The sequence below is a fragment of the Pezoporus flaviventris genome, unplaced genomic scaffold, assembly GCF_033815535.1.
Source record: "Pezoporus flaviventris isolate CSIRO_AGI_PZ_B2104156 unplaced genomic scaffold, CSIRO_AGI_Pfla_v1 ptg000142l, whole genome shotgun sequence".
Taxonomy (NCBI): domain Eukaryota; kingdom Metazoa; phylum Chordata; class Aves; order Psittaciformes; family Psittacidae; genus Pezoporus; species Pezoporus flaviventris.
Genome location: NW_026892690.1, coordinates 120,169 through 240,493, shown reverse-complemented (window position 1 = coordinate 240,493; position 120,325 = coordinate 120,169). Strand labels below are relative to the sequence as shown.

The window sequence follows — 120,325 nt, the reverse complement described above, 5'->3', positions numbered from 1 at the left end:
AGTACATATTATAAACCAAGTCAATGACAATGGTGACAAGTTGCTGGAGATGTTTGGCAGGTGGTGAATGTCAAATGGGCAGAGCTTATCCCGTGGTAACTGGGCAGGGTCAGTGCCAGGTCCAGCTTTCCAACAGCTCCTCAACAATCCAGGAGGGATGAACAAGGAGCTGCAGTTGACTGATGACACCAGCTCTTGAGGACAGCCGCCTCCAAAGAGCCGCAGAGGATCTGGTGACACAGGAGCCATGTCACAAGCATGGACAAGGTTTCACATGAACCTCACAAGCATGGACAAGGTTTCACATGAACCACATGTGCAGGTCAGAGCCGGGGACACGCAGAGCAAGAGCCCGTTAGCAGCGTGGGGAGAGCACACAGGATGCCACACGTGTCACCATGTCACAGAGATAAGTAGCTGGGATGCCTGCTGAGGCGGGTGCCACATGGAGGAATTCATTGCCACAGGGTGTTCACAGCGTCCAAGGGAGAAAAGCGTTTTAAAAGCCATTAGGCAGATCTGTGGGAGAAGAATTGATTTGGGCTGTTAAAGGCAGCCGCAGCCGAGGCCTCTGGCTCCAGAGGGCTCCAAGCTGCAGCTTCTCAAAGCTGGGAGGCTGCAGCTGATGAAATACAGGTTCCTGTGCTCCGCCTCTTGGGATGTACTGTCAGCAGCTTGTCAAGCCAGAACGCAGGGATGTGCAGGGCTCAGCCTGACCTGGAGGAGCTGCTCTCACACTGCTCCCTATTTCTGGGCAGGAAGCACTTTTGGCCTTCACACGTTCCCTGCAGAGCACGGCTGTTCCATTTCAGTGTGCCGGAGGTGTCTGGAGCTGGATGCTGCTGCTGGATGTTGCTGCTGCCCTGGCCTGGCCACACTCTGATCAGGCGGCTCAAACACAAACTTTGAAGGTCCTTTGAGGAAGATAAATGGCTTTCAGCAGCAGGAGTTGGCTGGATCCGTGATCCTCTGGTCAAGCTCAATCAGCCTGAGTGCAGCGTTGTCAGCATGTGATACTTTCAATTTCTCTGGGCACAGGAACTGAAGGGGCTGACATGAAAACTGGAGGGGGGCTTTGGACAAGGGCCTGTGGGGACAGGATAAAGGGGGAATGGCTTTAACCGGACAGAGGAGAGACTGAGATGAGCTTTAACCATCCTGTGATTCTGTGATTGTAGGGATGACAGGATGCAGGATCCGTGCATGTTCCCTCAGCAGTGACCATCCCCTGTATCATCAGTGCCCCATCATCCCCATCCAGACAATGCTTCAATATCCCACTACCTCTTGCTTCATCCCATCATCCTCAATGCCTCATCCATATCAGAGTAAGTTTCTTGATCTTCCTTCTGTGACTTCCTTTTGCTTTACTGAATCATAGAATCACGAAATCAGTGAGGTTGGAAAAGACCTCATCCAGTCCAAACGCTCCCAGCCCTGCCAAGGCCACCACTGCCCCATGGCACTGAGGCCTCGTCTCCATGCTGTGTGAACACTTGCAGGGATGGTGCCTGCAGCCCTGCCCCGGGCAGCCTCTTCCAATGCCTGAGCACCCTCTGGGGAAGGAATTGTTCCTCAGCTCCATCTAAACCTGCACTGGGGCAGCTTGAGGCCGGTTCCTCTCGTCCCATCCCTTGTTCCTTGGGAGCAGAGCCCAGCCCCTCCTGGCTCCATCCTCCTCTCAGGCACTTGTAGGGAGCCATCAGGTCCCCTCTGAGCCTTCTCTTCTCCAGACTGACCCCCCCCCCCCCCCAGGTCCCCCCATTGTTCCTTATAAGAAATAATAAGGATACTCTGCAGTAGAGCACACTTGTCTGAGCTATTATTTTCAGATATAGCTCACACACTCTTCCATTAACTGGCTGTCACACAACAATCCTGCTCTAGGGCCGGGCTGGTGCTGGTGCTGGTGGCCCCATGTCCCCCTCTCCCTCCTGGCTCACTGAACTCACCATCTCTCTGAACTCACCATCTCTTTTCATCCGTGGCTGATGCATCAGTCCCATGTGTGCAGCACAACCTGCACTTTGTGACAGTGTGAAGTTCAGGAGGTGTCACCCTGACCCTCTATACCCCACACACTGTCCCTGCTCTGGCTTCTCAGTATGTTTCATGGTGGCCTCTTCAGGGAAACCTGCAGTTTCTCAGGAGCCTCTTTCTGTTTCTCACACATCAGGTTCTCCCCTTCCCTGCTCTGCAGCTCCCCACATGCATCCTTCCCACACGCATGACCTACACACATGTGCAACCTGCTGCTGTCAGCATGTGATCAGACGTGTGAAGTCACGGGAGGGAGCCCAGCACGCAGCAAGTGCTGCAGGAGCAGAGCGTGCCCCGGGAATTGCATGGAGCGGCTCTTGAAACGGCTTCTCACAGCAGCAGCTGCTGACAGCATCTCCCATGTCACCCCTGAGAGGCACACACTGCAGGAGAGGCCAGGCCAGAGAGCTTGGTGAGGGGCTGCTGACTCCCAGCCCCTCTAAGCTGCTTGGAGCTCTGCCTGTATTCCCTCTGGCAGCTTCCACACAGTGCAGGGAATACCTATCCAGCCCTTCCATAAGTGCTTTCATAAGTGGAAAGAGCCAGCGTGTGACAGAGGGAGGAGAATCTGACCACAGAGATAGTGGTGGGTGCGCTGGAATGAGGCACTGGCTGGGACTGGTCACAGCTCACTGCTAAACCGGGATGGTTTGAACCTGCTTGGGAAGAATGCTCTGTCTGTGAGGGTGCAGGGGTGCAGGGGCCATGGCCAGGCTCCTGTGTGGGGCAAAGCAATGGACAAGCTTTGATTTGAGAGCATCCCATGGGATGCAGGACAGGCACTGGGTGATGGAGGAGCTGGACGTGGCTGTTGGAGGTCAGGCAGGCAGAGCAGGCAGCGGCGGCAGTCACACTACTGGTACCAGTACTGGCACCTTGTGGTACCCATTGGGCAGTGAACAGCTGCCATGAGGCATCTCAGTCTGTATCTCAGATCCTCTTTCCTGTGCGGGCACAGTGAAAGTCTCGTGGTGGTGGAGGAAGGGTTCATCCTGTCCAGGGCATCATTTGGGCCCTTGGTGCTGCCAGAGTGATGGCCAAGTCGTGCTTCCTGCAGAAATACTCTCAATCCCAGTGGAGGGAGAGGAGAGCCCCAAGAATGGGGTGAAGACCAGGGCAGGGCATGACTCCCCTGGGAGAAGATGTTTAGATGTTTATTTTAAGATGTCCCTGCTCATTGCAGGGGCCTGGACTGATGAGCTTTGAAAGTCCCTTCCAGACCATCCCATTCCATGATTCTGTTATTCAGAGGTTCTAAGGTTGCCCTGTGTGACTGGAAGGAGCTGTGGGATGGGGCATGCAGGGGAGCAGGGACAAGGACAGGAATGACAGGGGTTGGTGGGGTGGAGAACTATCAGTAGCTGCCTCCAGGAGCCCGTGGGGGTCCAGCACAGGAGCATGACTTTGCGCTGCAGCTGCTCATGCACAAAGGGTGTCGAGTTTCTGTCAGACCCTGATGCTGCTCCCACTGTCTTGGCAGGATCCTGCTCCACCGCCCTGGCAGGAGACCTGATCCCAGTTTCCTGACTCCAGTCTCTCTCCGAGGAGGAAACGTGGCTGCAGCGAATGCTCCTGGTTGAGCACAGCACCCTTCAGTGCCGCAGCATAGCCTGCGCCGAGCTTGGCAGGGACCAATCCCAGGGTTTCCATGTCCCAAACTCCTGTGTTCTGCTGCCAGGGAATTTCCTGCTCCTGAGGCCATGGTTTCCTTTGGTAAATCTGAGCTGGTTCCTTTAGAATCATCAAATCATGCAATGGTTTGTGTTGGGGGAGGACCTTAGAGCTCATCCAGCTCCAGCCCCCTGCCAAGGTCAGGGACACCTTCCATTAGAACAGGGTGCTCCAAGCCCCATCCAACCTGGCCTTGAGCACTGCCAGGGCTGGGGCAGCCACAGCTTCTCCTTTTGACCCTTTCTAGTGTCCCACTGCCCTCATGGTGAAGAACTTCATCCCAAGATCCCATCCAACTCTTCCCTCTCTCAGTTGGAGCCGTTCCTCCTCCTCCCATCCCTGCCTCCCCTGTCCCAACCCCTCTCCAGGCTCCCTGCAGCCCTTCAGGCACTGGAGCTGCTCTCAGGTCCCCCCTTCCCTCAACAGAGGGGCAGGATCCCCTCCCTGAGCTGCTGCTCACGCTCTGGGCTGGACCCAGCACGCGGGGGGGTTCTGGGCTCAAGCGCTCACTGAAGCCGGCTCATGGGGAGCTTCTCCTCCCCCAGCACCCCAAGTCCTGCTCCTCGGGCTGCTCCCGCCCCTCTCCCCAGCCGGGGTTTGTTCTTACCCTGCCTTTGCTGCTTGAGCAGCCAGGAGTTAGGAGTCACTTGTGCTGTCACAGTGTGACTGGGGAGTTCCCAGTTCCAAAAGCATTTAAACCCCTTTTTTCACCTTTTCCTAAGAAGTAGAACCAGTTAAGTGGAGAGTTAATAAAAGCTTCCATCAGAACAATGTCTTTTGTTCCCTTTTAGCTTTGATCTTGGTTAGCAGAAGCTCAAAGGCTTTCAGTTGAGCTGACTGCGCTGTTGGTGGAGCCAGTCCGAGCTCTGCTTTGTGCCGTGAGGACAAACCCAAGACGTTTGCACATAGCAGCGGATCACAACAGCAGTCAAGCCAAAAGAGCAGCTCCTGTCTCCTGTAGCAGCCCGGCTGGGGCAGGGCTTGGGACACATCCCGGGTTCTGCCACCCACTGGGAGATGGGATTGTGCTGAAAGGGGGACCTGGAGAATATGGCTCTGGAGGCAAATGAATGCAATGCTTGTACCAGTGACTGTGGCATAAAATATCAGGTGATGGCCTGAGCTTAGCAACAGGCAGGGAGCTGGTGGAGGGCTGGGACAACGTCCAGGGCACTGGTGACATTGAGGCTGAACTAAGTCATGGGAGGAAATGGAACAGTACAAAATGCAAAGTCATGCCCTGGGGACGCTGAACAAACATTTATGCCATGAATTAGGCCCCTGATTTGGAAGTGAGTAGAGGGGAAAAGGCCTGCGTGTGTTCAGCAGCTCAGGATGCTGCTGTAGATGGCAGCCACAGAAACGTGGTGCCTTCTTAATCTACTGGGATGTGTTTCTCAGGGGGGAGATGGTGCCAGGGTTGTATTTACAGATCATGCACCAGCCACGCTAAAAGCCAGGTTTAGTCTTAGAGAAGGTGCAGAGAAGAGCGACTGAGGGCATGTGGTGGGGAGCTGAGAGCACCCTAGATGGAGAGCCCCGCAAAGCAGGCGTGGAGGGGAGATAAGGCTGCCCGGGGGGGTGTTATCAGCACAGAACAGGGGAGCAGCAGCAGATCTGCTGGAGCTGATGGGTGCGTTTTGCATAGAAGGAGATTGGTCTGAGCTGGCCGAGAGCTGGGAGGATGCTTCAGCTGCTGCAGGAGCAGCGTGGGACGAGCTCCTGGCGCAGAGGAGCAGGGACCCTGCCCGTGCTGCGGGAAGGTGGAAGCTGCTGCCCTGCGAGCACCCTGCCAGCCCCACCAGCTTTGTTCTTGTGGGTGAAGTGCTCCAGCTGGGTACAAGGCCTGGCTGGCCCTGGGTCCCTCACTGAGGGCACTGTCATGGGGCCATAGCCCCAAAGGCTGGGCTCTGCTCCCAAGGAACAAGGGATGGGACGAGAGGAACCGGCCTCAAGCTGCACCAGGGCAGGTTTAGATGGAGCTGAGGAACAATTCCTGCCCCAGAGGGTGCTCAGGCATTGGAACAGGCTTCCCGGGGCAGGGCTGCAGGCACCATCCCTGCAAGCGTTCACACACCGTGGAGACGAGGCCTCAGTGCCATGGGTTAGTGGTGGCCTTGGCAGGGGTGGGCAATGGTTGGACGGGATGATCCTGAGGATCTTTCCCAACCCGTTGGTTCCACGATCCCATGATTCTCTCAACCTGTCTTCTCCCATGACAGCAAGAAGTTCCTCAGCGCGTCCACTGAGGAGCAATGTTCCCGCAGGAACCAGCGCAGGCACCAGCCCGCCCCGCGCTCCGCTGCCCATTCGGAGCTGTGCGCCGGCAGCCAGCTCATCGCTATGCAGATGTATGCGGCTTTCCCCTCACCCTGCCCCATTTTCTTTCAGCTTCTCTTTTGGATATTCAGCAGTTCCTGCGGGACTGAGAGCTGAGTCCTGGGAACCGTCTGGAACCTTCCAGCCCTGGGCAGGCTGGGGCTGGAACCGGCTCATCGCAGGAGCCTCATCACCCTGCTGCGCCCGTCCACCCCACAGCCACTGCCACAGCCTGGTGCCAACCCCCTCCGAGAAGCACGAACATGGAGGGGGCCGGACCTTGTGCACGTCCAACTGCAACCGGGCACCAGGCAACAGCAAGGGTGCAGGAACCAGAGCGGGAGCACAGCAACTGCTGCCAGCACTGAAAGGAACTGGGGCAGGCTGGAGAGGTGGGAACCTCCTGGGGCTCAACCAGGCCAAGGGCAAGGTCCTGCCCCTGGGTCGGGGCAACCCCAGCACTGACGCAGGCTGGGGGAGAGGGGCTGGAGCCTGAGGAGCAGGACTTGGGGTCCTGGGGGGGGGGGGGGGGGGGGATAAGCTCCCCAGGACCCAGCTTCAGTGAGCACTGGAGCCCAGAACCTCCCGTGTGCTGGGTGCAGCCCAGAGCGTGAGCAGCAGCTCAGGGACACAAAACCGCACACAGAGAGCAGGTAACAGGGACGCACACAGAGAGCACGTAACAGGGATGCACACACACACAGAGCAGGTAACAGGGATGCACACACACACACAGAGCAGGTAACAGGGATGCAAACACACAGAGCCAGGTAACAGGGATGCACACACACACAGAGCAGGTAACAGGGATGCACACACACTCAGAGCAGGTAACAGGGATGCACACACACACACACAGAGCAGGTAACAGGGATGCACACACACACACACAGAGCAGGTAACAGGGATGCACACACACACAGAGCAGGTAACAGGGATGCACACACACTCAGAGCAGGTAACAGGGATGCACACACACACACACAGAGCAGGTAACAGGGATGCACACACACACACACAGAGCAGGTAACAGGGATGCACACACACACACACAGAGCAGGTAACAGGGATGCACACACACACAGAGCAGGTAACAGGGATGTGCACACACACACACAGAGCAGGTAACAGGGATGCACACACACACACAGAGCAGGTAACAGGGATGCAAACACACACACAGAGCAGGTAACAGGGATGTGCACACACACCACAGAGCAGGTAACAGGGATGCACACACACACAGAGAGCAGGTAACAGGGATGTGCACACACACACAGAGCAGGTAACAGGGATGCACACACACACAGAGAGCAGGTAACAGGGATGCACACACACAGAGCAGGTAACGGGGATGCACACACACAGAGCAGGTAACAGGGATGCACACACACAAACAGCAGGTAACAGGGATGTGCACACACACACACAGAGCAGGTAACAGGGATGCGCACACACACAGAGCAGGTAACAGGGATGTGCACACACACACACACACAGCAGGTAACAGGGATGTGCACACACAGAGCAGGTAACAGGGATGCACACACACACAGAGCAGGTAACAGGGATGCACACACACACACAGAGCAGGTAACAGGGATGCACGCACACACAGAGCAGGTAACAGGGATGCACACACACACACATAGAGCAGGTAACAGGGATGCGCACACACAGAGCAGGTAACAGGGATGCACACACACACAGAGCAGGTAACAGGGATGCACACACACACACAGAGCAGGTAACAGGGATGCACACACACACACAGAGCAGGTAACAGGGATGCACATACACACACACAGAGCAGGTAACAGGGATGCGCACACACAGAGCAGGTAACAGGGATGCACACACACACACAGAGCAGGTAACAGGGATGTGCACACACACACAGAGCAGGTAACAGGGATGCACACACACACACAGAGCAGGTAACAGGGATGCACACACACACACAGAGCAGGTAACAGGGATGCACACACACACACACAGAGCAGGTAACAGGGATGCACACACACACACAGAGCAGGTAACAGGGATGCACACACACACACACAGAGCAGGTAACAGGGATGCACACACACACACAGAGCAGGTAGCAGGGATGCACACACACAAACAGCAGGTAACAGGGATGCACACACACACACAGAGCAGGTAGCAGGGATGCACACGCACACAGAGCAGGTAACAGGGATGCACACACACACACACAGAACAGGTAATGGGGACGGACCTACGCAGACACCCCTCAGGCTGTGCTGTGTGTCCCCCTCACCATTCCCCACAACACATGGATTGCTGCTGCATGACTGTGGCGGTACGTGGCTCTGCAGAACCTGTGTGTGCAGCCTGGTGCATGCATCACATGGCACATGTGTGCACAGCCCTGCAACACACGCCTATGTGGCACACGTGTGGCCACACAGCATGGTTCTACAGCACATACATGCACAGTGCTGTGGTGTGCACCCCTGTGCACGTGGTACTGTGCATGTATGCAGGGGCATGGGAAGGGACCCATGTTTGCCCCCCAGTGCACTGACCATGGGGTGTTCCATGGGTGCTTCTCCCCTTGTGATGGGCAGTGACCCTTATAGGCACCGGTACTGGCGTCCCCTGGTGCATGCAGAGCCGTCCTGCCCTGCCTGAGGTGTCCCCTCTCCCATGGGTGCCCTGCACAAAGCAGTGTCCCAGCACTGGGGTGTCGGAGCACTGGCAGAATCCCTATTCCTCACATGCAGAGCCCCATGCACCCCCCAGCTTGCAGCACAGCCCGAAGACAGGTCAGGGCTGAGCATCCCGCGGGCATGTGCAGCCACGCGTGCTGTTCCCTACAGCTCTTGAGGTCGCTGGGGACCTGAGCTGCCCCGAGCAGAGGTTTTGAGTCCCTCTCCTGGGGCTGCAGTGGTGCTGCCACGGCTCCTGCACTGGGCTTGCTGCCTCACCCTGGCACTCACCGTCTCAACTAGCTTGGTGCTGGCCCCGCATTACCCTGGGCCTGTGTGTGCCCTAGAGAAAGCAGCAGCCACCAGCCTGGACCCTCCCCAGGAGCTTTCCGAGAAGCTCTGCTGCGCAAAAGAAATGCAGGCACGCAGCAGTTGGGACAGCAGCAAGTTTAACTGGGTGCCACCGGTCCACACACAGGCCTGTCACCTCTTCCCTGCCCATCACTGAGTTATGGGAGAGGAAACCCTCGGGATGAAGCTTGTGCCTCCTCTGGGGTGGTGTCAGGGGTCCTGGCGGTGCCTCGCCTGGCACTGAGGGCCTGTGATGACGGTGGTGGTGATGGTGATCTTGTTCACTGTCAGCCCGCCTGTGCCGTAACTGTCCAGATGTGCCTCGCGCTTGTACTCGGAGACTTGCTTGGTGGAGAGGAGGTCCCACACGGAAACCCTCTGCTCCTGGAGGGGCCCACAGGTGATGTAGGAGCCCTCAGACTGCAGGAGGTCCACTGTCTGCTGGGGAAGGGTTGTGAGATGGCTTCCCTTGCTGTCTGCCACCACGCTGCTGGTGGTGTTCAGCAGGTCCTGAATGGTGACTGTCCCGGCACGGTACAGCTCCAGCAGCTCCTGCCTTTTCTCCTCAGGGATGCAGCCGGAGAAGAGCAGGTCCCACACTGAGACCTTGTGGCCCCGGGACTCTCCAACATCCAAGTCAACCACTGTGGTTTTCAAGGCTGTTTCCCATGGTTCCTCTTTGGTGGAGTCACCATCCTTCCCTCCTGCTGCTGTCACGGTGTCCTTGTTGGACGCCTTGACTGCAACATGGAATTTCCTGCCTGTAGATTCCTTTTTCTTGACAAGCGTGGTGACAACAGCTATTAACTGATCCAAGGGCAATGTCCCGGCACGGTACAGCTCCAGCAGCTCCTGCCTTTTCTCCTTGGGGATGCAGTCGGAGAAGAGCAGGTCCCACACTGAGACCTGCCCCCCCTCAAAATCACCCTCTGACACCTCAACTGTGGTGGTCCTCAGGGTCTCTTCCCAGGCCCTGTCCTCCTGCAGCTCAGTGTGCTCTGCTCCTGCAGCCGTCGACTCTGCCCTGGGGCTGCTCTCCTTTGCCCTTGCTGCTTCTGCCTTTGACACAATAGTGCTCACCACGGTTTTCACCTGATCAAGGGTTAACTCCCCAGCCTGGTACAGCTCCAGGAGCTCCTTCCTATTCTCCTCAGGGATATACTTGGAGTGCAGCAGGTCCCACACTGAAACCTTGTGGCCCTGGTACTCTCCAACATCCAAGTCAACCACTGTGGTTTTCAAGGCTGTTTCCCATGGTTCTTCTTTGGTGGAGTCACCATCCTTCCCTCCTGCTGCTGTCACGGTGTCCTTGTTGGACGCCTTGACTGCAACATGGAATTTCCTGCCTGTAGATTCCTTTTTCTTGACAAGCGTGGTGACAACAGCTATTAACTGATCCAAGGGCAATGTCCCGGCACGGTACAGCTCCAGCAGCTCCTGCCTTTTCTCCTTGGGGATGCAGTCGGAGAAGAGCAGGTCCCACACTGAGACCTGCCCCCCCTCAAAATCACCCTCTGACACCTCAACTGTGGTGGTCCTCAGGGTCTCTTCCCAGGCCCTGTCCTCCTGCAGCTCAGTGTGCTCTGCTCCTGCAGCCGTCGACTCTGCCCTGGGGCTGCTCTCCTTTGCCCTTGCTGCTTCTGCCTTTGACACAATAGTGCTCACCACGGTTTTCACCTGATCAAGGGTTAACTCCCCGGCCTGGTACAGCTCCAGGAGCTCCTTCCTATTCTCCTCAGGGATATACTTGGAGTGCAGCAGGTCCCACACTGAAACCTTGTGGCCCCGGTACTCTCCAACATCCAAGTCAACCACTGTGGTTTTCAAGGCTGTTTCCCATGGTTCCTCTTTGGTGGAGTCACCATCCTTCTCTCCTGCTGCTGTCACGGTGTCCTTGTTGGACGCCTTGACTGCAACATGGAATTTCCTGCCTGTAGATTCCTTTTTCTTAATGACAGTGGTGACAACAGTTATCATCTGCTCCAGAGTTAACAGCCTTTCATGGTACAGCTCCAGCAGTTCCTGCGTTTTCTCCTCAGGGATGTAGTCAGAGAAAAGCAGGTCCCACACAGACACCCGCCTCCCCTGCAAGTCGCCAGCTAGCACTTCAATGGTGGTGGACTTCAAGGTGTTATCTAGTCGTGCATATTGTGTTGAAGAATCACCTCCATCCTCCTCCACTTTTGTCACTGCCCTGTGCGGACCTCTGGCACTGGCCCTGAGCGCGGCATTTGCAGCTGCAGTTCTGTTTATGATGGTGGTGACCACGGTGGCCACTTGTTCTGTGGTCAGTATCCCTGCTCTGTACAGCTCCAGCAGCTCCTGCCGCCTCCCTTGAGGGATATGTCTGGAAAAGAGCAGATCCAGCAAGGAAACCTTTTGCCCCTGGAATTCACCAGCAGTGACATAGATGGTTGCAGACTTCAGGGACTTTCTCAACTGTTGCTCTTGGGAGTGCATGCCCTGAACTGGTCGTGATGGGTGTGATGCTCCCACCTTGGTGTCGGCTGTAACTGTGGATGAGCTCAAATGCCCATTTTTCATTCCTGCCCCAGCGATGATGGTGGTGAGGAGAGTGCTCATCTCCGGGATGGTGACAGTCCCTGCCTTGTACTTCCTCAGGAGCTCCTCTCTCTGGTGCTCGGGCACGTAGCGGGAGAAAAGGAGCTCCCAGAGGCTGACGCTCTGGCCCTGGAAGAGCCCCACGCTGAGCGTGGTGCGGGTGGCCTGCAGGGCTTTCCGAGCATCCTTGCTGAGCTGATGGACCGCAGAGCCCTTGTCCATCACGTGGAGCATCGGCAGCCCCGTGTCCGGGTCGGGCACGCAGCGGCGCAGGAGCTGCATGTAGGTGAGGTTCTCGTGGGTGTTGGGGTCAAAGCAACTTCTTATCTGGTTCTTGGGGTTAGAAAGGAACTGGCACATCTCCTGGTCAAAGTACCCGCGCTTGTGGGCCACTTCCACCGGGATGCGGTGACTGTGCACGGGGTCAATAATGCCGCCGGTGGCTATCTGGGCCTCGAGCAGGCGGACAGCATGCTCCTTCACAATGAACTCTTTCTTCATGGCCTGGAAGAGGGAGATGTGGTGGCCTGTGTACGGCTCCGTGTAGCCTGTGACAGCTCCCTCGGCCGACAGCAGCTTCTCATAGAAGTCTCTGCCGATGAGTCCCGCCGTCAGCGCCTCTTCCACCGACAGCTTCTGGTTCCTCACAGGGTCGGTGAGGAGCCCTGAAGCAGCCTGTGCCTCCAGCAGCACCAGGGCTGTGCCAGGCGTCAGCAACCCCCTTATCATGGCATCATAGATACTCATCTTCTTACTCATGGCCTGGAGGAAGACTCCAGCTATGAAGTTACTCTCACCAACACCCATCTCTTTGTGTTCATCCTCAACCAGGTTACTTCCCATGTCAGTTGACTTATTGTTCTTAGAGGATCCACTCATCTTCTGCGTTGTCTCTGGGGAACAGTACTGCTACCGTGGGCACCGTGTTTGTCTGGGGAGAGAGAAAGAAATGTCCTGGTGAGACAGAGGTTCTTGTGAATAGAGGTTCTTGTGCAGTTTTCATGGTGTGTGTAAATCACAGAATCCCAGGCTGGTTTGTGTTGGAAGGGACCATCCAGTCCCAGCCCCCTGCCAAGGGCAGGGACCCCTTCCACTGGAGCAGGGTGCTCCAAGCCCCTGTGTCCAACCTGGCCCTGAGCACTGCCAGGGATGGGGCAGCCACAGCTTCTCTGGGCACCCTGTGCCAGCGCCTCAGCACCCTCACAGGGAAGAGCTTCTGCCTAAGAGCTCAGCTCAGTCTCCCTTCTGGCAGGTTCAAGCCATTCCCCTTGGCCTGTCCCTTCAGGCCCTTGTCCCAGGCCCCTCTCCAGGCTCCCTGCAGCCCCTTTAGGCACTGGAGCTGCTCTAAGGTCTCCCCTTCACGCAGCACAGGGGCAGGATCCCCTCCCTGAACTGCTGCTCACACTCTGGGGGTGCAGCCCAGCACATAGTGGGGTTCTGGCTCATCACAGCCCATGTGTGCTGGGTCTCTGCTTGTTCTAAGGCCATTGGGTTGTCAGAGCCTCCAGCCCCATCCTGTTACACTCCTCTGTCCACCAAAACAGGTGGACCTATAGGGATGCTGGAGAGGGACTCTTCATTAGAGACTGTAGTGACAGGACAAGACGTAATGGGTTAAAACTTAAACAGGGGAAGTTTAGGTTGGATATTGTTAGGGTAGTGAGGCACTGGAATGGGTTGCCCAGGGAGGTTGTGAATGCTCCATCCCTGGCAGTGTTCAAGGCCAGGCTGGACGAGGCCTTGGGTGATATGATTTAACGTAAGGTGTCCCTGCCCATGGCAGGGGGGGTGGATCTAGATGATCTTAAGGTTCTTTCCAACCCTAACGATTCTGTGATTCTAAAACTGGGGTCTACTGTTGTAGATGTGCTGGCACCAGTCCTGCCACATGCTGTCCTCTGGACTGTGCATGGCACTGTCCATGAGAGGGCTCATGGTGCCAGACACCACCCCAGGACGATCCTAATCAGTTCCAGCAACTGAGGATGAGGCAGAGTCACTGGGAAGGTTTGCCTGACCCAGTGCTCTCTCCAGATATTTAGGGAAACAGGAGCAGGGTGTTTGGGATGCTCTGGCTGAGCTCTCTGGCACATCGTGCTCTGTGTCAGGTCAGGGCTCGCCCTGGGCTGCCTGTGGCCACCACAGGCTGCCCTGCAGGGACCCAGCCCTCATGGGTTCGGTGGCACCGGGCCTGTGGCTTAACCACACTTTGCAGGTAAAGTGCTTCCCGGGAGCTCCTGTGCCGCGGGACGGGAGGAGCGGTCACTCTTTGCTATGAGCTAATTGCCGTGTGGGTAAATGGTGGCTTAAATGAGATATATTTAAGTGAAGATTAGCGAACGAGTGCCTCAAGGAGCTTTGAGTGCTCTCTCCCATCCAGGCATGGGCTTTGCATGAGTGTGACCAGCAGTGGTAAATCCTGTGGGCACCCTCACCCATGGAAATGCAGCATCCCTCAACCACTGCCCCAGTTGCCTGTCTGAGATGTTCCAGGGGGAAACAACTGTGCTCTGGAGCAGCCACCGGAGGAGCCACCCCGAGTCAGGCAAAGGTCTGTGGAGACAGTCTTCTTTCCACCCTGAGCCATAAGCAGACAGTGGAAGGATGAAGAGGGGAGGCAACATGTGAGATATTTCCCCAGTTTCTAAGTCAACTTTTGACTGTTTTCAGGTCAGGGGATTCCACTGAGCTGGACCTGGACATGTGTCCTCCTTGAGGGATGTCTCACATGCTGTCAGTCTCTTTGGAGCATGTAAACTTTCAGCATCTACAGCATTGCAGGGTGATGAGGCCAGCGCCTTGTGAAAACAGCCAAATCGAAACCCAAACCATTCCCTTGGGAACACCCATCTCCCATAACCTGCAGTGAGTGACAGTAATGACACATTCAGCTCATTATGAGGGTCACAGCTTTAGCTCTGCCTCTTCACCTGACTGGTCTGAAAGTCTCTGAGTCAGTGCTTCTGAGCCATTTAAATATTGGATTGATGCTGGTTGCTCACGATGGGCAGAGGCTCATCCCAGCAGCTACAGACAAGCCCCAGCCTCTTTGGAGACCATGACCATGACTTCAGGCTCTCTATAGCCAGCGGCTCTGCTCCACCAGCCCAAGGGAGCAGCTCTTCTTCCCATCCCTGCCTGCCCCCCCAGATGCAGCTGAGCCCTTCAGGAGGTGATGGGCCGGTGGCAGTGGGACGGGACGAGCTGAGTGCTGTGTCACACCCCGGAGCAGGCAACACCTATGTAGGACATGGATGTCGTGTAAACACCCTATAGAGCAAAGACATTGCCCAACTGCGAGCTGTCATTAGCTGGTCTCTAATCAGACCTCCTGGTGCTGGGGCTTGGCTGCAGCTCCTGGGGCAGGACCTGGTTGTCCTTTCATGCTGTCACAGCAGCCCAGCCCTAATGGAAGCATTTTTCCGGCTGGAGGGAGCAGGGCTACCAGCCAAGCCGTAGTCCCCAGCCCCGCTGCATGCTGGGGGGGAACTGGTGCTGTCCCCCTGTCTCAGTGCTCGGCTCCAGCCCAGACCCACCACAGGCCGGCATTTTCTGTCTCAGGAGCCTGCGGGCTTGGGCAGGTCCCTCAACTCTGGCTGCTTCCCTCCCACATCCCAGTGTCCCGTCTGCTCAGAAGTGATGAGGACACAGCTCCATCCAGCCCCGGTGCCACTCTGACACTCTGCCCCTTCTTGCAAAGTCCTGCCTGGAGACCTCATGCTCGCCAGACCACTGCTGAGCTGCCCTCTGAACATTGGGTTTTGGGGTGGATGCAAGGTCCCTGCATTCCCTACAGACCCCTGATACCTGCAGGCAGGGTGCCATGCCAAAGTGGGGCTCTGGGGTGGCCCTGGTGCCCGCTTCAGGCTCTGTCCTACCTGCTGGACATGTATCCAGGGCAGCTGAATCCCCAGCAGGCTCTGGTACTCCTCCTCCTCCTCCTCCTCTTCTTCCTCCTCCTGCTGTTGCCGCTCAGCCAGGATGAGCAGCCCAGGCAAGAGCCCAATTTAAATCCTTCCCTTCCCCGCCCATGGAGATGACAAGGTGACCCTGCCCTGTGCTGAAGTGCAGAAGCACAAGTGACAGTCAGACATCTGGCAGGACAGTGCCACAGCAGCCCCAGGAGCCTGGCTCGGGTGGTAGGGACTGGGGCTGGGGGGCAGCGACCGGCCCTGGAGACATGGGGCATGATCCTTACTGGAGCCTGGAACAGAGATGGCTGTGGAGAGAGCAGGCGCATGGTGAGCTCCTGGACTCTGCCATCACCTTCTTCTGGCAGCTGCTCAGCACAACTGCTTGTGGAGCACCCTGCCTGTGGTTCGGCTGCCACGGAGCCCTCCATGGACCTGGCTTGTTCCGTCTGCCCTTCTAGAATCAAGGAATCAACTGGGGTGTAAAAGACCTTCAAGATCATCAAGTCCAGCCTTTACACCAGCACTGCCAAGGCCACCACTGCCCCATGGCACTGAGGCCTTGTCTCCACGCTGTGTGAACACTTGCAGGGATGGTGCCTGCAGCCCTGCCCCGGGCAGCCTGTTCCAATGCCTGAGCACCCTCTGGGGCAGGAATTGTTCCTCAGCTCCATCTAAACCTGCCCTGGGGCAGCTTGAGGCCGGTTCCTCTTGTCCCATCCCTTGTTCCTTGGGAGCAGAGCCCAGCCCCTCCTGGCTCCATCCTCCTCTCAGGCACTTGTAGGGAGCCATCAGGTCCCCCCTGAGCCTTCTCTTCTCCAGACTAAGTAACTGCAGCCAAGTTCCTTCGTTGGGGCGAGGAGCTGCAGCCATGGCCCTGCAGCTATCCCTGCTCTGCAGCCAGGACAGAGACTGATCCTGTTGCTCGCTCTGGCTATGCTCATGACCATGAAGATACCAGGGCTGTGGTGGCTGTGTTCATGGTGTGTGGAGTGGGTGGTCAGTGCTGCTGGATGAAGCAGCCCCAGGATGGAAACCTTTTATGCTTCTGACGAGCCCCATGCTGCAACCTGCGTCTGCACAGAAGCTTTGGGCACAAGGTGACCAAATCCCTGCTGAGGACTGGAGGGGAGAGATGGGATCCAGAGAGACCTGGGCAGGCTGGAGAGGTGAGACCCTGTGAAGAAGCTCTTCCCTGTGAGGGTGCTGAGGTGCTGGTACAGGGTGCCCAGAGAAGCTGTGGCTGCCCCATCCCTGGCAGTGCTCAAGGCCAGGTTGGACACAGGGGCTTGCAGCAAGCTGCTCTAGTGGAAGGGGTCCCTGCCCCTGGCAGGGGTTGGAGCTGGAGGAGCTTTAAGGTCCCTTCCAACAAACTGTTCTATATTTCCAGGATTGTATCACTTGTGCTGCTAGCAGAGGCAGGCTCTGCTCTGGCAGCTTTGGGCTGATTTTCAAACCTCATGTTTAGATCTGTGTTCATGTGGCATGTGCCACAGCCCATCAGACTGCAGGCAGAGCTCCAGTGAACAGCGCCCTTGTTCTTGTGCCTACTTCCATAACAGGACTGGGCTGGGATGTTCTGGTGTGTCAGCACTCATACAGCAATGTGTGCGCTTGGCTGTCAACCATGTCCATGGCCACGTGTGTTCATGACCATGTGTGTGCTCCTGTCAAGTGCACGCATGTCCCTGCCTCTGCCTGTGGGTGACTCTGTGTGTGCACAACACTGTGCACGCGTGACGGCGTGTGTGCAAGGGACAGGCTGTGCCTGTGTTGGGGTGAGCATGTGCATGTGCTGTGCGTGTGCTGTGTCCCCGGCCCATGTGGGTGTGTGTGACAGTGTCCTTGTGCACAGGAGCTGCTGCCCCTGCCCTTCCTTGCCCATGTCCTGCTTTGGGTGCACATTCCTGCCTGCGTAGGTGCTGCCAGACTGGATGATCCGCACACAGAGGTTTTCCCTCTGACTCACCCAGGCGGGTTTGGGGAGCACACCCAGGCAGGAGGTCCCTGCTCACAGGGTAAGGTGGTCACAGGACCCACTTCTGCTGTCCCGAGTCCCCTGTAGCTCTCCCTGGCCTGACAGCTCTCTGCAGCCTGCGCTATGAGGCACTTCCTGGTTGCAGCACAATCACAGCTCCGCTCATTGCTCTTCCCTCTATGTTCAGCTCTCCCAGCTGGGCTCCAGCAGGAGCTTCGTTCTGGCTGTGCCCATGCAGGGGTGCAGAGGGTGCCTGGGCCAGGCAGGAGGGTCCCGTGCCTCTGAGCACCCAAAGGCATCGCTGAGCTGCCTGGATGTGCATCCACGAGGTGTTGCTCTGTGTGGGCCCACAGGCTCCTCACACGGGGACGCTTCTCTGAGCCCTGCTGCTGCCACTGGAGCTGGCCCAGCTCGTTCAGACCCCTCTGAAGTGCTGGTGGCTGCCCTCAAAGGTGCATTATGGTGCATTTGTCAAACCAAGGCTCTGGATTATCTCCAACAGTGGACGTCTCGTCCTGAGCTGGAGCCCAGGTCCCGTTAGAGCCACGGGGAGCACACCAGGATGCTCCCACAGCCCCGAGCAGGACTCCTCTGACCACATGCACATCTCTTTTGCAGGATGTGTACATAAAGCAAACACCAGTCACCGGGACCTTCTCTGCCTTGGCTGCCTGCAGATGGGGTGACCCAAGCTGCACACAAACATCTCCTGCTGTGAATCAGCCCTGAAACCTCACCTCCTCCTTAGCGTGCAGGGCTCTGAGCTGCCCCACCGGCCCCACATGCACCAGATGGCTTCAACAGAGTAGAACTACATGGAAATGCTGGTGCCTCACCTCGACCCCACTCCTGATTGTCCCCTCTTTAGAGAACAAGGCTCCATCTTCCCCAGTGAGGAGTGAGTAGTTAATCCTGCACCTCCCTCCCTCCCTCCCTGCCTGTTTCTGGGATGTGACAGATGGCAGGGGGTGGAACTGGATGTGCTTTAAGGTCTTTTCCAACCCAAACCAGTCCACAAGTCTATGTGGTGCTGCATTTCAGGACCCCTACATGTGGAACTGCACGGGGCATTGCTGGGAACCCTGCTGCAGCCAGGCAGTGGCCATACCCATCGGCCCTCAAAGCACTTGGGTATTAAAAGGGTACATCTTTAATTAAGAAGTAAATTAAAATGTGAGTGCACATTTGTTTGCACGTGTTTGTGCTGCCTCCACCTCTGAGTGCTCCTCACTGCAGCCCTGCGGAGAACAAAGCCGTGGTGCAGACCCATACAGGTCCCCATCCTCCCTGTGCTCCGTGACTCACCAGCTGGTCCTGCAGCTTCCCTGGAATCCTGGAACCGAGACACGGGAGCTTTGGGATCTACAGCCCGGGCAGCGCCTCGACCTCCCCTGCGGGAGCTGGGGGTGTCCTTGGCTGAGGCAGCCCTGAACCACACCAGAGAGATGGGAGGTGGATTTACAAGGGTGCCGCAGCACTGGCGCATTCAGGGATGTTGTTGTGGGAACCTTCTCGATGGTGACATGGCCCCTGCAGCCCCGGGGCTGAGCAGGGGGACAGGAGCTGCAGGGGCTGCAGGGGCTGGAGGAGCTGGGATCGCACAGAGCAGGAAACAGCCTCATGTATGGCGTGGAGACAGCAGCCCGTGCTTGGGCAGTGCTATGAGGACACTGCTGTGTGGGCACACCCTGCACACAGCAGGGACAATGTGGAGTCATAGAATCAGCTGGGTCGGGAAAGCCCTTTAAGCTCATTCAGCCCAACTGCTCCCCAGCCCTGCCAAGGCCACCACTGCCCCATGGCACTGAGGCCTCGTCTCCACGGGGTGTGAACACTTGCAGGGACGGTGACTGCAGCCCTGCCCCGGGCAGCCTGTTCCAATGCCTGAGCACCCTCTGGGGCAGGAATTGTTCCTCAGCTCCATCTAACCCTGCCCTGGGGCAGCTTGAGGCCGGTTCCTCTGGTCCCATCCCTTGTTCCTTGGGAGCAGAGCCCAGCCCCTCCTGGCTCCATCCTCCTGGCAGGCACTTGGAGGGAGCCATCAGGTCCCCCCTGAGCCTTCCCTTCCCCATCTGAACCCCCCAGGTCCCTCAGCCCTTCCCCATCACCCCTGTGCTCCAGGCCCTGCTCCAGCTCCATTCCCTTCTCCGGCCCCACTCCAGCCCCTCAAGGTCTCTCTTGCAGTGAGGGGCCCGGAACTGAGCACAGGATCCGAGGTGCGGCCTCCCCGGTGCCCAGTGCAGGGGCTCAATCCCTGCCCTGGCCCTGCTGCTGCACTGGTGCTGATACAGCCAGGATGTGGCTGCCACCTTGGCTGCCTGGGCCAGGAAATCACCAGCAGCAGGTTCCCCGCTGCCCAGTGCACCCTGCTGTGTGGAGCTACCACAGCGGGACTCCCAGTGGCAGCATGTCCCAGGCATGGAGCCACCGTGCAGCAGCGTGTGGGTGCTCCTGGCAGGCGCGGAGCTGACTCGGGAGCTGGGAGTTTCCCATGGGCACCTCCTGCTCCCAGCCAGCTGAGCGATGCCGTTGAGGGCAAGAATAACAAATCCATCCCCTCCCAGAAAGAGCAAGGAGCCAGGCAAGGCCAGGAGGCAGGGATGGGCAGGGGCAGGCAGCGGTGGGCAAACATAAAGACAAAAATCCACTTTATTCTGCCTTGGAGAGGCGTGATTGTGCAACCCGGATCACCGTGGGAAGAAGCTCTCAAACATTCTCTACCCTGACATGTGATTCCAGGGAAACAGGGATGGGCAGGACTTGTACTGGTGCTTCAGGTCACTGGCCCGGGGTGGGGTGGAAGATAAGCCAGAGTGCGGGGGGTCTACCATGGCTCCAACTGTTCTGCCGCCCTGGCCAGGGAACTGGCTTGTCCTTTGGTTTCGCAGCTTCCTGGAGGTTTCCCGCAGCAGCTCCTGGGAACACGAGAAGGTTTTGTGTTTATGAAGACAGGGAGGGGGGTTCTGCTCTGATGGCATGGGTACAGCTCCCTGCTCTCCTGGGGGCCATGAGAGTCAGGATTGCAGGCTGGTTTCAGAGGGAAGGGACCTTAAAGCTCATCTCCTCTGAGTACCAGCACAGCCCCCCCGCCTGCCTGCACCCCTGCCCACATCCTCACACATGGGTCTCCTACTCACACCCAGGACTGGAGAAGATGCCACCACCCCACCAGCCACATGGGCTGTGACACATGGTCCCGCTCCAGGCCCTGGCGTGGAGCCCCTCACTTGCATCAGACCCCCCAGAAGATGTTTTTTTGGGACATGGACTGTGGGACCCTCCCCAAATCCAGAGAGCTGATCTCCCCCCAGACACTCTGTGGGGACCCTCATGGTTCCATCCGTTGCAGCTGGAAAGCCCTGGTAAGCCTGTGGTTTCTTGACAGCCCATCAATTAGTGCCAGGCTTGTTTCTGGCTATCATCTTCATTAACACTAATTGCTAGGGTTTTATCTGTGTTTGCTTCTTCCATCCCCTTAACAACTTAACAGAAGAAATAAGCATCTCCTCACTCCAATTATCCTGACTGACCGGTGTGACTGGCCAGGTTGGTTCCCATCACCGAGGCATTTGTCAATCAGGTTTACTCCTGGGTTGGGTTTGGTGGCATTTTGACCAAATACCTCAAAGAAGTGGGTATCCTCCTTCTACTGCCTTGCAACACCAAAGCCCTCCCCACGGACCACCAGTTCTGGGCCACTGCTGAGACCCTCTCACAGCCCCATGAAGGAGCTCGGTCTCATCTCTGGGTGTTATGTGGTGCCTTTGGACAGACACAGCTTCTGTGTGTTTTGCCCCCATGTGGGCATGTTCCCTCCCTAATCCTAACCTCTGGTTTATTCTGACCGCTGCTGAGCACGCATCAGGTGATCTGTGATAACTGAGCCTGGAGAAGAGAAGGCTCCTGAAGGAGAGACCTTAGAGCAGCTCCAGTGCCTAAAGGGGCTCCAGGAAAAGGGACTCCAGGGAAACTGGAGAGGGCTTTGGACAAGAGCCTGCAGGGACAGGCCAAGGGGAATGGCTTTAACCTGCCTGAGGGGAGGCTGAGCTGAGCTCTTAGGCAGAAGCTCTTCCCCGTGAGGGTGCTGAGGCGCTGGCACAGGGTTCCCAGAGAAGCTGTGGCTGCCCCATCCCTGGCAGTGCTCAAGGTCAGGTTGGACACAGGGGCTTGGAGCACCCTGCTCCAGGGGAAGGGTCCCTGTCCTGGCAGGGGCTGGAGCTGCAGGAGCTTTAAGGTCCCTTCCAACCCAAACCAGGCTGGGATTCTGTGACTTCTCTCCTGTTAATTTCTCCCATCCCTTTGCAAGCCTGGGCAAACCTCCAGGCTACGCAGCCAGTTATGGCAGGAGTTTCACAGCTACTCCTGTTTCCAGCTATCAGCTGCACAAGCTGTGCTAGAAAAGCCCATTTTCCAGGACATTACTTGATTAATTGAGGCAAATGACCCAGGGTCATGCATTTAAGGGGAGTAAGCTTCCTTCTAATAACAGTAGTAGAATTATTCAGCCCTGACCTCCACGGCAGAGTGGTTCTGGGGCTGCCTCCACTGCTGGAGTGCAGCACATGGACCAGGTCAGTTCAGAAGAAGTAACGTGGCACAACAGCCTAGAGGCTGGAGCAGAGCTCTGGAGAGGCTCAATGGAGGAGAGGAGAGGAGAGAAAGCACAGCCTGTGAGTGAACTGAGGGTACATACCACTGAAAGACCACACTGCTCTGAGGTGAGGGTGCTTATAGACCAGACACCCCAGGAAAACCATACAGGGTGAGAGATTAAGAGTAAGCAAAGGTAATGTATCCCATCCCAGTAGCACCTAACACCAGCCTGGAAAGTGCCTGCATGGAAACCTGATCTCCGGGCAACATCCAAGCTTGGAAACCTCCAACACCAATAAAGCCCTGCAAATATGCTAGGAAGAATGTTCTTCATGCATAAAAAAAAGAGAATAAAAGGAGAATAAACCCCAAATTCACACTACAGCTCGCACAGCACAGAAGACACAACGGATGAGGGAAATGAGGACACCATATGTCATCAAAGTGACCTGCGATAACCCAAGCTGATCCCTGTATTCCTCAAAGACTGAGGAAGGCAAAGGCTTAACACATGGTACCACAGGGCTTAGGGGAGAAATATAAAAGCTCTGCCTGACTGGGTATTGAAAACAAAAGAAAACAATAATGAAACGCTTTAAATGGAAATAGAAGTTTATAAAACAGGGTATAAACAAGAAAGAAAAATAGGAAAAGCAAAACATAAACATGAAACCACAGATCAGCACTGAAACAGTGCAAAAATGAAAAAGGTTTGACATTTACAATTTAGAAATACTGAGAAAATAAAGCCCCGTGTCCGGGTCGGGCACGCAGCGGCGCAGGAGCTGCATGTAGGTGAGGTTCTCGTGGGTGTTGGGGTCGAAGAAGCCCTTGGTGTCGTCGCTGGGGTCCGAGAGGATCTGGTTCATGTCCTGGTCGAAGTAGCCGCGCTGGTAGGCCACCTCCACGGGCAGGCGGTGGCTGTGCACGGGGTCGACGATGCCGCCCGTGGCGATCTGGGCCTCGAGCAGGCGGATGCCGTGCTCCTTGACGATGAGCTCCTTCTGCATGGCCTGGAAGAGGGAGATCTGCTCCCCGGTGTAGGGGTCGGTGTAGCCCGTCACGGCGCGCTCGGCCGACAGCAGCTTCTCGTGCAGCTCGCTGCCCACCAGCCCCGAGGAGACAGCCTCGTCCACCGAGAGCTTCCTGTTGGCCAGCGGGTCCACCAGGAAGCCGGTGGCGGCCTGCGCCTCCAGCAGCACCAGGGCCGTGCCCTGCCTCAGGATGCCCTTCCACATGGCCTGGTAGATGCTCATCTTCTCCAGCTTGCCGGGCTCGCCCTTGCAGGGAACCAGCACGCCGGCGATGCAGCCCGTGCCGTCCAGGTAGCGCTTGACGGAGGCCATTTCCATCACCTCCGCCACCGTCTTGGAGCCCTGTACCAGGTCGGCCAGCGTGTCCTTGTCGATGATGCCCGAGTCCGCCAGGTCCGAGGCGGTCACCTGCCTCCTGAGGCCCGTGAACTTCACCGCGCTGCTGCGCTCCACCGCCTCCTGCACCAGGGCCGTCAGCAGCGCTGCCAGCTCGTCCAGCGCCAGGCTCCCGGCCCGCAGCAGCCCCAGCAGCTCCTGCCTCTTGGCCTCGCTCACGTACCTGGAGAAGAGGAGCTCCCACAGGGACACCTTCCTGCCGCGGAAGCTGCTGGCCGGGACCTCGATGGTGCGGGACTGCAGGGACCGCTCCAGCTCCTGCTCACGCTCACGCTCCTGCTCCCACTCGTGCCGGGAGCTCACGGGCTCGCCGTTCTGGGCGCGAACCGGCGCCGGGGCCGCCCGCTGCTCAGCCTCAGTGATGATGGTGGTGAGGAGGGCGCTCATCTCCGAGATGGTGACAGTCCCCGCCTTGTAGCGGCGCAGCAGGTCCTGGCGCCGGTGCTCGGGCACGTAGCGGGAGAAGAGGAGCTCCCAGAGGCTGACGCTCTGGCCCTGGAAGAGCCCCACGCTGAGCGTGGTGCGGGCGGCCTGCAGGGCTTGGCGGGCCTCCTCGCTCAGCTGGTGGAGCACGGAGCCCTTGTCCATCAGCTGCAGCATCAGCAGCCCCGTGTCCGGGTCGGGCACGCAGCGGCGCAGGAGCTGCATGTAGGTGAGGTTCTCGTGGGTGTTGGGGTCGAAGAAGCCCTTGGTGTCGTCGCTGGGGTCCGAGAGGATCTGGTTCATGTCCTGGTCGAAGTAGCCGCGCTGGTAGGCCACCTCCACGGGCAGGCGGTGGCTGTGCACGGGGTCGACGATGCCGCCCGTGGCGATCTGGGCCTCGAGCAGGCGGATGCCGTGCTCCTTGACGATGAGCTCCTTCTGCATGGCCTGGAAGAGGGAGATCTTTTGTCCTGTGCAGGGGTCGGTGTACCCCGTCACAGATCTCTCTGCAGAGAGAAGTTTCTTCTGGAGCTCGCTGCCCACCAGTCCCGAGGAGACAGCTTCATCCACAGAGAGCTTCTTGTTAGTGACTGGGTCAATGATGAAGCCGGTGGCAGCCTGCGCCTCCAGCAGCACCAGGGCAGTGCCCTGCCTCAGGATGCCTTTCCACATGGCCTGGTAGATGCTCATCTTCTCCAGTTTGCCGGGCTCAGCTTTGGAGGGCACCAGGATGCCAGCAATGCTTCCAGTGCCTTCGAGGTATTTTCTCACACTGTCCATCTGAGATATTTCTTCTGCCGTCTCTCTTCCTTTGTGGAGATTTTCCATCGTTTCTTCTGTAATTATCTGTGCACTGAGAAGTTCTGTTGCTGTTATCTGCTGTCTGAGTCCTTGGAACCATACATCACTTCTGCCTTCTTCTTTTTCTTTAATGATGTTTAGTATTGTTTCAATGATTCCTTGGATAATGTGATGTGATTCCTCTTTGTATTTTTTTACCAGCTCTTTTCTCTTCTCCTCTGTGATGTACTCAGAGCAGAGAAGTTCCCACAGTGATAATACCTGTCCTTTGTATTTTCCAACAGGCACTTGCACCTTTGTAGACAACAGGGCTGTTTTTGTTTGCTCATCAATGTAGAAATAGTCATCATCCTTCTCCATGACCTGAAGCAGGTACCAGCCAGTTTCTCTGTCTTTGGAACATCTCTGCAGGAGCTGACTGTAACTGATCTTCTCATGAGTGTTTGGATCTATAAAACCTTTGCTGCCATGGTCAGGATCAGACAGCATGAGGAACATGTCATCATCCAAGTGTCCGCGCTGGTAGGCCACCTCCAAGGGCAGGTGGTGGCTGTGCACGGGATCGATGATGCCGCCGGTGGCAATCTGGGCCTCAAGCAGGCGGGTGCTGTGCTCCTTGACTGTTATCTTCTGCTTTATGGCCTGAAAGAGGGACATTTTCTTTCCTGTTTGAGGATCTGTGTATCCCGTCACGGCTTTCTCTGCAGACAGGAGCTGCCTGTGGAAGTTGCTCCCCACGAGTCCCGACGAGATGGCCTCGTCCACAGAGAGCTTCTTATTTTTCAGTGGGTCAATGAGGAACCCAGTGGCAGCCTGTGCCTCTAGCAGCCCCAGAGCACACTGCTCTGTGAGAAGGCCCTTCTTTAGGGCCTGGTAGATGCTCATCTTCTCTTTCCTTGATGGGAGTAGAACCCCGGCAATGCATCCAGTGCCCTCTAAGTACCTCTTGATGGTGTCCCTCTTGGTGAGGCTGGCAAGCGTGAGACTTCCATCCTGGAGCTGCTCTAGAGTTTTCTTGTCAATGATCTCAGAGTTAAACAATTCTGATATCGACACATCCCCCCGGAGTCCTTTCACCTTGAGGGCTTCTGCTCTTTGCTCTGTGTCCTCAATGATTCTGAAGAGGAGGGCTGTAAGGCCTTCCAGTGTTAGGGTTTTGCACTTGTACTGCATCACCAGTTCTTTCCTTTTCAGCTCAGAGATGTAATGAGAGCAGAGAATTTCCCAGATGGAAACTGTCTGGTCCTTAAACTTTCCAACTTTGATGTTAAGAGGCTTTGAGCGCAAATCCTGCTTTGTAAACTCATCAATGTAGAAGTACCTTCCTCCCTCCTGTACAACCTGCAGCATGTACAGCCCAGTCTCTGAATCCTGGACACATCTCTCCAGGAGCTGCATGTAGGTGAGGTTCTCGTGGGTGTTGGGGTCGAAGAAGCCCTTGGTGTCATCGCCGGGGTCCGAGAGGATCTGGTTCATCTCCTGGTTGAAGTACCCGCGCCGGTAGGCCACCTCGACTGGGATGCGGTGGCTGTGCACAGGGTCGATGATGCCACCGGTGGCGATCTGGGCCTCGAGCAGGCGGATGCCATGGCTCTTCACGATCAGTCCTTGGTTCATGGCTTCAAACAGGGACATTGGGGCTTTTGTGTAGGGATCGGTGTAGCCCGTCACGGCCCGCTCTGCACAGAGCAGCTTTTCAAAAACCTCCCCTCCAATTAGACCTGCAGCTAATGCTTCCTCCACTGAGAACTTCTGGTTCTTCTCTGGGTCAATGATGTAGCCAGTGGCAGCCTGTGCCTCCAGCAGCACCAGCGCTGTCCCTGGCCTCAGGATGCCCTTCCTCATGGCCTGGTAGATGCTCATCTTCACATTGCTTGGCTGTATGAGCACCCCTGCTATGAAATTGCTGCCCTCCAGGTACCTGCGGACAGAGTCCATTTCAGTGACTTCTTTGACTGTTTTCTTCCCCTGGTTGAGCTCATCGAGGGTTTTCTTGTCTATCAGTTGGGATTGGAAGAGGTCACTGGCAGAAACTCTTTTCCGCAGGCCCTCGAAAGCAAACTTCTTTCCTTGTGTCTCTGTCTCTTTGATGATTGTGGTGACAATTGCTATGATTTCATGCAGCACTTCAGTGTTCTCGGTTTTGTACCTTTGCACCAGCTCTCTTCTCCTGCTGTCTGAGAGGTATTCAGAGTTGAGAAGGTCCCAGACTGACACTGTCTGCCCTTTGAAGCGCCCTATGTTGACACAGACAGTCACAGATTTCAGCACCTCCATGGTCTGTTCATCCACACAGAACATCGCGTTTTCGGACAGGGGAAGGAGCCAGAGACCTGACTCGGGCTCCTGAAAGCATCTGTCCTTCAGCTGCTGGTAGGTCACGTTCTCCTTCGTGTTTGGATCAAGGAAGATTTTGGTTCTGTCATCAAGCTGGGACAGGGTTTGGTTGAGGTCCTCGTCGTAGAAGCCGTACCTGTATGCGGCCTGGAGTGGAAGGTGGAGGTGGTGAATGGGATCAATGACCCCTCCGGTGGCCAGCTGAGCCTCCACCAAGGGAACAGCCTCTCCCAGAGGAATCAGCTCCTTCCTAAGAGCTTGGCACAGGGAGATGGAGTTCCCGGTGTAGGGGTCTGTGTAGCCGGTCACTGCCCGCTCAGCGAGGAGGAGCTTCTCAGTGAGCTCTTCACCCACTACAGCAGCTCTCACTGCATCCCTCACGCTGAGTCTCTGGTTTGTTGCTGGGTCACTCAGGTACCCTGTGGCTGCCTGAGCTTCCAGCAGCCTCAGAGCAGCCCCAGGGAGGAGGAGATGGTTCTTCATGGCATCGTAAAAGCTCATCTTCTTTTTGGATGCCTCTATGAATACCCCAGCAATGCTGCCTGTGCCCCACAAGTACCTCTTCACGCTCTCCATCGCAGCCACCTCCTCAGGAGTTCGTATGCCCTGGGCTAGTTCTTCAAATGTCTTCTTCGTAATGATGCCAGCATCCAGCAGCCACACCGCAGGGACACTGCCCCGCAGGCCCTCCAAGGTGATCTGGGTGCGGGCTTTCATCTCCATCTCCCCAACCAACCTGAGCACAAGAGCAACCAGCTCCTGCAGTGACACTTCCTCAGACCGGAACCTCTCCACGAAGTCCCTCCTCCTCTGCTCCTCAGTGAAATACCCAGAGTGGATTAGTTCCCACAGGGAGACCCCTCTCTCCTTCACCACAGTTTCCTCAAAGATCCGCTGGATTTCTTCATCACTGTGGGCAGGAGCAGCCGCCTGTGCCAGAGGCAACAAGTGGAAGCCGGAGACCTCGTCCTTCTGGCAGTGCTTGATCAGATCTGCATAGCTCACAGTCTCTTTGCTGTCTGGGACACAGAAGGCTCTGTTGTCATCACTGAGCTTAGAAAGGGCCTTGCTCGTGTCCTCATCCAGGCACCCTCGCTTCTGGGCAGAGTCTATGGGGATATAGTGGCCACAAGTTGGGTCAATGATGCCTCCTGTAGCCATCTGCACCTCCATTAACTGCATGGCCTGTTTGTCCGCGATCAGGCCCTTCTTCATTGCCTGGAAGAGGGGTATCTTCTTGCCTGTGAAAGGATCTTTATAGCCTGTGACAGCCCCTTCTGCATGCTGAAGCTTCTCATGGACTTCTGGTCCAATGACTCCCTTTTTGACGGCATCGTCCACACAGAGCTTCTGGTTGTTGATTGGGTCGATGATGAAGCCTGTGGCAGCCTGGGCCTCCAGCAATGGGAGGGCCATTCCAGGTAGCATGATGTTTTGCTTCATGGCCTCATAAATGCTTATCCTCTGATTTGATGGCTGGAGAACAATCCCCCCGATGCTGCCAGAGCCGTAGAGGTACTTTCTGACAGAGTCCATGTGCAGGACTTCCTCTGGCGTGACAGCTCCCTCCAGCACCCTCTCAAACAGGGCCCTGTCAATGACCCCGGTCTCCATCAGGTGGTAGGCGCTGACGCTGCCCCTCATGGCTGGGAACTTGATGGGTGCCCATCTTTTCATTTCCTCCTCCAGCATGGCTCGGATTTGCTCCAGGGTGAGCTTCCGCAGCTGGTAGTGGTTGAATATCTCCCGGCGCTTGCCCTCGCTGAAGTACTCGGAGTTCAGCAGGTCCCACACGGAGACCTTCTCTCCCCGCAACCGCCCAAACCTGACCGGCAGCCAGGAGCTCTTGAACACCTGTCTGGTGGCTTCATCCACGAACTGGCGCTTTCTGCTGTTCAGGGGCAGGAGGCAGAGCCCAGTGGATGGCTCCGTGATGCACTTCTCCTTCAGCTGCAGGTAGGTGAGGTTCTCGTGGGTGTTGGGGTCGAAGAAGCCCTTGGTGTCATCACTGGGGTCCGAGAGGATCAAGTTCATCTTCTTGTCAAAGTACCCACGCTTGTAGGCCACCTCCACGGGGATGCGGTGGCTGTTGACGGGATCGATGATGCCACCGGTGGCGATCTGGGCCTCGAGCAGGCGGATGCCATGCTCCCTAACGATGAGCTCCTTCTGCATGGCCTGGAAGAGGGAGATGGTGTTCCCTGAGTAAGGATCTCTGTAGCCAGTGACCGATTTCTCTGCAGCCAGAAGCTTGTCGTAGACATCAGGACCAATGACACTTGCTCGCAAGGCCTCATCCACAGAATACCTTGTGTTGGCAGCTGGATCAATGATAAACCCAGTGGCAGCCTGGGCCTCCAGGAGGATCAGGGACGTTCCTGGCCTTAGAAGTCCCTTCCGCTTTGCCTGGTAGATGCTGATCTTCTCCTGGGAGTCAGGAAGCAGCAGTCCACCAATGCTACCTGTCCCTTGCAGGTACTTCTTGACCGTGTCCATGCTGACAACTTCTTTGGCCGATGTTTCTCCCTCCTTCAGTTTCTTAAACAAATCTTTGTTGATGATTTCAGAGCTCAGGAGCTGGTCAGCTGTCACCCGGTCCCTCAGTCCTTCAAAGGTGACGTTAGCAGGGGAAGTCATCTCCTCGATGGTGGCACTGACTGCCTTACTCAGCTCTTGCACGGAGAGTGTTCTTGCAAGGTACTGCTGGGATAGAGCAGCTCTTTGTTCGCTCTGGATGTAGTCTGAGAAGAGAAGTTTCCAGAGAGACATGGACTTTCCCTTGAATTTGCCCAAAGCAACAGGTACCCGTGTGTTTTCCAGAGCTTTCTGGGTCTTGTGGTCAAAGAAGAGGTGGGTTCCCTTGAGTCCCTCTCCGCTGTCTCCTCCAAGGGGCAGCAGCAGGAGCCCAGTGCTGGGATCAGTCACACAGCGCTTGAGCAGGTCTGTGTAGGTCAACTTCTCCTTGGAGCTAGGGTCCAAGAACCCTTTCATGTCACTGGTAGGAGTGGAGAGGAGCTGTCTCGTGGCCTCGTCCAGGTACCCCCACTTGCAGGCTGTCTCCGTGGGGACACGGAGGTGTTTTCCTGGAGCAATTATCCCACCAGTGGCTATCTGAGCCTCCAGAAGGCAGAAGCCATGATCCCTGGGGACAAAGCCCTTCCTGATGGCTTGGAACAGAGAGAGCATTTCTCCAGTGCAGGGGTCCCTGTACCCTGTGATGCTCTTCTCAGCTGAAGACAGTTTCTCATGAAGCTCTGGGCCAATGAGACCAACTCTAACAGCCTCATCAACCGAGTAGCTTTTGTTCTTGATGGGGTCTGTCAGGCTGCCGGTGGAGGCCTGGACTTGCAGGAGCATCAGGGCAGTGCCAGGCATGAGGAGATGCTCCCTCAGGGCCTGGTAAAGGCTTTTCTGCTCACCGGAAGGCAAGACAACGCCCGCCACAGTCCTTGTCCCACACAGGAACCGCTGAACTGAGTCACTCTCTGCAACCTCCTGAGCAGAGACTCTTCCCTCCTCGAGACCTCTGAACATGTCGGAGCTGATGATGCCTGAGTCCAGCAGGTCCCTGCTGCTCACCCGCCCTCCCAGCCCTGGGAACGTCGTCTGCAGGGGGAAGAGGAGGAAGCCTGAGCCTGGTTCAACGACACAGTGCTTGATAAGCTCCATGTAGGTGACTCTCTCCATAGTACTGGGGTTGAGGAACCTCTTGCCATCCTCATTGCTTGGATCAGAGAGGAGCTGGCTCATCTCTTCATCTAAATATCCCCTCTCACAGGCCACATCTGCTGGGAGCCGGCGGCCGGTGCTGGGGTCAATGATGCCACCGGTCGCGATCTGGGCCTGGAGCAGGCGGGTGCCTTGGTCCCTCCCCACCAGGTCCTTCTGCATCGCCTGGAACAGGGGAATCTTCTCTTCCGTGTAGGGGTCCACAAAGCCGGTAGCAGCTTTCTCTGCAGAGAGCAGCTTGTCCTTCAGCTCCAGCCCCACCAGCCCCGTCTGCACAGCTTCTGCCACAGACACCCACCTGCTCTTCAGCGGGTCAGCCAGGAAGCCCGTGGCTGCCTGGGCCTCGAGAAGACAGAGCGCCGAGTCCAGACTCAGGAGGTGCTCCCTGGTGGCATCATATAAACTCAGCATCTTCTTGGAAGCTTCCACATACACTCCAGCAACGCTGCCAGCTGCTGCCGGGGCCTTGCTGGGACCATCCATCCCCGTCATTTTGCTCTCCTTGTGAGCCAGCACGTCCTGGCACCAGTGGTTTGCTCCTGGGGTGTCTTCCTGGGGAGACCCAGGGGCAGCATGGCCGTTCACTGCAGGCTTGCTCTCCATCCTCCCGCTGCTCTGCTCCCACAGCTGTCACAACTCTGCAGAGAGGGGAGAGAATGGGAAATCTCAGTGAGAAATCACCTTTGCCATGGATTTCATCCTAAATACAGCATGGGGAAAAGAAGAAATTCCTCCCAGTCAGAAGTGAGAGCCACAGGCTGAACATGCCCAGGGCCACGTCCTTGTCCCTGAACCCCCCACCTGGAGTCCTGCATCCAGCTCTGGAGTCCTCGCCACAGGAAAGACATGGACCTGCTGGAGAGGGTCCAGAGAAGGGTCACAAAAGTGATCTGAGGGCTGGAGCACCTCTGCTGTGAGGAATGGCTGAGAGAGCTGGGCTTGTTCAGCTGGAGAAGAGAAGGCTCTGAGGAGACAGAGCAGCCTTTCAGTACTTAAAAGAGGCCTATAAGAAAGATGGGGAGAGACTTTAGCAGGGCGTGCTGTGACAGGACAAGGGGTGAGGGGTTTAAACTAAAAGAGGGAGTTTCAGGCTGGATGTGAAGAAGAAATTATGTACAATGAGGTTGGTAAAACACTGCCACAGGGTGCCCAGAGAAGCTGTGGCTACCTCATCCCTGGCAGTGCTCAAGGGCAGGTTGGACAGGGCTTGAAGCATCCTGCTCCAGTGGAAGGGGTCCCTGCCCATGGCAGGGGTTGGAGCTGGAGGAGCTTTAAGGTCACTCCAGCCCAAACCTTTCCACGATCCTATGTTGAGCAGGGCTAGGGGCAGGGGCTGCAGCCACCGGGTACCGGGAGCATCCCTGGAGGCTCTTTGCTGCAGGGGGTGTTTGCCCTCCTGCCTGGCTAACAAAGTGTTGGAAAGGCTCCAGCAGGACACTCGGGAGGATGCAGCAGGTCCCATGCGGAACACCCGGACCTGGCTGCCTGCAGCAGTGCTGAAGAGCTGCTGTCTGCACTGGGACCAACCCCAGCACACCCACTGTACAATCAAACCACGGCGCTCGAAGGAGCATGAGGCAGGCTGTGGACACCGGAAGGTCTGAGGCTGGTTGTGGCCGAGTACAGGCTGTGCAGAGCCCTGGGGGCTGTTTCCAGCCCCATCCCCAGGGCTGTGGCTGTAGCACACACTGCTGGAGAGGAGCCTCACTGCCCACAGCCCTGTGCCAGCAGGTCCATGCCCAGTGCTGGGGCTGCAGCCAGACCTGCAGTGAGTCTGGAGCAGGGCTGAGGAGGGAGCGGGATGGGTGGAGGAGCAGAGATGGCTCCATATTGCATCAACCGCAGAGCCCTGGCACAGGGTGAGAAATGCCGGGGCTGGACTGGCCCTACAGAGCCACAGCATCAAGTGCTGCAGAGATGCTGAGCCTGTGCAGCCAGTCACAGTGCTGCCCATTGGCACCTCTGGACACGGCTGCATGGACACAGCCTGAGCAGGATTGCCCCAGTGCATGCACTATGCTCACTCCAGCTTCTCCTATGTCCCTTGGGCCATGCCAGCAGCTTTTGTTCACAAGGGCTCCTCTGTCTCAGCCGTGCTCCCGGCTGGGTGCCAGGGGAATGGTTCCAACAGGCACTGGCTCCATCTATCACAGACTGGTTTTCGCTGGAACCTTAGAGCTCCTCCAGCTCCCACCCCCCTGCCAAGGGCAGGGACCCCTTCCACTGGAGCAGGGTGCTCCAAGCCTCTGTGTCCAACCTGGCCCTGAGCACTGCCAGGGATGGGGCAGCCACAGCTTCTCTGGGCACCCTGTGCCAGCGCCTCAGCACCCTCACAGGGAAGAGCTTCTGCCTCAGAGCTCAGCTCAGTCTCCCCTCGGGCAGGTTAAAGCCATTCCCCTTGGCCTGTCCCTACAGGCCCTTGTCCCAAGCCCCTCTCCAGGTTCCCTGCAGCCCCTTCAGGCACCGGAGCTGCTCTCAGATCTCCCCTTCAGGAGCCTTCTGTTCTCCAGGCTGAACCAGCCCAGCTCTCAGCCTGTCATTAAATCCACCCTCAATCAGTTCACAGCCATTCCCCCTTGTCCCACCCCTACCCACCCTGTCCCACCCCTACCCACCCTCTCCAAGAGTGATGTCAGTGCTCGGATGTGCCCAGGCAACGCTGTTTGTGTTGGCAGGTTCAGGGTTGCAGCTGACGCCGAGGTGTGGATGTGGTGTGGGACAGGAAGGGACGAGACGTGGGGTGCTGCCGCTGCCCCTGGGAAGGGCCTTCCCGAGCCAGGCGGGGTGGGGAGCAGGGGAAAAGAGCCAGGACTCTGGGGGCTCTGCCTGGCGTGGGGCTGCTGCAGGGGAGGGCAAGGGGCCTGTCTCACAGGCTGGGAGCGGGGCGTCCCTGCATACCTTACACGAGGTGCATGCACCAGTGCTGGCAGCCCTGAGCCTGCACCACACACAAGGACACACACCGGGGCTGGCAGAGCCCTTCCCTGCTGGAAAGATGCTGGGTTAGGTGCCGCGGAAGGTGCTGTTCCCGAGAGGAGCCGGGCCCCCCAGCCGTGCCATGGGCACACCCTGCGGCTGCACCGGTGTGGCTGCAGTAACTGGAGACCCCCGGGCAGATCCCCATGTGCCCCATTCCCGAACCAGCCACCGGCACCGGAGCGCAGAGGGTGGGTGGGCAATGCCACCCACGGCGCTGCGGCAGCCCCATTCCCATCCGTGCTTTGTGGGGCCGCAGCAGGACCCCGGAGGCGGGGAGCTCCGTGCCGGGGGCAGCGCGGTGCGGGCGGGGAGCTCCGTGCCGGGGGCAGCGCGGTGCGGGCGGGGAGCTCCGTGCCGGGGGCAGCGCGGTGCGGGCGGGGAGCTCCGTGCCGGGGGCAGCGCGGTGCGGGCGGGGAGCTCCGTGCCGGGGGCAGGGAAGGGCTCGGTCGCCTTCACCATGCGCCAGCCCCATGGAAAGTTTCCGTCACCGCCTGCCCGGCGCGGGGCGGGTCCTGGCGCGGGCTCAGCTCCCCCCCGGCCGCCGCTCTCCCTCCGCCGCCGCTCGCCGCTCGGTGCCTTCGGCTCTGGCTGCGCCGGGGAATGCGCTGGCTCGAGCTGCGGCACCGGCCGCGCTGCTCCAGTGCTTCCCCGGCCCCTTCACACCCACTGGGGCCTGCGTGCGTCATCGGCCATAAATCACGGCATGGTTTGGGGTGCTCCTCCTTAAAGCTCCTCCAGTCCCAACCCCTGCCAGGGCAGGGACCCCTTCCACTGGAGCAGGGTGCTCCGAGCCCCTGTGTCCAACCTGGCCTTGAGCACTGCCAGGGATGGGGCAGCCACAGCTTCTCTGGGCAGTGTCTCCAAGTCACCGCGGAGGCTCTTGCTTGTGGACCCAGTGCCACGGGCAGTGTTGCATCTCTGGCTGCATTGGATAAGCCTGCACGTGTGCACCCGCAGTGCAGCGCTGGCTGCCGGGGCCGTGGGGAAGGGCTGGGAGAAGGGGCCGGCTTTACTGGTGGGCTGGAGGTCACGGTTTGAGAACGGGAGTGCTGGAGGAGGCGTCTGCTGGGGAAGGGGTTGGAGCTCCGGGTGGGAGCCGGGAGGATTGGCAGGGCTGGTCTCTGGTGGGATGGGGTGAAGCGGGGGAGGAACAGGAGATGGGGCAGCACCTGGAGGGTGACAGGGATGGAGAGGGCAGATGGGGCACTTAGGGGTTCCCTGCCCTGAGCGGTGCTGCCTGCACGGCTGCCATGGAGGGGACACAGTGCCTGCATCCCACCGATGGCCTGTTATTGACCACTGCTGCACCCAGGGTCAATCCCACAGCACTGTGCACCCACCTCCCTGGGAAGCAGGGAATGGTGCTGCCAGTCCCAGCACGTGCTGCCCAACGCCTGCCCCTTCCCCATTCCTGGCTCATGCTGGAGCTCTGGCACTGATATCCTCCATCCCCAGCACACCACAGCACCGTGCAGTGTTGCCCTATGGCCCCGACACCGCACTGCGGGCAGCGGGCGCAGCCACGCCACATTCCTCACATACCTGGGACCCGCCTTCGTCTTGCTGCGGTGCTGGCGCAGCCGGTGACACCCAGGACCTCTCCTACCTGCCCGCGGTGGTCGCAGGACGGGTTCTCCCGGCCGGTGCCCACAGTCCCGCTGCTTCGCCGCGGCTTCCTGCCGGGACCGCAGCACGTTTAAACCTCACCCTTCCCCGCCCCTGGGGATGACACACGAGCCCAGCCCTGCTAGCAGCACATGGGCCCTCCCCACACTCCCGGGGTGCCCAGTCCGGTGCAGGGGTCCGGCTGCATGCAGCATCGCAGCCCTCCCTGTGCTGGGCCATGGCGGGCACAGGAGCGATGCAGGGCGATGGGCAGGGGTTCACTGGCCCCGTAACAGCTCTGGTGCAGGAGGTGTCCATGTCCTGGCAACCAAGTGCTTGGGCAGTGCCACCTCAAAGGGGTGAGACAAAGGGGAGACTCCCATGGGGCTGGTGTGATGGAATCATAGAACCATGGAATGTTTGGGGTTGAAGAGACCTTAAAGCTCCTCCAGCTCCAACCCCTGCTATGGGCAGGGACCCCTTCCACTGGAGCAGGGTGCTCCAAGCCCCTGTGTCCAACCTGGCCTTGAGCACTGCCAGGGATGGGGCAGCCGCAGCTTCTCTGGGCACCCTGCGCCAGCGCCTCAGCACCCTCACACAGAAGAAGTTTTTCCTTATATCCAACCTGAACTTCCCCTGTTTCAGTTTGAACCCATCATCCCTTGTCCTGTCACTACAGTCCCTGATGAAGAGTCCCTCCCCTGCATCCTTGTAGCCCCCTTCAGACACTGGAAGCTGTTCAGAGGTCTCCACACAGCTTCTCTTCTCCAGGCTGAACAGCCCCAATATTCTCAGCTTGTTTTTGTATGGGAGGTGCTCCAGCCCCTGATCATCCTTGCTTGCCAGAAGCACCTTGTCCTTCTTCCCATCACCCCATCACCTACCGCATGCCATCAGCCAAGCAGAGCCCCTGCACCCTGGCCCATCTGGCTCCTCTCCCCCGTGCCCACCCCAGCTTGCAGCATGGCCGGTTTCCACCGAATCACTGCACCCATGGGTCTGTTTAACTGGAACTGGGGCTGCAGCACTGCGGCCTGGCCCTGCTCCACAGCAGCCGGTGCAGTGGGGGGGACCCTTCCCAGCTCCCCACCCCAGCGTCACCCACATCCCTGGAGCCTGAATTGCCCAAAACATGCCCAAGCTGCCCCGTTGCCACCTGAGTCATCCAAACACCCTGGCCCTGCCTCCGTCACCAGCCCCACACCCTCTGCCCAGACCCCACACCCAGCCCCACACCCAGTGCCTGCTCCACCTGAGCATCCCCTTCCCCTAGCCTTGGTGCCATGGGGGCTGTGGGGGTCCCAACAGTGCCATGGGCAGCGCACATAGTGATTGGGAGCATTGGGTGCTGGAGGGTCACACCACCATCACTGCGGGTGATGTGAGCAAGGGATGTGGATGCACCGCGCCAGCATCGCGGGTGATGCAGTTAGGAAGGGATGGACGTGGAGCACCAGCACCAAGGGTGATGTGGTGAGGAAAGGATGTGGATGAGCATCGCCTGGAGGTGTTGACGGGCGTGGGAGTGTGTTGTCTGGACAGGTGCCGGTATCCAGGCATGGGGCTGGCCAGGCGAGCCGGCAGCATGGCAAGGCACACACAACATGGCACAGCATGGCACGGCACGGCACGGCACAGCACAGCATAGCATGGCACAGCATGGCATGGCACGGCACAGCACAGCATGGCACAGCACAGCACAGCACAGTATGGCGCGGTACAGCACGGCATGGCAAGGCACAGCACAGCATGGCATGGCACAGCACAGCATAGCATGGCATGGCACAGCACAGCATGGCACGGCACAGCACAGCACAGTATGGCACAGTACAGCACGGCATGGCAAGGCACAGCACAGCATGGCATGGCACAGCACAGCATGGCATGGCATGGCACAGCACAGCATGGCACGGCACAGCACAGCACAGCACAGTATGGCGCGGTACAGCACGGCATGGCAAGGCACAGCACAGCACGGCATGGCAAGTCACAGCACAGTATGGCATGGCACAGCACAGCATGGCACGGCACAGCATGGCACGGCACAGCACAGCACAGCGCAGCATGGCACGGCACAGTATGGCATGGCACAGTATGGCATGGCACAGCATAGCACGGCATGGTGCGGTGCACTCTGGTCAGCACACAGCCCTGGCACCTGTGGGTGAATCCCATGTACAGGGACATCCCCTGGGAACGTAACCTGGGCAGGAGCCCCTGTGGTACCAGCAGCTCGGGCAGCACCAAACCCATGGTTCCAGGAGGGGTCCTGAGTGGGAGGAGGATGAAGAAAATAAGGGAGACGTGAGGAAGAAGATGAAGGACATAGGTGAGACGCAAGGAGAAGAATAAAGGAACGTAGGGGAGATGAGTGGAGAGGAAGGCGCAGGACACAGGAGATTCACCCGGATGGTGTCACCCTGGCGCAGCCTGAGCCATGGGTCTGGCCCCAGATCCATGGGGCAGGGTCAGCACCAGTGGAGCCAAGGCTGTGTCTGGGCCGGCGCATACAGGGCCCAGCACTGGCACTGGCAGCAGCATCGCAGTGCTGAGGAGCCATAATCCAAACGGGGAGGAGAGTTCAACACCGCAGGCTCAGCACCAGCACGTCGGAGCGGTGCCAGTGGTGGAGCTGCAGCAGTGCTGACCTGTGCGCCTGGCAAGCACGAAGATGGCCCCGGGGCCATGGCAGGTCAGGCATGCAGCAAGCCATGGTGTGCTGTGCTGGGTTGTACTGGAGCATACTGGGCTGTACTGTGCTGGGCTGTGTCGGGTTGTGCTGGGTGTCATGGTGAGATCCCTGCACCCACACATGCAAATACTCTTGCATGGTGAGAGCTGGTGCCTGCACACATGCACGGGCACAGGCACGGCACTGCACACGTGTGTGCTTGCACATGAGCTGTCCCAGCAGAGCGGAGCCAACACCAGGCGCCCGCGGCATGTCTGGGCTCTGCCCCATGGCATGAAGCAACCGGGGCTGGTGTGTGGCTCCATGCGGGAGTGCAGGGCAAGGCAGAACCCACTCCGGTGTTCCCACGGCTGCACAGGAGCAGTTGGGAAACGGGGCAGCACCTGCTCCCCCTCCATGGGAGAGGGACGGCACCACCGCATGGCACAGCGCTGCAGCTTGGGTTATGGAAACATGGAGTCACGGAATGGTTTGGGTTGGAAGAGACCTTAAAGCTCCTCCAGCTCCAACCCCTGCCACGGGCAGGGACCCCTTCCACTGGAGCAGGGTGCTCCAAGCCCCTGTGTCCAACCTGGCCTTGAGCACTGCCAGGGATGGGGCAGCCACAGCTCCTCTGGGCACCCTGTGCCAGCGCCTCAGCACCCTCCCAGGGAAGAGCTTCTGCCTAAGAGCTCAGCTCAGTCTCCCCTCGGGCAGGTTAAAGCCATTCCCCTTGGCCTGGCCCTACAGGCCCTTGTCCCAAGGCCCTCTCCAGGTTCCCTGCAGCCCCTTCAGGCACTGGAGCTGCTCTCAGCTCTCCCCTTCAGGAGCCTTCTCTTCTCCAGGCTGACCCAGCCCAGCTCTCAGCCTGGCTCCAGAGCAGAGCTGCTCCAGCCCTCGCAGCAGCTCCGTGGCCTCCTCTGGACTCTCCAGCAGCTCCAGGTCCCTCTTGTGCTGTTGCCCCATCCCAATGTGCTGGCTACCCACAGCCATGAGGGCACCAGGGTATTCATGGGGTCCCCTGTAGTGCTGCATCCTCCTGCCTGGTCCTATGCTGGGGGGCAGCTGGGAATAGTGCACGGATGCAGGTTGAGGTGGGTGAGGCACCTGGGCTGATGGCCCAGTCCAGGATGTTGGAACACTCCTGCACGTGAGTCGTCCCCAGGGGTCACAGCAGCACAGAGGGGTCTGTAGCCAGAACCCCCTGCATGCTGGGCTGAACCCCCAGAGCACGAGCAGCAGGGCAAGGAGGGGATTCTACCTCTCTGCTGAGTGAAGGGGAGACCCCCCCTGCATCCTGCGTCCAGCTCTGGGGCAACAGCACAAGAGGGACCTGGAGCTGCTGGAGAGTCCAGAGGAGGCCACGGAGCTGCTGCAAGGGCTGGAGCAGCTCTGCTCTGGAGCCAGGCTGGGAGAGCTGGGCTGGGGCAGCCTGGAGAAGAGAAGGCTCCTGAAGGGGAGAGCTGAGAGCAGCTTCTGTAATTCTGAAACAGGTTATTGGGATCTCAGCAAAGGCCAGACTGCACAAACAGCCTCAATCATGGGCAGCCTCCAGCCAGACCTGAGAACTCTGGTCATTAACAGGGGACAGTGGGAGATAAAGGGCCCTTGGATGGACCCCCTTTTTGTTCAGCCTGGAGAAGGCTCCTGAAGGGGAGCCCTTGGAGCAGCAGCAGCTCAGAGGGACGTGGAGCTGTTGGAGCTCCTCTCCTGGGCGTGGGCTCCCGCAGGAATTCCAGCGATGCATCCCGGGTTTGGAGGTGTAACCGGCACGATGCCCGCTGCCAGCACCGCGACACCCGGGGCCTGCCTGGCGCCTCTGCCGGTGTCACACCTCACCAGTGATGCCCCTTGGACCACGACCAAGAGGACAGGAATGGACAGACAGACCCACAGCTGGCTGGGCACTCATAGAAAACCATCTACTGTTTATTGGTGCTGGCGGGCCGGGGTTACATTCAGCTCTACTGCTCTTCGGTTAGGGGGTGGTGGCAGCATGCGGCAGCGGGGCTGGGACCTGTGCCGGGGGGGTGCAGTGCGGTGCAGGACCCCCCCGGCAGCCCCTGCCCCACTGGGATCAGGGTGGCTGCAGCCGGAGCCCTAGCGCAGGTACCGACAGGGAAGGGGGGTAGCACCAGAACCGGGGCTGCGCCGCCAGGGAAGGCACTGAGCCCGGCCACGGCCCACTGGGGTGCGGGCAGCGGGATGGGGGAAACCCCCTACCCAGCACTGATGGCACTGGGGGGACCCCTAACCCAGCACTGAGGGCATGCGGGGAACCCCCAACCCAGCACCAACGGCACCGGCAGCCACCCCAAGGGGTAGAGCCCACCACGGTGGTGTCTGGCCTGCCCCAGCCCCACTGCCCCAAATGCTGCGGCTGCAGTGGGCACTTGGAGCACATCAGCGGGGCTGCAGCGGGGCAGGGGCTGCAGCAGCTGGACCAGGGGGTTGCTGTGAGGCACGGGGGTGCTGTGGATCAGAGGGGTGCTGTGGGGCAGGGGGGGTGCTGTGGGGCAGGGGGTTGCATACATGCTGCAGCAGCAGTGCAGGTCAGACCTGTGGGCACATGGCTGCAGCTCTGCTATCCTCCGGCAGACAGGAGGGTCCTGAGTGGGGCCGGCTGAGGGTGCTGGTGCAGGGGGTCAGCGGCAGGGGCTGCACCGCTGTGGGGGGGACCCCTCGGGGGGCTCTGCAGTGGGCACAGAGGCACTGGAGCTGCATGGTGCTGCCAATCCCACGGCCTGCCCCACACGTTGCGGCTGCCCTGGGGTCCCACTGCCCCATGGCACAGGCAGGGCACAGCCTGCAGCAACACCCAGGGCAGCAGCACCTGGGGCAGCAGCGGGGGCCCGCAGCGACACAGACTCACCTGCCGCTGCGGCAGCCAGGCTCTGTTCGGCCACGGGGAGCTGCAGCTCGGCTGCGTCGGGCAGGAGGGAGCCGCGGGCGCGGGGGCACCGGTCACCAGAGCGCGTCCTGCGCTGCACCGACTGCGAGCACAGAGGGGCAGCGCTCGCCAGGGGCCGGGGGGCACAGGGGGGGCCGGGAGGTTCTGCAGCTCTCACCTTCCTGGCCAGGGGGCTGCAGGGGGCCGAGGCGCTGCTGTAGAGGCTGAGGCTGGAGCTGGAGCGGGTCGGGGACAGCGCCTTGGATGAGGGTGACGAGGCACTGCCTGCGCCCGCCCCGAAGGCCTCCGCGCCCAGGTACTTCTCATTGATCTTCAGGTTGGTCCTTCCCTTCACTGGGGTGATGGAGGCGGTCACAAGGGCTGGGAACGGGGCCGCAGCCCGCAGGGGCCCCGCTGCAGCATCGCACTGCAGTGCCCACTGGCAGCCCCCCTGGATGCGGGTGCCAGGGTGGGGGGACCGCCCATCCCCACCTCTGCAGGGGTCGTTCTTCACCAGGAACTCATCAAGCGCGATCCAGCCGCCACCGACCCGCACCATGAGGGTGCTGCGCAGGATGCGCACCATCCGCAGCTGCTGCGACTCCCCAAACTGCAGCGACACCGTGACACGGGGGGGGGGGCAAGGGCAGGAGGGGGTCAGGGCAGTGCAGGGAGCGTCAGAAGGTTTGTCAGGGCTAGGTGCTGGGGAGTGGGTGCCAGGGCAGGTCCCCGCACCCAGCTGCGCCTACCACCAAGCCATTGGGTCCCATGCATCCCTGTGCTGCAGCCCGCAGCACCAGGGGGCCCGGAGGACATGGGGACGTGCCCCCTCCCGGGCAGGCACCGCAGTGCATGGGAGCTGCAGCACCTGGCATGGTGCAGGCTGCGCACCGGTGCGGCGGTGCTACCAGCACTTACCCGGTACCTGTTGGCACTGATCTGCTCCACCTGGAACCGCTTGGCACAGTTGCACTGGGCCACTTGCCGGTTCACCTGCAGGGTGAGCACAGGGGTCACCCCCCAAGGGACTCTCCCCACCCCAGCCCCTGTGGGACACCCCACCCCGTGCAGCCCCCCCAGCTGCAGTCGCACCTCATCCTGGATCTGGTCAGCATCGGCGCCGCGGCGCAGCAGGTCCCGGTTGGGGTGCAGGGCACTGACGAACTCACAGTAGTCGATGAACCCGTCGCCGTTCATGTCAAAGATGCTGGCAACAGTGTTCATCTCCAGAACGTTGGTGGGGAACTCTGGGTGGGAACGGGACTCTCAGCACATTGGGCCAAGGGCAGATGGTGCCAGCACTGAACCACTGCCCCCAGAGAGGGGATCATGGTTTGTTTTGAAGGGACCTTAAAAAGCTCATCCAGTTCCAACTCGCTCCCATGGGCAGGGAGCCCTTCCACCGGAGCAGGGTGCTCCAAGCCCCTGTGTCCAACCTAGCCTGGAGCACTGCCAGGGATGGGGCAGCCACAGCTTCTCCATTCAACCTCTTCCACCACCCTCATGGTAAAGAATTTCTTCCTAACACCTCACTTAACTGTTCCATCTTCCACACAGAAGCTGTTACTCCTCGTCCCATCCCTATGTCATTGTCCCAAGCCCCTCTCCAGGTTTCCTGCAGCCCTTCAGGCTCTGGAGCTGCTCTCAGCTCTCCCCTTCCCGAGGCAGAGGGGCAGGATCCCCTCCCTGAGCTGCTGCTCCCGCTCTGGGCTGCACCCAGCACACGGGGGTTTCTGGGCTCCAGCGCTCACTGAAGCCGGGTCCTGGGGAGCTTCTCCTCCCCCAGCACCCCAAGTCCTGCTCCTCAGGCTCCAGCCCCTCTCCCCGTGCCTGGGCTGGATCCCGCAGGCAGACCCCGTCCATCCCCATCTCCACCAGCACGGCCCCACCGCTCCCAGGGGGTCTGAGTGGATCCTGTAGGATCCCTGGGCACTCACTGGAGGAGAGGACGCTCTCTATGAACTCCCTCTGGCTGATGCGCCCGTCCTGGTCCCGGTCAATGCCTCGGAAGACGTCGAGGACACGGGACTTCATCTGCCCGATCCAGTGCATGTAGCGCTTGCGCCAGACCCCAAAGTCGAAGTGAGCAAATTCCTCCAGCTCCGAGGGGCAGAGATGGGAATTAATCCCCTGAGAGACACCGCAGCCCCAGCAAGCATGCTCTGCCCATGCAGCACCCAGTGCATTGCTCTGCCCATGCAGCACCCACATGCATCACCCCTGCACCATGCCGTGCTTTGCACCCGCCGGTGCTGCAGCGCAGCAGCCGTACCTCCCGCAGGCGCTGCAGGGCCGTCTCGAGCCGGTACTGCCGGTCCAGCGCCAGGAGCCAGAGCTGCTGCCAGCGCTGCAGGACCTGCGCCGTGAGCGGGCTCTGGGGCTCTGGCGCCCCGGGCAGCTCCGCCGTTGCCTTCCCTGTGCTGCGGCGCCCTGCAGCCAGCAGACACACCATGACACAGAGCCAGGGCTGCGGCCGGTGCAGTGCAGCGCAGGGGGGTCCTTACGTGTGGCCAGTCGGCGTGCAACTGGTGGGCCCAGATCCACGGCCAGCTTCTGCTTGCAGCTCTTGGTCACCTTCTCCACGTCAGGCTGCTTGCGGTTTAGCTCCTCCATGAAGACCTGCGGCAGAGCACACTGAGCACCCACCAGCCGCAGCAGCTCATCCCACCACTGCTGCAGTGCAGCCAGGCACGGGGTGATGCTTGGAGCACAGAGCAGCCCCTCTGCACCCTCCTGCATGCGCAGCTCTGGTTGCAGAACCCATGGGCTTGGCTGCGACACATAAGAGGTGCTCCTGCAGCACTGCTGCACGCATGGCTGCAGCCTGGTGCACCTGCAGCCCTTGGTGGGTTGAGGCAGGTGGGGGCACACACACAGTGTCGCGGGCCCTTACCGCATGCTGTGCACTGAGCTCCTGCAGTGGCTCCACCTCCTGTGGCAGCGGCTCCGTGTCCCGCAGCCCCAGCGCCTCCTCGGCTGCCGCCATCCACTCCAGGAGCTGCGCCGCATCCTCCCGCTCGGCCACCAGCCGCGACGCCTGTGCCTGCAGCCGCTCACCCTGCTGCTGCGCCCAGCGCTGCACCTGCGGCACGGCACGAGGCTGGGGGCCTGCAGGGGTCTGTGGAGGGCTGCATGGCTGCAAACCCTGGGGGCTGTGACTACAACCAGGCACCACAGGGTCATGGCATCAGTGGGGACGGCCCCTGCATGGTGCACTCCTGCCATGGGGCAGGCACTGGGACCTCCAGCCAGCAGACCCCGTGGCTGTGAGGCAGGGCTGTGGGGCAGAGACCCCAGCCAGCAGCCCCCATGGTCATGGGGCAAGCACAGGGAGCATCGGTCCTGGGTCCATGCCTGTGGCAGCAGCTGAACATGCCAGCACGAGTGTCTGTGCCGCTGCGAATGCGCTGCTGCCAGCATGGCCGGGCTGTGCCGTGTCCTGCCTGCACGCCCTGGAGCAGCAGCAGCTCCAGATCAGGTCCCAGGATCTTTGAACTCCCCTCAGGAAGGGCTGGAGCAGGCAGGGATCAGACAAGTATCGGCTCAACCAGTCAGACCCGTCCGGGCAGAGCTGGGAGCCTTCAGCTGCTGTGGGAACCCCTCTGGGATGGGGATCCTGGGACATGGATCCCTGCCTGGGCTGGGTGGCAACTGCAATGCTGGTGGGAATGAGCCATCACCATCAGCAGGAGCATGGAGGCCCCGGGTGACAGTGGGAGCCATGGGTGCCGGCAGCTCATAGAGGGCAGAAGAAGTTGGATGTGGCCACTGTCCCGACCAAGAGATCATGGAACCATGGAGGGGTTTGGGTGGGAGGGACCTTAAAGCTCCTCCACCTCCAACCCCTGACAGAGCAGGGACCCCTTCCACTGGAGCAGGGTGCTCCAAGCCCCTGTGTCCAACCTGGCCTTGAGCACTGCCAGGGATGGGGCAGCCACAGCTTCTCTGGGCACCCTGTGCCAGCGCCTCAGCACCCTCACAGGGAAGAGCTTCTTCCCCAGTCTCCTTCCCTGGAGCATCCCTGTGACCCTCCCTGGACACGGGGACCCCTCTCACCTCCTGGAAGCGGCTCTTGGCGACGGTGATCCAGGACTTGATCGTGACAACGGAGTCAGGGTGGCAGGAGGACAGGATCTCCTCCCCCAGTGAGGTGATGCACTCCAGCTCCAGCTGCTGGCACTGCAGCGACTGCAGCAGCTCCTGGAGGGGGACACGCACCATGACAGTGCTGGGTCCAGCCCTGGCACCCAATGCACCCCTAGCACTGGGTAAGGGCACTGGTTCACCATGCATGGTTGCAAGTGCACGGGACCCAAAACCCCCACCCCTCAGCACCCCAAACCCGCATCTGGGTGCAATGGGACCCCGGTGGGGGCCACGGCAGATTGGGACGTGCCGGGACAAGGATGCACTAACCTGCAGCAGGTCACGACACTGCTGCACGGCCGCCTCCTCCTCGGGGATGGCGCCGTACTTGAGGCTCTGCTCAGACTCGCCAAGGCGGCGCAGGAATGACTGCACCAGGCTGTGGAACTCTTCAGCCTGCAGCAGACATGGGACCTGCTCAGCCCCTGCGTGTGGCTGCAGCACCAGGGCCCAGCCCCCAAGACCCTCAACCAGACCCTGTGGCTGCTGCTCCTGCACCCAGCACATGTGACTCATTGCAGCACTATGTGCCCAGAGCTGCTGCCAGCCCGGCTGCAACCTGTAGCAGGACAGAGGAGGCTCCTTGCCATGGCTCGACACCACGGTCCCCACCAGGACCTCCCCATGGAGTTGCAGCACCAACATCTTCCCCCGGCACCTGTAACCAGCACCTGCAGCACCCAGCCTGGCACTCGGGCATGGCAGCTTGCGACACAGCCACACACAAAGCTGTGTGGCCACACGCAGCACCCTGCAGCGCAACCACATGCAGAGCCCAGACACCCCACACAGCAGCCTGCAGCATAGCCACACAGAGCCCAGGCACCCCATGCAGCACCCCACAGCGCAGGCACACACAGAGCCCAAGCACCCAAAGCAGCACATGACCACCCATCACCCAGGCACACTACACAGCACCCTGCAGCATCGCCCCATGCAGCCCCGGGTGCCACACAACCACCTGCAGCCCCTTCCCCCCGAGGCCCCTCGCCATGACCTGGCGCAGCGCTGCCTCCAGCCGCGCCTGCCTGCCCAGGGAGAGGCGGCAGACCAGGTCCCAGCGCGTGCTCAGCTCCTCCAGCTGCCGCTGCAGCCACGGCGAGTCACCGCGCGCCGGGTCCCGCACCGAGCGCGTCAGCGCCCGCACACAGCCAGCGCGTTTGCCCAGTTCCTTCTGGAAAACCTGGAGCGGGGAGAGATGCCGGCAGTGTCCCAGCACCCGCCTGGCTCTGCTGCAGCACAGGGCTCCATGCAGCACAGGCACCGCTGCAGCAGCGTGGACCAGGGGCTGCAGCCATCGCCCTGCCCCAGCCTCCAGCCCTGCCCCGGGCAGGTCCCAGGGTAGCTGGAGATGGGATGGGATGGGGATGGGATGAGGATGAGGATGGGGACAAGAAGAGGGATAGGGATGGGGATGGGGACAGGGATGGGATCAGAATGGGGATGGGATAGGGACAAGGATGGGGACATGAGAATAGGAACAGAATGGGGATAGGAATGTGGGCAGGGAAGAGGACAGGGATAGGGACGGGGACACCCACCTTGTGCTTGTCCATCAGGTCACTGACCAGGTCGCGGTCACCACCGACGGGCACGTCCTCGCTGAGCTGCGGCTCGGCGCGGTACAGCCAGTCCAGGAGCGCCTGCAGCGCCTCCGAGAACTTCCCCGACAGCAGCAGCCTCTCCTCCAGCTGGTGCTGCCTGCCAGGACAGTGGGTGCAGGCAACGCTGCAGGGCCAGGCCCGGCACAGCGGGGCAGGAATGGCTGCACCCGGGACCCAGCACTGTGGGGCAGGGAATGGCTGCACCCAGGACCCAGCACTGCGGGGCAGGGAATGGCCAGGGATGGGCTCCAGCCAGGATGAGGAAAGCCCAGCAGTGCCGGGGCAGGGGTCAAAGCAGGGCGGTGGATGCCCAGGGAGGAATGTTGAGGCCAGGCCCTTACCTGGAGCCACACGAGAAGCAGAGGACACCCCATTCTACCTCACCTCACCTTACCCCATCCCCAACGCCATCTCTGTCTCTACACCCATCACATCTCCATCCCAATCCCCATCCCTACCTTCATCCCCATCCTCATTTTCAGGCCACCCCATCTAGTCCCACCTTATCCCACCCCATCCCCATCCCCACCCCAATTCCATCCCCATCCCACCCCCTGGTCCCACCTCTCGGCAGCAAGGCTGCACAGCGCATCCCAGCGCTCCTTCAGGTCCCGCAGCAGCTCCTCCAGAGGCTGCAGGTCCTGGTCCAGCCGGGCCCCCTCCCGCAGCGCCCGTCCGCTCCGCAGCGTGGCCTCCAGCACCGGCCGCTTTGAGCGCAGAACCTTCTGGAACGCCTGCACAGAGGGCACGGGGACACGGGGAGACGGGGATGGGGACACGGGCACGGGGACACCCCTTCTGTCCCAAGTGCCGCAGGGCACCGTGGGGTGCTGATGCCCCTCAGCCCAGGCCCCCCCCAACCACAGACAGAGCCCCAGGTGCATCCCCCAGGAGCCGGGACCCCCTGGCGCAGCCGCACCTTGTGCTCAGCCAGCCGGGACTTGAGCTCCTCCTGGCTCGTGGTGGTGTCCGAAGGCACCTCCAGGCTCTGCTCGGCCTCACCCATCCAGTCCAGGAGCAGCTGCCGGGACTCGGTGAACTGCAGCACAGGGACAGGGGCGGGGGGAACAGGGAACCATGGAGGGGCGTGAGTGGGACGGAGCTTAGAGCTCCTCCAGCTCCAACCCCGGCCAGGGCAGGGACCCCTTCCCCTGGAGCAGGGTGCTCCGAGCCCCTGTGTCCAACCTGGCCTTGAGCACTGCCAGGGATGGGGCAGCCACAGCTTCTCTGGGCACCCTGTGCCAGCGCCTCAGCACCCTCACAGGGAAGAGCTTCTGCCTCAGAGCTCAGCTCAGTCTCCCCTCGGGCAGGTTCAAGCCATTCCCCTTGGCCTGTCCCTGCCTCCCTTGTCCCAACCCCTCTCCAGGCTCTCTGCAGCCCTTCAGGCTCTGGAGCTGCTCTCAGCTCTCCCCTTCCCGCAGCAGAGGAGCAGGATTCCCTCCCTGAGCTCCTGCTCCTGCTCTGGGCTGCACCCAGCACACGGTGCCTGGCTGCAGACATCACTGCTGGTGCTGGTACCTGCTTGCTGCGCTTTCGAGCCTCCTCCAGCACGGTGCCGCGCTCCGCCAGCCGCTGCAGCACCTTCCCCAGCCGCTCCTTGGCCGACAGCACCATGTTCTGGATCACGGCCCCGTCCTGCTTCCTGCTGAAGTCCCTCAAGCGAGCGGCCACAGCCTCCAGTCCGGCCAGCTTCTCCCCGTGGGCACTCGCCTCTCTCACCAGCACCTGAGGGGAGGGGAGCGGGCGCAGCTCAGCCTGTGCCGGGAGCCCCACGAGCCGGAGGCATCCCTTGCACTGCGGCTGCTGCTGCTGCTGGGGAGCCCTCAGGCAGCCCCAGGGCCCAGCGTGGCCCCAGGACCGGCCTGGCTCTTGCCTTGTGCTCCTGCAGCTGCGCGGTGACGGTGTCAAGGACGAAGCTGGGCGGCGCGGGGTCCCCAAGCTGCTCCTCTGCCTGGGCCACCCAGCGCAGCAGCTCCTGCACGGTGCCGTGGAACTCGGTGCTGACGGTCACCCCCTCGGCCAGGCTCTCCTGCGGGCAGCGCACGGGGCTGAGGGGGACGGGCGCCCGCAGCAGCCCCAGCCGCAGCCTCAGCCCCGGCACATCACTCCCCGCGCACCTTCCGCTCCTGCGCCTCGGCACGGACGCTCTCCCACTTGTGCTGCAGCAGGCGCAGCCCGTGCTCCGTGCTGCAGGGCTGCCCCACGCCGCTGGGGCCCAGCAGCCGCTGCAGCCGCTCCCGCAGGCTGCTGTACGTGTCCTGCTTGGAATCCAGCTCCCTGCACAGCTCCTGCGGGGACGTGGCGGCAGCCCCAGCGGCACAGTCACACCAGGGATGGGGACATGGGGATGGGGACGTGGGGACAGTGATGGAGATGAGACAGGGACAGAGATGGACACTGGAACGGTCATGGGGACACACACAGGGATGTGGATGGGGAGACGTGGACAGGGATGGATCCATGGATAGGGTCACGGGGACGGGGACAAGGATTTTCCCACTGTGTCTCAGGGTTGCTGGGGGGCACAGGAGGTCTCTGCGTGCTCTGGCAAGGCAGAAATGGGTCCTGGACCCTGTGGCACCCAGGCCCCCCACCAAGGGACACCCAGGACACCCCTGCGGAAGGGGGACACCCCAGCGGAGCCCTGGTGCTCACCAGATGCACCGTGAGCATCTCTTTGGTGGTGTCCGGGTGGCCCCACACCGGCTTCGAGAAGAAGAGCTGCAGCTCCACCTGCTCCAGCCACTGCAGCAGCTCCGTGATCTCCAGTGTAATGTCCTGGACCTGGCAAAGTGCTGGGGCTCAGCACCGCAGCAGCACCAGGACCAGCAGCACCAGCACTGGCAGTACGGGGCCGCAGTGCCAGTACCAGCACCACCGGGACCAGCAGCACCAGGACACACAGTGCTGGTACAGGCAACACCACGGCAGGCAGAGCCAGTACCTGGCTGAGGTTGTTCTCCAGCTGCAGCTGCCGGGTCTCGGTCTCGCTGCGCACCAGATCCCAGCGCTGGTTGAGCTGGTGCAGGCTGTGCTGCAACCCCTCCTCGCTGTGCCCCATGCTGCAGAGCAGCAGCCCCTGCGCCGCCTCATTCACCGCCTGCACCGTGCGCGCGTGGCAAAGCACGTCGTTCCGCAGCACCTGCGATGGGCACCACAGTCACAGCCAGCACTGCCGCACCGGGGACCCGCGGCACCGCTTGGCTGCACCGCACCGCGGCCCTCCCCAGGGTGTTTGGGCTGCACCATGCCCGTGCCCCATGTCCCCCCTGTCCCTGCTCACCGTGTGCTTGGCCAGCTCGATCTCGCAGCTCTGCAGGTCGGGGCGCAGCACCGCGGGGCTCTGCAGCGTCTCGGCCGTGCGCGTCAGCCACTGCAGCAGCTCCTGCAGCTGGTGCTGGAACTGCCCCAGCCCCAGCAGCGCCGCCTCCAGCTCATGCTGCACCGGGGAACGGCCGCTCTGACATGAGATCACCCAGCACCCACCGCACAGCACCCACCCCGCTCCCCGTATGCCCACCCAGTTCCCTTGCACCCGCACTGCTGTCCCCCCTGTACCTGCCGGCTGACGATCTCCTCCTCCAGACGGTCCCAGCGCTGGCGGAAGTCGGGAAGCGCGGCTGTGGGGTCCCCCTGGGATGGGTCCCCCTGGGCCAGGTCTCCCTTGGCCGTGCCCCCCGTGCCGGGCTGGTGCTGGTGCTGCCGCAGCGTCTCCACATCCACCCGGCACTGGTAGAGCTCCCGCTTGAACTCCTGTGGTGGAGAAGATGGGGCTGCCCTGGCACCGGGTGTGGCACGGCACAGGATGGCAGAGCATGGGATGGAACAACATGGGACAGAATGGGATGGGATGCCAGAGCTGAGCCTAGTTTGGCATAGCATGGCACAGAATGGCAGAGCTGGGTCTGGTTTGGTACTGAATGGCACAGAATGGCAGAGCTGGGTCTGGTTTGGTACCGAATGGCACAGAATGGCAGAGCTGGGTCTGGTTTGGTACCGAATGGCACAGAATGGCAGAGCTGGGTCTGGTTTGGTACTGAATTTCACAGAATGGCAGAGCTGGGTCTGGGTTGGTACCGAATGGCACAGGATGGCAGAGCTGGGTCTGGTTTGGTACCGAATGGCACAGGATGGCAGAGCTGGGTCTGGTTTGGTACCGAATGGCACAGGATGGCAGAGCTGGGTCTGGGTTGGTACCGAATGGCACAGGATGGCAGAGCTGGGTCTGGTTTGGTACCAAATGGCACAGGATGGCAGAGCTGGGTCTGGTTTGGCACAGGACAGCCCAGCATTGCACAGTACGGTTCAGCTGGGTCTGGCACGTGCCCCACGCGGCTGGACGCACCTTGAGCTCCACCAGCTGCTGCTGCAGCACCGGCAGGTCCCCGCCGACAAGGAACTCCTCGGCCAGGCGCAGCTCGGCCGCATCCAGCCACCCGCAGAGACGCTGCAGCCAAGGACGGACGCGTCAGGGGGGGCCAGGCCCCATCTGTGTGCCCATCCGCGTCCCACACAGTGTCAGCACAGCGTGGCCAAGGCACCATCACCCTGTACCCTGCAGCCGCACCACTGCACCACTGCATCCTGCCCCACGGCCCTGCCAGCCCCACAACCAAAGCAGCAGCATGATGCAATAGCCAGCCTGCCCCACACCACCTGGTCCCCTGCCCACCCCATGCACAGAAGACGGGGCAGGGACACCCCAGCCCCACACCCGGTGCAGGGTCCCACCTGCTCAGTGTCCTGGTGGGTGACAGCAGCCTGGAGCTGCTCCTCAAGGCGGCCGAAGCGCCGGGCCCAGGCCTGGCTGAGGCTGTGCCATGAGCGGTAGAGCTGGGGGTGGTGGGGTGGTCAGCAGCACCGCAGGGACGGGGGGGGACATGGGATGGGGGGCATGGGATGGGGGGAGCACTGCGGATGGGTTGGTGGCACCACACAGGGTTCATGGTGCCGGGGCCACCCCACCGGCACTGGGCCCCCCAGTCGATGCCCACACGCTCACATCGTCCATGCTCCGGGTGACGTCGGGTTTGCCGGGGTCCCCGCAGGCGGCTGCCAGCTCCACGCCAACGCTGCCGAGCGCGTCCAGCTCCACCTGCAGCGTGTCCAGCTCCTCCCGCAGCGCCTGCAGCACCCACATGGATCAGGGCAGCCCATGCTGCGGCACTGCCCCTGAGAGGGGTCGCCTGTGCCATGGGCAGTGCTGCTGGTGCTGCCTGTGCTATGGGGCTGCTCATGCTGTGGCACTGCCTGTGCCATGGGGCGGCCCATGCTGCACCACTGCCCGTGCCATGGGGCTGCCCATGCTACACCACTGCCCATGCAATGTGCATGGGCACAGTGCTCCATGGCAGTGGGGCTGCCTGCACCACGGTGCTGCCCATGTTGCAGCACTGACTGTGCCACGAAGCTGCAAAAACCATGAGGCTGCCCATGCCTGTGCCATTGGACTACTCATGAAATGGATATGCCCATGCTGCAGCACTGCCTGTGCCATGGGGCTGACCATGCTGTGGCACTGCCTGCATCATGGGGGTACCCATACTGCATAGCCTACTCTTGCAGCACTGCCTGCATTGCAACACTGCCCTCAGCCCCAGCCCATACCTGCATGGAGCGCAGCCGGGCCCGGATGGTATCAGGCTCTGGGGTGTCCTCAGTGTCACCACCAGCATCCTCCAGCGCCAGCAGCACGTGCTGGGTGTCGCTTAGCGCCACTGCCAGCTCGGCCAGGCCCTGCCAGAACCGCTCTGCCAGCGGCAGCACGTCCCGCAGCCACCGTTCCCGCTCCTGGCACTGGCGCTGCAGGGACCCCCACTGAGCCTGCAGCTGCGCTGGCCTCTCCTGCAGCCCTGCAGAGACAGTGGTGGTGCTTGCACTGCAGCTTGGACTGGCAACTGCACCAGGACCCTGCACCAGGACCAGCACCAAGCACCAGAACCTAACAGCAGCACTGAGACCCCACAACCCCACACTGGGACCCCACACCATGACCTACAACCCTGCACCAGGATCTTGCACCAGCACATCACACCCTGTACTAGCACCCCACACTGGGACTGGGACCCAGCTCTGGCACCTTGCACCAGCACTGGGACCCTGCACTCTGCACAAGGACCCCGCGCTGGGACCGTGCTCCATCACCATGGCACGTGCACACCTGCAGCCGCGGCACTGCAGCCGGCCTCCAGCACGCTGCCCAGCAGCTCCTCGCCCTGCGCCTGAACTGTGGCCAGGGCAGCCCCGAGCTGCTCCAGCTCTGCCAGCGCCAGTGCGTTGTCCTGGAGCTGCTCCCGCAGCTGCACCGCGTCGCCACGTGCGCCAGGCTGGCTCTGCAGGCGCCGCTGCAGCCGCTCCAGGCACTCCCGCAGCACATCCATGCGCTCTGAGAGCTGTGGGGACACACCAGCCCCGGTGACTCGTGGAGTCAGCAGCGTGTCCCCCCCAGCCCCAGCCCAGCTCCATACCTGGCTGTACCGTGGCAGAGCATCCTCGAGCAGCGTGGCTGCCTGGCGCAGGCGCTGCCGGATGCAGCTGTACAGCTCATCAGCCTCGCTGCAGCGCTGCCGGAATGGTGCCGCCTGCTCCGGGCTCAGCTCCTGCAGCTGTGCCGCAACACGCTGCAGCTTCCCCAGCAGCGGTCGGTGCTCAGCCAGGGCCTCGCGCAGGCTCTGCGGGCACAGGACGCTGCAGGGGCCGCCCACCGCTGCTGCTGCCCCGCACCCAGCGCTCCCATTGCCCCGTGCCCGTCACTGCCCCACGCCCGCCACCACCTCACCTGCAGCAGCTGCTGCTGCTCCTTAAAACCGTCACAGTCGATGGTGCTGGGCGCGAGCTGCAGCGCGGCCGCCTGCGCCTCCCGCAGCCAGGGCTGCAGCTCCTCCTGCACCTCCGTGAACTGCGCCAGCAGTGCCTGTGCCTGCTCCAGCTGCTCACCGCGGGCACCGCAGCGCTGCCAGAGCTGCTCCATGTGCTCCCGCAGCGCCTGCACTGATGGCTGCCGACACACACAGTGACACGGGGCATGGGCATTGCTGCAGTGGCACCATCACCGCATCCTCCCTGGCACCCCTGGCACCGCTCACCTGCAGGCGCTGCCGCAGCGGGTCGGGGATGCAGTGCAGCAGCGGGTCGGTGACACGTAGCAGCCGCTCCACCAGCGCACGGCGGTGCAGGACCTCAGCTGACAGCAGCTGCAGGACATGCAGCGGTTGTATTGGTGCTAGGGCCACATGCAGGGGCTCCAGGCAGTGCTTGGCCACAGACCCACCTTCTGCTCATCGAGCTGCGCGCGCAGCACCGCAGCATCCAGCGGCACCGGCACAGGCTGCTCCATGAGCGCAGCGAGTGCGGTTGTGCAGCCCAGCTGCGCCTCCAGGAGCTGCTCCAGCTTTGGCACAGGGACACCATCACCACCATCAGTCACACTGCCACCGCTGTGACCACCCTCCCCACTGTGGCACAGAGCCCCCGGCACATCTGGCACCTGCTCTCCTTGGTCAGTGCCATCACCGCAGGCCGGTTCCTGCTCCATGCGGCTCAGCCACAGCACCAGGTCATCTTGCACCATGTCCAGGCGGGCTGAGGCCTCCAGCGTCTGCCCCAGGCGCTGCGAGGCATCGGCGCTGCTCCGGCACACGATGAGGTACCGCGTCCGCAGCGACTCCAGTTTCTCCTGCACCACCTGCACCTCCTCCCCTGCAGCACCACCACAGCCGCTGTCAGCACTGGCGCAGCCCTGTCCCTGGCTCCATCCCGCAGCTTGTGCTGCAGTGCCAACAGAGCCCCAGCAGCACCCAGCGCCCGTCCCCACTCACCTGTGACCATAGTCAGGACCTGCTGCCCACTTGCCAAAGCACTGTCCAGCTCCCCCAGCCGTGCACCGACCTCCTGGCACAGCTCCTGTGACATGATGTGGTCACCTCAGCTGGCACCGGCCCCAGCACACACCGTGCAGCACCCATGGGTGCTGCACCCTCCTGCCCCACCCGCCTGCCCCAACCTGGCTTTGCCGATGGGCGTCCTGCATGTCGCCACAGCCATCGGCGCGCCAGAGCTGCGCCAGCCTCCGCTCCGCGGCTCCCAGCCACTCCTGGAAGGAATCGGCGGCCTCCTGGAAGCGCAGCGCTGCCGGCAAGATCTGCTCCAGGCGGCCTGACCTGGTAGGACCCGTGTTAGCCAGGGCTGGGGACGGTGCCACCGCGGCCCCAATGGGCCGGGTCCTCCCTCGCAGCCCAGCCGGACCCACCTGGCTCCTGCCTCCTGCACCAGCCACTCCCACCTCTCGCCGAGGGTGCCGGTGCCGGTGTCACGCACCAGGGCCCCGGATCCATCCTGCAGCACCAGCTCCACGCGCGGCCGCCGCTCCTCCAGCAGCCGCTGCAGCAGCTGCAACACAGCAGGACACGGCGCTGCAACTGCAGCCACACACACCCCCTGCACCACAACACAGTGCCATGGCACAGCACCGGCAGCACTGCAGCCGTTGCACCTCCGCACCTTCTGCTCCTCCAGCTGTGCCTTCACCACCTTCGCCTCGGCTGATGGTGGCCTCTGGTTGCCCACCAGCTCCTCCATGTCAGCCACCCAGGCCAGCAGCGCCTCTGGCGTGTCCTGAGCCCGATCCACCGACACCAGCGCCGCCAACGCAGCCTCCTCTGGCACCACCTGTGGGGGACATGAGGCTGAGCCCTCAGCCCCTGCACACCCATGCTCCTCCTCAGCAGATGAAGGGCAGGCGCTGCCAGCACCGGGGCTGGACCCATCCTGCAGCACCAGCAGGTCCCCGCACTGCAGCCAGAAGCCAGAAGCACACTGCCCCATGTGAGCCAAGGGCCGAGGCTCCCAGCGTGGTGCTGGCGGTGGCGACGGTCCCTGCCCACGGTCACCTCTGTGGCATCTCTGTCCCCCCGGCGTTCCGCCGGCGTGGTGCCAGTGCCGGCGAGCGGGGCCTCGGCGCCCGGGTACTGCGTCACCTCCACGATCTCAGTGACGATGGTCTCGGTCACCTCTGTCACCTCCGTCACTTCACGCCGGGTGCCAGGGGCCCAGCCCCATGTGCCACGGTGCGTGGGGGGTGTCCAGGCTGCACCTGGCACCAGGACACACGCAGTGCTGCCATTCTGCACCGGCACTGGGCTGTGCTTCAGGCTCCCGGAGGCACCGGGTGCCACGCTCCAGCCATTCTGCACCGTGTCCGGCACCGCATCCCGGAGCTGTGCCTCTGCTGAGCGCCGGCGCCTCTGGCCCAGGCAGCCGGGCCGAGTCACTGAGTTCCCCATGGCACCAGCACCGGCACCGGCACCAGCTCCAGCCTGCAACGAGCCATGAGAACGCACGTTACCAGAGCCACCGCAGTGCCCTGCGCCCTGGTGCTGCCCAGGGGTCACCTGCACTGAGCCAGGGCCTCCTGGCATCAGGACCACTCAGTGCACGCGGTGCCACCAGCTGCACCAGCACTGGGCTCAGGCTCCCGGTTGGTGCCGCTTTGTGCTGATGGATTATAGTGGAGCCAGAGAAAGGAGCCACCTGCTGCTGTGGGGCCCATGGAGGGGTGTGGGGCTGAGGATGTGGGGCTGGGTGCGGGAATGGAGGAGTGGGCAGATGTAGGGATGCATGAGAGGATGTAGGGATGGACGAGGGGATGTAGGGATGGATGAGAGGATGCAGGGATGGATGAGAGGATGTAGGGATGGATGAGGGGATGCAGGGATGGACGAGGGGATGCAGGGATGGACGAGGGGATGCAGGGATGTAGGGATGGGTGAGGGGAGGTAGGGATGGGTGAGGGGAGGTAAGGATGGATGAGGGGATGTAGGGATGGGTGAGGGGAGGTAGGGATGCATGAGGGGATGTAGGGACAGGTGAGGGGATGCAGGGATGGATGAGGGGATGCAGGGATGGATGAGGGGATGTAGGGATGCATGAGGGGATGTAGGGACGGGTGAGGGGATGTAGGGACGGGTGAGGGGATGCAGGGATGGATGAAGGGACGTAGGGATGCATGAGGGGATGTAGGGACGGGTGAGGGGATGCAGGGATGGATGAAGGGACGTAGGGATGCATGAGGGGATGTAGGGACGGGTGAGGGGATGCAGGGATGGGTGAGGGGAGGCAGGGACGGGTGAGGGGATGCAGGGATGGATGAGGGGATGCAGGGATGGGTGAGGGGATGTGGGGATGGGTGAGGGGATGCGGAGATGGGTGAGGGGATGCAGGGATGGGTGAGGGGACGCAGGGATGGGTGAGGGGATGTGGGGATGGGTGAGGGGATGCGGGGATGGGTGAGGGGGTGCAGGGATGGGTGAAGGGATGCGGGGTGCGGGGATGGGGCTGGGAGCACCCATCCATCAGGTAGGGAGCAGGGAGGGGCACCCCCACCCCCACCCACGTGTTCACGCCCCGCAGCCTCGCACCCTCCCCGGGCCGGGTCCGCGCCGCCCGCGTGAGCCCCGGGGCCGGGCAGCGCCACGCACGGAGCGCGCCCCCCGCACCCCCCGCGCCCCCCGCCCCCCGCAGCGGCTGCCCCGGCCCCGCGCCCCCCAGCCCCCCCTCGCCCCGGCCCCGCGCTGCCCCAGCTCGACCCCCGCCCCCCCCCCCCGCACTCACCGCGGCGGAGCCGGGCCCGGGGCTCCGGGGGGGCTTCGGGGGGCGCCGGTACCGGGGGGGGGGGGGCGGGGCGAGTCCCGCCTTTGTTCGTGCGCGCTGGGGGGGCGGGGCCCGGCGGGACGCTCCGGTACCGGCGCTGCCCCCGCTGACCCCCGCCCCTCCCCCCCCGGCGCGAGCCGGAGCCGTTACCGGGGAAACCCCCGGGGCTCGCGCCAGCGCCGCCGCCCCGCCCCCACCCGGCCCCGCCCCCGCCCCCCGCCCCGCCCCCGCCCCGGTCGCGTCGTGGCCCACAGCTCCATCACAGCCCCACAGCTCCATCACAGCCCCACAGCTCCAGCACAGCCCCACCACAGCACAGCCCCACAGCTCCATCACAGCCCCACAGCCCCACAGCCCCATCACAGCCCCACAGCTCCATCACAGCCCCACAGCCACATCACAGCCCCACAGCTCCATCACAGCCCCACAGCCCCATCACAGCCCCACAGCCCCATCACAGCCCCACAGCCACATCACAGCCCCACAGCTCCAGCACAGCCCCACAGCTCCATCACAGCCCCACAGCTCCATCACAGCCCCACAGCCCCATCACAGCCCCACAGCCCCATCACAGCCCCACAGCTCCAGCACAGCCCCACAGCTCCATCACAGCCCCACAGCCCCATCACAGCCCCACAGCTCCATCACAGCCCCACAGCCCCATCACAGCCCCACAGCCCCATCACAGCCCCACAGCCACATCACAGCCCCACAGCTCCAGCACAGCCCCACAGCCCCATCACAGCCCCACAGCCCCAGCACAGCCCCACAGCTCCATCACAGCCCCACAGCCCCAGCACAGCCCCACAGCCCCATCACAGCCCCACAGCCCCAGCACAGCCCCACAGCTCCAGCACAGCCCCACAGCTCCAGCACAGCCCCACAGCCCCAGCACAGCCCCACAGCCCCAGCACAGCCCCAGTACAGCCCCGCAGCCCCATCACAGCCCCACCACAGCACAGCCCCATCACAGCCCCACCACAGCACAGCCCCATCACAGCCCCACCACAGCACAGCCCCATCACAGCCCCATCACAGCCCCATCACAGCCCCACCATCACAGCACAGCCCCAACACAGCACAGCTCCACAGACCCACAGCCACGCAGGTGCCGGGAGGACGCTGCTGCTGTTGCTGCTGTTGCAGCACTGCACATGGCGTGAGCCCCCCTGCTGCAGCAGCAGGTTCCAGCTGCACCCTGCACCATGTACCACATACCCTGCACAATGTACCACATACCCTGCACCATACACTGTGCACCATGCACCATGTACCCTGCACCCTGCACCATGTACTATGCACCATGCACCATGCACATGCTGCAGGCAGTGGTACAGGAGCCGCTGCACCGGTGGGTGTGGCTCCCACAGGACCCCCGGGTGCAGAGGCTTTGGCTGCACTGGTGCTGGAGCCACTGCCACAGGGAACAAGCTGCTCCCGGTGCTCCTGCAGCATCTGCCCTCTGCACCTGACCCCACAGCTGCGTCAGGGAGGTGACAGCGCCCGGCTGCGGGCACAGGGGGACACAGTGGAACGGGGCTGCACACCCTGCATGGCTGCACATACCTTGTGCATGGATATACCCCGATGCATGGCTGCATGATCCTGTGTAAGGATGTACCCTCGTGCATGGCTGCACATCCTGCATGGCCACACACATCCTGTACAGGGATGTACCCCCATGCATGGCTGCATGATCCTGTGTAAGGATGTACCCTTGTGCATGGCCGCACACATCCTGTACAGAGATGTACCCCTCTGCATGGCTGCACACATCCAGTGCACAGATGTACCCTTGAGCATGGCTACACACATCCTGTGCATGGATGTACCCCTGCACATGGCTGCACATTGTCAATGCACAGCTGCAGACGCCTTGCACGGGCAGGGGACATGGCTGCACGCACCTTGCCCACTGCACAGCCCCCATGAGAAGGGGACCCAGTGCCGCACACACTGCCTGGTCTGCGGAGCTGCAGCACGCAGCTGTTCTTGGTACCAAAAGTGTCCCCAGCGCCCACAGGGCTCCGAGGACGCGATGCCACTGGCAGTGGCATGGCCACAGGGACCAAAGGCTCCAAGCCCACAAGGCTGATGGTGCTGGTGGGCTGGGAGCAGGACCCATGTCACCTGCACAGCAGGACCCGTGTCACCAGCAGGCCCATGTCACCAGCAGGACCCATGTCACCTGCACAGCAGGACCCGTGTCACCAGCAGGCCCATGTCACCAGCAGGACCCATGTCACCTGCACAGCAGGACCCGTGTCACCAGCAGGCCCATGTCACCAGCACAGCAGGACCATGTCACCAGCAGGCCCATGTCACCAGCAGGACCCATGTCACCTGCACAGCAGGACCTGTGTCACCAGCAGGCCCATGTCACCAGCAGGAGCAGGACCATGTCACCAGCCGCACCGGTGCAGTGCTGACATGTCTCCAGTTGTCCTTGTCAGTGTCACCCCCCTTGCCCCTCTGGCACCATGGTTGGGTCATTCCCTTTTACCTGCAGCGCTGGCAGCTGCCGCTCCACTGCATCCAGCCAATGCCGCAGGGCCTGCAGCCGGTGCTGCACCTCCAGCCGTGTGCTGCAGGGACAGCAGGGACACTGTGACAATGGTAACACGGGGGGCTATGGGGCTGCAGTGGGGCTGTGGGACTGTTATGAGGCTGTGACAGGGCTGTGGGGCTGCTCCCACGCAGCCTTGCTCACCCCATGGATGTTCCCCACCGTGTCCCACTCCTGCTGCAGGATCCCGGTCACCTCAGTGCCCCCATGCACACACAGGCCCTGCCGGAGCATTGCGGCCATGCCGTACCTTGCCGTGGGCTCCCCATCCAGTGATGACCCCTCAAAGCTGGCTCCAGGGGGTCCGCTGGCACCGGTGGCCTCAGCAGTGCCGTGGGGCTGCAGGGAGAGCAGGGGACACGTGGGGACACGTGGGGGTGCTGGGCCCATGCCATGGACCTGCCACCGTGCCCTGCACCCGTGTGTTACCGCAGCGCTGTGCAATGCAGCCGCTCACCGGGGGTGCCCAGAGCCCTGGAGAGGCTGCAGGAGCCCGGAGCAGATGATGCAGGTGCTGCAGCGAGCAGCAGGGCTGGGACAGGCTGCAGCCTGCAGCGAGGAGCTCATCCAGCACCAGGGGCTGCAGGTGCATGCCCAGGGAGGAGGAACAAGAGGAGGATGAAGGGTGCCCGGTGCTCGGGAGCGAGCAGAGCCCTGGGTGGTGCAGCCGGGGCGCAGTGAGGAGCGGGCACGGGCGCGTGGGCGCTGCCAGGAGGGCACGGGGAGCTGGAGGTGAAGCATGAACATGGGCTGAGGTGGTGCCATGGAGCTGATGATGGTGATGGTGGGGGTGGCGGTGAGGATGCTGAGCACAAGACCTGAGCAAGGATGGGAGGACCCGCACCCCACACCCTCCACCTCACACCCTGCACCCCATACCCTGCACCCGCACACCTGGGGCTGGTGCCCCTCAGCTGCTGCCAGAGCCACGGGCTGTGTCCCACAGCGCTGCATGCACCTCCTGCCAGTACCTGCAGCCAGTGCAGGCAGCCAGTGCCAGCGATGGAGCAGCCACAAGGGTCTGGCTGCAGGGGGTACATGGATAGATTCACCGGCACAGCTGACTCTGGCTTGATGGTGCAGACACTGGTGTGTAGCTGCAGCAGCACAGCCTTTGGCCGGGTGTTGCAGGGTCTTGGGGCCCTGGCCCTGAGCTGGAGCAGAGCTGGGAAGAGCATGGATCTGCAGGAGCCACATCTTGCCCCACGGACACAGGGTCCCCACCAGGGGATGGGATGGGGCTGTCACCCCTACACAGTGCATGGAATCCCAGCCTGGTTTGTGTTGGAAGACCTTTAAGCTCCTCCAGCTCCAACCCCGGCCAGGGCAGGGACCCCTTCCCCTGGAGCAGGGTGCTCCAAGCCCCTGTGTCCAACCTGACCTTGAGCACTGCCAGGGATGGGGCAGCCACAGCTTCTCTGGGCACCCTGTGCCAGCGCCTCAGCACCCTCACAGGGAAGAGCTTCTGCCTAAGAGCTCATCTCAGTCTCCCCTCTGGCAGGTTAAAGCCATTCCCCTTGGCCTGTCCCTACAGGCCCTTGTCCCAAGGCCCTCTCCAGGTTCCCTGCAGCCCCTTCAGGCACTGGAGCTGCTCTCAGCTCTCCCCTTCAGGAGCCTTCTCTTCTCCAGGTTGCCCCAGCCCAGCTCTCCCAGCCTGGCTCCAGGGCAGAGCTGCTCCAGCCCTCGCAGCAGCTCCAGGTCCCTCTTGTGCTGTTGCCCTGAGCTGGACGCTGCTGTCTATGGAAGGTGCTTTGGGGTCGGGTGTCCCAGGGGAGCAGGGGGTGATGTGTGGTGGCACAGGATGGCTGGAGAAGGTGCACAGACAAGGGACACAACGGCCAGTGGGGGCTCAGGGCTGAGGGGCACATGGGGCTCGTCCAGGAGCTCTCAGCGGGCACAGGAGCTGCACCCACAGACGCCGTGGGGAGCTGGGGGGGTTCCAACCACGCTGTGGGGCTGGGCCACGGGCGGCACCCATGGGCACCGGTAGGTCCTGGTGGTACCAGGAGGTCTGAGAGAGGTGGTTTCAGGGGGCTCAATGTTTGGGGAAGCCCAGAGCAGGAACCAGTCCTTGCTGGGACCCATCCTGAGCTCCCCCATAGGCACCGTAGCCCCCGCACACCTTCTGCATCTAACCCCACATCCAGCACCACATCCAGCACCACATCCAACACCACATCCAGCACCACATCCAACCCCTCGTCCAACCCCCCGTCCAACCCCATTTCCAACCCCACATCCAACCCCACATCCAACCCCGCATCCAGCACTGCATCCAGCACCGCATCCAGCACCGCATCCAGCACCACATCCAGCACCATATCCAACCCCATATCCAACCCCACATCCAGCACCACATCCAGCACCATATCCAACCCCATATCCAACCCCTCATCCAGCACCGCATCCAGCACCGCATCCAGCACCACATCCAACACCACATCCAACCCCTCGTCCAACCCCATGTCCAACCCCACATCCAACCCCACATCCAACCCTGCATCCAGCACCGCATCCAACCCCGCATCCAGCACCACATCCAGCACCACATCCAGCACCACATCCAGCACTACATCCAGCACCACATCCCACCCCATATCCAACCCCACATCCAGCACCACATCCAGCACCACATCCAACCCCTCGAACAACCCCACGTCCAACCCCACATCCAGCACCGCATCCAGCACCGCATCCAGCACCACATCCCACCCCACATCCAGCACCACATCCAGCACCACGTCGAACCCCACGTCCAACCCCACATCCAGCACCGCATCCAGCACCACATCCCACCCCATATCCAAACCCACATCCAGCACCACATCCAGCACCGCATCCAGCACCACATCTCACCCCATATCCAACCCCACATCCAGCACCACATCTCACCCCATATCCAACCCCACATCCAGCACCGCATCCAACCCACATCATAGAACCATAGAATCATAAACCAGTTAGAACTGTAAAGGACCTGAAGATTACTTAGTTCCAGCCACCCGCCGGGGACAGGGACACCTCGCACCAGACCATGTCACACAAGACTTAATCCAGCCTGGCCTTGAACACTGCCAGGGATGGAGCATTCACAGCTTCCTTGGGCAACCTGTTCCAATGTCCCACCACCCTCACAGTAAAGAACGTTTTCCTTCTATCTAACCTGAACTTCCCCTGTTTAAGTTTTAACCCGTTACCCCTTGTCCTGTCACTACAGTCCCTAATGAATAGTCCCTCCCCAGCATCCCTATAGCCCCCCTTCAGATACTGGAAGCTGCTATGAGGTCTCCACGCAGCCTTCTCTTCTCCAGGCTGAACAGCCCCAACTTCCTCAGCCTGTCTTCATACGGGAGGTGCTCCAGTCCCCTGATCATCCTCGTGGCCTCCTCTTGACTTGTTCCAACAGCTCCATGTCCTTTTTATGTTGAGGACACCAGAACTGCACACAATGCTCCAAGTGAGGTCTCATGAGAGCAGAGCAGAGGGGCAGGATCACCTCCTTGGACCTGCTGGTCACGCTCCTTTTGATGCAGCCCAGGATACGGTTGCTTTCTGGGCTGTGAGCACACACTGAACCTGGCTCATGTTCATTTTCTCATCAACCAGCACCCCCAAGACCTTCTCTGCAGAGACCTCTAGCACCAAGCACCACATCCAACCCCACATCCAGCATCGCATCCAGCTGCACATCCAGCCCCACATCCAGCATCGCATCCAGCTGCACATCCAGCACTGCATCCAGCCCAGCATCAAACTCCTATCCAAAACCACATCCAGCCCCACATCCAATCCCACATCCAGTACCGCATCCAGCACTGCATCCAGCCCCGCATCAAACTCCTATCCAAAACCACATCCAGCCCCACATCCAATCCCACATCCAGTACCGCATCCAGCACCGTTTCCAGCCCCGCATCCAGCATTGCTTCCAGCCCAGCATCCAACACGCCATCCAAAACCACATCCAGCCCCACATCCAATCCCACATCCAGTATGCATCCAGCACCGCATTCAGCCCTGCATCCAGCATTGCATCCAGCCTAGCATCCAACACCCCATCCAACACTGCATCCAGCCCCACATCCAATCCCACATCCAGTATGCATCCAATCCCGCATCCAGCTCACCATCTAGCATCACATCCAACACTGCTCCAACCCCATCGTGCTGCACCACAACCCACTGCAGCCCACAGCACAAAGAGCAGCTGGGAGCCATCAACCAACACCAGCGTCACCAGGGCAGCATTGGGTCGAACAGAGCACGTGGAGGTGCTGCTGGTTGGAACATCCTTCACTGCTGCTGCGGCTGCCCCACATGGCAGTGCCAGGACCCCACGGGGTCAGCTCCTGCCCTGCCAGAATGGAGGTGCCAATGGACCGGGATGTCAGGGCCCCGGCGCGGCGCCGCCACTGGCATGACACGCGAAAGCAAAACAGAGAATGAGAGTAATAATCATCATCATCATCATATTAATAACAAGGGATGCGGAGGAACGACAGACGCGGTGGACACGTGGCAAATGGGAGCAGGCGGGAAGGAGGAGAAGTGCTGCGGAAACCCGCGGTGAGTTGCAGCACTGGGCCAGGGGGCCAGGGCACTGCATGGGTGCCCCGGGGCCGGCTGAGGGGCTCTGGCACCCCGGCAGCACCGGCCCCGCTCTCTGCTGAGTGCAAAGGGTGAGGGAGCATGTCCCAGTGTCCTGCAGCGCGGTGCCGGCGGCCCCGGGATGGGGTCTGGGGGCTCCATGACAGCGGTGAGGGGAGTTGGGATGAACATCCAGCCACACTACAACAGAGCGAACAGAAAGATGGGATGAGACAATGGAGACTGGATCATGGGATGGAGCCCTGAGCCCACGCCAGCAGCGCCCGCCCTGCGCCAAGCAGTACCCGTGGCCGAGCAGCACCACAGCAAAGTCCACACCGAGCCATGCCCGGAGGAGACCGACAGCCCCGGACACCCTGGTGTCAGCGCACAGGGAGCACAGCACCGGCTGAAGCCCCAGCACCAACCCAGCAGCAGCCCCAGCTCCAAAGAGGGAACAACCGGAGAGGTCAGCGTTACCTGTGCCGGTGAGCGCGGCCGAGCCACTGCCGCGTCCCAATGTCCCCTCGAACCCGTCCACAAGCTGCCGACACCAGAGACCCAGGTGAGGAGCTCGCCCAGAGGTGCCGCGACGCCCTCGCTGGGGCTGGGGAGAGACGTCTGCCAGAGAGAGAGCGCGTTACCGTGGCACCGGCACCAGTGGAACCACCACGAGGGTCAGAGGAACCCAGCATTCCCAACATGGGAGTGCGCTGGTGTCCACCACCCCGCCCTGCTCGTGGGGTCCTGTGGCCTCCACACCCCTCAGAGAACCCCCGCGGTGAGGGAGACGTGGCGCAGGAACCGCGCATGGAGCCAGCCTGGGTTTGGCAGCGCCAAGCTCGGCACCGGGCTCTGGCGGACGCCCACTCATTCCTTGATAATTATTCCTTGTTAATTCCTTCTCAATTCCTCGTTAACTCCTTGTTAACTTATTAAAGCTGCACTAGCATCAAGAACGGGGCCTTGCACGAAGCACTCCCCAGATACACGGGAAGCAGCAGCAGGCGGTGGCGGTAGCTCACGGCAGACCCCAGCGCAGTGCCGGAGCAAGGCACGGTGGCCGTGGGCTGGCGGAGGCGGCAGCAGCTCTTGGTGGACGACGTGCTGGAGTGCGGTCGGGCCAGTGCCACCACACTTACGGTGGAGGCAGCAGTGCCGCGGTGCTGGGGCCGTGCCGGGGCGCTAGGGCAGAGCAGCAGCTCCGGTGCTGGTGTGGAGTGTCAGGTGCGCGGTGCTGGCAGTGTCCTCCTCCTCCCGCCAGCACGTCCGCGGGAAAAGGGTCGTCTCCTCCTTGGGGAGTGGGATGAAGCGGCGGGTTAATTATAAAAGAGTCTCTAAGTGGTTAGATCCAAAAGACAGAACGGTTTTCCTGTTTTCCTGTTGGATTTCCTATTAGTTTTCCTATGTTATGTTGAGTTTCCTGGTTTGCAGCCCTGCCAGGCCATGCCACAGGGCGGGCGCGCTGAGGGGCCGGGTGATTTCTCTTTGAGTACACACACCCCCTGGGCTATGCTGGGTTTCACGGGTTAGTTTTGGTTAAGCCAGGGCCGGCTTTGGCAGGTCATCACCACATTCAACCAGTAACAGGAGATCAGTCCTAGGGAGTAGCAGCAGCGTTGCCACATGCGGAGCGAGCAGGCAGCGGGTTCCTCACGCAGGGGCTGGCGGGTCAGGCCACGCGCAGCGGCAGCCGGTGCATCCCGGCGCGCTCCACGCTTGCCTCCCTCCCGCAGCTCCAGACCAAGGCGGAGGCGAAGGCAGCCACTGCCTCCGTGGGACCCGTCGTGTATCTGCGCCCGAAGCTCGAGGAGGAGTAGGAGGAGGAAGAGAAGGTCATGGAGAAGCCGGAGCCGGTGGCGTCAAAGCTGCCGCGCCGGGAGCCAGAGCGGGAGCCGGTGCGGGAGCCTGAGCGGGAGCCGGAGGTGGAGCCGGCGCTGCTGACGTTGTAGGGGCTGTAGTAACCTTTGCTGGATTGGGAGGAGGCCTCCAGGAGACGCAGGCCGGTGCCATCCTCCACCATGCTGCGGTCCATGGCGTCCTTGTAGGAGATCTTGAGCTTGGTCTTGGGGCAGGTGAGGTACTTGGAGTAGGTGTTGACGTCGCGCAGCTTCTGGGCCGTGCGCGCGTCAATGGTGCCTTTCTGCAGCGCCTCATCCAGGGACACACGGCCCTCGACGTCCGGCTCGATGAGGCCGCCCGTCAGGTACTGCACCTCCAGGAACCGCTGCCCGGCCTCGTAGTAGAGCCAGCCCTTCTTGAGCGCCTGCGCCGCCGACATCTTCGTCTTGGTGCGCGGGTCCTCGAAGCCGTAGAAGGCCTTTTGCGCCAGGTTGATGCGGTCCACCATGATCTTGTCCACCAGGCCCTTGGTCACGGCGTCAGCCACGGTGCACTTGTCGCCGGTGGTGGGGTCAATGATGCCACCGGTGCAGGCCTGAGCCTCCAGCAGCCGCTGCCCCGTGATGTTGTCCACGAGGTTGCGGCGCATGGCCTCAGTGATAGACACCTTCTCTAGGGTGTCTGTGTCCAGGATGCCGGCCACCGGCCCCGTCTCCTCAGTTGGGTCACTCCACATGGATATCTGCGTCCTCACTGGTGCCGGGCTGACACTGTAGGAAGAGGAGGAGCCCACAGAGGACGAGCGTGAGCGGAAGCCGCTCATGTTGCCTGAGAGCATGTCCGCAAACTCAGTGATGGAGAGCGTGCCTGCGCGGTACTGGTCCAGCGCCGACTGGTCAATCAGGCCCTTGCCAATGGCATCATCGATGTCGTACTGGCGCCCCGAGCGCCGGTCGATGATCATGGACTTCACCACACCGTCGGAGGAGGAGGTGGTGATCTCCTCCCATTCACACTCCTGCTCTGACAGCTCCAGGTACGTCTGGTGGTCGATGAGGCCCTTGCGATAGGCCTCGTACACAGACATCTCCTTGCCCGTCTCCGGGTCAACAATGACCACCCTGCGCTTGCGGACAGAGGACTTGGAGGACGTCTTCCTCTCCCGCTTCTTCTCCTTCAGGGGCAGGAGACAGAGGCCAGTCTCCGGGTCAGTGATGCACCGCTCCATGAGCTGCAGGTAGGTGAGGTTCTCCTCCGTGTTGGGGTCAAAGAAGCCCTTGGTGTCGTCACTGGGGTCCAGCAGGATCTCGTTCATCTCCTCGTCAAAGAGGCCCCTCTTGTAGGCAATCTCCACAGGCAGGCGGTGGCTCTCCTCGGGGTCAATGATGCCGCCAGTGGCAATCTGGGCCTCCAGCAGCCGGATCCCATGGTCCTTCAGGATCAGCCCCTTCTTCATGGCCTGGAAGAGGGAGATGAGCTTCCCGGAGTAGGGGTCCCGGTAGCCGGTGACGGCCCTCTCGGCAGAGAGCAGCTTGTCCTTGAACTCGGGGCCCACAATGCCCATGCGAACGGCCTCCTCCACCGTCAGCTTCAGGCCCTTGATGGGGTCGATGACGTAGCCCGTGGCTGCTTGTGCCTCCAGGAGCTCGAACGCGGTGCCGGGCCTGATGATGCCCTTCTTCATGGCCTGGTACACAGAGAGCCGCTCCTTGGTGGAGTCCACGAAGACACCCGCGATGCAGCTGGTGCCCTCCAGGAACTTCTTCAAGCTCTTGGAGACCTCCTCGATGGAGGTGAGTCCCTCCTGCAGGCGCTGTGCAGTGGCCTCGTCCATCACCTGCGAGCGCACCAGCTCCTCCACCGTGATCTGCTTGCGCAGGCCGCGGAAGGTGAGCTTCCGTGCATCGCAGAGTGGGAGCAGCAGGAGCCCGCTGCCCTCGTCCCGGCGGCACCGCTTCAGCAGCTGCGTGTAGCTCAGCTTCTCCTCCGTGGACGGGTCCACGTAGCTTCGCACCTCACTGGGCTCGGACAGCATGTCGTACGTGTCCTTGTTGATGAAGCCCCGCTGGTAGGCCACCTCCAGGGGCAGGTGGAAGCCCAAGTGCGGGTCAATGACGCCGCCGGTAGCAATCTGGGCGTCCAGGAGCTTGAGGGCCTCTTCACTGGGAATGAGGTCCTTCTTCATGGCCTGGAAGATGGATATCTTCTGCTCGCTGTAGGGGTCTCTGTACCCAGTCACGGCCCTCTCGGCAGACAGGAGCCGGTCGTGGATCTCGGGCCCCACCACACCTTTCCTGACGGCCTCGTCGACGGTCAGCATCTCGTTCTTCATGGGGTCTATCATGAAGCCGGTGGCAGCCTGGGCCTCCAGGAGGGAACGGGCCACTTCTGAGTTGATCAGCCCCTTCTTCAGTGCCTGGTAGATGCTGAGCTTCTGCTTGGATGAGGGGATGTAGATACCAGCCACGCAGCCCGACCCATAGAGGTACTTCCAGATGGTCTCCACATCCAGGATCTCCCGGAAGGTCTTGGAGCCCTGCTTGAGCAGATTGTAGATGTCTTGGGAGATGATCCTGGCCTCGTAGAGTTCCTCAGCCGTGATGCGGCGCCGGACATAGTCATAGGAGGTGAGATTCTGCTGCCGGATGATCTCGGTCTTCTCGATGATCTCGATGATGATGATGATCATGCGCTCCTTGGACACACGGCCTGACTTGAACTCCTCCATGAGCTGCTTCCGCTGCTCCTCAGGCAGCAGATCCGAGTGCATGATCTCCCACAGTGACATGGAGGAGCCCGCCCTGCTGCCCACCGGGATGTCCACCTGCGTCTCCTCAAACACCTTCCGCGTCTCTGCCTCAGTGTAGACCTGCGTGGTCTCCACCACTGGCGGCTTCTTCTCGGGCTCCCGCAGTGGCAGCAGGTAGAGGCCGGTCTCAGGATCCTCGATGCACCTCTCCTTCAGCTGCGTGTAGGTGAGGTTCTCCTGCGTGTTGGGGTCAAAGAAGCCCCTGGTGTCATCAGTGGGGTCGGAGAGGGTTCGGTTCATCTCCTCATCGAAGTACCCGCGCTTGTAGGCCACATCCACGGGCAGGCGGTGGCTGTGCACGGGGTCGATGATGCCACCGGTGGCGACCTGGGCCTCGAGCAGGCGGATGCCGTGCTCCTTGACAATGAGCCCCTTCTGCATGGCCTGGAAGAGGGAGATGGTGTTGCCAGAGTAAGGGTCCTTGTAGCCAGTGACAGCCTTCTCCGCAGACAGCAGCTTCTCGTGCAGCTCGGGCCCCACCACACCAGCCTTGACAGCTTCGTTGACATAGAGTTTACGGTTCTTCACGGCATCGATCAGGAACCCGGTGGCTGCCTGGGCCTCCAGGAGGACCACAGCGGTACCGGGCTGCAGCAGGTTCCGCTTCATGGCCTCGTAGATGTTGAGCTTCTCCTTGGTCGCCTCCACATAAACGCCAGCAATGCAGTCGCTGCCATGCAAGAATCTTCTCACTGCCTCCGTATCAGAGAAGTCCTTCACCGACTTCTTGCCCTCCTTCAGCTGCTCGTACTGGGCTTTGGTGATGATGCGGGACTCCACCAGCTCACTGGCCGGAACAGGAGCCCGGAGCCCGCTGAATGTCAGCTTCTCCTGCTTCTTGGTCTCTGCCTCCTCAATGATGGTGATGACGATCTTGATGATCTTCTCAATGGTGACCTTGCCGGTCTTGTATTGCCGGAGGAGCTCCCGCCTGTGCTCCTCTGTGAAGTACTCGGAGTGGATCAGCTCCCAGATGGTCATGGTCTGGCCCTTCATGCTGCCCACCGGGACCTCCACAGTCGTCTTGTTGAAGCACTCTTTTGCCTGGCTGTCAGTGTAGACCTCCTCCTGCTGCGCCTGGATGGCTTGGTCAGACAGGGGCAGCAGGCAGAAGCCGGTCTGCTTGTCACGGCGGCAGGTCTTCTGCATCTGGGCATAGGTGAGGTGTTCCTGGGTGTTGGGGCAATAGAAAGCCTTGGCGTCATCGCGGAACTCGGCCATCGCCTCGTTCATCTCCGGGTCGAAGTAGCCGCGTTTGTAGGCAACGTCGAGCGGGAGCCGGTGGCTGTGGACAGGGTCAATGATGCCGCCGGTGGCAAGCTGGACATCCAGCAGACGCACGCCGGTGTCGCTGGGGATAAGGCCCTTCTTCAGCGCCTGGAACAGGGAAACCGTCTGGCCTGTGTAGGGGTCTTTGTAGCCGGTCACTGCCTTCTCTGCCGACAGCAGCTTCTCGTGCAGTTCCGGCCCCACCACCTCAGCCTTCACTGCCTCATCCACGGAGAAGAGCATGTTCCTCACGGGGTCGATGATGTAGCCGGTGGCAGCCTGGGCCTCCAGAAGGGACAGGGCGACCTCCGGCTTCAGCAGGTTCCTCTTCAGGGCATCATAGAAAGTGAACTTCTGCCCGGTGGACTCCACCAGGACCCCAGCAATGGTGTCGATGCCCTTCAGGTACTGCCGTACGGACTCCATCTCCACCACGTCCTTCACTGACTTCTTGCCCTTCTGCAGCTCATTGTAGAGGTCTTTGTTGATGACTTTGCTTTCCAGCAGCTCCGCAGCAGGCACGGGGGCCCGCAGGCCCTCAAAGCACATCTGGCTCTTCTTCTCACTTTCTTCCACAACTGTGATGATGATCTTGATGATCTTCTCCACCGTGATCTTGCCAGTCCGGTACTGCTGGATCAGATCCCGCCTTTGGTCCTCAGTGAAGTATTCCGAGTTGATGATCTCCCAGATGGTCACTGTCTTACCTTGGAACTTGCCAAATGGTGCTGTCACTGTGGCCTTCTTGAAGACGTCTTTGGCTTCTTTGTCAGTGTAGACCAGCTCCCTGGCTTTGGCTGCCTGGTCAGTGAGGGGCAGGAGGCTCAGCCCCGTGTCAGGGTCAGTCACACACCGCTCCAGGAGCTGCATGTAGGTGAGGTTCTCCTGCGTGTTGGGGTCGAAGAAGCCCCTGGTGTCATCGGTGGGGTCGGAGAGGGTTCGGTTCATCTCCTCATCGAAGTAGCCGCGCTTGTAGGCAGCTTCCACGGGCAGGCGGTGGCTGTGCACGGGGTCGATGATGCCACCGGTGGCGATCTGGGCCTCGAGCAGGCGGATGCCGTGCTCCTTGACGATGAGCTCCTTCTGCATGGCCTGGAAGAGGGAGATGCGGTCGCCAGTGTAGGGATCCTTGTAGCCAGTGACCGCCCGCTCCGCTGCCAGCATCTTGTTGTGCAGCTCGGGCCCAATGATGCCCTCTCGCACGGCCTCGCTCACCGAGAGCCGCGTGTTCCGTACCGGGTCGATGATGAAGCCGGAGGCAGCCTGAGCCTCCAGCAGCACCAGTGCCGTGCCCGGGCTCAGCAGCTTCTGCTTCATGGCCTCATAGATGCTCATCTTCTCGTTGGTGGGCTTGATCAACAACCCGGCAACGCTGCTCTGGCCCTGCAGGTACCTTCTGACCTCGTCCCTCTGCGCGAGCTCACCAACGCTCACGGTGCCCTTCACCAGCTGCTCCAGGCTCTCCTGGCTCAGGACGCCGGCGTCCACCAGCTTCCCTGCGGGCACCTTCTGCCGGATGCCATCGAAGGCTAACTCGGGCTCACCATTGTGCGCGAGGCCGTCCATCACGTCCCTGCCGTTGGGCATGGCTTGGACGTGTGGCTGAGCCACAGCAACCATGGCCTCTCCTGGCAGGTCGTCCGTCTGGATCATGATCTCACGAGTCTGTGCCAGTGCTGCCTTGTATTCCTCCTGCATCTGCTCCAGCCTCTCCCGCAGCTTCTGGTTCTCCTCTTCCAGAAGCTTCTCCTGGTGCTGCCGCTGCCGCTCCAGCTGCTGCAGCTCCTCCTGCTTGTGCCGGACATTCTCCTCTGCTTCCTTCTGATGCCTCTTGGCCTCATCCAGCATGGCTTTCAACTGCTGCTTCTCCTGCTCCATCTCCTTTTGCTGCCGCTCCTGCTCCGCCTTCAGGTTCTGGGCTTTGTCCACCTCATCTTTAAAGAGTTTCTCAAGCTTCGATTTCTCCTCCTCGATGAACTTCTCCTTCTGCAGCAGCGCATCCTTCTCCGTCAGGAAGCTCTGCTGGAGGAGCTGTGTCTCCTGCTGGAGCTGCGCCTGCTGGGCCACCTGCATCTGCAATGGCAAAGAGGACAGAACGGTCAGATGGCACCGTGCAGCGCTGGGAGTATGGGGGGACATGCACTGCGGCAGCACAGGGCAGGGCTGGCGTCACCCAACTGCATGGGCCCCACGGCAGGGGGTAGGAGTGAACGGGAACAGAGGGGGGTTAGGGAGCTGCAGCAAACAACATGGGGCAGGACAAGCAGGGACGAGACACAAAAGTTCAGCTCTGGGACCCCAACACAAGAGGGACATGGAGCTGCTGGAGTGAGTCCAGAGGAGACCACGGAGATGCTGCAGGGGCTGGAGCAGCTCTGCTCTGGAGCCAGGCTGAGAGAGCTGGGCTGGGGCAGCCTGGAGAAGAGAAGGGTCCTGAAGGGGAGACCTTAGAGCAGCTCCAGTGCCTAAAGGGGCTGCAGGGAATCTGGAGAAGGGACTGGGACAAGGGGTGGACAGAGGGGATGAGGAGAAACGTCTCCAACTGGAAGAGGGAAGAGTTGGATGGCATCTAGGAAAGAAATTCTTCACCATGAGGGTGACTGGACACTGAAAAAGGTTGAAGGGAGAAGCTGTGGCTGCCCCATCCCTGGCAGCGCTCAAGGCCAGGCTGGACGGGGCTTGGAGCAACCTGCTCTAGTGAGAGGTGTCCCTGCCCGTGACAGGGGGGTGGAGCTAAAGGAGCTTTAAGGTCCCTTCCAACCATTCCATGACCCCATGGGTACTGTGGGGTCACGTACCGAGGTGGGAGCTGGGCACAGAGAAGATCAAGGGAGGACGGGCCACAGGACCCCAGAAAGGTGCTGGGGTCACCCCACCACAGCAGGAGCTGCGGCAGCAGGAGCAGGTCCTGCCCTGACACCCACTGTGGGGTTTGCATCGCTGCACCAATGCCGGCTCCACCCACACCCCTGACCCACAGCGTGGGGGTCCTGCCTCACCGGCAGCCCAGCAGCTGGGGTACGGACATGGGCTGGAGGCACAGGCAGTGCAGCAGCTCCGTGCCTGTGCCCGCGCCACAGGGGCTGTGGTGACGGCGGCCAGGACCTGGTTCCGCGTGGCCGGGGAAGGGGAGGAGGTCCCTGCGTGCCACCACTGCTAAGGGGACCCAGTCACCCAGTACCTCCTCCGCCTTCTGCTGCAGCAACGCCGCCTCCTGCTTCAGCTTCTCCTTCTCCTGCTCCAGGTCGGCGATGGCCTGGCGCAGCTTCTCCGCGTCCTGGTCGCTCTGGTGCCGCTGGATCTCCAGGGTGTGCACCAGCGTCATCTTCTCCTGCGTGGCCAGCTCGGTCTGGTGCAGCCGCTCGCTGATCTCCTCTGCCTGCTTCTTGAACTTCTTGGCCTCCTCCTCTGCCTTGGCCTGGGCCATGCTCATCTCCGCCACGTGCAGCTTGAGGCGCTCGGCCTCGGCCGTGATCTCCAGCTGCCGCCGGCGCTCAGCCTCCAGCGTCTTCTGGAAGCCCTCGGTCTCCTCGGCCAGGCGCTGCTGCATCTGTTCCTTGTCCTCCTGCAGCCGCTTGGCGTGTTCCTGCGCCAGGTCCTTCTGCTTCTGCAGCATCTCAGCCTCGGCCTTGAGCCGCGTGGCCTCCTGCACTGCCTGCATCTTCTCCTTCAGCATCTTCTCGGCCAGCGCCCGCTGCTGCGCCAGGTCATCCTCGGCAAGCTGCCGCATGCGCGAGGCCTCCTGCGCCTCCACGCTGAGCCGCGCCACCTCCTCGGCCACCTGCTTCATCTTCTCTGCCTCCTCCGCCAGCAGCTTCTGCGTGTTGTCCTTGTCCTTGAGGATCAGCGCCTTGTTCTCCTCCTCGATGCGGCTCTTCAGCCTCGCCAGCTCCTCCAGCTGCACCCGCACCTTGAAGAGCTCCTCCTCGACCTGCGCCTTCTGCCGCACGGCGTCGCCCGCCTCCTCTTTCAGCCGCTGCAGCTCCTCGTCCAGGATGTTCTTCTGGTGGTCCGTCTCCTCCAGGCGCAGCTTCACCTTGGTGAGCTCCTGCTCCACCTGCGCCTTCTGCCGCAGCGTCTGCTCCGCAAACTTCTTGTGCTTCTCCATCTCGGCGTCGGCCAGCTGCTTCTGCCGCAGCGCCGCCTGCTCGGCCTGCGCCCGCCGCGCTGCCTCCAGCTCCGCCTCCTTGCGCAGCGCCTCGGCCGCCGCCTGCGCCCGCGCCGTGGCCGCCGCCTCCTCCTCCGCGCGCTGCTTCAGCCGCTCGGCCTCCTCCACGCGCCGCCGCGACAGCCCCGCGTCCTGCTCGGCCTGGCCCCGCGCCAGCTCGGCCTCCTCGGCCGCCCGCCGCGCACGCTCGGCCTCGTCGCGCAGCCGCTCCACCAGGCTCTGCTCCTGCTGCCGCACCTGCTGCAGCTCCTGCTCCTGCTGCTGCATGGCGGCCACCCGCGCCTTCTCCTCTGCCGCGATGCGCTTCTGCGCCGCCTCCCGCGCCAGCTGCACCTGCCGCTCCGACTCCTTCTCCGCCAGCTCCTTCTGCCGCCGTGCGTCCTCCACCATGGCCCGGAGCCGCTCCACCTCCTCCAGCGCCAGGCGCCGCTGCCGCGCCGCCTCCTCCTCAGCCGCCAGGATGTCCTGCAGCTTCTCCTCGGCCTCGCGCCGCCGGCCCTCCTCCTGCAGCGCCAGTGCCCGCTGCCGCTCAGCCTCGTGCTCTGCCTGCTCGCGGCTGCGCTGCACCTCCTCGGCCTCGCTGCGGATGCGGCTCAGCTCCCGTTCCAGCTCGCTCTTGCCTGCCGAGGCCCGCTCGAAACTGGCCTTGAGCGCACGGATCTCCTCCTCCACCTGCCGCCGCTGCCGCAGCGTGTCCTCCACCAGCCCCTTCTGCCGCTCCAGCTCGCTCTCAGAGCTGCGCTTCAGCTGCGCAATCTTCTCCTCAATGTCCTGCTTGTGCTGCGCCGCCTGCTCCTCCAGCAGCCGCCGCTGGTACGCCTCGTCCTCCGCCAGCCGCCGCAGCCGCTCGTTCTCTGCCTCCTTCTCCTTCAGCGCGATTTCCGCCTCCGCCTTCAGCCGCGACGCCTCATTGATGGCCGCCAGCTTCTCCTTCAGGATGCGCTCGGCCTCGGCGCGCTGCCGCCCAGCCTCCTCCTCCGCCAGCTGCCGCTGCCGCTTGGCCTCCTCGGAGAGGGCACGCAGCCGCGCCGCCTCCTCCGCCAGCTCCCGCAGCTTGCTGGCCTCGGCCTCCAGCCGCTGCTTCGACTTCTCGCTGCTGGAGCGCGACTCCTCCTCCGCTCGGGCCTTGCTCTGCAGCAGCACCTCCATCTCGGCCCTCAGCTTGGCCAGCTCCTCCTCAACCTCCTTCCGCTTCTGGATGGCCTCGCTCACCTCCTCCTTCAGCCGCGACTGCTCCTCCTCCAGCAGCAGCCGCTGCTGCTCCCCGTTGTCCATCTCCGCCTTCAGCCGGATCAGCTCCTGCTCCGCCGCCAGCTTCTGCTGGGCCGTGCCCTCCGCCAGCTCCCGCTGCTTCTCCAGCTCCTCCTCGGCTGCCTCCTTCTGCCGCAGAGCCACCTGCTCCGCCTTGGCGCGCTTGCGGGCCTCGCGCTCCGCGTCCTCCTTCTGCTTCTCGGCCTCCTCCTGCGCCAGGGTCTTCTGGTGCGCCACCTCCTCCGCCTGCAGCCGCAGCCGCAGCGCCTCGTTGGCCTTCTGCCGCCAGCGCTCCAGCTCCTTCTCCGCCTCCTCCCGCGACTGCTCGGCCTCGCGCTGCTGCTGCTTGAGGCGCTCGGCCTCCTCCTGCAGCTGCGCCACGGCCACGTGCTCGCGCTGCAGCGACAGCTCCAGCTGCGCCGTCTGCTCAGCCATGGAGCGGCGCCGGCTCTGCAGCTCGGCTTCAGCGCTGCGCTGCGCCGCCTCCTGCGCCACCTGGATCTGCCGCTGCTTCTCGGCCTCCGCCTGCCGCAGGCGCCGCTCGGCCTCCTCCGCCTGCAGCCGCAGCCCCTCCAGCGCCGCCACCGCCTCCTGCTTCTCGCGCGCCGCGTCGCGCTCGGCCCGCACCTTGCGCGCCAGCTCCTCCTCGGCCTCGCGCTTCTTCTGGCTCTCGTCCTTCACCTGCCGGCGCAGGCGCTCGGCCTCGTCCTGCGCCTGCCGCTTCTGCCGCTCGGCCTCCTCGGCGCGCGCCCGCAGGTCGCGCAGCTCGGCCTCGGCGCCCAGGCGCTGCCGCTCCGTGCTCTCCAGCTGCCGCCGGATCACCCGGATCTCCTCCTCCACCTTCTTGCGGCTGGACTCGGCCTCCTCAATCAGCTTCACCTTGGCCTCGATCTGGTGGTCCGAGTTCTGCCGCAGCTGCAGCAGCTCCTGCTGGATGTTCTGCTTCTGCTGCTCCGCGTCCACGGCCACCACTTCGCGCCGGGCCACCTCCTCCTGCATGCGGAGCTGCAGCTCCTGCGCCTCTGCCTCTGCCTGCGCCTTGGCCTTGGCGTGCGCCTCGGCCAACTGCCTCTGCTTCTCCAGCTGCGCCTCCACCTCCGCCAGCCGCTTCCTCTCCTCCTCCTTCAGCTTCTCGGCGGCTTTCTGGAGCGGGAAGGGGGAGCAGAGAAAACAGAGGGGGGAGAAAGAAAGAGATCACAAAGGGATGTGACCGGGCTGCGGCCACGCACACGAGCACGGGATGCGCCTGCAATGGCTCCGGATCCCGGAGGCGGTGACGCCAGCTCCAGAAGACGCGTGGCACAAGAGAACACAGCTGGGACAGCGGCAGCAGCGCAGCCCCAGGCACCACAGAGAGGAGAGGAACAGAGCAACAGAGCGCAAGCAAAGCCCGGAGCGATGGAGACCAGGAGCGAGCAGCTTGAGCACCAGCATGCCCAGAGCCAGCCAGGAGCCTCCTGCGCTCACTGGGGCTCACCACAACAGAAGGGCCAGCGCCAAAAGCCACCGACTACCTGGGGATGGAGCATCAGGATGAGTGGGACGGAGGGAGCAGGTGGGAGGAAGGAGCCACCAGGAAAGCCTCAATGATGTGGAGAGCAGCACAAGCTCCGGCCTTGCCACCACGCGCCACACGCCAGCCTGAGGCCCTTCAGTGGCCGTGCCATCGAGTCTCATGCCACATGCACCGCAGGCGAGGCAGGCACATGCCCCATGCCGGGCACATGCGGGTGAGCGGGACCCACTGTGCCACTGGGCCACGTCCCCTCAGAAAGGCCACAGGAGTGGGGGCAGAGGCAGAGGAGGGTGAGGAGCGGTGTGGCGCGAGGGGGACATGCGTGGGGTGAGTACCTGGTGCAGGGATGCCAGAGTCATTCTGGGCTTTATTTTACCCTCCATTAGCTCCCCACCACCACCAACAAACATCCCCCAAGGCAAAGCACCAGTAAAGCATCTTGACTTGGAGGCACAAACCAAGAGTTAGAGAGGTCACGGAGAGCGGACCCCATGGTGCCAGCACCGTGCAGCCATGTGCCTGCGCTGTGTATCTGGGAAGTGCGTCCTACCACCAGTCCCACCAGAGCTGGGCATCACAGTCCCACCAGAGCCCGGCCACCAGCACCGGGTGCAGCAGAGTTAGGGGCCACGGCAGCGTTAGTGACGGGGCGGCAGCTGCCTCACACCAGCAGCCCCAGTGTTGTGCAGCAGCAAGGATGCAGCCGGCGCGGTGCTGCCGCGCTCCTACCTCCTCATCCTCCAGCCGCCGCAGCGTCTCGGTGATGAACTTGATGTACTGGCTGGTGAGCGTGGTCAGCTCGCTGTACTGCGTCCTCAGGTCCACGTACTGCGGCAGAGGATGGTGGTCAGCAGGAACAGAGTGCCCACAGCACACCATGGCACACCACAGCGCACCATGACACTCTGCGGCACACCAGCAGTGGTGGGGCCAGATGCAGACCAGCCCTGTACCTCCACCTTTGGCAAAGGGCTGTGGCTTCAGGGCTAGGGTTGAGATCATGAAGATCATGGGTTCCCTTCAAGGCCAGGTTGGACAGAGCCTTGGGTGCCATGGTTTAGTGTGAGGTGTCCCTGCCCATGGCGGGGCAGTTGGAACTGGATGATCTTAAGGTCCTTTCTAACCCTAACTATTCTATGATTCTATGGGTTAGGTTTAGGATCAGGGTTGGGCTGGGTTTGTGTTAAGATTAAGGTTATGTTTAGGCTTAGGTTTAGTGTCAGATTAGGGTTAGATTACTGTAAGGATTAGATTAGGATTTGGTGTCAGGGTCACTGTCATGGTCAGGTTGAGGGCTAGAATTCTCTCACCTCCTGGAAGATGCCATGAGGGATGGGGTCATTAGGTTTAGGGTTAGGGGTCAGGTTTAGGGTCAGGTTTAGGCTCGGGGTCCCCTCACCTCCTGGATGATGCTGTCAGACGCGGACTGCACTTTGGGTTTCTTGGCTGGGGATGCCATTGGTTCCACCTGCGCCTTGAAGCTCACGAGCTGCAGCTCGTAGTCCTGCAGAGGATGCATGGCCCATTACACTGTGTCCCAGCAGGACTCCCAGCTCCTCCCCAACAGCCCCAGCCCCACTGCGCACCTTGATGGCGTCAATGTACTGCTTGGCGTGGCGCTGGCACTCCTCCACCTTCTCCTTGTTGCGGTCGCATTCCTCCAGCAGCTCCTGAGGGACAAACAGGGATGAGCTCCGGGAGTGCCGGTGGATCCAGCAGACCCAGCCCCACCGGCTGCACCGCACGTACCTGCTCCTGCAGCAGCTGCTGCCGCACGCTGGCAACGTCGGCAATGGGCACGGCCTGGATCTCCTCCTGCCGCCGGCGCGCCTCCTGCAGCCAGCAGCGCAGCGCGGAGCAGCTCTCGCGGTAGCTCCGCAGCTGCCGGCCCAGCTGCTCCAGGTCACGGTGCCGCAGGTCGGCCTGCGCCAGGACCCCACGCCAGCGCTCCAGCAGCTGCTGCACCCGCTCCCGGAACCGCTCCAGGTCCACGTCCCGCTCGCTGTGGCCCCGCACCATGCGCTCGTTCACCTCCTTGGCCTTGCTGAGGTCGGTCTCCAAGGTGCTGAAGAGGGGCTGGTGGCCCTCGGCCTGCGCCCGCAGCCGCTGCGGCACACAGAGCAGTGCCGTCAGCACCAGGTCACCCCACAGCCCCGGCACAGTGCTGCCAACGCCATTCATTACCTTCAGCTCTGCCTGCGTGGCCTCCAGCTCCTGCAGATCCGCCGGCACCGTCTGCACGTCCTTCAGCTGGTCCTCGTACTTCCTGAGCAGCTCCTCAGCCCCCTGCGTGCTGTGGATCACCAGCTTGATGGTCTTCAGCCTGCAGAGAGCAGAGACAGGGACAGAGACCATGGGATGGGAGGGAGACACTGGAACGGTCACCGTCATTGAACCATGAGATGGTTGGGGCTGGAAGAGACCTCAAACCTCCTCCAGTACCAACCCCCTGACATGGGCAGGGACACCTTCCACGAGAGCAGCTTGCTCCAAAGCCCCATCCAAGCTGGCCTTGAGCACTGCCAGGGATGGGGCAGCCACAGCTTCTCCCTTCAACCTTTTTCAGTGCCCCAGCACCCTCATGGGAAGAGCTTCCCAAGATCCCATCAACTCTCCCCATTGGAGCCATTCCTCCTCCTCCCATCCCTGCCTCCCTTGTCCCAGGCCCTCTCCAGGCTCCCTGCAGCCACTTCAGGCTCTGGAGCTGCTCTCAGCTCTCCCCTTCCCGCAGCAGAGGGGCAGGATCCCCTCCCTGAGCTGCTGCTCCCGCTCTCGGCTGCACCCAGCACACGGGGGGTTCTGGGCTCCAGCGCTCACTGAAGCCGGGTCCTGGGGAGCTTCTCCTCCCCCAGCACCCCAAGTCCTGCTCCTCAGGCCCCAGCCCCTCGCCCCCAGCCTGGGTCTGTGCTGGGATTGCCCTCACCCAGTGCAGACCCCATCAGACCCAGCTCACCCCACCTGATGTCTGCCCCGGCAGGGCCGGGATGTGCCCCGGACACTCACTTCTCCAGGTAGATGCTGGACAGGCTGTAGACCTGCTCCATCTTCTGCAGCGTCACCTCCAGCTCCGAGCGCAGCATCGGGGCTGAGCCGGGGGGCTCCACCTGTGCCAGCACCTCCTGCGCCTCCTCCCCGAGGGAGCCCAGGCTCCTCCTGATGCCCTCCAGCTCCACATGGATTTGCTGCGGGAACAGGAAGGGCCCTCACTCCATGGGACACAGAGCCTCGTGCCGGAGGAGAGGAGCAGAGCCCCGAGAAATGTCTGAGCCTGCAGAGCCAGCACAGTGCAGGGCACTGTGCCTCATGCACTGCTCCTGGTGCTGGGCGCTGCTCCGGGTGCTCCATGCACTGCTCTGGGTGCCTCATGCACTGCTCCTGGTGCTGGGCACTGCTCCGGGTGCCCCATGCACTGCTCTGGGTGCCCCATGCACTGCTTTGGGTGCCCCATGCACTGCTCCTGGTGCTGGGCACTGCTCTGGGTGCCCCATGCACTGCTCTGGGTGCCTCATGCACTGCTCCTGGTGCTGGGCACTGCTCTGGGTGCCCCATGCACTGCTCTGGATACCCCATGCACTGCTTTGGGTGCCCCATGCACTGCTCCTGGTGCTGGGCACTACTCTGGGTGCCCCATGCAAGGCTCCGGGTGCCTCACAGAATCATACAATCATAGAATAGTTAGGGTTGGAAAGGAACTTAATATCATCTAGCTCCAACCCCCCCGCCCTGGTGCTGGGCACTGCTCTGGGTGCCCCATGCACTGCCCTGGGTGCCTCACAGAATTATACAATCATAGAATAGTTAGGGTTGGAAAGGAACTTAATATCATCTAGCTCCAACCCCCCTGCCCTGGTGTTAGGCACTGCTCCTGGTGCTGGGCACTGCTCTGGGTGCCCCATGCACAGCTCTGGGTGCCTCATGCACTGCTTTGGATGCCCCATGCACTCTCCGGGTGTCAGACACACGTCACCTGCTGCTCCGTGATGCGCCGGGCGCATTCCACCTGCGGATCCTTGTCAAGTGGCAGCCGCAGGCGATGGATGGTGCTGGATTCGCAGTGCTGCAGCTGCAGGCTCAGCTCCTTCAGCCGCGACAGGAAGCTCTGGCACAGGGACTCATCCTGCTCTCCTGTGGGGACACCCATGGGGATGGGTCAGGAATGTCCCACTCCATCCGCCCCCATGAGGATGAGTCAGCACCATCCCACTCTGTTCGCATCCATAGGGATGGGTCAGCACAGTCCTGCTCCATTCCCATGCATAGGGACAGGTCAGCACTGTCCCACTCTGTTTCCATCCATAAGGATGAATCAGCACAGTCCCGCTCCATTCCCATCCATAGGGATGGGTCAGCACAGTCCCGCTCCATTCCCATCCATAGGGATGGGTCGGCACAGTCCCGCTCCATTCCCATCCATAGGGATGAGTCAGCTCTGAACCACTCCATTTCCATCCATAGGGACAGGCCAGTACTGTCCCGCACCATTCCCATTGGTAAGAACACGTCAGCACCATCCCACTCTTTTTCCATCCACATGGACGGGTCAGCACCACCCCGCTCCGTTCCCATCCATAGGGATTGGCCATCACCATCCCACTCTATTCCCATCCATAGGGATGGGTCAGCATCATCCTGATCTGTTTCCATCCATAGGGACAGGTCAGCATCACCCTGATCTGATCCCATCCATAGGGACGGGTCAGCATCACCCTGATCTGTTCCCATCCATAGGGACGGGTCAGCATCACCCTGATCTGCTCCCCATCCATAGGGATGGGTCAGCATCATTCTGACCTGTTTCCATCCATAGGGATGGGTCAGCATCACCCTGATCTGCTCCCCATCCATAGGGACGGGTCAGCATCATCCTGATCTGTTCCCACCCATAGGGACGGGTCAGCATCATCCTGATCTGTTCCCATCCATAGGGACGGGTCAGCATCATCCCGATCTGTTCCCTTCCATAGGGACGGGTCAGCATCACCCTGATCTGTTCCCATCCATAGGGACGGGTCAGCATCATCCCGATCTGTTCCCTTCCATAGGGACGGGTCAGCATCACCCTGATCTGTTCCCTTCCATAGGGACGGGTCAGCATCATCCTGATCTGTTCCCATCCATAGGGACGGGTCAGCATCATCCCGATCTGTTCCCATCCATAGGGACGGGTCAGCATCATCCTGATCTGTTCCCACCCATAGGGACGGGTCAGCATCATCCTGATCTGTTCCCATCCATAGGGACGGGTCAGCATCATCCTGATCTGCTCCCATCCATAGGGACGGGTCAGCATCACCCTGATCTGTTCCCATCCATAGGGACGGGTCAGCATCATCCTGATCTGTTCCCATCCATAGGGACGGGTCAGCATCACCCTGATCTGTTCCCATCCATAGGGACAGGTCAGCATCACCCTGATCTGTTCCCATCCATAGGGACGGGTCAGCATCATCCTGATGTGTTCCCTATCCATAGGGACGGGTCAGCATCATCCTGATCTGTTCCCATCCATAGGGATGGGTCAGCATCACCCTGATCTGCTCCCCATCCATAGGGACGGGTCAGCATCATCCCGATCTGCTCCCATCCATAGGGACGGGTCAGCATCATCCCGATCTGTTCCCATCCATAGGGACGGGTCAGCATCATCCTGATCTGTCCCCACCCATAGGGATGGGTCAGCATCATCCTGATCTGTCCCCACCCATAGGGACGGGTCAGCATCACCCCGATCTGTTCCCATCCATAGGGACGGGTCAGCATCATCCTGATCTGTTCCCACCCATAGGGACGGGTCAGCATCACCCCGATCTGTTCCCATCCATAGGGACGGGTCAGCATCACCCTGATCTGTTCCCTATCCATAGGGACGGGTCAGCATCATCCTGATCTGTTCCCATCCATAGGGACGGGTCAGCATCACCCTGATCTGCTCCCCATCCATAGGGACGGGTCAGCATCATCCCGATCTGCTCCCCATCCATAGGGACGGGTCAGCATCATCCTGATCTGTTCCCATCCATAGGGACGGGTCAGCACCACCCTGATCTGTTCCCATCCATAGGGACGGGTCAGCATCATCCTGATCTGTTCCCATCCATAGGGACGGGTCAGCATCATCCCGATCTGTTCCCATCCATAGGGACGGGTCAGCATCATCCTGATCTGTTCCCATCCATAGGGACGGGTCAGCATCACCCTGATCTGTTCCCATCCATAGGGACGGGTCAGCATCACCCTGATCTGTTCCCATCCATAGGGACGGGTCAGCATCACCCTGATCTGTTCCCATCCATAGGGACGGGTCAGCATCATCCTGATCTGTTCCCATCCATAGGGACGGGTCAGCATCATCCTGATCTGTTCCCATCCATAGGGACGGGTCAGCATCATCCTGATCTGTTCCCATCCATAGGGACGGGTCAGCATCACCCTGATCTGTTCCCATCCATAGGGACGGGTCAGCATCATCCTGATCTGTTCCCATCCATAGGGACGGGTCAGCATCACCCTGATCTGTTCCCATCCATAGGGACGGGTCAGCATCACCCTGATCTGTTCCCATCCATAGGGACGGGTCAGCATCACCCTGATCTGCTCCCCATCCATAGGGACGGGTCAGCATCACCCTGATCTGTTCCCATCCATAGGGACGGGTCAGCATCATCCCGATCTGTTCCCATCCATAGGGACGGGTCAGCATCACCCTGATCTGCTCCCACCCCCAGGGCCGTCTCCTCTCCCCCCTCTCCCCTCCCCACACCCACAGGGATGCGGCGGTGCCGCAGGGCCAGATCCCACCTTTCTCATGGCCACGCCTCAGCCGGTCGTGGTGCCGGGTGCAGGCCTCGTACTCGCGCTGCAGCTGCTGCCGCTCCTCAGGCGCGAAGCTGTGCGAATCCCGGCTCTCCCGCAGGAATTCCTGGTAGTGCATCTCCAGGCTCTGCAGCACCTGGCGGCATTCCTCGGGCGGCAGCGTGCGGAACTGCGGGAGCACCACGCGTCAGCACCGGGATGCAGTGAGTGCACCGGGACACGGAGTGTGTGCATCGGGACACGTGCATCAGAACACAGTGTGTGCATTGGGACATGCATCAGGACACAGTGTGTGTGCACTGGGACACACGTGCATCAGAACACAGGGTGTGCATTGGGACATGCATCAGGACACAGTGTGCGTGCACTGGGACACACGTGCATCAGAACACAGGGTGTGCATTGGGACATGCATCAGGACACAGTGTGCGTGCACTGGGACACACGTGCATCAGAACACAGGGTGTGCATTGGGACATGCATCAGAACACAGGGTGTGTGCACTGGGACACACGTGCATCAGAACACAGTGTGTGCATTGGGACATGCATCAGAACACAGGGTGTGTGCACTGGGACACACGTGCATCGGGACACAGTGTGTGTGCACTGGGACACACGTGCATCGGGACACAATGTGTGTGCATTGGGACACACGTGCATCGGGACACAGTGTGTGTGCACTGGGACACACGTGCATCAGAACACAGTGTGTGTGCACTGGGACACACGTGCATCGGGACACAATGTGTGTGCACTGGGACACACGTGCATCGGAACACAGTGTGTGTGCACTGGGACACACGTGCATCGGGACACAATATGTGTGCATTGGGACACACGTTCATCGGGACACAATGTGTGTGCATGGGGACACACGTGCATCAGAACACAGTGTGTGTGCATGGGGACACACGTGCATTGGGACACAGTGTGTGCGCACTGGGACACACGTGCATCAGAACACAGTGTGTGCATTGGGACATGCATCAGAACACAGTGTGTGTGCACTGGGACACACGTGCATCGGGACACAGTGTGTGTGCATGGGGACACACATGCATCGGGACACAGTGTGTGTGCATTGGGACACGGTGTGTGTGCATCAGGACACATGTGCATCGGGACACACATGTATTGGGACACAGTGTGTGTGCACCAGGACACACGTGCATCGGGACACAGCGTGGGTGCACCGGGACACAGCGTGTGTACCAGGACACGTGTGCACCCAGACAAGTGTGGGCACTGGGACTCCCATGTGTGCACCAGGACCCATGCACACACCAGGAGCCCATGTTGCACCAGGACCCATGCACACACCAGGAGCCCATGTTGCACCAGGACCCATGCACACACCAGGAGCCCATGTTGCACCAGGACCCATGCACACAGCAGGAGCAGCAGGGGAATGGCACAGGGCACTCACCGTGAGCTGGGACCAGGCCTGGATCTGCCGCATGTCACGGGTCAGGCACTGCCAGGCCCTGAGGCTCCGCAGGTCCTGGTGCAGCTGGTGCCAGAGCTCCAGCAGCTCCTGGTGCTCAGCTTCCAGCCTGCAGAAATGCAGTGTGAGCAGCGGGGGGCAGTGGGACCCCTCAGTTGGGGGTTCCCATAGGGCCAGTGGGTGCCGGGGGTCAGTGGGGACCGTGGGGCCGTGCTCACCTCCGCACCGCATCCAGCGCCTCGGGGTTGGGGGGCGGCAGGATGAAGCACACGCTCGGCACCTCAGCCTCGCCGCCGCCGCTCAGCACCTTCCACTTGTGGGGCTGTGCGTTGCTGAGCAGGGTGCACGTGTCCTGCTTGTGCACCGTGATCTGCAGGGCCGGGAGGGCCGAGCATTAGGGCCGGGAAGAGACCTGGGATGCCTGGTCCCTGTGTACCCCTTGACGTGGTGGGGATGGGGGCACCCCTGGGACTCACACACTGGTCTCCCACCATGTCCCTCCATGTTCCCCCATTACCCCCCATGTCCCCACCATGTGCCATACCCCCCCATATCCCACCCATCTCCTGCGCCCCCCATATCCCCCTGGTTCCCACACCCCCATCCCCGCTCCCTGCCCGGGCGCACCTGCAGCTGCCGGTAGTCGCAGACCGCCTGCAGGCGGGGCCGGCCCTGCACCGTGGCGCCGGGGCTGCGCGGCTTCAGCTGCACGATGGTGCTGGCGCGGCGGGAGAGCGCCGGGAGCTGCGCCCCCACCTCCTGCAGCTGCTCCCGCAGCTCCTGTGGGGCGGCAGGGTCAGGGGGGTGCATCCCCTGTGGGGTCACCACACACCCACTGCGGGGTCACCACACACCCACTGCGGGGTCACCACACACACACAGCGGGGTCACCACACACACTGCGGGGTCACCACACACACACTGCGGGGTCACCACACACACACAGCGGGGTCACCACACACACACAGCGGGGTCACCACACACACACTGCGGGGTCACCACACACACACAGCGGGGTCACCACACACACACAGCGGGGTCACCACACACACACTGCGGGGTCACCACACACACACTGCGGGGTCACCACACACACACTGCGGGGTCACCCATTCACTGCGGGGTCACCACACACACACTGCGGGGTCACCACACACACACTGCGGGGTCACCACACACACACTGCGGGGTCACCACACACACTGCGGGGTCACCACACACACACTGCGGGGTCACCCATTCACTGCGGGGTCACCACACACACACTGCGGGGTCACCACACACACACTGCGGGGTCACCACACACCCACTGCAGGGTCACCCGTTCACTGCGGGGTCACCACACACACACTGCAGGGTCACCACACACACACTGCGGGGTCACCACACACACACTGCGGGGTCACCACACACACACTGCGGGGTCACCACACACACTGAGGGGTCACCACACACACACTGCGGGGTCACCACACGCACACTGCGGGGTCACCACACACACACTGCGGGGTCACCCATTCACTGCGGGGTCACCACACACACACTGCGGGGTCACCACACACACACTGCAGGGTCACCACACACACTGCGGGGTCACCCATTCACTGCGGGGTCACCACACACACACACTGCGGGGTCACCACACACACACTGCGGGGTCACCCCACACACTGCGGGGTCACCCATTCACTGCGGGGTCACCACACACACACAGCGGGGTCACCACACACCCACTGCGGGGTCACCACACACACACTGCGGGGTCACCACACACACTGCGGGGTCACCACACACACACAGCGGGGTCACCACACACACTGCGGGGTCACCACACACACACTGCGGGGTCACCACACACACACAGCGGGGTCACCACACACACACAGCGGGGTCACCACACACACACTGCGGGGTCACCACACACACACAGCGGGGTCACCACACACACACAGCGGGGTCACCACACACACACTGCGGGGTCACCCGTTCACTGCGGGGTCACCACACACACACTGCGGGGTCACCACACACACACTGCGGGGTCACCACACACACACTGAGGGGTCACCACACACACACTGCGGGGTCACCACACACACACTGCGGGGTCACCACACGCACACTGCGGGGTCACCACACACACACTGCGGGGTCACCCATTCACTGCGGGGTCACCACACACACACTGCGGGGTCACCACACACACACTGCAGGGTCACCACACACACTGCGGGGTCACCCATTCACTGCGGGGTCACCACACACACACACTGCGGGGTCACCACACACACACTGCGGGGTCACCCCACACACTGCGGGGTCACCCCACACACACTGCGGGGTCACCACACACACACTGCGGGGTCACCCGTTCACTGCGGGGTCACCACACACCCACTGCGGGGTCACCACACACACACTGCGGGGTCACCACACACACACTGCGGGGTCACCACACACACTGCGGGGTCACCACACACACACTGCGGGGTCACCACACACCCACTGCGGGGTCACCACACACACACTGCGGGGTCACCACACACACTGCGGGGTCACCACACACACACTGCGGGGTCACCACACACACACTGCGGGGTCACCCGTTCACTGCGGGGTCACCACACACACACTGCGGGGTCACCACACACACACTGCGGGGTCACCACACACACACTGCGGGGTCACCCGTTCACTGCGGGGTCACCACACACACACTGCGGGGTCACCACACACACACTGCGGCGTCACCCGTTCACTGCGGGATCACCCCCCCCACACGGTGAGGTCACCCCCCCACCATGGGGAACCCATGGGGACGCTGCAGACCTGTGTGTGTCTGCATGGTGCTGGAGTTGCACAGGGGTCCCCATAGGGGTGCCTGCTCAGGCTGGCGTGCTGCCGCAGGGTGTACTGGTGTGCACTGGGCTGTGTTGTGTTTCCCATAGGGGTGCACTGGGGGTTCTGCTCACATCCATGTGCTGCAGCAGGGCACCTTGGGGTGCATTGGGGTCCCCATAGGAATGCATTGGGGGGTGCATGCTCACATTGGCATGCTGCAGCAGGGGGCACCGGGGTACCCACAGAGGTACATTGGTGCACATACTCACATTGGCATGCTGCAGCAGGGGCACTGGGGTGCCCATAGGGGTACATTGGGTGTGCATTGGTGCACATACTCACATTGGCATGCTGCAGCAGGGGCACCGGGGTGCCCATAGGGGTACATGGGGTGTGCATTGGTGCACATACTCACATTGGCATGCTGCAGCAGGGGCACTGGGGTGCCCATAGGGGTACACTGAGTGCGCATTGGTGCACATACTCACATTGGCATGCTGCAGCAGGGGCACCGGGGTGCCCATAGGGGTACACTGAGTGTGCATTGGTGCACATACTCACATTGGCATGCTGCAGCAGGGGCACCGGGGTGCCCATAGGGGTACACTGAGTGCGCATTGGTGCACATACTCACATTGGCATGCTGCAGCAGGGGCACCGGGGTGCCCATAGGGGTACATTGGGTGTGCATTGGTGCACATACTCACATTGGCATGCTGCAGCAGGGGCACCGGGGTGCCCATAGGGGTACATGGGGTGTGCATTGGTGCACATACTCACATTGGCATGCTGCAGCAGGGGCACTGGGGTGCCCATAGGGGTACATTGGGTGTGCATTGGTGCACATACTCACATTGGCATGCTGCAGCAGGGGCACCGGGGTGCCCATAGGGGTACATGGGGTGTGCATTGGTGCACATACTCACATTGGCATGCTGCAGCAGGGGCACCGGGGTGCCCATAGGGGTACATTGGGTGTGCATTGGTGCATATACTCACATTGGCATGCTGCAGCAGGGGCACTGGGGTGCCCATAGGGGTACATTGGGCGTGCATTGGTGCATATACTCACATTGGCATGCTGCAGCAGGGGCACCGGGGTGCCCATAGGGGTACATTGGGTGTGCATTGGTGCATATACTCACATTGGCATGCTGCAGCAGGTCCTCCAGGCGCGCGGCGCTGAGCCCGCGGTCGCTCCGCAGCTTCCGGCCCATCAGGTCCCGTAGGTCCTGCAGCAGCCGCTCAGCCTCGCGCACCTCTGCGAAGAACTGGGGGGGGCAGTGGGGTCGGGGGGACCAGTAGCTTGGTCAGTAGAAGGTCACTGGGGCCAGTGGGGCCAATGGGGGAGTCCCCGAGGTTGGGGGTCCCAGGGGTCATACCTGGAAATAGGCACCGTTCTCCTTGAGGTGGGTCTCTACGCAGCAGCACAACTGCAGCATCCAGCTCCACTGCGTGCGCAGCGCCGCCAGGAACGACTGTGGGGACGTGGACACAGGTATGGGACATGGGTGACGGACACCGGACATGGACATGGAGCTGCCACCAGCAGCGGCACCAGCACCAGCAGCCCCGTGTCCCCATTCCCATCCCTATCCCCTCACCTCGATGGTGTCACGGGCCGGGTGCTGCTCCCGCAGCAGTTGTTCCCCACAGCTCTGCAGCTCCTGCACCCGCCGCTCCCGCAGCTCCAGCTCCCGCATCAGCCCCTGCAGGGGGACACAGTGAGGGACCCCCCCGGCACGGCATGGCCTGCACACGTGTGTATGTCCGAACACGTGTGTGTCTGTGTGCCTGTGCATGTTCATGTGTCCATGCATGTCATGTGCATATCCGTGCATCCACGCACACCCATGAGTCCACACACACCCATGCGTCCATCCACACACATCCATGTGTCCCTGTCCCTGTCCACACCTTCCAGCCCCACCCGGGCTCATGCAGCTGCAGGCCTGTGCTGGGGGGGCTCTGGGGATGCAACAAGGACCCTGCAGGACAATGGCTGTGTGCAGGGACCGGGACGGTACAGTACAGTCAGATGCAGGGAAAGGGACAGGGATGGTGCAGGATGAATGCTGCACCCACACACGCAGTGATGCTGCACCCACACATGCAGTGATGCTGCACCCACACACGCAGTGATGCTGCACACCCCCCGCCCACCCAGGGATGCTGCACACCCCCCCCCCCCAGCAGTGATGCTGCACCCCACGTGCCATGCATCCCCCGTACCGAGTAGGCCTCCTGCTTGGAGGGCAGCGGGGGGCCGCGGTCGCTCCAGTCGAACGTCACCTCCTCGTCCTCGCGCTGGCTCAGCCACAGCAGCTCTGTGGTGGCAGCGCCCACAAAACCCAGCAGGGCCTCGAGGTGCCGCAGCCGCTGCGACGACGACTCCTGCGCAGGGGCAGGGCCAGGGTCAGCACCACGGGCTCCATCTACCTCCCTGCACTCCCACGGCCCCCATCTGGGTCTGCTCATCTCCCCATGGGCTCCATCTGCCCCCCAGAGCTCCCCATGGCCTTCATCTGCCCCCATAGCTCCCTATGGCCTTTAGCATCCTCACGCCCCCCCCCCCCATGGCCATCATCCTCCCCTCCATCCCCATCACCCCCCAGCACCAGACACTCACCAGTAGCTCCCCGTACTCCTGCTCCAGTTTGCCCAGGCTCTCCCTGTAGGCGCTGCGGGAGCTGGGGGGTAGCTGGGCCTGGGGGTGGAAATGGGCTGTGAGAGCGAACAGCAGCACCCACAGGGCACCCGCAGCACCCACGTCACCCTGATCCCGTCCCGGCACCCCAACCCCACAGAGCACCTTGGGGACCCCAGGCTCAGGTCAGGGCACCCCAGGGGATCCCGGGATCAGGTTGGGGACGTCCAGGCGCAGGTTGGGGCACCCCAGGCTCAGGGCGATGAGGTCGGGCGCCCGGCACTGACCTCGTCCTCGCGCGCCCGCTGCACCTTGGCACCGAAGTCGTGGATGTCGCGGTGGAGGCCGCGGTGGGCGCTCAGCAGCGACTCGAGCGAGGGCAGGTCCATGCCCCAGCCGGCGCCCGCCACGCGGCGCTGGTTGTCCTGCACCCAGCCCCGCAGCTCCTGCACGTACCGCAGCGCCGCCTCGGACGGGGCCGCAGCCGCCGCCACCGGAGCCACCGCCGCCGCCACTGGGACCCCCGACTTGAGGCGCAGGTTGTACTCGGTGCGGATGGACACCAGGCGCTCATGCAGGCGGTACACCCTGCGGCATGGACATGGGGATACGGTACAGCATGCAGCATGCACATGGGGATATGGTACGGCATGGACATGGGGATATGGTACAGCCTGCGGCATGGACATGGGATATGGGGATATGGTACAGCATGCAGCATGCACATGGGACATGGAGGTATGGTACACCCTGCAGCATGGACGTGGGACATGGGGATATGGTACAGCCTGCGGCATGCGCATGAGGATATGGTACAGCATGCATATGGGACATGAGGATATGGTACAGCATGCAGCATGCACATGGGGATATGGTACACCCTGCGGCATGAATATGGGGATATGGGGTGCCATGTGGAGGCATGGGGATATGGTACACTCTGCAGTGGCACAGGACAGGGATGTGGGACATGAGGGTGTGGGGATATGGGGCAGAGGGAGACAAGGACATGCAGACATGGGGGGACATGGGGAGCTTTGTGGGGCTTCAGGGATGCAGGGGACATGGAGACACAGAGGGATATGGGGAAGAATGGAAAGCAACAGGAACATGGGGGACATGGGGACACACAAGCACCAGGGCACACGGTGTAAGGGGCGCTCATGGCATGGGGCACACCACACTGGGCACACTGCATGGGACGCTGCGCGGGGCACAGCACGCATCAACCCCCCCGTGCCACCCCTCGGCGGCGCCGGTACCTGCGGTACATCTGCTCGCCCTGCGGATGCCGCCCATCCTTGAGGCTCTGCACGTCGGTGAAGAGCAGCCGAATCATCCCATCAGCCTTGTCCAGGTCCCGTTCCACCTCCGCGGCCTTCTGCAGCCCCTTCCCCGCCTCCAGCAGCCGCAGCTCCTGCATGGAGCACGGGACGGGAATGGCAAAGGGAACGGGCACAGGCATGGGAATGGGCACGGGAATGGGAGTGGGCACTGGCACCATCATGGGCATGGGAATGAGCACAGGCTTGGACACAGGAAAGGGAAAGGGCACAGGAGAGGGCATGAGAATGGACACGGGAAAGGAAATGGGCCCGGGAACGGACACCAGCATGGGAACGGACACGCGAACGCGCGTGGGAATGCCCCGGTGCCGCCGCGGCACCGCCGCTCACCGCCTGCAGCAGATTATCCGCCTGGTTGAGCTGCTCCTCGCAGAGCCCCGACTCCATCTGCAGCTTGGTGACAACGCGCTGCAGCCGCTCCAGCCTGCGAGACACGGGGGGACAGCGTCAGCGTGGGGACACGAACCCGCCCGCACTGCATGGACAGTGACCCCATCCTGCCCCACTGATCCTGTCAGCGCCAGCCCCATCCTGCCCCTCTGCCAGCCCGGCTCTGGTCCTGGCCCTGGTCCCACCTGCAGACCCAGATGCAGCCCTGCCTGGGTGAGGAGCCCCATCCTGCTCCCCACCCCATCCCCATCTATATCCCGTTTTCCATCCCTGTCACACTTCCTGTCTCCATCCTGCTCTCCATCAACTCCCCTTTCCCATCCCCATCCCACTCCCCTTCCTGCTTCCCATCCCACTCTGCATCCTGCACCCCATCCCACAACCTTTCCTCCCCATCCTGCTCTGTATCCCTCTCCCCATGCCAACCCTGCTCCTCACTTGACTCCCAGTCCTGCTCCGTATCCCATCCCCATCCTGCTCCCCATCCCATCCCCATCCCTGGCCCTGCCCCATCCCGTCCCTCATCCCTGCGGCCGCAGGCTCCAGCCCCGCCCTGCCCTGGCTGCCTGCCTGGCCCCGCTGCCTGCGCTGGTCCCAGCCTGCGCTGCCCGATCCCTGCCCGCTCCCGCCTGCGCTGCCAGCCCCGGCCCCGGCCCCGGAGCTCGCGGCACCGGCACAGCCCCGTTCTTGGCACCGGCACCGCTGCCCCGAGCCCTGCGCCAGACGTGCCGAGCGGAGCCGGGCTGTGCCGAGCCCTGCGGCCACGTCTCTTCCCGGCAGCGGTGACTCACCGGGCAGCTCAGGGGGGGCCGGGACACCCCAAACCCAGCCCAGCCCCGTGGTCTGGCCACGTTCCACCAATGCCACCGCCCCGGCACGTTCCAGCACCGCCCCAGTGCATCCCGGTATCCCCCACCACTGCCCTGGCTTACTCCAGCACTGCCACCGCCCCGGCACGCTCCAGCACCACCTCAGTGCATGCCAGCATCCCGCCTCAGCCCTGGCTCATTCCATCACTGCCATCGCCCCGGCACGCTCCAGCACCGCCACCGTCCTGGTGCATCCCAACATCCCACCAGCACCCCGGTGCACCCCAGCATCCTGCTGCTGCCCCGCTTCACCCCCTCACCGCCAGCCCGGCGCAGCCCAGCGCATCCCGTTACGCCATGCGCCGCGCTCACCTCTCGAACTCCGCCCGCAGCAGCTTCTCGCGCTCCAGCACAGCCACGTGCAGTGCCCCCCACTCCTTCTCCACGTCCAGCGGGTGGTACCCGGGGGGCACCTTCAGCTGCCCGGACTGCACCGCGCCCTGCACCGGGCCCACCGCACATCACCGCATGTGTCGCTGTGCCCCACAGGGGACATGGAACCCCCACCCCATGGGGCAGCCCCTCCCAGCCCCCACAGGGACCCAAACCCACGGGACCCCAGCTCCACGGCTCCCCCCAAACACCACTCATTAGGACCCCCCCACCCCAGGGACCCCCAGTACCCTCCCAGGACCCCTATGGACCCTCAGTCCCTCCAGACTGCTGACCCCCCCCAGAAGCCCCCTTTGTGCTCTGGCCCCCCCCTGACCTCCATGGCCTGGAATATGGCTTTGGAACGGTTCTTGTCGGCCTCCTTGGCCGGCAGCTCGGACTCCTTGAACTTGAGGAACTGGCGCCAGAGGAGCTGCCGAGGGGGGGACAGATGAGGGGGAACCCTGGCACCGGCACCTCCTTGCCCCAGCACCAGCACCCCCAGGCCCTGGCACCCCCCATCCCCTCCCCGGCACCCCCCGGCCACGGTGCCACGTGCGGGGCTGGTGGGAAGGAAGCGCCGGGCGGGAGCCGGGTGGTGCCGTGACTCACACGGCAAATGGAAGCTCTGAGTCAGAGCAGCCGCGGCGCTGCCACAGCTCTGGCATGGCACAAACACAGCCCTGCCATGGCCACAGCTCTGCCACAGCCAACCACACCCCAGCACCGCACCGGCACCGAGCCACCGCGCCGCGATGCAGGAGCCCAGTGGGTCACCACTGAACACGTGGAACCCAATGGGCTCAACACGCAGCTCATGGAGTCAACGCACGGCCCAGTGGGGCCAATACATGGAGCCCAAAGGGGCAGCACAGCACACCAGTGTGGATGCTGCTGGTGCTGGTTTGGGGTTGACGGCACCGGGAGGACTCATCATGGCATGAGACAACCCATGGCTGGGCCCCAACCAGCTGCGGCATCACCAGCACCTCCCCGGGCACTGGTGCCCTTTCACGGGGACATGGGGTATTTGGGGACATGGAGGGGGCATGGAGGGAGCACAGGGACACAGGGCTCACGGCCTCACCTCAATCTCCTCGTAGCTGGCAGGCACACGCCGCTCCTCGAAGCTGATGGTGTACTGCCGCATCCACTGCAGCAGCAGCGTCACCACCTCGTAGTACTCCTGCCAGCGCAGCTGCAGCTCCTGCATGGGCACGGGCACGCATGGGCATGGGGACACGGGGATACGGGGACATGGATATGAGCGCGGACATGGGAACATAGGCATGGACATGGGAACAGGGGACGGATATGGGCCTCGGGATATGGGCACAGGACACGGATATGAGCATAGATAACAGGGATATGCAACACGGGTGTGCAACAGGCGGACATGGGAACACGGGATATGGAAATATGAGGGACATAGGGATATGGGACATGGGTATGTGGGGGATATGGGGACACGGGGCCCGGTGCCACCACTGCCACAGGACGGGTCCCCCCCGTTGTCCCCAACTGACGTTGGCCTTGACGCCGTCCTGCGCCTCCGGCACGCGCGGCATGGCATCGTACAGCGACGACACGTAGGTGATGATGGACTTCTCATCCGGCTGCGGCACATCCACGTCTGCGGGGACACAGCACGGTCAGGGGGGACGGGGGGAGGTGGGGACGGTGGGGACGGGTTCTGGGGTGTCCCCCGGCACCTTCGGGGTCCAGCAGCCGCGTCACCCCCAGGTCGCGCTCGGCCACGGTGAAAGCCTGCTCCAGGTTCTCCAGGTTGCTCTGGCGGTAAACGCGGCTCATGTCGATGAGCATCGGCCTGCGGGAGCCACGGTCAGCACCGGCACCACGCCACTGCCACCAGCACCACTGCGGGGACACCGGCACCGGGAGCCAGCGGTGGCCCAGCGGCACCAGGCACATGGACCCAGAGCAGGCAGAGCCCCATGGAGTGAGCAGGAGCCCCCCCCAGCCCCACTCTGGGGCAAGAACAGCCCTGCTATGGGCTGGCATTAGCAGCACCCTGCACCAATGCTGTGTGGGGCTGAGTCCCCACAGAGCCCAAAGCAAGGATGGGGATGGGCATGGGAAGGGGAAGGAGATGAGCAGGAGATGGGGACATAAAGATGGGGATGGAAAGAGGATGGGATGAGGAGGAGGATGAGAAAGGGATGAGAAGGGGACGGAGGTGGGAATAAAAGGATAAGGAAGGAATAGGGATGGGTGGGGATGGAAAGGGAAGGGGATGGGGACAAGTAGATACAGAAGAGGATGCAGATGTGGATGCTGTGTCCATGCCGCAGCACGTACTTGTGCCGGTGGATGATGGCATTGAAGAGGCGGCCGTCGCGCCAGCTCGCCGTGAAGTTCTCGCACCGCAGCCCCTGGTAGCCCTCGACCATGCGCTGCGACCAGAGGAGCAGCTTCTCCTTGGCTGTCATGTCCTCAGACTGCCCCGTAACCTGGATGTCCGAGATCTGCCGGCACACCGGCGGTTACTGCGCCGCACCGGCCCCATGGCACCGACCCCATAGCCACCACCCCATAGTAACATCCCAGCCCTGCGGCACCATCCCAGCCCCATGGCACCCACCCCACAGCACCAGCCCCGGCACCACCTGGAAGTGCAGGATGATGGTCCAGATGAGCCCCAGCGTGAGCTTGGGGTTGCCGTCGGCGATGTCATCGTTGCGGATGTTCACCAGCTTCACCTATGGAGCACACGGGGTTGTGGTGATGCCGCGGTGGCACCGGGGGTTCCGGGCAGCACCAACCCCCCCCCAGAGCTCCCCTCACCTGGCGATGCTTCAGGTAGTTAAGGGCGATCTGCACATTCTGCAGCTTGTGGAAGCGCATCCGGCCCTTCTCGCGGGGCTGCGGGGACACGGCACTGAGACCGGCGGCACTGGCACTGCCCCGGCACCGGCTGAGCCAGGAAACCCCTGGCCCGGCCCCGGGGCTGCTGCAGGAAGCGCGGCTCAACCGGACAATGGGCTCAGGCACCGGATCCCGCGCCCGCGCTTCCTCAGCACCGTGGCAGCACCACGGCAGCAGCGCGCACCCGGCCCTCACCCGCTGGGATGGAGCCCCTGCACCCCGTGACACCGGCACCAGACACACCAGGGACCCCCGACCCCCCAGGTGCACCGGGGGGTCTGCTCTGACCCATGGCCGTGGGGCACCAGGGAAACCCCACTGGCTGCAGTGCCACTGATGCACCAGGACCCCGGTGCCGGCACCTCCTGGTGACACCATCACAGGACACCCACTGGGGCTGGTGTTATGGAAACTTCGCGGCAGGTCGCCATGCGGTGCCGCACAGGGACTCGCGGTGCCGCACGGGGACACGCAGTGCCATGCGGTGCTGCACCAGGACACGCGGTGCCACACGGAGATATGTGGTACTACACCAGGATACGCGGTGCCGCACGGGGACACGCGGTGCTGCATGGGGACACGCGGTGCCATGCGGTGCTGCACCGGAACTCGCGGTGCCGTATGGTGCCATGCGGTGCCGTGCCACCACTCACCAACCGCAAGCTCCGGACGACGTCGCGCTCCCGCGGCTGCCCGGCAGCGCCGGGAGCAGGAGAAGGCAAAGCCCGAGGGGGCCGGTGAGCGCCGGGGCACCAAAGCAAAGAGACGTCCCCGCGTTAGAGCCGCGGCGCCGGCATTGGCCAAGCAGGGGTGGGGGCAGATGCAGGGGGCACGAGATGGGTGGGGGGGTGCCGATGGGTGGGGGTGCCGATGGGGACGGTGGGCGCTGAGATGGCGGCGGTGGCGGCGGGTTCGGCGCAGGACTCACCAGCTTGTCCCCCGAGAGCACCTCGAGCAGCGAGATGAGGTTGTGCCCGTCCCGCAGGTCCTCGTACAGGTCGTTGACGTGGCGCTGAGCCTGCGGGGACCCACGGCGACAGCGTCACCGCGGCACAGCCCGGCAGTGCCCCGGTGCCCGCGGTTCACACGCACACCCCCAGCTGCAGCCGGTGCCCCCCCAGCCCCACACAGCCCCCGTTGAACCCCCCCAGCCCCCTGCCCATCCCGGTGCCGGTGGCTGCGCCGCATGCAGAACACGGTTGTGCCGCGCGGGGCCGGTACAGGAGCGGGGCGTGAGTGAGGGGCAGCGCGGTGAAGCCGCGGCACACACAGACCTACCTCTGCTCGCCAGTGCTGCGCGGGGAGAGGCAGAAAGAGAGAGTCAGGGCAGGACCCGCACCGGCACCGCGGGCTTTGGGCACTGCGTGGGGATGCGCCGGCAGCAGGGCCGGGATCCGCGGCACCAGAACCCACCCCCCAGGCACCATGAACCCCCCCCAGCTCTGCTTCCCCCCGGCACAGCCACCCAGGACCTGGCACCAGGGGCTCCGGTACCTTGATGAGGTGCTTGTTGACCCATTTGGTGAAGGTTTTCTTCTGGACGCGGTCTCGCTCATCTGCAAGAGAGCAAAGGGAGGGTGAGAGGCGGCACCGTGGCACAACCGGCAACACCACGGCACAACACCGCGGCACGCTGGCACAGCACCACGGCGCTGCGCCGTGTCACTACACCCAGCACAACACCGTGGCACCACAACACAACGCCCCGGCATGGCAGCACAACCGGCGGCACCGCAGCGGCCTGGCAGGAAGCGATGAACCAACAGTGCCAGGCCCGTGCCGTGAGTCATGGGGAAGGAAGCGGTTGCTGCAGGCCAGGCCCCGGCACAGCCCCGTGTGCCCGGGGGGGGTCCCTGGCACCCGTGGCCCTGAGTCAACGGCTGCACCCACGGGGCCCGTCCGGCCAAAACGTGCCGGGATTCGCCCCGCGGCGCCGGAACGTGGCACCCAACGGGCCCAGGATGGGACGGGCACAGGAACAGGCAGGGACCGGGATAGGCACAGGCAGGGTACGGGATGGGTACAGGCAGGGTGAGGGCAGGGATAGGTACGGGCAGGGCCGGGCAGCGCCGGCGGCAGCTCAGGCAGGGCGGGGATGGGGCCGGCGCCAGCGTGGGGAAACGCAGCCTCGGGCGCGTCTGCCCCATAACCTGCCCCACAGACACCGCCCCAGCGCAGGGTCTGCCCCATAACCTGCCCCACAGACACCGCCCCAGCGCAGGGTCTGCCCCATAACCTGCCCCACAGACACCGCCCCAGCGCAGGGTCTGCCCCATAACCTGCCCCACAGACACCGCCCCAGCGCAGGGTCTGCCCCATAACCTGCCCCACAGACACCGCCCCAGCGCAGGGTCTGCCCCATAACCTGCCCCACAGACACCGCCCCAGCGCAGGGTCTGCCCCATAACCTCCCCCACAGACACCGCCCCAGCGCAGGGTCTGCCCCATAACCTGCCCCACAGACACCGCCCCAGCTCAGGGTCTGCCCCATAACCTGCCCCACAGACACCGCCCCAGCGCAGGGTCTGCCCCATAACCTGCCCCACAGGCACCGCCCCAGCGCAGGGTCTGCCCCATAACCTGCCCCACAGACACCGCCCCAGCGCAGGGTCTGCCCCATAACCTGCCCCACAGGCACCGCCCCAGCGCAGGGTCTGCCCCATAACCTGCCCCACAGACACCACCCCAGCGCAGAGTCTGCCCTATAACCTGCCCCACAGGAACCACACCATAAGCTGCCTCACAGACACCACCCCAGCACGGGGTCTGCCCCAAAGGCTGCCCTAGAGACACCACGCCATAGCCTGCCCCACAGACACCGCCCCAGCGTGGGGTCTGCCCCATAACCTGCCCCACAGACAACACCTCAGTGTGGGGTCTGCCCTAAAACCTGCCCCACAGACACCACTCCAGCACGGAGTCTGCCGTATAGGCTGCCCTACAGACACAAACCCATAACCTGCCTTACAAACACTGCCCTGCCCCATCATGGGGGTCTGCCCCAAAGCCCATAGGCTGCCCTAGAGACACCGCCTAGCAAGGGGGTCTGCCCCACAGATTTCCTGGGGGACACCACCCCATAAGCTCCCCTACAGACACTCTCCTGCCCCACAATGGAGTCTGCCCCAGAGCCACCGCCCTACCCCATAACAGGGGTCTGAGCCATAGATTGCCTCGGGACACCACCCCATAGCCTGCCCTGGGACACTGCCCCACAGCGGAGTCTGCCTCGGTTCATGGAGGTCCCGAACACACACTGCAGTCTCCAGCTGTTGGACCCACAACGCCCCACACCCTGACCACCTTCAGCCCCCCACCAACGCCACTGCGCCCCACATTAACCCCATTGTGCCCCACGCCACGGCCAGCGCCCCACGCCGCACCGCGGCCATCACCGCGCCCCGCACTGACCCTGCCGCGCCCCACATCATGGCCACCACCGCCCCACGCCACGGCCACCGCCCCACACCGCGGCGTGGCCACCTCCGCGCCCCACCGCGCACCGCGCCGCGGGTCCCGGCACCTTTCTTGCCCTCGGAGGCCCTGAGCACGGCCAGGTAGAGGTTGTCCTCGGAGCCCGAGCGCTGCCCCACACCCGGCCCCACATCCTGGCCCCGTCGCGCCATGGCGGAGGCTGCAGCGGCGCTGAGACCCGACACAACTCGCAGCCACGGCGCGGCTCCGACGGGACGGCCCCAGGGAGGAGCCGGGGTCGCCCTTCCCGCCCCACAGGAACCGCCCCTTAACCCCTCCCTGGCCGGGCCCGGGGCCGCGAGGAGGGGGCGGCACCTCCCTGCCCCACAGCGGGGGGGGGGGGGGCCGGGACTCCACGCCCCAGAGGCATAGGACTCAACGGGCGCACACCTGTAGGGCTCAGGACCTCCCCAGCCCCACGCGCCCCACACCTGAGGGGCCCAGAGCCCTGTCGAGGGGTTCCCGCAGGACCCCAAAGCTGGTGGCATCACAGCGGGGTGTCCCACGGCACCCACATCACCCATGGCACCCACATCACCCACATCACCCATGGCACCCACATCACCCACATCACCCATGGCACCCACATCACCCACGGCACCCATTACAAGAGCAGCCTGAACCTTGCCTGGGGTGCAAAGGACACCGGGGCTGTTGCTGTATGATTCACGGGGAGGGCAGCTCCCGGCACCAGCACCGCCGGCACGAACGGCACCCATCGGCACCCTCTCAGCACCCACTGGCAGCCACCGGCACCACCGGCATCCACCGGCACCACCGGCATCCACCGGCACTCACCGGCACCACTGGCGCCACCGGCACGACCGGCACTCACCGGCATCACTGGCATCCACCAGCACCCACCGGCACGACCAGCATCAACCGGCACCCTCTGAGCACCCACTGGCACCACCGGCACCCACCGGCACGACCAGCACCCACCGGCACGACCAGCACCCACCGGCACCACCAGCACCCACCGGCACGACCGGCACGCACCAGCACCCACCGGCACGCACCGGCACCCACCGGCACGACCAGCACCCACCGGCACCCACCGGCACCCACCGGCACGCACCGGCACCCACCGGCACCACCGGCACCACCGGCACCCACCGGCACGACCAGCACCCACCGGCACCCACCGGCACCCACCGGCACGCACCGGCACCCACCGGCACCCACCGGCACCACCGGCACCACCGGCACCCACCGGCACCACCGGCACCACCGGCATCCACCGGCACCACCGGCATCCACCGGCACTCACCGGCACCACTGGCGCCACTGGCACGACCGGCACTCACCGGCATCACTGGCATCCACCAGCACCCACCGGCACGACCAGCATCAACCGGCACCCTCTGAGCACCCACTGGCACCACCGGCACCCACCGGCACGACCAGCACCCACCGGCACGACCAGCACCCACCGGCACCACCAGCACCAACCGGCACGACCGGCACGCACCAGCACCCACCGGCACGCACCGGCACCCACCGGCACGACCAGCACCCACCGGCACCCACCGGCACCCACCGGCACGCACCGGCACCCACCGGCACCACCGGCACCCACCGGCACCACCGGCACCACCGGCACCCACCGGCACGACCAGCACCCACCGGCACCCACCGGCACCCACCGGCACCCACCGGCACGCACCGGCACCCACCGGCACCACCGGCACCCACCGGCACCCACCGGCACCACCGGCACCCACCGGCACCACCGGCACCACCGGCACCCACCGGCACCACCGGCACCACCGGCACCACCGGCACCCACCGGCACCCACCGGCACCCACCGGCACCCACCGGCACGACCGGCACCACCGGCACCACCGGCACCACCGGCACCCACCGGCACCACCGGCACCACCGGCACCCACCAGGACCCACCGGCACCACCGGCACCCACCAGGACCCACCGGCACCACCGGCACCCACCGGCACGCACCGGCACCACCGGCACCCACCGGCATCACTGGCATCCACCAGCACCCACCGGCACGACCGGCACTCACCGGCATCACTGGCATCCACCAGCACCCACCGGCACGACCAGCATCAACCGGCACCCTCTGAGCACCCACCGGCACCACCGGCACCCACAGGCACCCACCGGCACGCACCGGCACCCACCGGCACGACCAGCACCCACCAGCACCCACCGGCACGACCGGCACCCACCGGCACGCACCGGCACCACCGGCACCCACCGGCACCCACCAGGACCCACCGGCACCACCGGCACCCACCGGCACCCACCGGCACGCACCGGCACCCACCGGCACCACCGGCACCCACCGGCACCACCGGCACCCACCGGCACCCACCGGCACCACCGGCACCACCGGCACCACCGGCACCCACCGGCACCCACCGGCACCACCGGCACCCACCGGCACCCACCGGCACCACCGGCACCCACCGGCACCACCGGCACCACCGGCACCCACCGGCACCACCGGCACCACCGGCACCCACCGGCACCCACCGGCACGACCAGCACCCACCGGCACGCACCGGCACCACCGGCACCCACCGGCACCCACCGGCACGCACCGGCACCACCGGCACCCACCAGGACCCACCGGCACCACCGGCACCCACCGGCACGCACCGGCACGCACCGGCACCACCGGCACCCACCAGGACCCACCGGCACCACCGGCACCCACCGGCACGACCGGCATGCACCAGCACCCACCGGCACGCACCGGCACCCACCGGCACGACCAGCACCCACCGGCACCCACCGGCACCCACCGGCACCCACCGGCACGACCAGCACCCACCGGCACGCACCGGCACGCACCGGCACCACCGGCACCCACCGGCACCCACCGGCACCACCGGCACCCACCGGCACCACCGGCACCACCGGCACCCACCGGCACCACCGGCACCACCGGCACCCACCGGCACCACCGGCACCACCGGCACCACCGGCACCACCGCGGGCAGCACCGCGGGCAGAGGATGGGAAGAGCGGCCAAGAGCAGGCAGGGCCCCGGCACCGCGCACGGAGCGGCACAGGGACACACAAACACGTGTGTGCTGGGTACACGTGTGCACGGACACACAAACACGTGTGTGCTGGGTACACGTGTGCACGGACACACAAACACGTGTGTGCTGGGTACACGTGTGCACGCACACGGACACACAAACACGTGTGTGCTGGGTACACGTGTGCACGCACACGGACACACAAACACGTGTGTGCTGGGTACACGTGTGCACGCACACGGACACACAAACACGTGTGTGCTGGGTACACGTGTGCACGCACACGGACACACAAACACGTGTGTGCTGGGTACACGTGTGCACGGACACGGACACACAAACACGTGTGTGCTGGGTACACATGTGCACGGACACGGACACACAAACACGTGTGTGCTGGGTACACGTGTGCACGGACACACAAACACGTGTGTGCTGGGTACCATGTGTGTACGGACACACAAACACGTGTGTGCTGGGCACACGTGTGCACGCACACGGACACACAAACACGTGTGTGCTGGGTACACGTGTGCACGGACACACAAACACGTGTGTGCTGGGTACCATGTGTGCACGAACACACAAACACGTGTGTGCTGGGTACACGTGTGCACGGACACACAAACACGTGTGTGCTGGGTACACGTGTGCACGGACACACAAACACGTGTGTGCTGGGTACGCGTGTGCACGCACACGGACACACAAACACGTGTGTGCTGGGTACACATGTGCACGGACACACAAACACGTGTGTGCTGGGTACACGTGTGCACGCACACGGACACACAAACACGTGTGTGCTGGGTACACATGTGCACGGACACACAAACACGTGTGTGCTGGGCACACGTGTGCGCGCACACGGACACACAAACACGTGTGTGCTGGGTACACGTGTGCACGCACACGGACACACAAACACGTGTGTGCTGGGCACACGTGTGCACGGACACACAAACACGTGTGTGCTGGGTACACGTGTGCACGGACACACAAACACGTGTGTGCTGGGCACACGTGTGCACGGACACACAAACACGTGTGTGCTGGGCACGCGTGTGCACGCACACGGACACACAAACACGTGTGTGCTGCGCACACGTGTGCACGCACACGGACACACAAACACGTGTGTGCTGGGCACGCGCGTGCGCTGACACACACCAGGGCCAACGCATGTACGGGGCGCGCACACGCGTGCGCACACGGGGTGCACTGGCACACATGGGTGCACACACATGGGGTGCACACACACGGGGTGCACTGGCACACATGGGTGCACACACACGGGTGCACACACACGGGGTGCACTGGCACACACACGCGGGTGCACACACAGGTTGCACTGGCACACACACGGGGTGCACACACACGGGGTGCACTGGCACACACACGGGGTGCACACACATGGGGTGCACTGGCACACACACACGGGTGCACACACACACGGGTGCACACACACGGGGTGCACTGGCACACACACGCAGGTGCACACACATGGGGTGCACTGGCACACACACGGGGTGCACACACACGGGGTGCACTGGCGTGCACACGCGTGCACACGGGCACAGGTACAGACAGACATGAACCAGCCAAACCCCTGGCTACAGCCCAGCTCAATCCCAGTTCAGCTCAATCCCAGTTCAGTTCATCCCAGTTCAGTTCATCCCAGTTCAGTTCAGCCCAGTTCAGCCCAGTTCAGCTCAATCCCAGTTCAGCCCAGCTCAATCCCAGTTCAGTTCATCCCAGTTCAGTTCAGCCCAGCTCAGCCCAGCTCAGCTCAGTTCAGCCCAGTTCAGCCCAGTTCAGTTCAGCCCAGCTCAGCCCAGTTCAGCCCAGTTCAGTTCAGCCCAGTTCAGCCCAGTTCAGTTCAGCCCAGTTCATCCCAGTTCATCCCAGTTCAGCCCAGCTCAGCTCAAATCAAGCTCAGCCCAGCCCAGCTCAGCTCAGTTCAGCCCAGCTCAGCCCAGCTCAGCCCAGTTCAGCCCAGCTCAGCCCAGTTCAGGCCCAGTTCAGCCCAGCTCAGCTCAGTTCAGGCCCAGTTCAGCCCAGCTCAGCTCAGTTCAGGCCCAGTTCAGCCCAGCTCAGCCCAGCTCAGCTCAGTTCAGCCCAGTTCAGCCCAGCTCAGCTCAGTTCAGCCCAGTTCAGCCCAGTTCAGTTCAGCCCAGTTCATCCCAGTTCATCCCAGTTCTGCCCAGCTCAGCTCAAATCAAGCTCAGCCCACCCCAGCTCAGCTCAGTCCAGCCCAGTTCATCCCAGTTCATCCCAGTTCATCCCAGTTCATCCCAGTTCTGCCCAGCTCAGCTCAGTCCAGCCCAGTTCATCCCAGTTCATCCCAGTTCAGCCCAGTTCTGCCCAGCTCAGCTCAAATCAAGCTCAGCTCAGTCCAGCCCAGTTCAGCCCAGCCCAGTTCATCCCAGTCCAGCCCAGCCCAGCTCAGGCCCGGCCCAGCCCCCGGGGGCGGCCCCTCCGCGGGGGGGGCGTGTCCCTGCGTCAGCCCCGCTTCTTCCCCCCCCGCCCCGGGATCCCCCCAGCCCCCCCCGGAGCGGGTCCCGCCCGGTCCCGCGGGGTCCCGACCCCCCCCCCCCCGCACGGCCCGAACCCCCCCGGCCCGGTCCCCCCCAACCCCGCGGTCCCCCCCGCCCCGGTCCCTTCCCCTTTCCGCCCCGGCCCGTCCCGCCGCTCGCACCGCTGCAGCAGAGCCTCGCGCTCAGGTACCGCCGCCGCTCGGACTCGGAGCCGCCGCTGAGCCACCCCCCGACGGCACCGGGAGTCCCGACGGGCCCCGCCCCGCCGGCGCTGCCCTCCATGGTGCCGGTGCTGCCGCCGCCGCCGCCGCCCGACGGACGGGACGGGACCGGACGGGGCGGGAGGGGCCGAGCGGGACCCGCCCCCGCCGCTGCCACCGCCCCGGGAACGGGACCGAGCGGCCGGACCGGCGGCACCGGGCACCCAGGGCCACGGTGCTGCCCCCCGCACCCCTAAACCCTCTGCACCCATGGGCCTGCACCCCGCACCACTACTGCTGTGCCCCAATGCTGTGCCCCAATGCCCCAATGCTGTGCACCAATGCCCCAATGCTGTGCTCCAATGCCCCAATGCTGTGCCCCAATGCCCCCAATGCTGTGCCCCAATGCCCCCAATGCTGTGCCCCAATGCCCCCAATGCTGTGCACCAATGCCCCAATGCTGTGCTCCAATGCCCCCAATGCTGTGCCCCAATGCCCCAATGCTGTGCACCAATGCCCCAATGCTGTGCACCAATGCCCCAATGCTGTGCTCCAATGCCCCAATGCTGTGCCCCAATGCCCCCAATGCTGTGCCCCAATGCCCCCAATGCTGTGCACCAATGCCCCAATGCTGTGCACCAATGCCCCAATGCTGTGCTCCAATGCCCCCAATGCTGTGCCCCAATGCCCCAATGCTGTGCACCAACGCCCCAATGCTGTGCACCAATGCCCCAATGCTGTGCACCAATGCCCCAATGCTGTGCCCCAATGCCCCCAATGCTGTGCCCCAATGCCCCAATGCTGTGCTCCAATGCCCCCAATGCTGTGCACCAATGCCCCCAATGCTGTGCACCAATGCCCCAATGCTGTGCTCCAATGCCCCCAATGCTGTGCACCAATGCCCCCAATGCTGTGCACCAATGCCCCAATGCTGTGCCCCAATGCCCCAATGCTGTGCACCAATGCCCCAATGCTGTGCCCCAATGCCCCCAATGCTGTGCCCCAATGCCCCAATGCTGTGCCCCAATGCCCCAATGCTGTGCCCCAATGCCCCCAATGCTGTGCACCAACGCCCCCAATGCTGTGCACCAACGCCCCCAATGCTGTGCCCCAATGCCCCCAATGCTGTACACCAATGTCCCCAATGCTGTGCACCAATGCCCCAATGCTGTGCACCAATGCCCCAATGCTGTGCCCCAATGCCCCCAATGCTGTGCACCAATGCCCCAATGCTGTGCACCAATACCCCAATGCTGTGCCCCAATGCCCCCAATGCTGTGCACCAACACCCCAATGCTGTGCACCAATGCCCCAATGCTGTGCACCAATGCCCCAATGCTGTGCACCAATGCCCCCAATGCTGTGCACCAATGCCCCCAATGCTGTGCACCAATGCCCCAATGCTGTGCACCATGTCCCATGCACCCAGAAACCCCTAATGCTGTGCAAACCCCATCCCACACCCCTAAAGCCTCTGCACCCAGTGCCCCTGCACCCCTGCCCCCCAGCACCCCTAAACCTGTGCACCCCCTCCCTTGCACCCCTAAATCCTCTGCACCCGTGAGGCCTGGACCCAAGGACACCCTCCCTTCACGCTCCTGCACCCCCAATCCTCTGCACCCCTCCTGTGCGCCGCAGCACCCTCCTGCCCCCATGCCCGCAGCACCCACTGCCTTGCCCCCCCTGCACCCTGACCTCCCCTGACCCCCCCATCCTCCTGCCCCGCCCTGCCAGGGCCCAGTGCCCCACCCCGGGGAACCCCCGGGAACCCCCAAGGCGGGGACACCCCCAGCAACCCCCCCCAGCACCCCCAGGCCGGAGCCGCTCGGGAGCACCCCGGTGGTGCCGCCATGGGGTGTCCCCCCCTCGGCACCCAGCACCCACCTCCAGGCCTGCAGCAGCACCCGCAGCACAGCTCCACGACCATCATCGTGGCGTCGGGGCCGAGGCCGGCGCTGACTCAGAGCGCCCACAGCCGCTGCCAGGCCGCATCCCGGCCCCTTCCCGGCCCCTCCCGGCCCCTTCCCGGCCCCATCCCGGCCCAGGGCCGAGCCCACGCCCGGGCGCTCCGCCGGGATCCCCCTGGATCCGCATCGCGGCAGCGCCAGGGCCGGGGGGGGCAGAGAGGGGGGCTCGGAACAGCGGCGCCGGCCTGGGATGGGCACGGGAACGGAAAGGGGCATGGGAACGTGGATGGCACAGAGATGGGCACGGACGCAGGCACGGCCACAGGCACGGGCATGGGTACAGTGCAGAGATGGCATGGCAGGGGCAGGGGTATGACACAGGCATGGTCATGGCACGAGCATGGGTACAGTGCAGAGATGGCATGGCAGGGGCAGGGGTATGACACAGGCACGGCCATAGGCACGGGCATGGGTACAGTGCAGAGATGGCATGGCAGGGGCAGGGGTATGACACAGGCATGGTCATGGCACGAGCATGGGTACAGTGCAGAGATGGCATGGCAGGGGCAGGGGTATGACACAGGCACGGCCATAGGCACGGGCATGGGTACAGTGCAGAGATGGCATGTCAGGGGCAGGGGTATGACACAGGCATGGCCATGGCATGAGCATGGGTACAGTGCAGAGATGACATGACAGGGGTATGACACAGGCATGGCCATGGCATGAGCATGGGTACAGTGCAGAGATGGCATGGCAGGGGCAGGGGTATGACACAGGCATGGTCATGGCATGAGCATGGGTACAGTGCAGAGATGGCATGGCAGGGGCAGGGGTATGACACAGGCATGGCCATGGCATGAGCATGGGTACAGTGCAGAGATGGCATGACAGGGGTATGACACAGGCATGGCCATGGCATGAGCATGGGCAGCAAATGGCACAGGCATGGCCAGGGTACAGGCAAGGCATGGCACTGGAATGGGCATGGATACGGGTATGGGCATGGCACAGGCATGGTCATGGTCATGCCATGGCACGGGGCCCCGGCAGCAGCAACCTGGGTGCAGGGGGTGCTTGGCATGGATCCTTGCCAGGCATGGAGGGTCCTGTGCCAAAACCCAACCCTTGTGCAGCCCAAACAGGACACACCGGGACACACCGGGACACACTGGGATACACTGGGACACACCGGGACACACTGGGATACACTGGGACACACCAGGACACACTGGGATACACTGGGACACACCGGGACACACTGGGACACACCGGGACACATCAAGGACACACTGGGACACACCAGGACACATCAAGGACACACCGGCACACACCAGGGCTTGTGGGGTGGGCCCAATGTGGCACTGCTCAGTGCTGCCCCACAGCTCTGCCCCGGCTGCACCACAGAGATAAGGAGCTGGGGGGGGTGCGGGGAGCAGCAGGACAGGGCGATAGCAGGAGACCAGGGGACACCACACGGAGCGGGACACGCATCCACGGGGACACAGGTGCCACTGCGCTCCACACAGCCCTGGCGCGCTCGTCATAGGCATGCCATGGTCATGCCCGGCTTGCCACGGTCACACCGCGCTTGCTATGGTCATGTATGACATCATGCCATGGTCACACCGTGGCTTGCAGTGGTCATGCCACGGTCCCACCAAGCTCGCCATGGTTGTGCCATGTTTGCCACGGTCATGCCACGTTTGTCATGGGTCATGCCATGGTCATGCTATGTGTGCAATGGTCATGTCATGGTCCCACCACGCTCATGCCACGTTGGCCACAGCTGCCCCCGTCACCAGGACCCCCGTGGGGTCTGCGGGGCGCTGTGGGGCAGCACCGGGGGGGGGGGGGGGGGGCTGCAGCTGCCCCACACCAGAGGGGGACGGGGACGGGACGGGACGGTGCCGGTGCCCCTCGCGCGGCCCCAGCGGCTCCTGGAGGTGACTCAACCGGAGCCGCAGCACGGAAACGCTGAGTGGGGCGGATGGAGGGGGGGCCCCGGGGGGACAAATCCCTGCAGCCACCTCCACCCGCCGCGGCCCCGGGCCCGGAGCCACAGCCGCGACCGGCGCCACGGCCCCGCACCCCCGATGGGGCAGGGAATAACCGGGAATAACCCCCGGAACCCGCCCCCACCGCACCGTGCGCCCGCGGCACCGGGACCCCCCCGCCCAGGAGGGACCCACGAGCGTGGTTGGTGCTACCGGGGAGCCTGGGACACCCCAGCTCAGGGCGGGGGTCCGGGCATGGACCAACATGGCCCAACACGGCCCAACACGGATCAACACGGCTCAACACAGACCAACACAGCTCAACACGGCTCAACACAGACCAACACGGCCCAACACGGCCCAACACGGATCAACACAGCTCAACACGGCCCAACACGGCCCAACACGGCTCAACACAGACCAACACAGCTCAACACGGCTCAACATGGCCCAACACGGCCCAACATGGATCAACACGGATCAACACGGCCCAACACGGCTCAACATGGCCCAACACGGCCCAACACAGACCAACACAGCTCAACACGGCTCAACACGGCCCAATACGGCCCAACACGGATCAACACGGATCAACACAGCCAAACACGGATCAACACAGCCCAACACGGCCCAACACGGCCCAACACAGACCAACACGGCTCAACACAGCCCAACACAGCCCAACACAGCCCAACACAAACCAACACGGCCCAACACAGACCAACACGGCCCAACACGGCCCAACACAGCCCAACACAGCTCAACATGGCCCAACACGGACCAACACAGACCAACACAGCTCAACACGGCTCAACACGGCCCAACACGGTTCAACACAGCCCAACTCAAACCAACACAGCCCAACACGGCCCGACATGACCCAACACAGCTCAACATGGCCCAACACAGCCCAACATGGCTCATCATGGCCCAACACAGCTCAACATGGCCCAACACAGCCCAACATGGCTCAACACAGCCCAACACAGACCAACACGGCTCAACATGGCCCAACACAGCCCAACATGCCCCAACACAGACCAACACAGCCCAACATGGCTCACCATGGCCCAACACAGCTCAACACAGCCCAACATGGCTCAACATGGCCCAACACAGCCCAACATGGCCCAACACAGACCAACACGGCTCAACATGGCCCAACACAGCCCAACATGCCCCAACACAGACCAACACAGACCAACATGGCATAACATGGCCCAACATGGCTCAACATGGCCCAACACGGGTCAACATGGCCCAACACAGCCCAACATGGCTCAACATGGCTCAACATGGCCCAACACGGGTCAACATGGCCCAACACAGCCCAACATGGCTCAACATGGCCCAACACGGCTCAACATGGCCCAACACAGCCCACCACGGCTCAACATGGCCCAACACGGCCCAACATGCCTCAAGATGGCCCAACACGGCTCAACATGGCCCAACACAGCCCAACATGGCTCAACATGGCCCAACATGCCTCAAGATGGCCCAACACGGCTCAACATGGCCCAACAGGCCTCAACATGGCCCAACATAGCTCAACACGGCTGAACATGGGTGACTGCCCCCAGCAGCTGCGACCTTGGGGTTGCCCTTGGGCCAGGCCTGGGCCAGCGCCAGGGCCAGCGGCGACGCCAGAGCCATGTGTTTGTGGGCAGGAACAGGGCAGGGATGCGCAGGTCTGACGGCAGCACGGTGGCAGCAGAACAGGCAGTGGAGAGAGGCAGCAGGTGCAGGCAGCACATCGCAGGCAGCGGGTACGGGCAGTGGGTGCAGGCAGGGTGCTGGCAGGGTACAGGCAGTGGTTGCAGGCAGTGGGGCACAAGCAGGGCGCAGGCAGGTCTGGCGGCAGGGTGGTGGCCAGCTGGTACAGGCAGCACAGCGCAGGCTGCGGGCACGTCACTGGCAGGGTGCTGGCAGCGCCCAATGCCGGAAGCCGCAGGCGACGCCCTGGAAAGTGCCTGAGGGGAGAGACAGGCAGGGATGGGGCCATGGCAGGGAGGGAGGGAGGACAGATTACAGATGATGGAGGGAAGGATGCAGGGACGGATGCAGGGATGGAGGAAGGGACGGAGGAAGGGATGGAGGAAGGGATGGAGGAAGGGATGGAGGAAGGGATGGAGGAAGGGATGGAGGAAGGGACGGAGGAAGGGACGGAGGAAGGGATGGAGGAAGGGATGGAGGAAGGGATGGAGGAAGGGATGGAGGAAGGGATGGAGGAAGGGACGGAGGAAGGGATGGAGGAAGGGACGGAGGAAGGGACGGAGGAAGGGACGGAGGAAGGGACGGAGGAAGGGATGGAGGAAGGGACGGAGGAAGGGACGGAGGAAGGGATGGAGGAAGGGACGGAGGAAGGGATGGAGGAAGGGACGGAGGAAGGGACGGAGGAAGGGATGGAGGAAGGGACGGAGGAAGGGATGGAGGAAGGGATGGATGCAGGGATGGAGGAAGGGACGCAGGAAGGGATGGAGGAAGGGATGGATGCAGGGATGGATGCAGGGATGGAGGAAGGGATGGAGGAAGAGCCGCAGGAAGGGATGGAGGAAGGGATGGATGCAGGGATGGAGGAAGGGATGGAGGAAGAGCCGCAGGAAGGGATGGAGGAAGGGATGGATGCAGGGATGGAGGAAGGGATGGAGGAAGGGATGGAGGAAGGGATGGAGGAAGGGATGGATGCAGGGATGGAGGAAGGGATGGAGGCATGGGGGATGGAGGCATGGGGGATGGAGGGAGGGAGGGAGGGATGCAGGGATGGAGGGATGCAGGGATGGAAGAATGATAGAGTGACGACAATGGATGGAGGAAGGGATGGAGGAATGATGATGGAGAAATGATGGAGGGATGATGGAGGGATGATGGAGAGATGATGGATGAGGGATGACGAGGATGGATCAATGCCCATGGCTGCAGCTGCAGTGTCATTGGGCCCTGCTGCAGCTCTGCCCGCTCCTGCCCCTAGGACCCCCCGGGTGTCCCCTGAGCCCCAGTGAGGCCCCAACCCAGCAGCCCCTGCCCGCCCCTCCCATGGGACGTGTCCGTGTCCCCCCCCCATCCCTCCTGTCACCAGATCCCTGTTCCCAGAAGTATTCGTCACCTTCACAGCCGGGGACAGCAGCTGCTGGGGGGCACCGGGGCCGGGGGGGTGAGGGGGCATCGGGGGGGGACCATGGGGGGGCCACGGGGAGGTCCGTCATGGGGGGCTGCGGGGGTGTTGCCGGTTTGGGGGGGTTAGGGGGTACAGAGTCACGGAGGTGCGCCGCATCATCACCCCCCCCCTTGAGCCCCCCAACCCCTCCCGTCCCATAGGGGGCGGCCTCCCACGAGTGCCCTCTCCTCCCGCGGCGGGGTGGGCGGGGCGAGGGGACCCGAAGGGAGCCGATCGGAGCCGAGCCGACGGGAGCCGATGGGAGCCGAGCGGGGCCGAACTCACCCGAGTCGCCCGCCCCGTCGCGGCGCCGCCGCCAGTACCAGACCAGTGCGAGGGACGCGGCGTGTCCCGCGGCCACCAGCGACGGGAACAGCGACCCCGTGTCCTCCATGGGGCCGGGACACGGCTCGGCTCGGCTCGGCTCCGGGGGCAGGGACACCCCAGCGCCCGCCCCCCCCGGCCCTTAACCCCTCCCGGTCCGCGGGGGGGGCAGGTTGGACGCCTCCTGCCTCCTCCTGCCCGCGGTACCGGCAGGACCGGCCCCCCCCTCCCCTTCCCGGTTCATATCCCGGCTTTTTATATCCCGACCGGACGGCGCCAGCCCCCCCCGTTCGTTCCACCCCCCCCAGACCTACCCGGCACGACCTTCATGGGCAGGCAGGGCGCGGGCAGGGCGCAGGCAGCGGAGCGAGGGCGCAGCGCGGCTCCCCCGGCGGCGGCGGCGGCGGGGGGGTGCGGGGGGGCGGGCGCTGATATAAATAACCGGGACCCGTCAGCGAGCCCGAGTTAGAACATGACACGGGACCGGGGGGGGGGGGAGGGGAGGGTGAGACGGGGGGACGGGGTGGGGGGCGGCCGCAGCACCCCCGGGACCCCCCGGTACCGGAGGGGTTAACCCGGCCGCCACACCGGGGGGGGGGGGGTCTTTCCTAACGAGCTCAAGCCGCCGCGGGGGCTCTCGCAGCCCATCCTCGTGGCGCCGGAGCCCTCACCCCTGCCGTGGGACCCGCTCCCGTCCCGATGGGACCCCCCCCCGCCCAGGTCCCCGCTACCGGCGCGACCCCGGCCCCACCGGCCCCGGCTCCAGGCCGGGTTTTCCGGCAGCGGTTGCTTGGACCGGAGCAAAGGAAAACCCGGAGGCGGAGCCCCCGCTGCGGCGGAACGGAAGGAGCCGGCAGGGGACTCGCCCCCCCCCTCAGCCCCATTGAGACGCCCCACGGGCACCTCCCAGCCTCACAAGCGGCTCCCCCCGCCCCGCAGCACCCGGTCCCGCGGCCCCAGAGCCCATCGCGGGGCGCGACCCCCGGGGCTGAGCCTGGGGGAACCCGCCCCGACGTGTGGGGTCTGGGGAGCACCGCGGCTCCAGGAACAGGAAGGGGGGGTGTGGGGCAGCCCCGCGGCCCCCCCGTGGGGCCGGTGACTCACGGCGCTGGCAGCGGCTGGTGGAAACTTGGAGCGGTGGCGTCGGGGCTGAGTCACGGAGGGGGGGGGGCCCTCACCGCGGCCTCTGGGCGCCGCCCGGGCAGATGGCGGTGGAGGGAGATGAATGGGGGGGGGCAGCTCCACCGGCTCCAGCTGCCGCCGATCGTGTGTCGCGGATCGTGTGTCACCGGAGGGGGTGATGGGGGAGGACGGGACGGGACCCCCCCTCCCCGCAGGCAGCCCCCGGCCCAGCACGAGCCCTGCCCCCCCCCAGCTGCCGCTGTCCCTCCTCCTGCCCGTCTGTCTGGGCACGGTGGGGCCTCGGGGTGCAGCCCCCCCCCAGTGCACCCCCACTGCATGGCCCCAGCGCCACAGCCCATGGTACAGCACCCAGGGTGCAGCACCCCAACAGCGCAGCCCCCCATGACACAGTCCCCCACGGCACGGACCCCCCCAGTGCAGCATGCCAAGGCATAGCCTCACCCCAGCACGGTGTCCCCCCCCCAGCCCCAATGCAGCTCCCAACCCTCCATTGGGAGCTGGGGGAGTGAGAACCTGCCCCCCAGCACTCACGGCCCTGGTGGGGCCACTTCGGCACTGCCCCCCCCCATGCCAGGTCATGGGCAGGGGCACAAGAAGCACCCGGCCTCCCCCTGCTCCACATTGCCATGGGGACTCCATTGATGTGGGGGTCCCCGAACCCCCCCAACAGTCACCCCCAGGGCTGGGAGGGGGAGGCTGACCCTGCCCATGGATGTGGGGGGGTCCCGGAGACCCCCAAGTGCTGGGAGGTCCACCAAGGGCAAGTGGGAGGGACACACAGGCAACCCCCACCCCCAGTGAGCTCCAACTCCCTCCCCATGATTGGGGGCAGCACCCCAGGGTGGGGGTCCACCCGCCATGGGCTGGTGATACCTGGAGCCGGGCTGGGCTGGCGGGGGCCCGAGGGGACGGTGACAGGCTCCACACGCTGTTCAGGCTCTTCCTTCCTGCGGTAGAGCCGGTCCTCACCGGTGGGACCAGCACCGGCACTGGTGGCACTGGTGTTACTGGTGTCGGTGTCGGGCGCATGGCTTGTAGTGCTGGCGGCATGGGCTTTACTGGTACCAGTACTGGCACTGGTGGCACTGGTGTCAGGCACATGGCGGGTGGCGTTGGTAGCACGGGCTCTACCAGTATCGGCACTGGTGTTGCTGGTGTCAGGCACATGGCTGGCGGTGCTGGTGGCACGGGCCTTACTGGTACCAGTACTGGCACTGGTGTCGCTGGCACTGGGCTTGTGGCTGGCGGTGCTGGCAGCACGGGCCTTACCGGTACCAGCACCGGCACTGGTGTCGCTGCTGTCGGACGCATGGCGGGCGGTGCTGGCGGCACGGGCCTTACCGGTACCAGCACCGGCACCGGTGTCGCTGGTGTCGGACGCATGGCGGGCGGTGCTGGCGGCACGGGCCTTACCGGTACCAGCACCGGCAGCGGTGTCGCTGGTGTCGGACGCATGGCGGGCGGTGCTGGCGGCACGGGCCATACCGGTACCAGCACCGGCAGTGGTGTCGCTGGTGTCGGACGCATGGCGGGCGGTGCTGGCGGCACGGGCCATACCGGTGCCAGGGTCTGCGCCGGTGTCGCTGGTGTCAAGCTTGTGGCTGGCGGCGCGGGCCTTGCCGGCGTCACTGGTGTCGGGCACGTGGCGGGCGGTGCCGGCGGGACGGGCCCTGCCGGTGCCGCTGTTACCGGTGCTGGCGGCGCCGCGGTGGCCGCGCTGCAGCGGGCGCGGGACGGTGCCGGGCGGGAGGTGCAGGACCCGCCGCAGGTGCGCGACGCCCGCGTCCGTCAGGTACCAGTAGAAGTGTCTCCAGGCGAAGGTCTCGCGCACGAGCCCGCGGGCGCGCAGCGAGCCCATGGCGCGCACCACGGCCACGTTGGGCACCCCGGGCAGCTGCGGGTGCTGCCGCCGCGGCCGCGGGTCCTTCTCGGCCACCAGCACCCCATCGCGGAACAGCAGCTCCAGGATGGCGCGGAGCCGCTCCAGCGGCATCAGCATCCCCGCCACCATGGCGCGGAGCACGGCACAGCACCCGGCTCGATGCGCGGCTCGGCCCGGGACAGCTCAGCCCCTGGTGCGCTATGGGCTGGCACGGCCCGGGACAGCTCAGCTCAGCTCAGACCCGGTGCGCTATGGGCTGGCACGGCTCGGCCCGGGACAGCTCAGCGCAGTCTGCGCGCCCCAGCACGGCCCGCCGCGGTCCGGTACAGCTCAGCTCAGCCCGCCGCGGTCCGGTACAGCTCAGCTCAGCCCGCCGCGGTCCGGTACAGCTCAGCCCAGCCCGCCGCGGTCCGGTACAGCTCAGCTCAGCGCACCCGCACGACTCACGGCTCGGAACGGTCCAGCACAGCCCCGTACAATGGGACACGGCTCGGCTCACGGCTCCGTGTGCTCTGGCTCGGCTCGGCTCGGCTCAGCCCCTCAGGGCCCGGCGCAGCCCAGCCCGGCTCAGCCCGTCCCGTCCCGTCCCGTCGCGGTCGCTCTCCCCGCAGCCGGCGGCGGCTCCACCCCGGGGCCGGGTTTTGCCGGGGGGAGAACGGGGGGGCCCGGCCCAGACTTAGCGCCCCTCCCCCCGCCGGGGGTCACCCCCTCCCTCCCCTTCCCCCCTCCCTCTTCCCCCCCCTCGCGGCTCCTGCGGCGGGGCCGAAGCATCCCCGGCCGCGGGGGGGTCACGGGCGGGGCCGGGCTCCGGCCGCCGCCAACGTCAACGTTTGCTCCGCTGGTGCCCGGATGGGGCAGGGACGGGGCCGCCCCCCCCTCGGGTCCCCCCCGCCCGTCCCCGCGCCTCGGGGCTCGCAGGTGGGGAAGAGGCAGCTGCTGCCCCCCCCCCCCCCCGGCACCCAGCGGGGCCCGGACCGGCTCTGCGGGACTGGGGTGCTTGGGGCGCCGCGGGGAGTCTGCTCCGGGTGCTCCGGGGCACCTCGGGGTGTCTGGGCCCTTGGGGTGCTCGGGGGTCCCTGGGGTGCCCAAGAAGCTCAGGGCTGCCCGTGGGCCCCTGTGGTCCTTGGGGGGCTCAGGGTGCCCGTGGTCCTTGGGGGGCTCACGGTGTTCAGGGTCCCTGGGTGATCGGGGTCCCAGGGTTTCCCATGGTACTTGGGGTGCTCAGGGAGCCTGTGGACACTGGGGTGCTCAGGGAATCTGGGGTTCTTGGAGCGCTCAGGACGCCCGTGGTCCCTGAGGGTCCTGGGGATGCTGTGGATGGGGCACCCCCAGACACCAGTATCAGGCCCTGCAACGGCCCCGTAACTGGAGAGACCCCAGTCCCGTAACGGGGGGATCTGAGCCCTGCAACTGGGGGCATCCCAGCCCTATAACTGGTGGGATCCGAGGACCACAATGGGAGCATCCCAACCCTACAACCAGGGGGATCGGATCTGGGACAGCGTCCCCATACTGGTGGGCACTGGGACACCAGCATGGCCCAACTCTGTCCCCCATCTGTGGCCTCCAACCGCCCCCCCGTCCCGCAGGATCACTGTGGGTCCATCCCAGAATCGCTGCATCAGCACCGCAGTGACAGACACGATGTGACAGCAACAGAGACAGCAGCGGCGACGGCACCAGCACCCAACACCCAACAGCCAGCACCTGGCACCAGCATCAGTACCCAGCATCCAACACCCAGCACCCAACAAACACCCAACACCCCGCATCCAGCACCAGGCAGCAGCAGCAGCACCCAACACCCAACAGCCAGCACCAGCACCCACCGCAGCAGCACCTGGGGGTCCAGCACCCCACTGCGACCCACGGGCCCCCTCAGACCATCCCAGTGCTGCAGCTCTCAGGTCCCGGCATCACCTCCGGGGGTCCCACAGGCACCAAGTGCAGCTGCTGCCCCCCGAGTCCTGCTGCAGCCCCTGTGCCGCGACAGTTCCAACCCACAGCTCTGACTCATGGCTTAGGGGCCCAACCCAGACTCAGGCCTTTGCCCCACACACTGCAGACCTACGTGTGGGGTGAGGGCAGGGCTCTGCAGGCAGCAGCTCTGGCCATGGGACCATTGCCCAGTGCCAAGAGCTGGTATCAGAGCCTGCGGCATCACCACTGCAGCACCAGCGTCATAGTGACCCACACCAGTCCCACGCCAGCCCCACAGTGTGACCCACGCCAGCTCCAGGCCAGCCCCATAGCATGCCCCATGCTGGTCCCATACCAGCCCCACGCCAGCCGCATTGCGTGGCCCACGCCAGTCCCACGCCAGCTCCACGCCAGCCCCATAGCATGACCCACGCTGGTCCCATACCAGCCCCACGCCAGCCACATTGCGTGGCCCACGCCAGCCCCACGCCAGCTCCACGCCAGCCCCATAGCATGACCCACGCTGGTCCCATGCCAGCCCCACGCCAGCCGCATTGCGTGGCCCACGCCGATCCCACGCCAGCCCCATAGCGTGACTCACACCAGCTTCACGCCAGCATTATGCCAGCACCATAGTGTGCCCCACGCCAGCCCCATAGCGTGCCCCACGCCAGCCCCACGCCAGCCCCATGGCTCATCCCGGTCACAGGGTGGCCAGCAGCGGCCTCGTGACCAGGATCTGCCGGTGCCCGTTACTCACGGCCCAACGCCCCGGCCCTGCGGCGCAGCACGTCCCGGCACGGCACAATACACCATGACACGCCATGACACGCCATGACATGCCAAAACACGCCACGACGCATCAGAACACGCCACACAACATGTTAAGGCCGCAGGAGGGATGCAGGTGGAGCCCCACAGGGATGCAGCAGAGCCCATCACCCATCACCCATCAGTCACCCATCACTTGTGGGTCCAGCCCCATATAGGGGGTTCAAAGCCCTTGGGGGGGTCCCACCCGCCCGTGTCCCGTTGGGTCCCCGAGGGCCCGGTCCCACCTTTGAGGGAGCTGATCTCGTGCTGGATGCAGCGCGGAGCCTCCATCGCCTCCACCCCCCGGACCCGCGCCGGGACCGCAGCGCCGGGACCCGCCCCCGGGACACGCCCGTTGGCCACGCCCCGACAGGCCCCGCCCCCTCCGCTCCGGACACCCCCTACCGGACTGGAAGACACAGCCCCCCCAGCACAGAACCCCCAGCACAGACCCCCCCAGCACAGACCCCCTCAGTACAGACCCCCCCCAGCACAGACCCTCCCCAGCACAGACCCCCCCAGCACAGACCCCCCCCAGCACAGACCCCCCCAGCACAGACCCCCTCAGTACAGACCCCCCCAATAAAGACACCCCAGCACAGACCCCCCCAGCACAGACCCCCCCAGCACAGACCCTCCCCAGCACAGACCCCCCCAGCACAGACCCCCCCCAGCACAGACCCCCCCCAATAAAGACACCCCAGCACAGACCCTCCCCAGCACAGACCCCCCCAGCACAGACCCTCCCCAGCACAGACCCCCCAGCACAGACCCCCCCAGCACAGACCCCCCCCAGCACAGACCCTCCCCAGCACAGACCCCCCCAGCACAGACCCCCCCAGTACAGACCCCCCCCAGCACAGACCCTCCCCAGCACAGACCCCCCCAGCACAGACCCCCCCAGCACAGACCCCCCCCAATAAAGACACCCCAGCACAGACCCTCCCCAGCACAGACCCCCCCAGCACAGACCCC

The 120,325-nt window shown here is 63.1% G+C and overlaps 2 protein-coding genes across 2 annotated transcripts; both read right to left on the bottom strand.

The window, feature by feature from the left end:
- Positions 1 to 8,757: 8,757 nt before the first annotated feature.
- EPPK1 (epiplakin 1) lies at positions 8,758 to 35,585 on the bottom strand. The gene is made up of 8 exons (XM_061479100.1): positions 35,406 to 35,585; positions 22,823 to 31,458; positions 20,274 to 20,422; positions 18,813 to 18,934; positions 15,817 to 15,986; positions 15,497 to 15,589; positions 9,963 to 12,527; positions 8,758 to 9,662 (listed from the first exon to the last, which is right to left on the bottom strand). Exons 2-8 carry the CDS (start codon positions 31,421 to 31,423, stop codon positions 9,267 to 9,269), a joined length of 12,096 nt encoding a protein of 4,031 aa, XP_061335084.1. The 5' UTR covers positions 31,424 to 31,458; positions 35,406 to 35,585; the 3' UTR covers positions 8,758 to 9,266.
- A 4,395-nt stretch (positions 35,586 to 39,980) lies between these two features.
- PLEC (plectin) lies at positions 39,981 to 106,302 on the bottom strand. The gene is made up of 78 exons (XM_061479099.1): positions 106,169 to 106,302; positions 98,475 to 98,536; positions 97,909 to 97,998; positions 96,900 to 96,977; positions 96,722 to 96,814; positions 96,414 to 96,580; positions 95,807 to 95,922; positions 95,621 to 95,727; positions 95,182 to 95,301; positions 94,432 to 94,527; positions 94,035 to 94,162; positions 92,794 to 92,887; positions 92,380 to 92,534; positions 91,405 to 91,705; positions 91,100 to 91,177; positions 90,703 to 90,864; positions 90,075 to 90,179; positions 89,853 to 89,948; positions 89,616 to 89,741; positions 86,257 to 86,409; positions 85,848 to 85,999; positions 85,612 to 85,738; positions 84,169 to 84,352; positions 81,338 to 81,495; positions 80,374 to 80,552; positions 79,555 to 79,693; positions 79,120 to 79,476; positions 78,957 to 79,040; positions 78,770 to 78,874; positions 78,100 to 78,198; positions 73,617 to 76,997; positions 66,194 to 72,508; positions 65,541 to 65,700; positions 64,996 to 65,136; positions 62,051 to 62,779; positions 60,900 to 61,093; positions 60,179 to 60,267; positions 59,866 to 59,947; positions 58,836 to 58,869; positions 55,604 to 56,124; positions 55,215 to 55,382; positions 54,964 to 55,103; positions 54,718 to 54,874; positions 54,533 to 54,617; positions 54,202 to 54,413; positions 53,986 to 54,105; positions 53,801 to 53,908; positions 53,494 to 53,712; positions 53,183 to 53,386; positions 52,876 to 53,107; positions 52,273 to 52,567; positions 51,994 to 52,237; positions 51,718 to 51,840; positions 51,447 to 51,548; positions 51,061 to 51,162; positions 50,274 to 50,468; positions 49,999 to 50,154; positions 49,660 to 49,857; positions 49,371 to 49,499; positions 48,833 to 49,003; positions 48,589 to 48,744; positions 48,234 to 48,440; positions 47,635 to 47,754; positions 47,280 to 47,449; positions 46,653 to 46,812; positions 46,073 to 46,294; positions 45,382 to 45,966; positions 45,022 to 45,165; positions 43,859 to 44,047; positions 43,470 to 43,584; positions 43,238 to 43,395; positions 42,903 to 43,065; positions 42,058 to 42,212; positions 41,884 to 41,958; positions 41,458 to 41,575; positions 41,144 to 41,319; positions 40,948 to 41,068; positions 39,981 to 40,767 (listed from the first exon to the last, which is right to left on the bottom strand). The coding sequence occupies exons 1-78, from the start codon at positions 106,287 to 106,289 to the stop codon at positions 40,721 to 40,723; spliced, it is 22,119 nt and encodes a 7,372-aa protein (XP_061335083.1). The 5' UTR covers positions 106,290 to 106,302; the 3' UTR covers positions 39,981 to 40,720.
- Positions 106,303 to 120,325: the final 14,023 nt, after the last annotated feature.

What these genes read in the sequence shown, in the direction of transcription:
- EPPK1 (XM_061479100.1), bottom strand. Translation starts at nt 31,423, where the DNA reads ATGGAGAGCAAGCCTGCAGTGAACGGCCATGCTGCCCCTGGGTCTCCC. An exon ending in TTCTCAGTATTTCTAAATTG is followed by an intron (nt 20,423 to 22,822) that starts TAAATGTCAAAC and finishes TCGTGTTCCCAG; the next exon opens with GAGCTGCTGCGGGAAACCTC. An exon ending in GCCAGTGACCTGAAGCACCA is followed by an intron (nt 18,935 to 20,273) that starts GTACAAGTCCTG and finishes GGTGTGGTTCAG; the next exon opens with GGCTGCCTCAGCCAAGGACA.
- PLEC (XM_061479099.1), bottom strand. Translation starts at nt 106,289, where the DNA reads ATGGAGGGCAGCGCCGGCGGGGCGGGGCCCGTCGGGACTCCCGGTGCC. An exon ending in TCAACAAGCACCTCATCAAG is followed by an intron (nt 97,999 to 98,474) that starts GTACCGGAGCCC and finishes GGGTCCCCGCAG; the next exon opens with GCTCAGCGCCACGTCAACGA. An exon ending in CTGCAGTGCCGCGGCTGCAG is followed by an intron (nt 52,568 to 52,875) that starts GTGTGCACGTGC and finishes CTGTCTCTGCAG; the next exon opens with GGCTGCAGGAGAGGCCAGCG.